The sequence below is a fragment of the Delphinapterus leucas genome, chromosome 13 (assembly GCF_059928025.1).
Source record: "Delphinapterus leucas isolate spDelLeu-1000000601 "Yukka" chromosome 13, BTC_Dleu_Yukka2, whole genome shotgun sequence".
In the NCBI taxonomy this organism is placed as follows: domain Eukaryota; kingdom Metazoa; phylum Chordata; class Mammalia; order Artiodactyla; family Monodontidae; genus Delphinapterus; species Delphinapterus leucas.
This window is the reverse complement of record NC_143141.1, coordinates 26,126,637-26,270,815: the sequence shown is the minus strand read 5'-3', so window position 1 is coordinate 26,270,815 and position 144,179 is coordinate 26,126,637. Positions and strand designations below refer to the sequence as shown.

Here is a 144,179-nt window from a genome sequence, read left to right as displayed (position 1 = left end):
ATCTCCCTGTGCTATGCGGCTGCTTCCCACTAGCTATTTATTTTACATTTGGTAGTATATATATGTCCATGCCACTCTCTCACTTTGTCCCAGCTTACCCTTCCCCCTCCCCATATCCTCAAGTCCATTTTCTAGTAGGTCTGTGTCTTTAATTCCCGTTGTAAGGAGTCTTTTATCACATTAAAGTAAGCTGGCATTATCCAGCTTATTTACCTAATTTGTTCACCAGAGTTGTTTGCTATTTTCAAATGTGAAAACCGGGACTTCCCTGGTGGCGCAGTGGTTAAGAATCCCCCTGCCAAGGCAGGAGACACGGGTTCGAGCCTTGGTCCAGGAATATCCCACATGTGGCGGAGCAACTAAGCCCAGGCACCACAACTACTGAGTCTGCACTCTAGAGCCTGCGAGGCACAACTATTGAGCTCCCGTGAGCCACAACTACTGAAGCCCGCACACCTAGAGCCAGTGCTCCACAGCAAGAGACGCAACCGCAACAAGAAGCCTACGCACTGCAATGAAGAGTAGCCCCCGCTTGCCGCAACTAGAGAAAGCCTGCACGCAGCAACGAAGGCCCAATGCAGCCAAAAAATTAAAACAAAAAGAATAAAAATTAAAAAGGAAAAAACAAATATGAAAACCACTCTCAAAGATATTGAAGATCTATGTTTTTAAAGATGCTCCAGGCTATGATTACAATGACAAATGATTTGCAGGATTCCAGGCAGCCCCTCGTCTTTGCTAAAAACATTTTCATCACTGTACTTAATATTCCCCTCTTTAATGATTCACTGCTGCCTACCTCTCTCCCAAAATGTGTGTGTGTGTGTTTGTGTGTGTGTGTGTGTGTGTGTGTGTGTGTGTTTGGGGGGGGTGGTATGGGAGGAGAGTTCTGCAGAAGGAGGGGAGCACTTGCCCCTGTGACGGGGAGACACTTTGGTACTGACTCCTTAGTGTAGGTGGCTTGCAGCTCGGAGGGGCCAGCAAGCACTCAGTTTGTGACGAGTGAAGAGGGGAGGCTCTTAGAAGTGATTTGGAGATCAATATGTGTCTTCTGTAATCGCAGAGGGCCAAGCTTCCTCTCTTCCAGCCTCTGGTTGTCTCTCACCTCCACGAGCAGAAGAGCTTGCTGTAGCCTCAGAGAAACTCTCATTTGCTCAGCCGTTCATCCAACAGTCTTTGAGCAGCTGCTACGTGCCAGCCCTGTCGTAGGAGCAGAAAGGCAGAGCCGCCCAAACCCTGGACACTCCCGAGGTGGCCTGCAGACACGTGCTCCAGATGGCTCAAGGGCCCGCAAATGCCTTTAGACATTATTATTTGGATTATTTGAATACCACTATTAGAAATTCACTCCTGAACCATCAGCGAGTGAGAGAGACAGCAGTGCCCTCTAGGGACCCGGCAAAGTACACGTGCCAGGCAGCACGTAGCTGCTAGGGCAGAACGGAGGCGTTGCTATGGAAACTGCCCGAGCAGCCTTTCCTCTCGCAACCTCTAGGTTCCTTTCTTTGTAGCCATTTATTGCAGGGAGACACGTGCACAGCTGTCTCTCCTCCTTTTTCTCATCTCTGGGAGGCTACACAATTGAGGAGGAGTTGTCGGCAAGTGGCATGGGGAGAGGATGAGTGGAGCCTGGGTAGGAAGACAGCTGCGGGGCGGGGGCAGTGGCTCGCACCAGGTTTACAGCTCTGCCACTGTGGCTGGAGAAGCCCCTCAGAGGTGATCACATTACATCACACCCACTGCCCGCCCCTCTCCCTGCCCCCACAGGCTGCATGGCATTTAGGAGCAAGGCCAGGCAGAGCGGGATTGCTATGATTAATTCTCACTCAGTTTCCCAGAAGCCAAGCACAAGGGTCTGGGGCCTCTCAGGCAGGGCAGTATAGTTGAGAGAGCTGGAATTGGGAGTCAGGAGGCCTGCGCTCTGGCCCTAATCCTGGCATAGTGTGTCATTTCCATCCTTCCTGGCTCTTTGCTCCTTTGAAAAATGACAGGACTGGAGTAGAGCAATGATTCCAAAGTGTGGTATCAGATCCGTCTGAGAATCTTTATTAAGAGATGCAGATTTCTAGGCTCAGCTCCAGGAATTCCTATTAAATATGTCTGGGGTGGGCCCTGGGAATCTGTATTAAGATGAATGCAAATTCAAATCACTTGCAGAGTCTGTTGATATACTTGAGATAGAGACACCTTGAGAACAGTCACAACCAGGACTTTGAATCACAGAGGTAAATGTCAAGGATACTCAGATAATTGCAGAGAGTATACTAAGAGAATGTTATCTGACTAGTCCCAGGCCTTTATGGCAGTGATGCCAATTGCCTCATTCTGTAGTGTCTTTTAGTACAAGAAAAAATGACCATCACTGAAACCCTCTTAGGAAGGCACAACTTCAAGTGTGTACTTTAGCATCAGAAATGGATGGGCACTCATCCAGCCTCTCCTGGGTGACTGTCGTCCACCAACTGCCACACCAGTGCTGCAAGAGGTGAGGGGCAAAGAATAGAACTCCTAATACTTTCTTGAAACTTTCCTTCCTTCACTTTAGTAAGTCAGTTCCCTCTGAGTCTTTCCTAAGGGAAAGACCTTTTTCCTTTATTTATTCAGCAAATATTGATTGAATGCATATGTGCAACTAAACTCTGTGCCGGGCACTGGGGAGACAATGAAGGACAGGATCAAATATAATATGATGTCATGAGTGCTATGAAGGTGTTATAGGACCTAGAGGGGTTCTCAACCCAGGCTGACCCCAAATATCTTCTTGCCCTTCTCTGCCTCTAAGTATGGGCATTCTTCAAAGCTCAGTTTTATACAGACATAAAATGGCATTTATTGGCAGAAGGATGGAGCAGAACAGGTTGGCCATGACCAGCACCCTGGATAGACTGAGGAAAAGAAGGTGGCCCTGGCAGGAAAAATCTCAGAGTTGGTGATGAGAAGTTCAGATTGAAGGTCAATCAGTATCCAGAAAGTCCAAAGAGCTTGAAAGAGATGAATATCCCGATAGGCAGGTAAAAACTAGACAGGTAGATATATATTCCACGACTCCATCAGTGGTCACGTGGACGCAGCCTCAGGGTTCTCGGGCATGACTAGGGTGATGCTTTGTCCAGGGAAACTGGGAGACCGAACAGGGCATCAGGCATGAACACAGACATGGACTGTCACAAAGGAAGTGGCACAGATTTTCCTGGTCTCAAGACCTAAGAGAAATATCTCCTGGGGTTCTCAGAAATAGTCCTGTAATATGCCTTGGAACTATTCAACGAAAACTGTACTAAGAGGGGTTAAAACAAAGTAGACCTACCATGAACTCCAGGTTCTCTTGGTCCTATCCAGACTCTCCTGCCAGAATAGGGACAGAAGACAACTTCTGAGCATTATATCTAGATGAATGGGTGATTTGCATATCCTTCAAGCCAGGGCTGACAAACTTTTTATGTAAAGGGCCAGATAATAAATATTTTAGACATCAGGGCCATTAGGTCTCTGTTACAACTACTCAGTACTGTCGTGGGGTAAAGGCAGCCATAGAGAATCTGTAAACAAATGAGTGTGGCTGAGTTCTAATAAGACTTTATTTTGGGATACTAAAATTTGCATTTCTTATAATTTCCATATGTCACGAAATGTTTTTTGGAGGGTTTTTTTTTATCTCCAACCATTTAAATGTGTAAAAACCATTCTTAGCTTGTGGACTGTAGCTATTCAAAAACAGGCAGCAGGCTGATTTGGTCCATGTGCCATGGTTTGCTGACCTCTGCTTCAGACGTTCCTCCAAAATGAGTAATTTTTATAACTGATTAAGAAATCAGGAGGTGAAGGGTTTGGGTAACATTAGCTACTGTTACAGACAAACCTCAAAATCTCAGTGGCTTACCATGAATGTATTTCTGCTTATGTCAGGTGTTCCTAATGGGTGGGCAGCTTTCCTCCAATGGGTGGCTCAGCAACCTGGGCTCCATCTACCTTCTGGCTCCACTCCCAGTCAGCAGACGGGGGGGGGGGGGGGGGAGACAAGGTGACGGTGGGGCTGCTTCTCGGCCATATCAGCCCAGAAGTGGCACATACAACTGGGCCATGTTTAGATGCAAAGGGTTGGACGGAGGGAATGCTGAGAAAGACAGCAGCTGGCCATGTCTGGTAATGCTGCTCCCCTGTGGAAGAGAATGTATATCTGCTGGGTTGCTAGCTGCCCTGCTACAGTGACATTCTTGGACAAGAACTTGAGGGTTGATAGTGATGTTGATTAAGCATGGTTCTGTGAACCAAGCTGAGTGTAAAGAGGACATTCTTCTATGAAAGTTAAAGCTACTGACCACACCACATGCCTCAAGTACATGGAGGGCCAAGACTTCCCTCTGAAAACCACTCTGGGTGTGCTCAGTACAAACTCTAATATGTAGATGGTGGAAGTCTCAACATTCTTCACACAAAAACATGACTATAACATATTTTGTCTGGAAAAGCTTCAAAGAGTTGTAACCAATTATCCAATATGGCCATAAAAAATCATCAACAAAGAACTCAGGGAACCTATAAGATTAAGCGATATAATCTCCTGTTGAACCTTCCAAAATACAGTTATCTTAAAATGTATTTCCAGGTAACTTAAGGATTCTCAGCTTTGGCACTCTTTACCTTCTGGGTCAGATACTTCTTTGTTGTGGGGGCTGACCTGTGCATTATAGGGTATCAGTGGCTTCCCTGATCTCTACACACTGGATGCCAGTGGCATCCTTTGCCACCCTTCCTTGGTTGTGACAACCAAAAATATCCCTGGACATTGCCAAGTGTCCCTGGGGGGTAAAACTGCCCTGAGTTGAGAACCACTGTGTGACGAAATGATAGAACTTAGTGAATAAAATTGTTGAAAATGAGCCAACTAAATGTTGCAGGTGTGAATATAAATGACAATGTTGACTCTAGAGTTTTGTCTTGGGTCGGGCTTTCTGACAATGATTAGGAATTGGGCTAAGTCCTCTCTTGGTAAAAGATGACACTCGATCAGCAGTATAGACAAAAATAGCTGCCTTCAATACATTCCTTTCAGTTCTCAGTATTAGGAGGGCATTTAGCTACATATCCCAAAGTGGTTTCATGTAAGGATACGGGATTGCTGCTAAAATGTGCCAGGATTAACTTAATTAACTTATTAGTTTAAAAACTATTCTCTGATATGCCAGGTTGTTCTTACTAACCTTAGCCCTGGAGGTGGCTCTAAATTACAGGTTTCAAATACACGAATACTGCTCAGAACCCCTGACCTTTACTATTGTCTGGCTGCAGTCTCCAAGGCCAAGATATAATCAATAAAGCCTGAAAGCTGAATCTGTTTCTGAACACATGCTCTACAGTGTGATGGAGAATGCACTTAGCCTCATGGCTGAAACAAACAACAAATTGTTAGCTTTGTCATTATTATTGCTATTATTATTACTACTGTATAACAATGGGCATTTGCAGAGTGGCTTGCATTAAAGCTATGCAAGCTTGTAGTACAGAATATCTCCCTACCCTGTAGTTCATTAAAGAGGAAATTAGAGCAGAATACAACCCAGACTCTTTAACATGGCCTTCAAGACCCTGAGTGATCTAGCCCCTAACTAAATCTAAGCTCATCTTGCCCCACTCTTCCCCCGGCTCACCAAACTTTGGCTTTTAAACATTCCTCTCACCTCTGGAGATTTGGCTTCAGTAGGTCCAGGAACGGGTACTGTTTTAGAGTCTCCCACTGGTTCTGATGGGCTGACAGATTTGCAAGTTGTGGCTACAAGTTGTGCATGGCTTAAACCTCAGGCAGCTCCAAAGCCAGACAGTTGCCAAATGAAGTAAAAAACAGGGGCTCTATGAACCAAGGACTTCCTATATAGGGATGGGGAGGCTGTTGTTTTAGTGGCAATGTGGGCTGAGACTGAACTTGCTGAAAGTGAGGGGGCAGAGGGGACAAGCCCTAGGAGGGCAGATCCTAGTAGGCAAAATGAATAATGCAATTTCCACTTCAGGACCTTCTTCTAAGTGTGAGGGGGGTGTGTGTGTGTGTGTGTGTGTGTATGTGTGTTGAGGGGAGGTGACCTCAAGGCCTCAGCTTAGAGCTAGACACTCTGGGGGAGGAGTGGAGTCTCTTGGGGGGGGGTTGTGAGTGACTTTGGTGCCTAAAGTAGAACTTTCCTATTGTCAAAATTCCCTTCAATGGCCTGCATCTGCCATGAAGTCCAATGTTCAGGATAAGCGTATCCTGCTCTGCTTAGGAATTCATTTGCACACTGACATTTAACACTTAAGAGCCACTAATGATGGTGGTACAACCTTGTAGATGTAATGAATGCCCCTGAATTGTACACTCAAAAATGATAAATTTTATGTTGTATATATTTTACCACCTCCCGCCCCTCCCAGAAAAGAACCACTGAGCTGGACTAGAGGTTGTGATAAAAGGCAAATCTATATATATGTGGATGTGGGACATTTAAATAATTCCCTTTAACCTCCAAAAGGAGGATAGGTGGTCAATTTCAAAGAGTTCTTGCTTGTCTGCAGGATTTATTATATTCTGACCTTTCTCTTATTGAACTTTTTATTATGAAAATTTAAAAATACACTCAAAAAGTGGAGAGAATTGAACAATGAACCCCCTTTGAATCCAGGACCCAGCTTTAACAACCGTCTACTTTTGCTGTTCTTGTTTATATAGCCCTCTAACTGTCCTTTCTTTCTCTTTCTCCCTTTCTTTCTTTCTCTTTCTCCCTTTCTTTCTTTTTTCTCTTTCTTTCTTTCTTTCTGTATTTTAAAGCATATCACAGACATATTTACAGTTCAGCCGTAAACACTTCAATTTTCCTATTCTAACATTAAGTTTTCATAGCTTAAATCTCATTAAAGGATTCATTTGCTGCTGTAAGGATTAACGAGATAAGTTAGCTTTGTCATTATTATTGCTATTATTAGGTTCAAAAGTCAGCTCAGTTTCTAAATTAGTATTTGCTTCTCATTCCATGTGATAGGTGGTCCAACCTTCAAAAACTTTACACTCTACCTGAAAAAACAACAATGGATATAAAATAAGATTGTGCAGAATTAAAGGTTACAATCACCAAACCACAAATGTCAAAGGGCAGCCAGTGTAAATTCTGTAATAAGACCTGAATCTTGTGTATGTCAGCTGTGCAGGAATTCAAGAGAGGGGGCTGCCTCTCTGAACCAAGCAGCTGGAGAGGTCAAGATAAGAAGGTACCAGGAATGGGTCTGGAATAGATAATCTCTATTCTTGGCCCTGAACATTTGGTGTCCCTCACAAGATCATTTGTAATTGGCAAGATTTAGAGATCTAGATTGCTAGTCTTTTTTAGTTGATAATACCTTTCTTTTCTTTTTTTTTTAAAATAGATCTTTATTGGAGTATAATTGCTTCACAACACTGTGTTAGTTTCTGTTGCACAACAAAGCAATTCAGCCATATGCATACACATGTCCCCATATCCCCTCCCTCTTGAGCCTCCCTCCCATCCTCCCTATCCTACCTCTCTAGGTCATCTCCCTGTGCCATGATGCTGCTTCCCACCAGCCAACTACTTATATTCGGTAGTGTGTATATGTTGATGCTACCCTCACTTTGCCCCAGCTTCCCCCTCCCACCCTCACGTCCTCAAGTCCATTCTCTATGTCTACCTCTTTATTCCTGCCCTGCAGCTAGGTTCATCAGTACCATTTTTTTTTTTTTTAGATTCCATATATATCTGTTAGCATATGGTATTTGTTTTTCTCTTTCTGACTTACTTCACTCTGTATGACAGTCTCTAGGTCCATCCACCTCACTACAAATAATTTCATTTCTTTTTATGGCTGGGTAATATTCCACTGTATATATGTGCCACATCTTCTTTATCCATTCATCTGTCGATGGACATTTAGGTTGGTTCCATGTCCTGGTTATTGTAAATAGTGCTGCAGTGAACATTGTGTTACGTGTCTCTTTTTGAATTATGGTTTTCTCAGGGTATATGCCCAGTAGTGGGATTGCTGGGTCATATGGTAGTTCTATTTTTAGTTTTTTAAGGAACCTCCATACTGTTTTCCATAGTGGTTGTATCAATTTACATTCCCACCAATAGTGCAGGAGCGTTCCCTTTTCACCACACCCTTTCCAGCACTTATTGTTTCTAGATTTTTTGATAATGGCCATTCTGACCAGTGTGAGGTGTTACCTCATTGTAGTTTTGATTTGCATTTCTCTAATAATTAGTGATGTTAAGCATTTTTCATGTTCCTCTTGACCATCTGTATGTCTTCCTTGGTGAAATGTCTATTTAGGTCTTCCGCCCATTTTTTAACTGTGGATTGTTTGTTTTTTTGATACTGAGCTCCATGAGCTGTTTGTATATTTTGGAGATTAATCCTTTGTCTGTTGTTTCGTTTGCAAATATTTTCTCCCATTCTGAGGGTTGTCTTTTTGTCTTGTTTATGGCTTCCTTTGCTGTGCAAAAGCTTTGAAGTTTAATTAAGTCCTATTTGTTTATTTTTGTTTTTATTTCCATTACTCTAGGAGGTGGGTCAAAAAAGGTCTTAGTGTGGTTTATGTCAAAGAGTGTTTTTCTTATGTTTTCCTCTAAGAGTTTTATAGTATCTGGTCTTACATTTAAGTCTTTAATCCATTTGGAGTTTATTTTTGTGTCTGGTGCTAGGTAGTGTTCTAGCTGCTTTCAAATCCTCTGCTGTATACAATCCCTTTGTTTCTCCTATAACCTTCTTATACCACTGGTCCCCATCACAAACTCTTTATTCAGTTCTCTTCTTGGGTGTGCTTCCATCTACTCCTTGCTTCTTCTACCCCAGAACCTTCAAGACTCTGTTTATGTTGGGCACTGGGAAGGCACTGTCCCATCAGCCTTTCTCCAGCCTCCTGGTTCTTTAGTGGGGCTGTGGTGGAGCCCACTGCTGCTGTTTGAAACCAGTGAACTTTACTTGTTTTTAGGACTTGAACTAGCCATGGACTCAGAGAGAGAGCCTGATGGGCAAATTCATGTAAATGTTGAATGCAGGACTCCAGTGACTAAAAAGCAGTGGGTGGGGAGGGAAGAAAAAGGGATGAATTAGGAGTGTAGCTGAGGGTGTAGAAGAGGCTGGTGGCAGAGATCCAGTGCTCAGAACGTCTGGGGCCCAGCTCAGCCAGAACAAAAGCAGGGCCTGATCATTACTACTCGATGCCCTCCTGGTCTATCCAGGCCATGTCAGGGAAAATTCAAGCAGAAATCTAAGTCGGGTCAGAGTGAACAAATTCTGGAGGGAGAGAGATGAAAGATGACCTGAGTTGGCAACAGGCTGATGTCAGGAAGTAACAGTACAGTGGGATTTAGGACCCTGGTGCTCTGTAACCTCTAGCTTCCTGTTCTAGACACTTGCTACTTACAGTGTGGTTTTGGGATTGGCAGCATCTGTATTACTGGGAGGTTTTTAGCAATGCAGAACCGCAGGTCCTGCTCAGACTTACTGAATCAGAAACTCGGGGGTGGGAATTCCCTGGCAGTCTAGTGGTTAGGACTCTTTATTTCCACTGCGGGGCCCGGGTTCAATCCCTGGTCAGGGAACTAAGATCCCGAAGCAGCGCAGCATAGCTGGAAAAAGAAAAAAAAAGAAAGAAAGAAAGAAGAAGAAAAAAAAGAAACTTTGGGTTGGCATTCCTTGGCCCGTGGCTACATCACTCCAAACTTTGCTTCTATTGTCGTCATATCCTTCTCTGACTCTGACACTCCTGCCTCCTTCTTATAACACTTGTGATTACATTAGGTCTACCTGGATAATCCAAGACTTCTATCCATCTCAAGATTATGAACTGAAGCACATCTACAACATCCTTTTTACCATGTAAGGTAATATATTTGCAGGTTCTGGGAATTAGGATGTGACATCTTTGGGGGCCCACTATTCACCCTACTACAGGAAGCCATTAGAGAAGTGACAAAATTTGACATATATTTTAAGAGTAATTATGGCTGCTGTCTTGAAAATAGTTTTGTGGGGGCAAGAACGGAAATAGGAAAATTAGTTACTATAACAGAGTGAGTCTTTAAATTCTAAGGGCCTTGTTGGCTGTTCCCACATAAGTGAGCATATAATTCTGTTATGGGCTGAATTTTGGCCCCTAAAATTCCTATGTTGAAGCCATAACCCCTAGTACCTCAGAATGTGACCATATTTGAATATAGGGCCTTTAAAAGGGTGATTAAGTTAAAATGAGCCTGTTAGGGTGGGCCCTAATCCATTCTGACTGGTGTCTTTATAAGAAGAGGAAATTTGGACAAATGAAGAGACACCAGGGATGTACGCACACAGAAAAAAGACCATGTGAATACACAGTGAGAAGGTAGCCACCTGCAACCTAAGGAGAGAGGCCTCAGGAGAAACCAACCCTGCCAACACCTTGATCTTGGACTTCTACCTTCCAGAACTTTCAGAAATAAATTGTTGTTAAGCCACCTAGTCTATAGTATTGAGTTGTGGCAGCCCTAGCAAACTGATACAAATTTAAAATATCTCCCTGAAATCCAGATGCAGACTCTCTTCCTGATGCCTCAGTTCATGATTCTTGTCAGAAAAGGAAGTTGTGTCAGAAAAGTAGTTGGCAGGATCTTCCTGAAGTAACCTCACCTACATCCCAAGAGTGAACACTTAAAACAATCTTTGCTCTTTAAAAGATACTGTTTAAAAAAGGAAAAGAAAAGCCACAGACTGGGAGGAACAATTTGAAAAACACATACCTGATAGAGGCTTGTATCCAGAATACATAAACCACTTAAGTAAGACATGGGCAAAAGATTTGAACAGATACTTCACATTAGACGAGGTACAGATGACAAATAATCACACAAAATGATGATCAACATCATTAGTAACTAAGAGTATGCAAATTAAAGCCATAATGAGCCATCACTATGTACCTACCTACTAGAGTGGCTTTAAAAAAAACTGACAATACCAAGTTTTTACAGGAATTCAGGGCAATAGAAACCTCATACACTGCTGGTGGGAATGCAAAATGATACAGCCACTTGGGACAATAGTTTGGTAGATTTTTGGAAGGTTTAAACATACTCTTACCATATGACCCAGCAATCTTACTCTTAAGTATCAAACCAAGAGAAATAAAAATGTTTTACTGAAAGACCTGTGTGGGAATATTTATAGCAGCTTTATTCATACTATCTCAAGCTGGAAACAACCCAATGTCTCTCAACTGGTGAGCAGATGAACAAACTGTGTCACATCCACACAATGGAATACTACTCAGAAATGAAAAGGAATGATCTATCAATATAAGCAAGAAAATGGATGACTCTCAAAAGCATTATGCTATTGAAAGAAACCAGAAAACAAAGGCTACATAACGCATGTTCCATGACTTTTTGAAAAGGCAAAACTATAGGGATATAAATAGATTGGTGGTTGCTGGGGGCAACCCAGTTGCCCGGGTGAATTTTGGAGGGGTGATATATAATACCATATAATTGTGGTGGTCCTTACATGACTGTATATATTTGTCAAAATTCATTAAATTGTACATTTAAAATTGGTAAATTTAAATGTGTGTGAATCACACCTTGTAAAGCTGATTTAAAACAATAAGACCCCATACTACCTGGACATGGGGAGAGGATATCTAAGCTATGACTCGGGATAGACGCAGTCCCTGTGCCTTGAGTCCTGATGGCTACTTCTATACAGGTCACTCTACCACAATGGTGGAGCACTGAACCCCCAGCTGTCCTTGTCAGTGGAGGAGACTTTGGGATCACTCACAGGCAGCTGTGACAATGTCTTTTTCCACGATGTAGCTGAAGAGCAGGGAAGTGATTTTAATGCATATTAAAGTTTGAAAACCACTAGTTTAAAAGAGGGGTCTTTAGCAGTAATGTATGTGTGCACACAGGAGGCGCTATCTCTCTCTGTGTGTGTGTGTGTGTGTGTGTGTGTGTGTGTGAGAGAGAGAGAGAGAGAGAGAAGCTGTCTGTCTGTTTGTAGGAAGGAGGCTGAGGGAGAGGGAGCATTTATAAGTGCAAGTAGAACGCGGAAGACAACCTATGAGATTTTAATACCCTTAGATAATCTGGGCCCAAACTACTTTGGGAGAGCTAAAAGCCTGTTGATAACCATTATCTTTGGCTCCAACTACCTTCTCCGCCACTTTTTCCCTGTGACTCCAAAGCCTCTCCCCCATCAGAGGCTCATCCCTTCTCCTTGAGCTTTAGGGACCTTACCATTGTTTTCCTCAGCTGTTAATGAGAGTTGCTTAAATCTGTTCCTCAGTTCCTCAGTGTTACATCATATTATCATCCACCTTTTACAAAGAAAAAAGTTTCTTGTCCCAGTTCACCCAGTGAGTAAGTGGACAGCTTTCAGGCTTCCAGCTCCAGGGTCTCCTGGACCAGATGGCTTCCACAATTTCCCACTACCCCTCACCATCCAAGAGTTTAATTCTGAATATTCCCTTTGTGACCACCAATCAGAGTGAGGAGGAAAATGGGGTGGTGGGGAGAGGGGGCCTGGCAACTGGGTACAGAGGTGACCAGGAGAGAATGACTAGGAGATGATGGTTTTGAGCTCCCTACACTTTCTGTCCCAGGGTATTTGGCTGGGGACAGTGGGGGACAGAGTTGGGGAAGGTACACCTCTATAAGAGAAAAAGCTGCTAGAAGTGGCAAACAATGTAACTATAATTGTCAGGAGACCACCTCAGGAAGTGGACAACATGCTGTGGTCACAACTATGAGACCTTGGTAGAAAACCTCACCACATGGGAAGAGCAGAGCCCGGAGCCCGGAGATAAGGATTTCTGTCTTGACTTATGTTTACTAAACCTTGAACAAGTCACAAACCCTATTTCAGCAAACGCTTAACCCAAATAAGACAACATATTCCAATGTGTTTTGTAAAATGCTACACAAGAAGGACATATTATTTCAAAAACTGGCAAACCTTCATTAGAAGAGCAATCCTTGTAACATGAAAGAATGTCTTGTACCACCTTTCCTGAGGCAATGGTGCTGCTGCTTTACACCTGAGCATTTAAAAGCCAGCACTTGAAAGATTTATTTGCAATCTTTGCTCCAAAGTAACTTGCTGGCAACTTACTCAATTCTTTCTAACCAGGCACAGCTGAATATCAGTGTCAGTTATCTCTTGGGTAGCAGAATTAGAGTTGATTCTTATTTTATTTTTATATGGTTCTGCATTTAAGAAAACAAAGGCATGGACATGTGAAATAGTGGGGAGGTTTTGGATAACTACAAGAGGTCAGGTGCGTTTGGAAGTTGGAATATTTGTGGGAGGAGTTGGGGTGGGAGCTTGATGACAGCCGTGCTGGGGACTGTGCTTGTGGAGTCCTCTTTTCAAAGGCCCTTAGCCTACTCTGCTCTGGGTTTAAAGCTGTAGCCCTCAAAATGTGGTCCCTAGACCAGCAGCACTGGCCTTGCCTGGAAACTTGTTAGAAATGCAAATTCTTAGGCCCCACCCCAGATGTATTGCAGCTGAAACTCTGGGGCTAGAACCCAGCTCTGTTTTAATTAGCCTGCATGTTGAAACCTGAAAACCACTGGTTTAAAGCATGCCTAAGCTGGGACAGTGCCCCTTGCTCCTAGTGAGCTGGCAAAAAAGAACCAGTTGCCTCAATCATCTATTAGCCCACCCTTTTGTGTGGGGTCCCCTGGGTTGGTTCTCTAAGCCCTAGATAGGTCCTCTTCTCTGACATAATGGCAGGGAGGTGAGGCCTTGCAGTTGAATGATTAGTTGGGATTTTATTTACAGTCAGAGAAGCATCTGGGAGGGACAAACTTCACAGTGCTTGCTCAAATTTAGTTGCTTCTCACTTTGGGTTAAAAAAGATCTGGGACTTCCCTGGTGGCGCAGTGGTTAAGAATCTACCTGCCAGTGAAGGGGACATGGGTTCGATCCCTGGTCCAGGAAGATTCCACATGCCATGGAGCAACAAAACCTGTGCTCCACAACTACTGAGCCCACGTACCACAACTACTGAAGCATGCGTGCTCTAAGGCCCGTGTGCCATAACTACTGAGCCCGTGCTCTAGCGCCCGTGAGCCACAACTACTGAGCCCGCACGCCACAACTACTGAAGCCCACAAACCTAGGGCTCGTGCTCTGCAACAAGAGAAGCCACCCAATGAGAAGCTCACGCACAGCAATGAAGAGTAGCCCCCGCTCGCTGCAACTAGAGAAAGCCCGCGTGCAACAATGAAGACCCAATGCAGCCATAAATTAAAAAAAAAAAAGATCTGGAAGTAACACAAAAGAGGTCCTCAGAAGGCACTGGGTCATCTAGTTTTAGGGTGTTACAGTGTGCTCCTTGCTGGTTCTCCAGACTCTGCAGTTGCTCCTGCTTGTTCCCATTATCCAAGGACAGAGCCTCCCACCTGGGCCTCCCCACAGAACAAGGAGGCCAGGGGTGCATTGAATTGCTATAAATCCCTCAGGGCCAACAGCTCCAACACCTCAGACTCTCAGATCCCTCACCTGGAAACCATCTCTGCTTTACCTGCATTTACTTTACTCTGAAACCCTACTTAGAAATACAACCATCCCTGTAGGTCTTACCTTCCTTACAGTCTAAAGTGTTTAGTATATAGTAAAGAGTTCAGTAAATAATAGTTACTACTATGGTTATTATTATTTTGTGTTAAACAGGGAGAGAAGGGGTGGAGGGCATCCCAGTAAGAGGAAACAGCAGGGTCGGCTGTATGGTTTGTAGGGCCCATTACAAAGTGAGGCCTGGCCAGAGGGCTGAGAAATCATTCTCCCTTTCCCACGGGCTCACTGCCCCAACTCAGGTCTGATGGGTTTCCCCCAAGAGACTGCAACCTCTGTGCAGGGACATGCTGAGAACCTGTGTCAGGGGTGGGAAAGGGGCCGTTACTGAGTCATCTGCCAAAAATCATCACCAGAGCACTGCCAGATCAGGGCAGGGATGGTCACCACCACCTCCTCCAGGAAGCACACCTCACCTTGACCCTCCTCACTCATGCACTTATTGCCCTGGGGCTGGAGGGCAATGGAGGCAATGACCTGGGCAATGACCCAGTTATCACACAGGCAGAGGGCAGCAGTTGTTATGAAGTGGGAAGGGGGATAGTGGGCTCCAGGGCAAGGAGCAGATGGCCAAAAACTCATCCCAAGTAGGCGGTGGAAGTGGGATCACACATGAGCCGAGGCTCTGAGCCTTTGAGCATGCTCCATTACCCCATTGGACTTCACTTACAAATTCAAAGATATAATTATTAAGAATTTCAAGACTGCAACCAACCAGAGAGCCCTCTAAGTATGGAGCCCTGTATGACTGCCCTGGTCATGTGTCCATGAAGCTGGTCCTGTGGGACAGACTATGTAAAGACATGGCATATAGTGAAACTGCAAGATGGTCCATTGTAAGAAAAGAGTAAGAGTAAGTTCTGAGGTCAGAAGGCGTAGAAGGGGAGGCTAGAAAGACAGACAAGAACATAATACTTAACAGTCAAAAGTAGAGCCATAAAACTTTGATTTAAGTTAATGGATATAGTAATATATAATCAATACAAAAATTTTGAAATATGGGACTGTATTAGTTTCCTAGGGCTGCTGTAACAAATGATCACAAATTGGGTGGCCTAAAGCCACAGAAGTTTCTTCTTTCATAGTTCAGGAAACCAGAAGTCCAAAAGTCAAGATCTTGGCAGGTTGATACCTTCTGGAGTCTATGAGGGGGAAAGCTGATGCCTCTCCTAGATTTTCCTGGTTTCCTGGTTGCCAGCAATCCCAGGCATTCTTTGGCCTGTAGAAGCATCAATCCAGTCTTCACCTCCCTCTTCACATTACCTTCTACTCTGTATCTTTGTCTTTTCCTCTTCTTATAAGGATACCAAGCATTGGATTTAGGACCCACCCTAAATCCAGGATTATTTCATCTTGAGATCCTTTACTAATTATTCTTTTTACAAATAAGGTCACATTCTGGGGTTCTGACTGGACATGGATTGGAGGAATTGGGAGGGGAGGGGACATAATTCAACTCACTACAAGGACAGTAAAAAGAAGAAGAATAAAATCATCCATGCTTCTGCCACCTAGAGCTAATATTGATGAATACCTTGTTATATTGGTGGGCAGTGGTATGCACTAAGGGCTGGAGTGAAAGATGGGAGGCTGCACTGAGAGGAGTTTGGGAGCCATGCAAAATGATTAACAGTTAAATTTTAGAAAGATAATAACTTTAGAAAGATAAGACTTCCTTCTGGACTTCAGCCCAGCTAGTCCCACCTAGTTTCAAATGTCTTTTACACTTAGAATTCAAGTCTCATTCCAACATATCTCTGGAACCATTGGTTATCATAAACAAACCTCCTTATTTTATTTATTTATTAAAAAATTTTTAAACATCTTTATTGGAGCATAATTGCTTTACAATGGTGTGTTAGTTTCTGCTGTATAACAAAGTGAATCAACTATACATATACATATATCTCTATATCTCCTCCCTCTTGCATCTCCCTACCACCTTCCCTATCCCACCCCTCTAGGTGGTCACAAAGCACTGAGCTGATCTCCCTGTGCTATGTGGCTGCTTCCCACTAGCTATCTATTTTACATTTGGTAGTGTATATATGTCCATGCCACTCTCTCACTTCGTCCCAGCTTACTCTTCCCCCTCCCCGGGTCCTCAAGTCCATTGTCTACCTCTGCATCTTTATTCCTGTCCTGCCCCTAGGTTCTTCAGGACCATTTTTTTTTCTTTAGATTCCATGTATATGTGTTAGTATTTGTTTATCTCTTTCTGACTTACTTCACTCTGTATGACAGACTCTACATCCATCCACCTCACTACAAATAACTCAGTTTCGTTTCTTTTTATGGCTGAGTAATATTCCATTGTATATATGTGCCACATCTTCTTTATCCATTCATCTGTTGATGGACACTTAAGTTGCTTCCATGTCCTGGCTATTGTAAATAGAGCTGCAATGAACATTTTGGTACATGACTCTTTTTGATTTATGGTTTTCTCAGGGTATATGCCCAGTAGTGGGATTGCTGGGTCATATGGTAGGTCTATTTTCAGTTCTTTAAGGAACCTCCATACTGTTCTACAGAGTGGCTGTATCAATTTACATTCCCACCAGCTGTGCAAAAGAGGGTTCCCTTTTCTCCACACCCTCAACAGCATTGTTTGTAGATTTTTTGATGATGGCCATTCTAACTGGTGTGAGGTGATATCTCATTGCAGTTTTGATTTGCATTTCTCTAATGATTAGTGATGTTGAGCATCCTTTCATGTGTTTGTTGGCAGCCTGTATATCTTCTTTGGAGAAATGTCTCTTTAGGTCTTCTTCCCATTTTTGGATTGGGTTGTTTGTTTTTTTGCTACTGAGCTGCATGAGCTGCTTGTAAATTTTGGAGATTAATCCTTTGTCAGTTGCTTCATTTGCAAATATTTTCTCCCATTCTGAGGGTTGTCTTTTCTTCTTGTTTATGGTTTCCTTTGCTGTGCAAAGTCTTTTAAGTTTCGTTAGGTCCCATTTGTTTATTTATTTATTTTTATTTCCATTTCTCTAGGAGGTGGGTCAAAAAGGATCTTGCTGTGATTTATGTCATAGAATGTTCTGCCTATGTTTTCCTCTAAGAGTTTGATGCTGTCTGGTCTCACATTTCGGTTTTTAATCCATTTGGAGTTTATTTTTGTATACAGTGTTAGGGAGTGTTCTAATTTCATTCTTTTACATATAGCTGTCCAGTTTTCCCACACCACGTATTGAAGAGGCTGTCTTTTCTCAATTGCATATTCTTGCCTCCTTTATACAAAATAAGGTGACCATAGGTGCGTGGGTTTATCTCTGGGCTTTCTATCGTGTTTAATTGATGTGTATTTTTGTTTTTGTGCCAGTACAATACTGTCTTGATTACTGTAGCTTTGTAGTATAGTCTGAAGTCCAGGAGCCTGATTCCTCCTGCTCCATTATTCTTTCTCAAGATTGCTATGGCTATTCGGGGTCTTTTGTGTTTCCATACAAACTGTGAAATTTTTTGTTCTAGTTCTGTGAAAAATGTCAGTGGTAGTTTGATAGGGATTGCATTGAATCTGTAGATTGCTTTGGCTAGTATAGTCATTTTCACAATGTTGATTCTTCCAATCGAAGAACATGGTATATCTCTCCATCTGTTTGTATCATGTTTAATTTCTTTCATCAGTGTCTTATAGTTTTCTGCATACAGGTGTTTGGTCTCCTTAGGTAGGTTTATTCCTAGGTATTTCATTCTTTTTGTTGCAATGGTAAGTGGGAGTGTTTCCTGAATTTCTCTTTGAGATTTTTCATCATAAGTGGAGAGGAATGCAAGAGATTTATGTGTATTAATTTTGTATCCTGCTACTTTACCAAATTCATTGATTAGTTCTAGTAGTTTTCTGGTAGCATCTTTAAGATTCGCTATGTATAGTATCATGTCATCTGCAAACAGTGACAGCTTTACTTCTTTTCTGATTTGGATTCCTTTTATTTATTTTTCTTCTCTGATTGCTGTGGCTAAAACTTGCAAAACTATGTTGAATAATAGTGGTGAGAGTGGACAACCTTGTCTTGTTGCTGATCTTAGAGAAAATGGTTTCAGTTTTTCACCATTGAGAATGAGGTTGGCTGTGGGTTTGTCATATATGGCCTTTATTATGTTGAGGTAAGTTCCCTCTATGCCTTCCTTCTGGAGGATTTTTATCATAAATGGGTGTTGAATTTTGTCAAAAGCTTTTTCTGCATCTATTGAGATGATAATATGGTTTCTCTTCTTTTATTTGTTAATATGGTTTATCACATTGATAGATTTGTGTATATTGAAGAAGCCTTGCAATCCTCGGATAAACCCCACTTGATCATGGTGTATGATCCTTTTAATGTGCTGTTGGATTTTGTTTGCTAGTATATTGTTGAGGATTTTTGCATCTATGTTCATCAGTGAAATTGGCCTGTAGTTTTCTTTATTTGTGACATCTTTGTCTGGTTTTGGTATCAGGGTGATGGTGGCCTCGTAGAATGAGTTTGGGAGTATTCGTCCTCTGCTATACTTCGGAAGAGTTTGAGAAGGATAGGTGTTAGCTCTTCTCTAAATATTTGATGGAATTCTCCTTGAAGCCATCTGGTGCTGGGATCTTGTTTGTTGGAAGATTTTTAATCACAGTCTCATTTTCAGTGCTTGTGGTTGATCTGTTTATATTTTCTATTTCTTCCTGGTTCAGTCTCAGAAGTTGTGCGTTTCTAAGAATTTTCCCATTTCTTCCAGGTTATCCATTTTATTGGCATAGGGTTGCTTGTAGTAATCTCTCATGATCCTTTGTATTTCTGCAGTGTCAGTTTTTATTTCTCCTTTTCCATTTCTAGTTCTATTGGTCTGAGTCTTCTCTCTTTTTTTCTTGATGAGTCTGGCTAATGGTTTACCAATTTTGTTTATCTTCTCAAAGAACCAGCTTTCAGTTGTGTCGATCTTTGCTATTGTTTTCTTCATTTCTTTTTCATTTATTTCTGACCTGATCTTTATGATTTCTTTCCTTTTTCTTTTCCTTTGGGTTTTGTTTTGTTCTTTCTCTAATTGCTTTAGTTGTAAGGGTAGGTTGTTTATTTGAGATGTTTCTTGTTTCTTGAGGTAGGATTGTATTGTTATAAACTTCCCTCTTAGAACTTCTTTTGCTGCATCCCATAGATTTTGGGTCGTCGTGTTTTCATTGCCATTTGTTTCTAAGTGTTTTTTGATTTTCTCTTTGATTTCTTCAGTGATCTCTTGGTTACTTAGTAGTGTATTGTTTAGCCTCCATGTGTTTGTATTTTTTACAGATTTTTTCCCTGTAATTGATATCTAGTATCATAGTGTTGTGGTCAGAAAAGATACTTGATACGATTTCAATTTTCTTAAATTTACCAAGGCTTGATTTGTGACCCAAGATATGATCTACCCTGGAGAATGTTCCATGAGCACTTGAGAAGAAATTATATTCTTTTGTTTTTGGATGGAATGTCCCATAAATATCAATTAAGTCCATCTTGTCTAATGTATCATTTAAAGCTAGTGTTTCCTTATTTATTTTTATTTTGGATGATCTGTCCACTGGTGAAAGTGAGGTCTTAAAATGTCCCTTACTATGATTGTGTTACTGTTTATTTCCCCTTTTATGGCTGCTAGTATTTGCCTTATGTATTGAGGTGCTCCTATGTTGGGTGCATATATATTTACAATTGTTATATCTTCTTCTTTGGTTGATCCCTTGATAATTATGTAGTGTCCTTCTTTGTCTCTTTGATAGTCTTTATTTTAAAGTCTATTTTGTCTTATATGAGAATTGCTACTCCAGCTTTCTTTTGATTTCCATTTGCATGGAATATCTTTTTCCATCCCCTCACTTTCAGCCTGTATGTGTCCCTAGTTCTGAAGTGGGTCTCTTGTAGAAAGCATATATATGGGCCTTGTATTTGTATGTATTCAGCCAGTCTATGTATTTTGATTGGAGCATTTAATTCATTTATACTTATGGTAGTTATCAATATGTATGTTCCTATTACCATTTTCTTAATTGTTTTGAGTTTGTTTTTGTAGGTCCTTTTCTTCTCTTGTGTTTCTCACTTAGCAAAGTTCCTTTAGCATTTGTTGTAGAGCTGGTTTGGTGGTGCTGAATTCTCTTAGCTTTTGCTTGTCTGTAAAGGTTTTATTTCTCCGTCAAATCTGAATGAGATCCTTGCTCAGTAGAGTAATCTTGGTTGTAGCTTTTTCCATTTCATCACTTTAAATATATTGTGCCACTCGCTTCTGGCTTGTAGAGTTTCTGCTGTGAATCAGCTGTTAACCTTATGGGGATTCCCTTGTATGTTATTTGTTTTTTTTCCCTTGCTGCTTTTAATATTTTTTCTTTGTATTTAATGTTTCATAGTTTGACTAGTATGTGTCCTTGCATGTTTCTCCTTGGATTTATCCTGTATGGGACTCTCTGCACTTCCTGGACTTGATTGACTCTTTCCTTTTCCATATTAGGGAAGTTTTCAACTATAATCTCTTCAAATATTTTCTCAGTCCCTTTCTTTTTCTCTTCTTCTTCTGGGACCCCTATAATTCAAATGTTGGTGCATTTAATGTTGTCCCAGAAGTCTCTGAGGCTGTCCTCAATTCTTTTCATTCTTTTTTCTTTATTCTGCTCTGCAGTAGTTATTTCCACTATTTTACCTTCCAGATCACTTATCCGTTCTTCTGCCTCAGTTATTCTGCTATTGATTCCTTCAAGAGAATCTTTTACTTCATTCATTGTGTTGTTCATCTTTGTTTGTTTGCTCTTTAGTTCTTCTAGTTCCTTGTTAAACGTTTCTTGTATTTTCTCCATTCTATTTCCAAGATTTTGGATCATCTTTATTATCATTACTCTGAATTCTTTTTCAGGTAGACTGCCTATTTCCTCTTCATTTTTTTGGTCTGGTGGGTTTTTACCTTGCTCCTTCATCTGCTATGTGTTTCTCTGTCTTCTCCTTTTGCTTAACTTACTGTGTTTGGCGTCTCCTTTTCACTGGATGCAGGTTTGTAGTTCCCGTTGTTTTTGGTGTCTGCCCCCAGTGGCTAAGTTTGGTTCAGTGGGTTGTGTAGGCTTCCTGATGGAGGGAACTGGTGCCTGTGTTCTGGTGGATGAGGCTGGATCTTGTCTTTCTGGTAGGACCGTGTCTGGTGGTGTGCTTTGGCATGTCTGTGGCCTTATATAATTTTAGGCAGCCTCTGTGCTAATGGTTGCGGTTGTGTTCCTGTCTTGCTAGTTGTTTGGCATGGGGTGTTGAGCACTGTAGGTTGCTGATCATTGAGTGGTGCTGGGTATTAGCGTTGAGATGGAGAACTCTGAGAGAGCTTTCACCATTTGATATTACATGGAGCTGGGAGTTCTTTTGTGAGCCAATGTCCTGAACTTGGGTCCCCCACCTCAGAGGCACAGGCCTGACACCCAGCCGGAGCACCAAGACCCTGTCAGCCACACGGCTTTTGGGAAGTCTGCGGTCTTCTGCCAGCATTAAGTAGGTGTTCTGTAGGAGTTGTTTGACATGTAGATGTATTTATGATGTATTTATCGGGAGGAGGGTGATCTCCACATCTTATTCCTCGGCCATCTTTAAGGTCTCCCCAGAAACCTCCTTGTAGCCTGAATCTCTTTAAAATAAACAAAAATGAACAAACAAAACCTTCCCCTGCCTTTTGGAAATCTGGTTCTCTCTGGGAAGCACTGGGCTGTTCATTCACCAGCTACCATGTAGGGAGTGGGGGCAGGTTGTCAGAATTCTTCTAGCATTTTGTTGCTCTTCCTGAAACATTTTCCTTCACCTTCTTCTAAAACCCTTCCTCCTTTGGGACAGTACCCACCTGTCTTACCAGTGTGCTCTGTGGATTTTCTTCCTAGTCCTTGAGGTTCTAGGATCCTAGATTATTGTGTTTTTGCCCAGCTCACGTTCTGTGCCATCTTGGGCAATTTTAACCATGAGGTCAATCCACCTATATCTTGACTCAAAATTTCCTGATCTCATGATTTATTTAATAGATCTATATTAAATTTTTGTATCCTATAAGCAGAGAATATATAGTATTTTCCAGCATTCCTGGGATATTTAGCAGGAAGCAAAGGTTATCACTGCTCTCAAAAGTCTTTCCTAACACATCACTCCTCTGCTGTCTCCTTTGTTCTTCAGAAACCAATCTTTTGAGAACCATGTCACTTTGTTCCATCACTGACATTGATGGTTCATGGGCATGTGACCTGGGTAGCTACATCAGGGCTCCATGCTCAGAAGGGCCCCACACTTGGCTTAATGATCTGCTGTTGCCATCTTGAAATTCTTAATAATTTTATCTTTGAACTTGTGTTTAGTAAGTGAAGTCCAATGAGACAATGGAGCATGAACATGAACAGAGGAGATACTTACAACATGTGTCTGCTAGTCCTTGCTGCCCATCCATATGGCATTCATGATGCCCGATGGGCACAGAATTCTATTTTATAGCCCCAGAAGCCACATTTTCCATTTCAACTAGGACTTGCTTCATATGCAGAAAAGAAGGCATTTTAAGAAACAGAAACAATTGAGGAACACTATTATTTCCTTTCTTACTGCATCAGCCAACCACTTACTCTGAAAATGATGATGTAGAAAGCAAAGTTCCTTCTCCTTTCAGTCCTTCCTTACTCATCAGTAAGCCTAAGGTAGGTAGAATTGTATACATTAAGAAGGGAAGTTAAAACAGGTGAGTTAGTTTTGTTCTGATAAAAATGAAATACTCATTTTGTAGCATGTACCAACTAAAAAATACAGATTCTGTGATTTTAGTGATTCTGCATGTGAGTTATACGATTTAAATGCTCTTGCATTTTCATATAAAACTGGCATTCCACATAAAGATGAACAGTATACTTCATACTAATAATTTAAATTTTTAATTTTTTCTGTACTCAGAACGACATTAAATAGCAAATGTAAAACATCACGGGGACTTCCCTGGTGGTGCAGTGGTTAAGAATCTGCCTGTCAATGCAGGGGACACAGGTTCTAGCCCTGGTCCGGGAAGATCCCACGTGCTGCAGAGCAACTAAGCCCGTGTTCCACAACTACTGAAGCCCGGACGCCTAGAGCCTGTGCTCCGCAACAAGAGAAGCCACCACATTGAGAAGACCGTGAACAACAACAAAGAGTAGCCCCCTCTCACTGCAACCTGAGAAAGCCCACATGTAGCAAGGAAGACCCAATGTAGCCAAAAATAAATAAATTAAATAAATAAATTTAAAAAAGCCAACACCATGGCAAGTCAAGAGAGAGAACATGGAAGAAAAAAAAACCTTATAGATTTAGGATCATGGTCCATATGCTTCCTCTCCACCTGGCATCATGCTCTGCAATTTCAACACTCATTTGGTTGATCCACAGTCCAGAGATATATGTTTTGGAAAAAGACAGTGTGTTTTATTAAGATACAAAGTTGTACATACATGAAATACTTAGAAAAATTGACCCTATTTTATACAAGGATGTTTATTTCAATACTTCTTATAATAGTAAAATTTAGAAATGATGTTTATGGCACATAAGGTATATGGAATATAACATAAACTCTTCCCTGAGCCTCCAGCCTGCTGGTCTGTCCTGCAGATTTCAAATTTGCTAGTCCCCCCAATCACATAAGCCAATTCCTTAAAATAAATTCCTCTCTTTATCCACACACATCCTATAGGTTCTGTTTCTCTGTAGAACCCTTACTAATAGAAGGTTCTACACTTTTCTTCACTTCTCCATTTGTATGACCACATCTGGATGGTGTCATGTTCAGAACCAGCACCATCTCAGAAATCTTATACCCATTTAGCACCTCAGATGGCACTCTTCTCTGACTCTTAGACCTGTGTCTACACACCTGTTTCTTCAGTCTCATTGAGATCTCTGGTCCTGCCATCCTTCTATTTTCTCACCATCCATTGACCCTCTTCTGGTTGACTCCTTTGTCTTTCCCACCGAGCTTAAGCTTCCACAACCCATTATTTCAGTCACTCTTATGCCCAAACTTTCAATTCCCTTACCTTTGTCCTTTTGCTCCAACTGCCCTGCCAATTGCCAACTTTGGATCATCCTAGCTAACTGCTACCTTCACTTCTATAACCACAATTGATGTACTAGTCTTCTCTAGAGAGGCAGAATTCCTTCTTCCTCTGGGGTATGTCAGTATTTTTCTCTTAAGGACTTCAATTAATTGGATGACTATGGAGAGTGATCTGCTTTACTCAAAGTCTACTGACTTAAATGTAATTACATTTAAAAGATAGTTTGACCAAACATCAGAGCACCAGAGCCTAATCAAGTTGATCCATAAAGCTAAATATCACAGCTAAGTAGCTGCAAAAACTCACATTTTCATTTAACAAATATTTGTTGAACACATAGAATATGCTGTGTGATGAAAACACAAAGATGGATAAAAGACACAGTCCTTTCCCCCACAAGGAATTTATCATCTCTTAGCATGAGGCAGACACAGAAGCAGACATTTGTGATACAAGGTGATAAGTGCTATGATGAAAAAGGTATTAGAGGTAATATCTGTTAGTGGGATACAAAATTTGATGTGGATCTATTAAATCAATGATAAGATCAAGAAACTTTGAATTCAGACATAGAATGAATCAACCTCATAGTTGAAGTTATCATATAGGATGACACAGAACTTGGGCTAGATAAAAAGGTGGTGACTGAACAGCATCTTGGAGAATAAGCAGGGATTGGGTAGGTAATGAAGGTAGAAGAGGACAGGGCATTTCAAGTTGGAAAGTAAGGCGATAAGGGAGCACATAGCTTGAGTCAAGAATCAGAGATAATATGGTGCATCAGGAATTTGTGTTACTCGAGTGGAAAAGTGGGGAAAGCAGAAGGAAAGATTCTTGAGTTCCATGAAACAACATCTGTTTACTGGGAATCTGCTATTGCCAGATACAAGTTTGTGTATGAGGGTTGGGGGAGAGAGGATGCAGTGTGGGGTACGTTGAGATGTTTCTACCTCCATGGAGTTAAAGCATAGGTTGGGTACACACACACACACACACACACACACACACACCCCACTATGTGTTCTCCATGGGCTGGAGTGATCAGAGGTGGCTTTGGCCACTGTAGTTATACATATCTTGTATTTGGGGCGGTGGAGGAGGGACACTCCTAGGTGGAAGGGAAGGACAGCAGAGAGAAAAGGTGCAGCCATAATGTAAACAAAGGTTCAAAGGAGGCTCATAGGAGCCCATTTTCCACTGAGAAGAGACCAAGCTTGCCAGAGGGGAGAGTTTGTGCCAGGGAGGAGAGTAGGACAGGGAGAGTGACGATTACAAACTTAAGTAGTTTGGACTTGACACCATGTGCAGTGAGGCTTGATCAAAGCAGCAGTGTGGTAAAAAAACAAAACAAAACAAAAAGAAAACCCCAAAACCCAAACAACTTTAGGTGATATGGATGTAGACAAAATTACTAAAGTGTAGGGCTTCTGAGAATGGAGGGAGGGTTAGGAGACATGGCAATATTATGAAGGGCTTTGAATGATAAGCTAAAGGCTTGAAGTTTATGTTTCAGGCTAACATTTTTCAAAAAGTTTTAAAGCAGTGGAACTCTTTTTTTTTCTTTCCTCAAAATAATCTTAACAGAAGTCCAATATATCAAACAGATACAAACAGCTGTCTATCAGGTTTTCCTGGTTTGAAAGCCCCTGATGAAGGTGATGTGGATCCGAGGAAGTTGTAAACTCTGATGGCCATGTAGGATCTGGGTTGGAAAGGGAGAGGGTGAAAGCTGAGAGGAAGGTTAGAAAGAGATGAGAGTCTGGATTTTGGAGGAGGCAGCAGAGATGAAAGAAGCAGGTGGATTTGAAGGATTTTAGAGGGAAAAGCAGTGGGAGTGGTGAGGAAGCAGAGTCCAGCTTTAGTCAGGAGGGAGGAAGGAGAGCTCTTGGTATGGTGGAGGGGTGAGGTTCTTGGCTGCCATCAGTGAGGAGAACTTAAAAACATCTGGTCCAGTTGTGTGGCCACTGTTACAGATGATCATTATTTCTTGTCCCCAAAACTTCGTTCAGTGCTGAGACTTTTTGGAAGAACTTCTGAAAGAAGCTTTCGAATTTAGAGTCTCATAAAAAGTGCAGTACTATGTACTTGTTCATGCAGTCTGACAGTCTGAAGAAATAAAAGAACTCCTCCATTTGGGTGTCAGGGAAGTTTTATTTGAAAGATCCAACATGGTTCTTGATATCGTTAACACTGCTGTTAAGTCCTGTGCTAAAATTACCTTCACAGGTACCAAACAGTCAAGAATTGTGAAGGGTTTGAGATTTTATCTGACTTGAAAGCCACAAGACTGCCTCATGGATGCTGGCAGAAGACATAAGATTCCTGGGCCAGAGACAAAGGACAGGTTATTACTCACAGCAATAGTAGTAGCTAGAGTAACATCATTTTTGCATTGTTTCATCAAACCCCAATTTCTACAGGGTGATATGAAAGAACCAAGTAACGCCTGCACATGTAGTGGGTTACATTTTAAGAGAGGAACCTCAATTTTAGGGAACTCAGATCTTTTATAATGGATAGTAAGCCTACCTGAACTTTGTCCTGAAGGGAGACACTATCTTTTTTATTTTTAATATTAAAAAAAATTTATAGAAATATAGTTGATTTATAATGTTGTGTTAGTTTCAGGTGCATAGCAAAGTGATTCAGCTATTTTTTTCAGATTATTCCATTATATGTTATTGCAAGATATTGAATAGAATCCCTATGCTATACAGTAAATCCTTGTTGCTTATCTATTTTATGTATAGTAGTTTTGTATCTGTTAATCCCGTATTCCTAATTTGTCCCTCCCTCCCTCTCCCCTTTGGTAACCATAAGTTGTTTTCTGTGTCTGTGAGCCTCTTTCTGTTTTGTATATAGATTCATTTGTATATTTTTAGATCCTACATATATGTGATATCATTTGTCTTTCTCTGTCTGGTTTACTTCACTAAGTGAAGTACTTCACTTACGTCTCTAGGTCCATCCATGTTGCTGCAAATGGCAACACTTCATTCTTTTTTAAGACTGGATAATATTCCATTTTATATATATATATATATATATATGTATATATTTGTGTATATATATATACACGTATATATTTGTGTATATATGTGTGTGTGTGTATATTATACCACATCTTAAGCCAATTTTCTGTTGATGGTCACTTGGGCTGTTTCCATGTCTTGGCTATTGTAAATAGTGCTTCCATGAATATTGGGGTGCACAAATCTTTTCAAATTAGAGTTTTCCTTTTTTTCCAGATGTATATCCAGTAGTGGGATTGCTGGATCAAATGGTAGCTCTAATTCTAGTTTTTTTAAAGGAACCTCCATACTGTTTTTCATAGTGGCTGCACCAATTTACATTCCCACCAACAGTGTACGAGGGTTCCCTTTAGGGAGACACTATTTTTATCATACTGGACAGTAAACAAATTTGTCTCATACTTTGGAGGAAGACACCATCTCTGTCTTCAAGGTGGTTTGCTGTATATATATTCCTGAAAACATAGTCTGGAATAAAGGCAGGCAGAGCTCTGATCCCAAGATATGCAGAAATGCCAGAGAACTCTGGAGAATTGTCCCTTAATGTGACAAGGCTCTAATAATGATGAGCTAATGGGGTGATTAATTTCCTTCACTTCCTATCTCTTTCTCCCATTGGACCTATAATACACAGGTGAATTTTCCAGTTGACCTAAAAGGTCAAATATTCTATTACACTGGCGTTCTTTAAAATGTATCAAAGATCTGACCACTATGTATCTGAAGTTCTCCCTTAAAGGGAAGTTTCACTTGTCTATACACAGTTTAATGATCCTTCATTGTTCAGATCTTCAAGCTACTTTGATTCTTTTTACCTCAAATCTCTCAGGTCCCTTTCTAGCTTGAAATTTTGTAAAACTTGATCAATTTTATTTATTTGGACCCAAATCCTGAGCTTATAATTAAGAGGTGTATAAGGAATGTTCAAAAACTCTCCTAAAGAATTTTCTCAAGTTTGAGAGAAATAAAATGCATATAGATCTTTGCAGATAAGAGTTGTAAAATAGAGCAGTAATACACCCTGGTGAAAGATTTTATGAGGTAGTTGAAGAGAGTAAGCTTCCACACCTGGGAAGTCCTCCTAAGCCACCAGTCTACTTACTTTATAATATCACTGGAATGGAGATTCACCTTCTGACACCTTCAGATGAGGATAAGTTATAGCAACAGCCCTAAAGATGGGACTAGGAACTGTAGTTCCTTCAGGTCAACTAAAGGTCACCCTCTAAAGGAGGGTGTATCCTCAGCCTCTTCTGAGGCTAGAGGGCTGAAGTGGAAGCTGCGTCTGTTGCAGTGACCCAGGCCTGTACATTGAATGAAACTAACCTTGTTTCCAGGATAATGACTGACAGAATCAGGGATTGTTATCCATACCAAAGGCAACTAGGTATAGACTGAACATCATGCAGCTCAACCCACTGTGAGGTGGCTTGAAGAAAAACTTAGTTCAGGGCTTCCCTGGTGGCGCAGTGGTTGAGAGTCCGCCTGCCGATGCAGGGACATGGGTTCGTGCCCCGGTCCGGGAAGATCCCACATGCCGCGGAGCAGCTGGGCCTGTGAGCCATGGCCGCTGAGCCTGCGCGTCCGGAGCCTGTGCTCCGCAACGGGAGAGGCCACAACAGTGAGAGGCCCGCGTACCGTCAAAAAAATAAAAAAAAATTAGCTCAGTAAAAGGGACCTATATTGAATGGGCCAAACAAGTCCAACCAAATACTCCTTATTGAGGAATATAAATGTTAGATCCAAAAAATAAATTAATTAAAAAAAATAAATGTTAGATCCACAGAGACACATTGGCAGACCCCTGGTAAGCAAAGCTGCAGTGTTTGAGTTCTCCTTGAGGCCTGCTGGTCATCCAACTTCTGGATCCATTGAAACCCATACTAACTGATTCTCTTGTATCCTCACCTCTGTTTCTAACCCATCCTTGAAATCTTATAGAGTAATATTATTATGCCCTAACCGATTAAAAGACCTTTTAATCAAAGTGTGAATAGACCCAGAATCAGAGGTAAAGAAGTAGAGAATAAGTCAAGGATTCTCACATGAGAGAGAAAGCTGAGACTCTAGGACATCATAAACACTGAGTTGGTCAAACATCTGCTGGTAAGAAAAGAAATTAGTTTCACCTGTCCATACTGCTAAATACAAAGGTAGAGACTTGCTCCTAGGTGCTTCAGAAAAAGTTTATGTGGCATGGTTGATAATGAATGGGAGACAAAAATTTCAAACACGTTAGAAACTAAAGCTTCTTTGTCCATACTCCATCACTAGGGGAATCTCATCCTTTCCCATGACTTTAAATAGTCTTATGCGGACAACTCTCATGTTTTATCTCCAGCCAGATCTCTGATATGAAAAAAGTCATAGAACCAGCTGTCTACTTGTCATCTCCACTTAGATTAACACAAGCATTTCAACTTAGCCTGTCCAAGATGGTACCCTGGATCTACCTGCTGAATCCATTCTTCCCCATATTCCCCTCAAAAAATGGTACTATCCATTTGCTTAAGCCAGAAACCTGGAGTCATTCTTCACCTCTCCCATCCAATCTACCAGCAAGTGCTGTCGGTTCTATCTCCAAACATGTCTTGACTCTGCACTATTCTTCCTCTCTGCAGCCATCACTGTTTGCTGCACCCTTCATCTCTTGTCAGCTGACTCAAGGGCCTCTTACTGGTTACCTGCTCTCTTCCAATCCATGCTCCAGACAGTAGTCAGAGTGGCTTTAAAATATTTATACATTGAATCGTGTCACTCACTGTTTAGTACCCTTTAGAACATGAAGTTCCTCTCATAGCCCTCTAGATTCGCCATGAATCTGAGCCTCATCTCACACTCCTTACTTCGTGCTGCCCCTACTCTGTACTTCCCGCAGTGACTTGTCCTTGCCAAACTGTTTCCTATTCTGTTGCCTTTGAGCACATTGCTCCCTCTCCTGGAAGGCATTTTGGCCCCACTCTGCCTGGCTGGCATCTGGGATACCATGCACATCATGCAGTGTCCACTGAGGCTATGCATCAAGGCAGCCCTCTTTCCTGATCACACAATTCAGAATGGGCTGCCGGCTTCTCACTCTCAGTGCACCACACTCTGCCCTCATAGCGTGTGTCATAATTTGTATTATATATTTATTTGGGTTTTTACTTTTTAACTGTCTTGAAAATGCTGTAATCTCCATGAAGGTAAAAATCGTATTTGTTATGTTAACCACTGTCCGTCCGAGTTTAATACAGTGCTTGGTATAACAGGTACTCAATAAATTCCTGTTGGATGAATGGCTGAATGAATGAAAGCCTACAGGGCAAGGGGAACAGGGTCTTACAGGCTGGGTAAAGATGAATTAAGCAGCAGCATGGCACCAATACTGAGAGAACTTGAAGCATGAGGGCGTGACATGCTGGGTGCTTCTCTGAGAGTCCCATCTGTCAAAGCTCATAGAACTGTGTGCTCTAAGTGGGAATAAATATTAACACACCATTATTACCCCGAATGCAGACTCAGCCTGCACAGTACTAGGCCTTATCTCTTGGATGTTCACCAGACACAAAATGGAGACAGATGGGAGTTCCCTGCCTCAGCCAGGCTGAACCTCTGCCTTTCTCCCTCCTCTCACACCCTCATTCCATACCCTGATATTCTTTGCCCCTTCAAGCTGCTGTGTTCTGCCTCTGCTACTTATTTATCTTTTTGGTGCTCCATTCTCCATGCCCAGAAGACTCCATGCCCAGAAGGCTGCCCTCTCTTTTTGGGCCCTGCATTGCAGAGGGGTCTCCGGCATTCTGGCCCTCGCCTTGGGGGTGACTGCTGAATCAACACGGTGCTTGCGTCCTTCCCTCTGGGCTTGCCGACTGCCTTGGCTAGAGAGCCTCCACCTCCTGCCTGCCCCCACCAGCTAGCGCTCACTCTCACCAACAGCAGGTTAGCTTTGTGACCTGACGCCCACTCTCTGAGGCTACACTGTAGCTGTCTCTCATGAGGGAGTGAGAGCTATTCCTCATGCTCTTGTGGTTTAAGAAAGCAGGCATTACTTCATCACTAAATGCCTAGAGAAACCAAACCCCAGAATGAAAACAGACCCTCTCTATAGTCTCTTTCTACTTCCTTTTTTGTTTGTTTGTATCTACAGTCAATAGAAATTAGAAGCATAACTTAACGGACACCAGAGTTCTGCTGGAAAAAACTGCCTTAGGTATATTTGTTAATTGTTGTTTAAAATTTCATTATATTTTATAATGATGCACATGCTATAAAATTCAGCGGGTATGAAAAGGTAAACACGAAACGTTGTCTCTCTCCCCTGCCCACACTGCCCTCACTTCCCCTCTGTAACTTTCTTGCATAATCTTCTGGAGATCTTCTATGTACTTACAGACATGCATATGTTTTCACTCTCCTTCCCCTCCCCCCACTCTTACATTGTTCTGCAGCCTTCTCTTTCCTTTGAACATGTTCTGCATCGATAATCCAAAAGCTTTACAACTTTTTATAGCTGCAGGTAGTATTCCATTATTTAGGCAAATTTATAATTTGCATTAATAAAATGATGTGTAATTTCACACATATTCAAGTATATCTGTGAATACATTCCTAGAAGTCAAGAGGTATGTTTATTTTTAATTTGATATATTGTCAAATTGCTGTCTGGAGTAACTTACAAGAGTGTCTATTCCCATACATCTTTGTCAGTGTAGTTTCTAAAATCTTTCAAAGTTGTCAATCTGTGAGCTGAAGAAATGTATCACTATTGTAACTCTAATTTGCATTTTCCCTATTATAAGTGAACTCAAGTATATTTTCATATGTTTAGAGCATTTATATTTTCTTTTCTATGAACTCTTCATATTCTTGCCCATTTTTTCAAATAGGATAATGGTCTTTTTCTTATTGAATTGTAAGTGATTATATTTTAAGGAAGGTTGTTTATGGTAGGTTTGTCTTGAGGAATTAAAATTTTTTTAATGTAGCTAAATTCATCTTTCTTTTGAGGCATCTGGGTTTTTGTGTGATGCTTAGAAAAGCTTTAATTGGAGGCTACTACAAAAATTTTCCCATGATTTTTTCTAATAATTAATTTTTTAACATATAAATCTTTGTTTCATCTGGAATTTATTTTGTTGTATGCAGTAAGATAATAATCCAAATTAATTTTTCTTTACTGATCATCACCCTGATGCTCCAACACTATTTATTAGTTAATCCATCTTTTCTTCTCTGACTTGAAAAACCACTTTTAGCATATACTAAACCCCTATATGTCTCTGGGTCTGTTCCTGGGTCTGTCTCTGGTCTGTCTAATCATGATTTAAACTCTTTAACTTCTATCATTATGTCAAAGGGGTTACAACAGTATTTTAGGTTAGTGTTAGGGGCGCTATTGGTATCTAGCAAAGCTAACTGGGCCATATGGAGACTGAATTCTTAATCCTGGCCTAAATCACTCATCATCCAGTCCTTTGCCAACTACAACAAAAGAGGGTCTGACACTTTAGGAGCAATGGGCCGGGGATGTCTAGACACCACATCTTGCTCTCAGTTGAGCTCACAACCACCCTATGATGTAGTGTGTTCCTTGAGTTTTTTGGTTGCAAGAAATAGAGACTCTCTTGGGTTGGTTCAAATAATAAGGGCTCATTCTCTTGCTATATAAATAAGGGGGTCATGAATCTCAGCCACCTCATCAGAGGAAGCCCACAACAAGACCTCATAGGAAGGTCTCATGTTTTTTTCTTTGTAAATTGCACATCATTTATATAGTTTAAAAACATAAGCATACACAACTCATCTTTCAAGGTTGAATGCATGCATGTTTAATGACCTATAGCAAACATACTAGAGTGCTGGCCTATGATAAGCGCTGGGGAGGAAAAAGGTGCAGCTATCAGGGTTGAAGAGTTAAAAAAATGAAAATGAAAAGAAATAAACTACAAGTAGCGGGACCTTTCATGGGCTGATGAGAGTGTGCTATGCATCGAAGAATAGTGAACCATTTACATTTGAGATTCTTTTAAAAATTAAAAGTCAAAATGCGAAACTCCAGGCAGAACTCACAGTTCACTGGACTCCTTGAGGCAGGTCTCTATTTTGGGGGCAGGTTATACAGGGATTGATTAGAACTCAAAGAGGTAGTGGTGAGCTCTTCTCATAGGAAGAATAGAAAGCACAGGGTAGCCAGGTTTCATGGACACTTAGCTCCTTGTGACTCAAAGTAAGGTCCATGGACCAGAGACATGGCTATTACCTAGGAGCTTGTTAGAAATACAGAATCTCAGGTCTCACTCCAGACCTGCTTAATCAGAGTCTTCCTTTTAACAAGGTCCCCAGGTGATAAGAAAAAATCATTAAAATTTGAGAACCTCTGCTCTAGGACGTAGTCTGGGAAGAGGAAGTTTGCTTAGAATCCAGTGCAACTCAACCTACTGAGCCATTTCATCATACCTCCACAGTGGTCATCATAGGTTTGACTGCAGAAGGGAAACAATTCTGAGTGGTGACAAGGTTCAGGATGTAGCCTCAGAGAGAATGACCAGAGTACAAAGAGGGTGGAGGTCGCTGGATATGGAAAGGTCCAGAAACTATGAGGCTGGGGTGCTTGGTAGTTGTCCACGGGGCTGTTGAAATCTCCCAGAATTCTGCAGGACTTGGAGAAGACAGGAAGACTATGGTCCAGGTGCCCAAGAGGGCAGGATGTCTGTAAAATGAGGAAAGACCTGGGGTGACCCAGCTGGAGGCCGTGAGTCTTAAAGGAGTGGGACTTTTACTCAAGAATAGAGCCAGCATTGGCACTGGGAATTCTGATCTCACCTGCCAACCCTCAGGAAGAGAAGCCTCTAGAGGAGAGCCAGGGTTCAAGTAAGGTCCAGAGGTAAAGGACACATTCTGCGGAGAAGCTAAGGATGCAGGAGAATTTCTCTGGTGCAAAACTGGGGCTCCAGAAGACACACTGTAGATATTGGGATGTGAAAAGAGAGGTAGGAAATTAGATGGAGGACAGCAAACTTGGAGCAATACATGGAGAAGATGCAGGAGGAAACAAACAACTGGAGGGGAGTGAACATTTTGGGGATGGTATCAGTCAGGATAAAGTGGTTTATACTTCCTAAAACCAACATTACATGTTGACATTACATCTGCTCCATGTCATCTTCACTTAGGGATCCAGATTGATAGAGGCTGTCTCTGTGCTTCCATGATATAGCCAAAGCTCAGTTTTTGGTGTGCACTTGCTGAAGTTTTCATTGACCAAAGCAAGTCACACGATCACATCTAAATTTAAAGGGATGGGGTTATGCAATCCTACCACGAACTTAGAGGGAGAACTAGAAACATTTGGTGACTAGAGCTAATGACTACCACCGGTAGTGACTATAACTTATGGGGATATGAACCATGGGGTGAATGAAGTTTTAGGTTTAATAAAACTAAGTTATAGAACAGAATTCTGGGATAGAGTCATGTTGGCATGGAAACCAGCTGCCGTCCACTGGGGGTGGCTGAGTCCTGATGACACCAGAAGTTTGTGCCTGTTCTGTAGGCATGAGTTACTTCTCAAGATATTTCCAGAGGCTTAGTAATCAGAAATCCATACAGACATACACAGTTTCCAGGATGGCATGTCAACCCTGCTCTTTGCTCTAAAAAGTTTGTCTTTGTAATTAATGGTTTTGTTTTTAGGCCAAAGAGATACTGGACAAATAACTGTCTCAGCTAAAAAAAAAGAACCAGGGATACATTGTTCTGGATGTTTTAGCTGACACTTTAATCTTTTTTATTTTTTTATTTATTTTTGTGGTACGCGGGCCTCTCACTGTCGCGGCCTCTCCCGTTGCGGAGCACAGGCTCCGGACGCCCAGGCTCAGCGGCCGTGGCTCACGGGCCCAGCCGCTCCGCGGCATGTGGGATCTTCCCGGACCGGGGCACGAACCCGTGTCCCCTGCATCGGCAGGCGGACTCTCAACCCCTGCGCCACCAGGGAAGCCCGATACTTTAACCTGGACTCCCTGAACTTCCATGTCTCTTTGAGACACGCACCAGTGTTGCAAGTGGAGCAGCCAACCGCATATTTTCTCTGATGGCTAAAACCCTACCGGGAGTGATGCCACACTGTCCCCTCTGATAAGGTTTAGAGAAGCAAAGTTTTAACGTTCTTTGAGTGACCAATGAGCAAGTGTCCTGTGGTCATTTTGAGTGCCAGCTTTCTAGTTCTGCAAAAATATAAATACTAAATCACGAGTGTTAGCCTCACTGGGTTCTGGGACTATAGTTCCATGTATTCTGTTTTGATTTCTCCACCAGTTTATAAATTCTGTGTCTGGATTACTCTGCAGGAGGCAGGTGCTGGACCCCAAAACCTTTGAAGAGGTAATATAGGGGACATTGTTGGCTGCCTACCACATCCCTTCCTTTCCCTAAAAAAACCTGATATTGTTTGGGGTCCACCAAATGACTAGGGGAAGGTAACCCTGTCCTCAGCTCCAGGGATGGCCCCTGGTTGGTCTAAGCCAGGTGTCTCAGTCTTGGTACTCTTGACATTTTGGACTGGATAATTCTCTGTTGTTGGGGCTTTTGTGTGATTATAGAATGTTGGGCAGCATCTTTGCTAGTGACACCTCCAACTCCAGTTGAAACAACCCAAAATGTCTTCAGTTATTGTCAAATGTCTCCTGGGAGGCAAAATCACCCTCCCAGCAGAGAACCACCGGTGTAAACCAACCATGATAAACTTACTCCTCTTTCAAGATTTAGAAGGTTTAGAATGGCTATGTGGCAATTTGACTAATGAGATTAAGGGGAAAGAAGGCTGCTGGGAGTTTCAGGATATGTTTTTTTTCCCTTATAAGAAAGAAACCCAGGGGGAGGCAGGTCCCTTCTCTTTCTCTGGATCTTGTAGTTTGTGGATGAAATCTGGACACGTTGCAGCTATCTTGCTACAAGCATGAAGATGAAGCCAACTCAGGGAGCAAGACAAGGCCAAGACATTCTCAGAGAAGTGGGGCCAGAGCCCTAATGCACCCAGCCTGGAGCCCAGCCCACCACCAGGAAGCTTTTTATTTGAAACAACAAGTATCTTTATTGTTGGAGTCAGAGCGTTCTGTTCCTTGAACCTGAAATCATCCAAACTGAAGTCATCGGGTGAGAGGGCCCTCACTCATTCCTGCTGGGACAATTGCCTTCTTAATTAAAAGTAATACATTTCCCATCACTGAAGTGACAGGAGGTTAGGAAGTTTACTTGGCTTTTTGGCAAGTTCATAAGAAAACTGAGCTCCTGTTGTCTAGGGGGCAGGAGTGAGGAAGCTACAAAGATAAGGACCAGATGATGCTGGGCCAGAAACAGATACAGAGAAGTGCAGAGGGATCAAGCTGTGCTTATGGGGTGGAGGAGTCAGATTTCAGTGCTGAGACTGACACAGGCTCCGCTGATCCCCCCCAAGCACTGAAGCCAAAACACCAGAGTTGCTACTGTCATGGGTTTTTTTGTTTGTTTGTTTTTTGTTTTTTTAAAACCATTGCCTGCACATTGGAATCACCTGGGGAGCTTTAAAAAATATTGATGCCTGGGTTCCCCCTACCCTCCTCACAAGATTCTGATGTAATTGGACCAGTGTGTGGGCTGAGCATCGTTTTTTTTTAACTTAAACTTTTCACATTTGGTGGATTCAGGTGTCTAACCCCAAGTCCTTTTCACTCGATTGTGTTGCCTTCACACTAGTAGGTAATTAATTTAATCCCTTTTTTTTTTGGTGAATAAATAATACTTGCACCTGGTGTAAAAGGTTACACAATAAAGTCTCTCTCCTATGCCTGTCTACCAATCACCCAGTTCCTCTATCCAGAAGAAAGTTTATGACTATACTACACAGGTACATGTTTATTTTATTTTCAGTTCCTTTTTATACACTAATGATAACTTTGTATGCACACTGTTCTACATCTTGTATTTTTGACTTAACTGTACTTACTGATCATTCCATACTAATACTTAGCCTCTTTGTTTTCTAACATGTGATGACTAAGTAATTCCATTGTATGGATGTGCTTTAATTTACCTAACAAGTCCACAAATAATAGGATTTAGGTTGGTCCCGGCCTTATTATGACAAATTATGCCCCAGTGAATAAACTTACACAACATGTGTAGGTATGCCTGTAAGAAAAATGGGATCTCAGGATCAACGGGCAGGAGTACTTGTAATTGATGGACAGTGTCAAACTGACCTCATGGAGCCTGTGTTCTCCTGTCAACAATGTGCTGGAAGAAAGAGTAGCTCTTTCCCTGTGGTAGGGTGTGTTATGATTATTTGATTTCTGCCAAGCTGATGGGTGAAAAATGGTACATCAATATGTTTTAAATTTGCATTTTCGCTATTCTGAGTGACATTAATCATTTTTCATACATCAAATAGCCATTTGTTCCTTTCCTTTGAACTCTCTGTCTCCTTTACTCAAGTTTTTTTTTTTTTTTTTAAATAAATCTATCTATTTATTTATTTATTTTTGGCTGCGTTGGGTCTTCGTTGCTGCCCACGGGCTTTCTCTAGTTGTGGAGAGCAGGGGCTACTCTTCATTGTGGTGCGTGGGCTTTTCATTGCGGTGACTTCTCTTGTTGCGGAGCACAGGCTCTAGGCACGCGGGCTTCAGTAGTTGTGGCTCGTGAGCTGTAGAGCACAGGCTCAGTAGCTGTGGTGCTCGGGTTTAGTTGCTCTGCGGCATGTGGGATCTTCCCGGACCAGGGATCGAACCTGTGTCCCCTGCATTGGCAGGCGGATTTTTAACCACTGTGCCACCAGGGAAGTCCAACTCAAGGGTTTTTTAAATTTCTTTTTCTTATATATGGTACACCATTTTTCCAAAGAGCAGCCCAACGGTGAGAACCACTGTCTTGGAGTCTTTCCTGTCTCCACCCCTCACTTTCAATCTTTTATTATGTCCTGTTTGGGCTATCTCATACTTTTCTCACTAATTTCACATCTCTGTCCTTCTGTCATAAGCCTAGTAGTGGCCTTCAGCATCTTTCCCCAGGACTTCAGTCTCACTTCCCACCAGTCTATCCTCCGCAGTGTTTCCAGCCTAGGTGCTGTGCTTTTGAGTGCTGATGGGATTCTATTACTTCCCTTTTGGCTGAGCCTTCCCTGCCTACCTGCCCAGCCTCCCTCCTGCCAATCCCCACTGAAATCTGCTCTCTAGGCCAGAGCACTGCATGCCATTCAGAACAAACCAATCTCTCCTATGTCCCCAAGACGGGGCATTTGCTGTTTCTGACATCTGGAGTTTTCTTTAATCACTGAGTTCTTACCGCATAGAAACTTGATATTATGAGTGATGTACTTAGGTAACTGGTATTCAGGATCCACCATGTACCAGGCTCTGAACTAATGTCTTTGTATATTCTGTCTCATGATCTCCACTCTGCAGAGGAGGTAACTAGGGCTCAGAAAGGCCTGAGACCACACAGTGTTCCCACGTCACCCTCAGCATGCCACCATGCTCTTCTCAGGCAAACTGTTTGGGGGATACATAATCCTGTGGCCATTGGGATGAGGGGATCAGACATGATAGCCCTCATGTTTAGGATGGCACTGCAGGGGGGACTCATGGCAATATTTCATAGTGGCCTTTTCCTCATTTACTGTGACACTGAATACATCTGTGGAGAGGCACTGGGTTACAGAATGTGTGTGGAGAGGGTGAATCATCCGGCCAGGTCAATTCATTTATAGTTAGTTATCCTGGTGTCATTTAGCCTGCTGACTATTTTCTCCTTCCCATTGAATACAGATACCCTATTTTTAAAGTTCGTTTGTTCGTTTGCTTTGTTTTTTAGATATAAGTGAAATCATATGGTAGAGGTCTGACTTATTTCACTTAGCATAATACCCTCTAGGTCCATCCATGTTGTCACAAATGCAAGATTTCATTCTTTTTAATGGCTGAGTAATATCCCATTGTATGTATACACATACATGTATGTATACACATACATGTATACATGTATGTATACATATCCATTCATCTATGGATGGGCATTTAGGTTGCTTCCATATCTTGGCTATTGTAAATAATGCTGCAATGAATATAGGGATGCACATATCTTTTCAAATTAATGTTTTTGTTTTCTTTGGAAAAATAACCAGAAGTGGAATTAGTGGATCATATTATAGTTCTATTTCTAATTTTTTGAGGAACCTCCACACTGTTTTTCATAGTGGCTGCACCAATTAACATTCCCATCAACAGTGAGGACAGTTCCCTTTTCTCTACATCCTCACCACCATTTACTTGTTATCTTTTTTTTTTTTTTACATCTTCATTGGAGTATAATTGCTTTACAATGGTGTGTTAGTTTCTGCTTTATAACCAAGTGAATCAGTTATACATATACATATATCCCCCTATCTCTTCCCTCTTGCGTCTCCCTCCCTACCACCCTCCCTATCCCACCCCTCTAGGTGGTCACAAAGCACCGAACTGATCTCCCTGTGCTATGCGGCTGCTTCCCACTAGCTATCTATTTTACGTTTGGTAGTGTATATATGTCCATGCCACTCTCTCGCTTTGTCACAGCTTACCCTTCCGCCTCCCCATGTCCTCAAGTCCATTCTCTCATAGGTCTGTGTCTTTATTCCTGTCTTACCCCTAGGTTCTTCAGAACCATTTTTTTTTCTTAAATTCCATATATATGTGTTAGCATACAGTATTCGTCTTTCTCTTTCTGACTTACTTCACTCTGTGTGACAGACTCTAGGTCCATCCACCTCATTACAAATAGCTCAATTTCGTTTCTTTTTGTGGTTGAGTAATATTCCATTGTATACATGTGCGAAATCTTCTTTATCCATTCATCCGATGATGGACACTTAGGTTGTTTCCATTTCTGTGCTATTGTAAATAGAGCTGCAGTGAACATTTTGGTACATGACTCTTTTTGAATTATGGTTTTCTCAGGGTATATGGCCAGTAGTAAGATTGCTGGGTCATATGGTAGTTCTATTTGAAGTTTTTTAAGGAACCTCCATACTGTTCTCCATAGTGGCTGTACCAATTCACATTCCCACCAGCAGTGCAAGGGTGATCCCTTTTCTCCAAACCCTCTCCAGCATTTACTGTTTCTAGATTTTTTGATGATGGCCATTCTGACTGGTGTGAGATGATATCTCATTGTAGTTTTGATTTGCATTTCTCTAGTGATTAATGATGTTGAGCATCCTTTGATGTGTTTGTTGGCAGTCTGTATATCTTCTTTGGAGAAATGTCTATTTAGGTCTTCTGCCCACTTTTGGATTGGTTTTTTTGTTATTGGGCTGCATGAGCTGCTTATAAATTTTGGAGATTAATTCATTGTCAGTTGCTTCATTTGCAAATATTTTCTCCCATTCTGAGGGTTGTCTTTTGGTCTTGTTTATGGTTTCCTCTGCTGTGCAAAAGCTTTGAAGTTTCATTAGGTCCCATTTGTTTATTTTTGTTTTCATTTCCATTTCTCCAAGAGGTGGGTCAAAAAGGATCTTGCTGTGATTTATGTCATAGAGTGTTCTGCCTATGTTTTCCTCTAAGAGTATGATAGTTTCTGGCCTTACATTTAGGTATTTAATCCATTTTGAGCTTATTTTTGTGTATGGTGTTAGGGAGTGATCTAATCTCATACTTTTACATGTACCTGTCCAGTGTTCCCAGCACCACTTATTGAAGAGGCTGTCCTTTCTCCACTGTACATTCCTGACTCCTTTATCAAAGATAAGTTGACCATATGTGCATGGGTTTATCTCTGGGCTTTCTATCCTGTTCCATTGGTGTATCTTTTTGTTTTTGTGCCAGTACCATACTATCTTGATTACTGTAGCTTTGTAGTATAGTCTGAAGTCAGGGAGCCTGATTCCTCCAGCTCCGTTTTTCATTCTCATGATTGCTTTGGCTATTCAGGGTCTTTGGTGTTTCCATACAAATTGTGAAATGTTTTGTTCTAGTTCTGTGAAAAATGCCAGTGGTAGTTTGATAGGGATTGCATTGAATCTGTAGATTGCTTTGGGTAGTAGAGTCATTTTCACAATGTTGATTCTTCCAATCCAAGAACATGGTATGTCTCTCCATCTATTTGTATCATCTTTAATTTCTTTCATCAGTGTCTTATAATTTTCTGCATACAGGTCTTTTTTCTCATTAACTAGGTTTATCCTAGATATTTTATTCTTTTTCTTGCAATGGTAAATGGGAGTGTTTTCTTGATTTCACTTTCAGATTTTTCATCATTAGTGTTTAGGAATGCCAGAGATTTCTGTGCATTAATTTTGTATCCTGCTACTTTACCACATTCATTGATTAGCTCTAGTAGTTTCCTGGTAGCATATTTAGGATTCTCTATGTATAGTATCATGTTGTCTGCAAACAGTGACAGCTTTACTTCTTCTTTTCTGATTTGGAAAACTTTTATTTCCTTTTCTTCTCTGATTGCTGTGGCTAAAACTTCCAAAACTATGTTGAATAAGAGTGGTGAGAGTGGGCAACCTTGTCTTGTTCCTGATCTTAGTGGAAATGCTTTCAGTTTTTCACCATTGAGGACGATATTGGCTGTGGGTTTGTCATATATGGCCTTTATTATGTTGAGGAAAGTTCCCTCTATGCCTACTTTCTGCAGGGCTTTTATCATAAATTGGTGTTGAATTTTGTCAAAAGCTTTCTCTGCATCTATTGAGATGATCATATGGTTTTTCTCCTTCAATTTGTTAATATGGTGTATCACGTTGATTGATTTGCATATATTGAAGAATCCTTGCATTACTGGAATAAACCCCACTTGATCATGGTGTATGATCCTTTCAATGTGCTGTTGGATTCTGTTTGCTAGTATTTTGTTGAGGATTTTGCATCTATGTTCATCAGTGAAATTGTCCTGTAATTTTCTTTCTTTGTGACATCCTTGTCTGGTTTTGGTATCAAGGTGATGGTAGCCTCGTAGAAGGAATTTGGGAGTGTTTCTCCCTGTGCTACATTTTGGAAGAGTTTGTGAAGGATAGGTGTTAGCTCTTCTCTAAATGTTTTATAGAATTCGACTGTGAAGCCATCTGGTCCTGGGCTTTTGTTTGTTGGAAGATTTTTAATCACAGTTTCAATTTCAGTGCTTGTGATTGGTCTGTTCATATTTTCTATTTCTTCCTGATTCAGTCTTGGCAGTTGTGCATTTCTAAGAATTTGTCCATTTCTTCCAGGTTGTCCATTTTATTGGCATAGAGTTGCTTGTAGTAATCTCTCATGATCTTTTGTATTTCTGCAGTGTGAGTTGTTACTTCTCCTTTTTCATTTCTAATTCTATTGATTTGAGTCTTCTCCCTTTTTTTCTTGATGAGTCTGGGTAATGGTTTATCAATTTTGTTTATCTTCTCAAAGAACCAGCTTTTACTTTTATTGATCTGTGCTATCGTTTCCTTCATTTCTTTTTCATTTATTTCTGATCTGATATTTATGATTTCTTTCCTTCTGATAACTTTGGGGTTTTTTGTTCCTCTTTCTCCAATTGCTTTAGGTGCAAGGTTAGGTTGTTTATTCGAGATGTTTCCTGCTTCTTAAGGTAGGATTGTATTGCTATAAACTTCCCTCTTAGAACTGCTTTTACTGCATCCTATAGGTTTTGGGTCGTTGTGTTTCCATTGTCATTTGTTTCTAGGTATTTTTTGATTTCCTCTGTGATTTCTTCAGTGATCACTTCGTTATTAAGTAGTGTATTGTTTAGCCTCCATATGTTTGTATTTTTTACAGATCTTTTCCTGTAATTGATATCTAGTCTCATAGCGTTGTGGTCAGAAAAGATACTTGACACAATTTCAATTCTCTTAAATTTACCAAGGCTTGATTTGTGACCCAAGGTATGATCTATCCTGGAGAATGTTCCATGAGCACTTGAGAAAAATGTGTATTCTGTTGTTTTTGGATGGAATGTCCTATAAATATCAATTAAGTCCATCTTGTTTAATGTATCATTTAAAGCTTGCATTTCCTTATTTGTTTTCATTTTGGATGATCTGTCCATTGGTGACAGCGGGGCGTTAAAGTCCCCTACTATGAATGTGTTACTGTTGATTTCCCCTTTTATGGCTGTTAGTATTTGCCTTATGTACGGAGGTGCTCCTATGTTGGGTGCATAAATATTTACAATTGTTATATCTTCTTCTTGGACCGATCCCTTGATTATTATGTAGTGTCCTTCTTTGTCTCTTCTAATAGTCTTTAATTTAAAGTCTATTTTGTCTGATATGAGAATTGCTACTCCAGCTTTCTTTTGGTTTACATTTGCATGGAATATCTTTTTCCATCCCCTTATTTTCAGTCTCTATGTGTCTCTATGTCTGAAGTGGGTCTCCTGTAGACAGCATATATATGGGTCTTGTTCTTGTATCCATTCAGGCAATCTGTGTCTTTTGGTGGGAGCATTTAGTCCATTTACATTTAAGGTAATGATTGATATGTATGTTCCTATTCCCATTTTCTTAATTGTTTTGGGTTCGTTATTGTAGGTCTTTTCCTTCTCTCGTGTTTCTTGCCTAGAGAAGTTCCTTTAGCAGTTGTTGTAAAGCTGGTTTGGTGGTGCTGAACTCTCTCAGGTTTTGCTTGTCTGTAAAGGTTTTAATTTCTCCATCAAATCTGAATGAGATCCTTGCTGGGTAGAGTAATCTTGGTTGCAGGTTTTTCTCCTTCATCACTTTAAATATGTCCTGCCAGTCCCTTCTGGCTTGCAGAGTTTCTGCTAAAAGATCAGCTGTTAAGCTTATGGGGATTTGCTTGTGTGTTATTTGTTGTTTTTCTCTTGCTGCTTTTAATATGTTTTCTTTGTATTTAATTTTTGACAATTTGATTAATATGTGTCTTGGCGTATTTCTCCTTGGATTTATCCTGTATGGAACTCTCTGTGCTTCCTGAACTTGATTAACTATTTCCTTTCCCATATTAGGGAAGTTTTCAACTATAATCTCTTCAAATATTTTCTCTGTCCCTTTCTTTTTCTCTTCTTCTTCTGGGACCCCTATAATTCAAATGTTGGTGCATTTAATGTTGTCCCGGAAGTCTCTGAGACTGTCCTCAGTTCTTTTCATTCCTTTTTCTTTATTCTGCTCTGCAGTAGTTATTTCCACTCTTTTACCTTCCAGGTCACTTATCCGTTATTCTGCCTCATTTATTCTGCTATTGATCCCATCTAGAGTATTTTTAATTTCATTTATTGTGTTGTTCATCATTGCTTGTTTCATCTTTAGTTCTTCTATGTCCTTGTTAAATGTTTCTTGCATTTTCTCTATTCTATTTCCAAGATTTTGGATCATCTTTACTATCATTATTCTGAATACTTTTCCAGGTAGACTACCTATTTCCTCTTCATTTGTTAGGTCTGGTGGGTTTTTATCCTGCTCCTCTATGTGCTGTGTGTTTTTCTGTGTTCTCATTTTGTTTATCTTACTGTGTTTGGGGTCTCCTTTTTGCAGGCTGCAGGTTCGTAGTTCCCGTTGTTTTTGGTGTCTGTCCCCAGTGGCTAAAGTTGGTTCAGTGGGTTGCGTAGGCTTTCTTGTGGAGGGGACTAATGCCTGTGTTCTGGTGGATGAGGCTGGATCTTGTCTTTCTGGTGGGCAGGTCCATGTCTGGTGGTGTGTTTTGGGGTGTCTGTGGACTTATTATGATTTTAGGCAGTCTCTCTGCTAATGGGTAGTGTTGTGTTCCTGTCTTGCTAGTTGTTTGGCATAGGGTGTCCAGCACTGTAGCTTGCTGGTCGTTGAGTGAAGCTGGGTGCTTGTGTTGACATGGAGATCTCTGGGAGATTATCGCCATTTGATATTATGTGGAGCTGGGAGGTCTCTTGTGGACCAGTGTCCTGAAATTGGCTCTCCCACCTCAGAGGCACAGCACTGATTCCTGGCTGAAGCACCAAGAGCCTTTCATCTACACGGCTCAGAATGAAAGGGAGAAAAAGTAGAAAGAAAGAAAGAAAGAAAAGAAAGAAAGAAAGAAGAAAGAAAGGAGGGAGGGAGGGAGGAAGGAACGAAGGAAGGAAGGAGGGAAGGAAGGAAAGAAAGAAAGAAGATAACATAAAATAAAAGTAAGATAAAATAAAATAAAGTTATTTAAATAAAAAATAATTATTAAGAAAAAAAATTTTTTTAAGGAAAAAAACAAAAACCAAAAAATGGAAAGATAGAACCCTAGGACAAATGGTGGAAGCAAAGCTATACAGACAAAATCTCACACAGAAGCATACACATACACACTCACAAAAAGAGGAAAAGGGGAAGAAATCATAAATCTTGTTCTCAAAGTCCACCTCCTCAATTTGGGATGATTCGTTGTCTATTCATGTATTCCACAGAGGCAGGGTACATCAGGTTGATTGTGGAGCGTTAATCCGCTGCTTCTGAGGCTGCTGGAAGGGATTTCCCTTTCTCTTCTTTGTTCTCACAGCTCCTGGGGCTTAGCTTTGGATTTGGCCCTGCCTCTGCGTGTAGGTCACCGGAGGGCATCTGTTCTTCGCTCAGACAGGACGGGGTTAAAGGAGCAGCTGCTTCGGGGATTCTGGCTCACTCAGGCCAGGGGGATGGAGGGGTCCGGAGTGCGGGGCGAGCCTGCGGTGGCAGAGGCTGGCGTGATCTTTCACCAGCCTGGGGCGCACCGTGCGTTCTCCCGGGGAAGTTGTCCCTGGATCCCGGGACCCTGGCAGTGGCAGGCTGCACAGGCTCCCCGGAAGGGGGGTGTGGAGAGTGACCTGTGCTCGCACACAGGCTTCTTGGTGGCGGCAGCAGCAGCCTTAGCGTCTCATGTCAGTCTCTGGGGTCCGCACTTTTAGCTGCGGCTCGCGTCCGTCTCTGGAGCTCCTTTAAGGAGCGCTCTTAATCCCCTCTCCTCGCGCACCAGGAAACAAAGAGGGAAGAAAGTCTCTTGCCTCTTCGGCAGCTCCAGACTTTTCCCCGGACTCCCTCCCGGCTAGCTGTGGTGCAGTAGCCCCCTTCAGGCTGTGTTCACGCCGCCAACCCCAGTCCTCTCCCTGAACTCCGACCAAAGCCCGAGCCTCAGCTCCCAGCCCCGCCGGCCCCGGCGGAGGAGCAGACAAGCCTCTCAGGCTGGTGAGTGCTGGTCGGCACCGATCCTCTGTGCGGGAATCTCTCCGCTTTGCCCTCCACACCCCGTGGCTGCGCTCTCCTCCGCGGCTCCGAAGCTTTCCCCCTCCGCCACCCGCAGTCTCCGCCCACGAAGGGGCTTCCTAGTGTGTGGAAACCTTTCCTCCTTCACGGCTCCCTCCCACTGGTGCAGGTCCTGTCCCTATCCTTTTGTCTCTGTTTATTCTTTTTTCTTTTACCCTACCCAGGTACATGGGGACTTTCTTGCCTTTTGGGAGGTCTGAGGTCTTCTGCCAGCGTTCAGTAGGTGTTCTGTAGGAGTTGTTCCACGTGTAGATGTATTTCTTGTGTATCTGTGGGGAGGAAGGTGATCTCCACGTCTTACTCTTCTGCCATCTTCCCCTCGTCTCTATTTGTTGTCTTTTTGATGGTAGCCATTCTGGTGGTGTGAGGTGATATCTCATTGTGGATTTGATTTGCATTTCCCTGATGATCAGTGATGTTGATCATCTTTTCATGTGTCTGTTAGCCTACTGTATGTCTTCTTTAGAAAAATGTCTATTTAGGTCCTCTGCCCATTTTTAAATTGGATTGTTGAGTTGTGTGTGTTTTTGTATATTTTGGATATTAACGCCTTATCAAATATATTGCTTGCAAATATATTCTCCCATTTAGTAGATGGCCTTTTCGTTCTGTTGATAGTTTCCTTCACTGTGCAAAAGCTTTTTAGTTTGATGTAGTGTCATTTGTTTATTTTTGCTTTTGTTTCCCTTGCCTAAGGACACATAGCCAAAAAAAATATTGCCAAGACTGATGTCAAAGAGAGTACTGCCTGTGTTTTCTTCTAGGAATTTTGTGGTCTTACACTTAAGTCTTGAATCCAGTTTGAGTTTTTGTATGTAGTGTGAGAAAGTGGTCCAGTCTGATTCTTTTGCATGTAGCTGTCCAGTTTTCCTAACATCATTTATTGAAGAGGCTGTCTTTCCTCCACTTTATATGCTTGCCTCCTTTGTCATAGATTAATTGACCATATAAGTGTGGGTTTATTTCTGGGCTTTCTATTATGTTCCATTGATCTATATGTATATTTTTGTGCAAGTACATACTGTTTTGATGACTGTAGCTTTGTGGTATAGTTTTAAATCAGGGCACGTGATACCTTCAGTTCTTTTCTTCTTTCTCAGGATCATTTTGGCTATTTGTGTTTCCCTACAAATTTTAGAATTTTTCATTTTGTGAAAAGTGCCATTGGTATTTGATAGGGATTGCATTGAATCTGTGGATTGTCTTAAACTTTGCAATGCAGCACATTCAGTGACTGTTGGGTGTGGTGGATGTGTTGTCAAGCTTTGGGCCTGCCCAGCCCCTTTGAACACCCTCTTAATTTAGGACTTCTCCATGTTGTGACTCCTGACCCCATGGGCCTGTTTCCCCAGCTTTCCTTGCAGCTCGAGCCTGGGCATGTGGCCCAGGCTCTGACAACCAACTGTAAGATGTCAGTTCAGAAGCAAATACCATAAAGAGAGGGGTGCCGTGTAGAATGCCTTCTAGCAAAGATGATGAGAGACAGACATCTAACTGTCAAAGTTGTCTATGGCACGTCCTGGATGTAAAATCCTATGCCCAGAATCAGGAGCTGGGCAGAGATGTCTGAGCCCAGTGGCCACCACGATAGCGTTTTTACCAGTGGAGTTTGATGGTATAACTTGCACAACATGCTTGGATGGCTAGCCTCTGAGTCTGAGTCTCTGGCCCTGCTGAAGATCCTGAAAGGGACTATAGATTCTTCAGTAAACTCCTTTTCTGCTTAAACTAGCTTGAATGGGTTCAGTTTGCAACTGTGACGGATAAAATTAGATTGCTGTGTACACTGTGGCTTCTATTTTTCAATTTTAATTGCTTCTAAATGCCTCTTTTTCCCCAGTCCCTCAAATTCATACACTGAACTGTGAAACACAAGAGGTTATGCAGATTATTAATGCCCAGCATTAAAGACAAGGCAATACAAGTAGCCCTAATATTTATACTCAGGGCAGGCCCACGCTCAGCCTTAAAATTCTCTATGAAATCCCATTACTTATAACATGTTGCAAACTTGATAAATTCTAATTAGAAAAAGGAATATTTGGCAAGTAGAGGTCTCTTGGCAAAGTGGCCTCTTCCCAGGGCAGCTCCCTGAAGCCTAACAGTCAGGCTCAGGTCAGTCCTATGTGAGGCAAGAGCCAGCCTTGTGTAAAAACAGACTGTCCTGAACATAGCAAGGGTTTGTTTAATAAATATTTGCTGGGCTTCCCTGGTGGCGCAGTGGTTGAGAGTCCGCCTGCCGATGCAGGGGACACGGGTTCGTGCTCTGGTCCGGGAGGATCCCACATGCTGCGGAGCGGCTAGGCTCGTGAGCCATGGCTGCTGAGCCTGCGCGTCCGGAGCCTGTGCTCCACAACGGGAGAGGCCACAACAGTGAGAGGCCCGCGTACCACACACACACAAAAATAATAAATAAATAAATAAATAAATGAATAAATAAATATTTGCTGATTGATTTCTCTCTTGGGGTTGTGGAATGTAAATTACATGGATGTGTTATTACTCTTCAACATTTGTGTGTGTCTCTCTGTGTGTGTGTATGTGTCTGTGAGAGAGAGAGAGAGATCTAAGGATCTATAAATAATAAATTCCAGGCGTGGAGATTGGAGCCAGAAAAGTCAAAGATGTAAGTCTCAGCCTTGAGTGAGTAATACCTTTTAGTTTCCCATGTATAAGTTGGGGCTTATAACAATACCTACTCCAGCCACCTCCCAGGATTGGGAGTTTTGTAAGAGATAATATGCACTTAAATTACCTTGTGATTATTATCTGGTTCATGAAATGGGACCAAAGAGGGGAGTGGGGAAAAGGCTCTAAAATTAGTGTGTGGAGAAGCGATCATAGCTAACATGACCCACTGGGTTTGGTCCCATCTGCCTGCGGTCAACAGTTTGTAGCACTGGGTTTCCAAGTATTTCTAAGCAGTAGGTATCCTCCTTTTCCTCCCCACTCCTAGCCAAAGCCATCAATTCCACCTCAGACTTTGAAACATCTAAACCTATAGCCTGACTTCCCTACCCACCCTTACCTTCGTTCAGGCCCTGGTCCTATCTTTCAGCTTCAGCCTCTTTCTGCCTCTGGTCTCTGATCTCCTTCCCCTGTATCCACATGGAGGGCAATTATTGCCCTAAAAAAGCAAATCAGATCACATCACTTCCCTAAGAATCTCTGTTGGATAGCTAAACCTATATATCTATGGTGTTTCTATATCTAAAGAGGGAAGCCCAGGTATGAGACTGTTGCAATCAGGTGAGAGATGTTGGGTGTATGAATTGTTATAAAAAATGTGAAAAATGGTTATCTCTAAGATTTTTTCTATTCATTTATCCAACAAATATTTATTGGTGCCATGTGACAGGCACCATTTTAGGCCCTGTGGATATGAGGAAACAGCATAGGTACAGATCCTGCCCTAAAGAATATACGGAAAATCAATAGGAAATCAGACTTATGTGATAGTGACTTGGGGAACTCCTTGAGATAAACTGGTCAGGGGAAAGTCCTCTGAGGAGGTGATATTTTGCTTGAACCTCAATATGGAGGAAGAGACAGCTGGACACAGATCTGGAGAAGAATATTTCAGAAAGAAGAAAGAGGAAGAGTTAAGGCCCTTGGGTGGGAAAGAGTTTGACATTTTCGAGGAAAACATACTAGTGTGAGTGCCAAGCAGTGTACTGGGGAAAGCAGTGTAGAGTGGGGTGGACAGGGAGGCAGAGGCCATATCATATAAAAAGGCTTAGAGGCCATTGTCAGGAGTTTGAATTTTATTCTAAGTTTGGAAGACATTAAACTTGAGCCCGGGAGAGACACAGAATGGTTTATATTTTACAGGTCACTCTGGCCCCTGAGTAAAGAACTGACTATAGGGGTCAGGGTGGAGGTAGGCATGAATGGAAGCAGGGGGCAAGGTAGGACAATGTGGTATTGGCTCTGGCTGAGTTGCTGGTGGCTTGGCTAGGAGATGTCCAAGGACACAGAGAGAAGAGGTCAATTAATAGGATCTATTTTAGGGATCAAACTGACTGCTGATGGATTAACTGGATATGAAGGTGAGTGGTAGGAAGGAATCAAGGATGATTTAGGGGGGATGGTGATACAATTTGCTGAGACAACCAGGAAAGGAATAGATTTGGGAAGAAAAGTTGAGTTCAGCTTTGGACATGTTACGTGGGAGATGCTAGTCACTTCAGTGGGAGATGACAAATAAGTCTGGAACTCTGGGAGAGGTCCTCGCTGTAGATTTACATTTGTGAGTCATCAGCGTGTAAATGATATAACTGTCATGGGGCTGGCAGGGAACACCAGGGAGAGAGTGTAACTAGATCAGAGAAGAGGGTGAAGGACAGCCCTGGAATATGCCAGCATTTACCAGTAGTGAAAATGGGGGTTGAGGAACCTGGAGAGTGAGGTTAGAGGGAAACCAGGAGGGTTAGAGCTTCCCTGGCTTAGCAGAGGGTGGTGTGTCCAGCTGAGGGATTTGGTCAACTGTGCACAACATCCCTGAGAGGTGGAGTAAGACAAGCGCATAAAAGAGATAGGAATAGATAACCAACAAGGACCTACTGCTGTGTGGCACAGGGGACTATACTCAATATTTTGTAATAACCTATAAGGGAAAAGAATCTGAAAAAGAATACACACACACACACACACACACACACAAAACTGAATCACTGTGCCATACACCTGAAACTAACATGACATTGTAAATCAACTATACATCAAATAAAAAATTAAGTTAAATTAAAAAAGAAAAGAGATAGGAACAGAGGATTTGGCACTTTGTAGGTCATTATGGTGACTATGACCAAAGCAGTTTTGGACCCAAGCCTGATTGGAGTAAGGGAGGGAGGGGCAAGAATGTGTAGTTGGCAAGGGTACATAGCTTTCAAGAAGTTTTGCTGAGAGGCTAGATCATGGATGTTTATGTTTTTTTCTGTTTGTATATTCTCATTTTCCAACAATGAACATTTAATATTGTGTTTTATTATTATACATTGCAGATAGCACCCCACTGTTTATGAGAGAAGGAGAAACTCCTCAGGCGAACACTGCAAACCTTCACCTTCCCTCCCCTGCGACCTCTCCAACCCCAGGCTTGCTATTCTCCACAGTCACCAGTCTCCCATAGGCTGCACTCACTCTTGCTGGCTTCCACCATGTATAAAAGTCTGGTGCCAGCATATGATCCAGCAATTCCACTCCTGGACATATACCCAGACAAAACTATAATTTGAAAATATACATGCACCCCGATGTTCATTGCAGCACTATTTACAATAGCCAAGACATGGAAAAAACCTAAATGTCCATCTCTAGATGAATGGATAAAGAAGATATGGTATGTATATACAATGGAATACTACTCAGCCATAAAAATGAATGAAATAATGCCATTTGCAGCAACGTGGGTAGACCTAGAGATTGTCGTGCTAAGTGAAGTAAGTCAGAAAGAGAAAGACAAATACATGATATCACTTATGTATGTAAGCTAAAATACGATACAAATGAACATATCTATGGAACAGAAACAGACTCAGATACAGAGAACAGACTTGTGGTTGCAGGTGGGGGGAAGGGAGGGGGGAAGGATTGGAAGTCTGGGGTTAGCAGATGCAAACTATTATATATAGGATGGATAAACAGCAAGGTCCTACTGTATAGCACAGGGAACTAGATTCAATACCCTGTGATGAACCATAATGGGAAAGAATATGAAAAAGAATATATAACTGCATCACTTTGCTGTACAGCAGAAATGAACACAGCATTGTAAATCAACTATACTTCAATAAAATTAGAAAAAAAAAAAAAGGAAAAAAAGAAAACGTCTGATGCCGGGCATTAGCTGTGGCTGTGGCTCCTACTCCTCTCAGCATCCATAAGCCACCCCACCCCACACACGTCCAGGATCATTTGGTTATGCACTTATCACCCACCCAGTTTCACCCACGCATCAGTCCCACAGCTGCAGACAAAGTTCTTTTCCTGCTTTTTACTTCCCGGCTCTTACAGTGGCAGGATGGGATAATAGGGAAAAGAATAGGGCCTCAAAGACGGACGTGGGTTTCTTCCCTTACCTGCCACTCATTAACTGTGTGACCTTGGGCAAGTCTCTTAAGGGCTCCGTTTCCTCATCTGTAAAACAAGGTTAGTAAAACTCACATCCATTCAGTTTTGTGGTGCCTGGCATAAAGTAAGCAGCAGTTGCGGCGGCTCACTTTGCATCAGCATTGCGCGGAGCCACAATAGGTGAGAACTAAGATGCTTCAGAAATGTGACCCAGTAGCGGGGGCCCCTCACATGACCCCGAGATGCCAGGCAGTGTTTCTCTCCCCGCCCAGGGCGTGTGCAAGTCCGGTGACCCGACTTTCCAGTCACCCCACACTCCGGGTCTGTGATTATGGGCCCCCCCCACACACATAGCTGGGCCTGACGCGGCGGTGGCTCATGCGCCTTTCCGCCCCAGCCTGTTGCCACGGACCACACGTCTCAACCATGCTGCCTGGCCCCTCCCCCCGCCCCGGGTGCGCCCCTCCAGCTTGCCGGCTCGGGTGTCTGAGCGGCCGCGCCCGCGGGCCGTCCGCTCTGACTGGCTGCACCGCGGCGGCGGGCGGCCCGTGGGCACACACACCCTCCCCGCGCAGCCAATGGGCGTGCGCGCGTCACTGACCCGGCGGCCCGCGAGCCGGCAACCCCTCAATAAGCCACATTGTTGCACGAAACTCCAGCGCAGGAGTCCCGGACCGCCGCTAGCACCAGCGTGTCACCGAGCCGAGAAGATCCGCTGGCGAGAGCAGCGCGCGTGTGAGCCGGAGAGGTCCTGTCGCCCTAGTGGAGCCAAGCTGCTATTCTTCTCAAGTTGAGCCTTAGTGATTCTGTGGCTGAAGTTAGTACCTTGACAGTGGGGGCATCCCAGCACGTCGCTGGGAGTGATTCTTGGTCCTTCAGCAGTTGTGACTATCAAAACCTGTTTTTAGAGTCCCGAAACTCTCCAGCTGGGCGCGCCATCGTGTGCCTTCTTTGTGTACCTCCCGGACTCATCGCTCCCAACCGGGCCTCCAAGCCCGGACAAAGCGGTCAGACCGCGCCGCCCTCCTCCCCCGCAAGCGCTCCAGCCTCGGTTTCCCATCTCGGCGCTGTCGGGCCGCAGCAGGATGATCGCCTCGCATCTGCTCGCCTACTTCTTTACGGAGCTCAACCATGACCAAGTGCAGAAGGTAAGTAAGAACGGGCGGGGGCGGCTGGCTCGCCTGACAACATTGCTTTGTCCCCGGCCCTCTCTCCGGGGTCCCGGCCGGCTGGGACTCTCCTCTTAGACCCTGCGGGGACCCGCTTCCTTCCCATTCCGGGCCGCGGACGCGGAAAATATCAGCGCGGCGGGGAAAGTCCTGGGCTGGAGGAGCCACGTCCGCTAGGCACGGGCAGACGTGTGCGCGCGTGCGAGGCTACGGGGCTCGCGCACCGCGCGGCTCTCCCTCTCTGCGGCCCTGCGCGCGCTCGCGCTTTTTTTTTTTTGGAGGGGCGGGCCACCCGGCACGTAGTCTTTGACTGCTGGGCCCACGTGGGAGGAGCCCCCCTTTCGCTGCCTGAGTTCCGGCCAGAGCACGTGGGGAGAATCGTGGCGGGGGGGTGAGTTGGGGGAAGGCTCCGTTGCCGCGCGGGGTTGCCTGGGTTCCTCCCGCGCTAAAGGACCACATTTTGGGGACCTACGATTCCCCCTAGCGTTCCTCACGGCCTTGCGGAGGTGGGCTTGGGGAGAAGACCACGCGGGAAGAAGCTGGGAAAGGGTCAGAGAAACTCCGCCCGCCGCACCCCTTCCCCGGAACTGAGGCGCCCGGAACTGTGGCTCCGCGAGGGGCGTACGCCCCCCCCCATGCCCATTCCCAGCGCCTGCCTCGGGGCCGCCCTGCCTTGAGTACCCCATCTTCGGGCCCGCCCCCAAATGGGGGGTGGACTTTGGATGTTACTTCTGGTGTACCTAAAAGTTTCTCCGAGAGGACCAACACCCCCTTTTCCCCTCTTTGCCGTCTTCCTGGAGATTTTTGTCCTTCCGAAAACGAGCTTTTCCCTGTCGTGAGCCCTGACCTGTCTGCCCGCTTCTGTCTCAGCAGCACCCCGCCTAAGTCCGAGCTCTTGCTCGGGCCAGGTCTTTTACGTAAGACAAAGCCTCTGGCCCCGCCGGGGAGCCTCGCTCTCTGTGCCTCTGGGTATGGAGAGTGGGTGGGGCTAGGCTGGGCCCCAGGCGCTCTCTGGGGAGAATTGAGTTTCTGAAACGCTCGGGATTTCGGGATTGGCTCCTGGCCCTGGGCCTCAGCTAGGACTTGAGACGAGAGGGTGGGCTGGGGCGGGGGTGGAGGGTGTCTGTGAGTCAATGACAGAGCGTTGCTCAATTACATACTTGAAATTTCTGTATCTCAATGGGAACACATTTTTGGGCAAATGTTTTGACGTTATCTTTATGTGGGGCGACCTGCTCATACTCCCATTCTGGAGATCCTGAGAGCAAAGGAGAGGAAGGTGGGTTGCCATCACAGTGTTTTCAAAGCCGTGGCAGATGAACCCAAAATACCATGACATTACTTAGCCTCAGACTGGAGTAGGGAGCAGAGGGCCGCTGGTTTAGTTGAGTTTTAGTCTGCTTGTAAGTGGCTGTTACTTTCTAACTCAATCCTGGGATAAGGCTCTGCTCTGCACTTTAATTCAGTTTATTTAAGAACGTGTCTGTGATCCGGCAGGACCTTGGCAACTTCGTTGGACTTCTTTGCCCAAGAAGTGAGTTAACCCTTGGGACAGTCATCTCTTGGCAAGTCCTAGAATACAAAGCTGGAGGACCATTAATTCAGGAGAGGTCTTCTCAGTTGGTTGAATATTGCCCCAGGACATTTAAATTTACTCACCCCCTGTCCAGAGGAAGGAACCTAGGACCACAAATTTACCCTCCCCGAAACCAGAGGATGGAGGCTAGGACTGGAACCTTCCGGGCCTGGAACGGGGAGGGGTCATAGCTTTAGTCCCAAACTGGAAAGAGAATTAACCAGGGTATGTAGAAATGAGTTCTAATCTCTGTTTTGTGGTTTATTAACCACAGGACTCTGAGCAAGTCACTTTGCTTCTTTGGACCGCCAATTTGTTTTTGTAAAACAGGGATGACAACAGCAACCTTCTTCACTTTAGGGAGTTGTGATGATTAAGCACAGCAATGTGAAAAGGTCTTTCTTGTAGTCTTCTCTACATTTGCAGCCTGTCAAGTGTCTCAGGGACACTTGGGTGTATTTCCTCCAAATTACCAATGGGGGCAGAATTGAGTCAGGCCTTAACTCAGCAGGTGTGGAAGCTGGGACCTGGCCTCCCAGTTTAGGTGAGCAAAGCTGCCTGTTTCCAGCAGCAGTTAGGAAATAGGGAGATAATCAGAGAGAATATTATGGAAGGATCTCTTAAAGTTGCTACTAGAAGGAAGAATTAGGAGAGAAGGTTGAAGCTTTAGTTTTACAGTCTTTTGAAAAGGCCTTGATTTGAACTCTTCTGAAATCCCTATTATTTTACATAATCTGGGTTGTAGTCTGAGGCAGGGAAAGTTTAGGTTCACCTGCCCAAAACTAGCCCCATCAGAATCACTTGTCCCCTGATAGACAAGCCTAGTGTTTTGTGCTGATTGACACTTTGAAACTCAAGAGCAAACGCATATAGCGTTTACTGTGTACCAGGTGGTTTTAAGCTCTTTACATATGTTAGCTTATTAACATTCATAACAACACCATGAAGAAGATACTATTATCAGCATCCCTGTTTTACTGGTAAGGAGCCGAGGCACAGAGTGACTTGTTCAAGGTCACTAGCTTTTTTGTAAAGGCTGGAAATTGAAGCCATGCATTTGGGCTCCAGAGGCCCATGCTCTTGACCACACCCCCTGCCTCTGGAACCATCAGAAGACCCCATCCTGGCCCGTGTCTGTGTTCACTCTTGGATGCTGGCAGCACCCTCACCCAGCATGTCCAGAAATGCAGGTAGCTCTTCTCTTGGTCAGATTAGTGGCACCAGTACCCTCTGATTATTCTGACTGAGAGCCCTGGACCCATTTCACTGACTTTCCTTTCTGATTGCTTTACCTTGGTCAGCTGGTCTCTGGGTTACTTCAGAGGCCTCCTAGGTTTTGTTTCCAGTCTCTTTCTGGAGCCAGACTGGATCATTTCAGAAGACTGTGTACTATAACTTATATGTGGAATCTAATATGACACAAATGAACTTATTTATGAAACAGAAACAGACTCACAGACATAGAAAACAAACTAATGGTTACCGAAGGGGAAAGGGGGTGGGGGAAGAATACATTAGGAGTTTGGGATTAGCAGATACAAACTACTATATATAAAATAGATAAACAGGGGCTTCCCTGGTGGCGCAGTGGTTGAGAGTCCGCCTGCCGATGCAGGGGACACGGGTTCGTGCCCCGGTCCGGGAAGATCCCACATGCCGCGGAGTGGCTAGGCCCGTGAGCCATGGCCGCTGAGCCTGCACGTCCGGAGCCTGTGCTCCGCAACGGGAGAGGCCACAACAGTGAGAGGCCCGCATACCGCAAAAAAAAAATAATAATAAAAAAAAAGATAAACAATAAGGTCCTACTATATAGCACAGGGGACTATATTCAACATCCTGTAATAAACCATAATGGAAAAGAATATGAAAAAGAATATGTATATATATATATATATGTTGTGTATAACTGAATCACTTTACTGTATACCAGAAACTAAGGCAACATTGTAAATCAAATATACTTCAAAAAAAAAAAAAAGACTGCATACTGATTGCTCCCTGACCCCACCCCCCACCTCAGCCTCATCTTCTCTATCTGCATTCCCAAAGACTTGAATCACCATTCCTCTAAATGTCACACCTGGTCACCATTCCATCATACATTGGAGTTGGTAGTTACAGGGCAGGGAGAATCCTAGCTGTTCACCTTTATAGCCAGTTTATGGCCACTGGTGAGGTGTTCAGTGAGTCCAAGAATGAAGGAGTGGACCTTCCTGGGAAAAGAAGCAGAGCAAGGGCTGCAGGAAGTGGAAGAGGGTGAGAGGCAGCTGGGGGGGATGCTGGTACTGGGTTGAAGGGGTGGGTATCCAAGGGTGGGGGGACACTTGGAGGGAAAGACAGTGAGCTGTTCCCTCACCAAGGCCTGAGGCTTGGCGTGAGACTGATCCTGAGGGGAAAGGGAGGCAGGGAGAGAGAGGGGGAGAGAGAAAAAGGATGTTTACTGTCCTCCAGCAATCAAGGGTTTTTGTCCTGTCTGGAGAGTTAGAGGATTCTTTTAATTAATTGAGCTTTAAATAGTATACAAGATACAGGATTTTTGTCTCTTAAGCATGAGAATCAGGATTAACCATGGAAGTGAAATGAAGTATACATGCCTTCCTTTAGACATTAACCGATTATTTTAACACACACAGACTGGTGACATACAATCTTGGAATATAGATAGTTCACTTGGGCTCTTTACTACATTAGTGAGGGGCAGCTTTCAACTCTGGAGTTAATGAGAGGGGAGAATATCTTGGAAGCAGAAAGATTCAACAGAACCCCCAAGAGATAAGAGTTTAATGTTTTTTGAGAACCTACTGTGGGTATAGTTACTATGTGGGAAATTGAGACTAAGACACCTTTCAGCTGTCTGGTGAGATGAGGCTCTAGAAATAGATACTTTACATCCACTAAAGGGTCATGGCAGTCATTCTCATGGGATGGGGAATTAGGGACCTCAAGGGAATCTCAACTGATATTTTTTGAGCACCTACTATGTGCCATTAATCTTCAGATAGGGGATGAAAGTATGGGAGTAAAGTACTGATTAAAACCTTAGTAAGATTATTTTTGGCTGAGTTAACTGACATTGACAGGTACAATTTGCCTCATTTGTTCAACTTAGTACCAAGTCCCTTTCCTGCTCCGAAGACAATTGATGGTAGCAGGAATATTTTGTAGCTTTTACTAGTCATCCATTTGTTTTGTATTGTCAAATTTCTATTTCAGAGAGCGGCCAAGAAGCTCTTTTCTCTTTACCCCTGAATGAATTAAAATTCTCTCTGAGGCTCCTCAGACAAAGCCGACATTTTTTTTTTTAACATCACTTTTCAAAGTTGAACTTTTCTAGCACCCTGAGGAGTTTGAGGGCAGCTAGGGACCCTTTTCCAGGGAGACTCAAAACAACACAAACCACAAGTTTTCTCAAAATCTGGCAGCCGTAGTAAGGAGATCTGATGTACTAAAAGAGCTCAGGAACCCCAGAAAACTGGCTTCCTTTTTTCAGATACTTCCGGTTTAAAAGGTGGCTCTTGATAACTGGTTCCTCATTATCACTGTTGAGTTTTGAAGTCAGCAAGTTTGGTTTGTTTTCCAACACTGTGTGCCGTCTGTCTTTGACTTTCAAAAGTAGTGGGGGTGGAGGTGTGGCAAATCAAATCGCGGAGATCGCTGGCTGCGACTTAATATCTCACACCATAGATCACAGGTAGCTGTTCCTGCTTACCTCTAAAGCAGGTCTCTCAACCTCGGTGCTATTGACATTTTGGGCTGGATAATCTTGTGAGGGGCTACCCAGCCTATCATAAAGAGCAAGAGTTTTTACCCTACCCCAATTTACAGGGGCGAAGCCTGTGGTTTTTTGTTGTTGCTGTTTGTTTGTTTTTAACTACTCCTTTAGAGCAGTGGTTTTCAACTGTTAGTGATTTCATCCCCCAGGTGGACTTTGGTGATGTCTGAAGACATTTTTGGTCATCACAGGCAGGTGGATGAAGATGTGTCATTGCATCTAGTAAGCAGAGGCAAGGGATAATGCTAAACATCCTACAATGCCCAGGACAGCCCCCCTGCCAAAAAAAAAAAAAAAAGACTTTTCTGACCCCAGATATCTATAGGTTGAGAAACTGCATCAGAAGAACATGGCCTATCCCCATTCCAGTATTATAGTGCATCGCTAATGGTCATACAGCGACTTAGTAGTAGCTGCAACTAGGACCATAGTTCTTAGCTCTCAGTGTGCCATGTCATGGGATAGTCATGGTGGGAAGTGGCCTTTTACAAAAGATGAATTTAAGGTGAGGTCTGCAGACCACAGTAGTTAGCAGATGTCCATGACCCCTGGCTGAAGTGTGGGTTACCTGAGTAACTTTTTCTGTTTTCAGCCAGAAAAATGTGGGCAAGGTAAGCACTCCAGGAAGCCAGTGGGAGAGAAGTTCGCTCAGCTGACCCCAGGAGAACCTCACCCTGGCTGTTGCTGGGGTTTCTCTGAAAGCCAGGCATTTTCCAGGCTTCTGAACAAGGCAGGCATATGAGTTGGTGGAACTCCTATCTCAGGAAGCAGAGGGAAGGGGCCGTTGGTACCCACTGAGGGACAGTCCAGCAGTCACTGGGAGAGGCTGTGTGCTGAGAAGTAGAGCCAGGCTCCCTGGGGTGGAATCCTGGCTCACCACAAACCAGCTGTGTGAACCTGGGCCAGTTATTTAACCTCTCTAGGCCTCAGTTTCTTCCACTTGTAAAATGGAGAGTGGATAACACCTTAATAGGGTCTTTAAGAGAGAGTGAATATATGTGGAGTTCTTAGAGCTGTGCCTGCTACATAGTCAACACTTTATGTGTCAAATATTAGGACATAGAGATAGACACACTCTCAGATACCTGACTGCACTATCCATCTGGGCAGAAGCAAAAGAGGCCCCGCTTCTTTTTTCCTAAGGACTTTTAGGGCATATGGGTTCTGGCCCATTTATATTCTCTGTCTTATGTTGGATTAGAGCAGAGGACAGGGTGGACAGAAGGATGGAAAGTTCCTAAAGCTGAGAAATAAGGAAGCTTCCTCACTGCCCCATCCAACTTCTAAAACCTTCGCTTTTCTGGGCATAGGAGACCCATTTTTGAGCTCTTCCTCTAACTTGCTTTCCTTCTGGTCTTCTGGGGATACAGCATTCCCATTGGGTAGAGGGGGGGAGTCTCTGGGTTGCCTGGGGCATTTTGGTACACCTCAGCTTGAAGCGTCCTCCTTGGGAAGTCATGAGAGACAAAGCTGCACTGAATAGTCACAGCATTTGTTCAACCCCTTTTCCCTGTAGAAGTCTAGTCCGCTCCCTGTCGGTACCTCCCCTGGAGGGCAGAATCACAGAGGCTCCAATGGCAGTTGCTGAGGCCCCTTACGCTGAAATTGGCCAATGAGATGCTTGCTCACACTTCCTCACATCTGCCCCAGACTCTGGCTTCCCACTGGGGGAACCACTTGAGGTCCCTGTGCTGTTGAGTCACAGGACCGGGTCATGGTAGGTTTCAGTCCCACTGACCCCTGGAGTTTCAATGAAGGGAACAGTCATTCTCACATTTTCTGGCACATTGAATGGAGAGTCCCTGGCCATCTTGGTTCTCAGCAGAGAGCTCTTTGCCCCTCATATGTAGACTCTGGGCTGTCTAGTGTGGCCCCTTCTGATACTGAGGTGCTTGGGGTTCTTGACAAAGCCGGAGAGGACCTTCAGTGTGGAACCCACACTCTACTCCCCCCATCCCTGTACAGCCTTCGTCTTGTCCAAACTTGGTTGGGGTCTTGGCCTTGTTTCCATGGGAGCAGGAGCTAGACAATCTCCTTTTCCTTGAAGTGCCATGCTTTTTGCACTTTTGTCTGTGGATCTCTAAGCAATTCCTTAATAGTCCTTCCCTGGAGAGTGAGTCAGACCTGAGAACCTGGCTCTGGGAACCCTCGGTGCCCATCCACCTCACCCAGCCTTCCTGCCTCTTCTCACCTTCAGCTCAGCATCCCTGCCCTGGAGGCCTGGAGATGGTCTATGTTCTTGGAAGGCCTTGTTCCCAACCTCTTCCTTCTGGCAACACCATATTGTCTGATAAAGGAATGAAACCAGATAAGCCATTGGACAGCTTTGATTTGGGCTGAGTAAGGGCATTTGAAGCTGTCACTTTTCCTTTTTCCCATTTGAGGGACAAAAGTTCCTCCTGCTTCCTCCCATATTTTCCTGTCTCAACCCCTTCTAATGAAGCCTTCCAGCCATGTCCCACCAGTCCTCTTTTCCTCTCAATTCCCAAAGGTCTTAAATTAACAAACATGTACACCACTCACGAAGTGCCGGGCTCTGTCTGTGAACTCTACCACAGCTCAGGTCATCCTCAGGCAGCCCTCCAGGGTAGACATTATTATTACCTATTATTCAGAAGAAGACACCAAGGCACAGAAAGGGACAGTACCTTGCTCAAGGGCAAGCCAGAATTCAAACCCAGGCAGTATGATTCCAGAGCCCAGGCACTTAGCCCCAGTGTGGGGCTGCCTGGGACAACTGGAGATAGCCAGTTGTCTTTCAGTTTCATGGGGTTATCAGTCCGGGGTCAGTTGGGAAGGGACCTTTGAGATCATCTCGTCCAAACCCTTTATTTTGCAGTTGAGGAAACCAGGTGCCATGTACTAAGGGACCAGCCAAGAACCCAGTTTCTCCAACATTTCCTGAAAAGAAACCCAGATTCCTTTCAGCACCATTGGCATAGAATGGGCTTTTCTCATCATTCAGGTGTGGGCTCCCTAAGAACCATGAGCAGGATTTGATTTGTGGCCTGTACCTAAGGTGACCCTATAATTTATTGTCCAAACTGGGCCACTTTTGAGAGTAAAAGGAGACACCGTTAACAGTTATGCTGCTACCACACTGTAAACATTGTCCTGGGCAAACTGGGATATATGGTTGCCCTGCTTATGGTGGGTGTGTCTGGGGTGGGTAGAGCAGACTGGGAAGTTCTGGGGCTGGACATGGTACAAAGAGACAGACCCAAAGTGATTTGGTCCAGCAGGTGGACAGTTGGCAGCAGACAAGAGTGGGGAGTTCAGATGCCCCTGTGGGCATATGGGCTCAGGGGCAGACCCTGGTCCCTGACATGGGGCTGGCCAGGGGAGGCAGAGGTCGACCCCTAGGGGATCTGGGGTACTGGCCAGGGCAGCTAGGTAGATGGAGAGGAAACTCTGCTGCTGCCAGGATCACCTGCAGTGTGGGCCCAGGCCTGAAGAACAGGGCCAGGCTCTGAGCACCTGGGCAGTCTGCAGTAGCCAGCTCTTCCCCTTTACCCAAGTTACTCTCTCACTCCTCTCCTCGGCGTTTCTGTCACCCCTTGACGTCACCATAACAAATATGTCTTGAGCATCTACTGTATCTCAGTACTGAGAGAGCTCTGGCATCACAAATATGAAGTTGGGAACATGTAGTCAGTGCCTTTTAGTCCTCTGGGACCAGTGAGAGCAAGAGACACAAGTGTCAAAAGTGTGTTAGTATAACCAGCTGGGAACTTGGGGGAGGTATTTGGGGAGAGGCCGTTTGTACTGGGCCCTGAAGGACAAGTGGGAGTTTGTTAGGCCAGAGTAGGAGAACATTCTAGGCATGGGGTCAACACATGTTTAACCTTTTCAAGACAAAAAACTCCTCAGAATTGTACTGATGTATGTGATTTAAGTGATTGTAAATCTGTCTTTTATTATAGTGAAAGAAACTGCTTACTCTCTGTCCTTACTCCTTCAGTTTATAATAACTTGTTGACCTATTTGCCTCCCACCAATAGACTGGACACTTGCAGGCAGAAGGGTCTTCTTTATCCCGGTATCCTCAGCGCCTGGCGCTGGCACACTCAATTTAGTGCTCAATCATTATGTGCGGGCGAATGGGGACATATTATTCCTTTGCACTGCTGCCCCATAGTCTGAGGATAGGAGGGTCCCGGGACAGGCGTCCCAAATGCCTGTCTCCTGGACCCCAGACAGGTGCGCTACTGCCTGAGGTCCGTCTGGCTGTAACTCGATGCAGCCCAAGAACTGGAAGAACAGGAAACCCTGTGACTCACGGTGCAACAGGATCCTGGGGGAGTGGCCTGTAAGCCTCCTCAGTGAGCTCCACGCTCACCCTGCGCTGCTCCAGCCATGTGCGTACGCAGTGCGTCAGCTGGAATCTCCCTGAGGTGGCGCGCCGCCCTAGTGGGGGTCCGCCTTGTCCCATCTGAAAAAAGTGTCAAGGCAGATCTGTCACTTCGTTAGCTGCGTTTCAGAGGACAGGAGCCTTAAAGAATCTAGGATCTGCTGTGTCTTTTCCTCCCCAACTCATCCTTTTTTCTTTTTAAATCTTATCGGAAACATCTGGCCTTGGCTTGGCAACATTACAGGATAAACTTGCTGCTCTTTGCACAATCTTGGTCCTCCCAGGAGGAGTCTGTGAAGACATTATTATTAATGAGGCCACTGACAGCAGTTACCTAGCTTTCCCTGTGTGGGCACACCTATGCCCCAGGTTAGGGCACTCATCTGGCCACTGGATGTTATGGGTCCTGTCAGGGACTTTGGCCTGCGGTCTGGGGAAGCTTCCTCAAACCTTGATTTCCTTGTCAAAGATTTGCAGTAAAACACTGGCAAAGGAATAATGGAAGATATGAAATTCTTTTGAAACTAAGTTGCAAGCATGTGTCAGCACATAGAGTCACTGGAAGGCTATGTATGGCTGCATTTAGGTTATGGCGTTCCCCTCTGATTTGACCTCTTTGGCCAGACCATGTGAGTAGGTAGACTAGGGCCTAATCAGTGCCTTGTCCTTTTTCCTTCCTATGTTTTTAAATTGAAGTATAACTTATGTAGAGAACTGAACACACCAGGTAACTACCACCCAGATCCAGTAACAAATTATTACCAACAATAGCAGGTATACCCCCCCACTAAATATAATCACTATCCTGACTTCTACGGGCATAGATCTGTTTCTGTACTTACTGTAAATGGACTCATATGATCTGTTCCTTTTTGTACCTGGCTTTTTTTACCCAACTTTATATTGTGAGATTCATGTACATATGTAGTTGCCTGCGGCGGTAGGTACTGCCTTCTCATTGCTGTACAGTACCCTGCCCCTGCCTCTCTAACCCTGTTTTGACTATAGTTGAATTACAGCAGATGAAACTAGTCAAAGCCCTTCACTTCAGGAGGGTGTGGTTCTTCCTAAATTTCTTTCTAGGAGGCTAGGCTGGATCCTTGGAGTCTGGTCTAATATATATATATATATATATATATATATATATATATATATACACACACACACACATATATATATATAATATACATATATATAATATATATATACACCTGATTGTATCTTTAGGACAAAAACACGAGTGCTAGGAAAGCTAAAATTCAGTCAGTTGGTCTGCTTGAGGTCCAGAAGCAGCTAAAATGTAGGAGTTAGCTCGAGTTCATTCAGCACCTCCTGGAGAGAAGGTTCTAGGTACTAAATCAGAAATACCCAAAGACGGGCTTCCTTGGTGGCGCAGTGGTTGAGAGTCCGCCTGCCGATGCAGGGGACACGGGTTCGTGCCCCGGTCCGGGAAGATCCCACATGCCACGGAGCGGCTGGGCCCGTGAGCCATGGCCGCTGAGCCTGCGCGTCCGGAGCCTGTGCACCGCAACGGGAGAGGCCACAGCAGTGAGAGGCCCGCGTACTGCAAAAAAAAAAAGAAAAAAAAAGAAATACCCAAAGACTGGAGAAAGAAGTCCAGCAGTGCAATAGTGCCTCAGGGTGTTCCTGTGTCCTTGGCTCTGACTATGCTTATGGAGTTGCTGTCTTATCTAGTCTGGTCACTTGAATTCACCCTTCTACCAGGAGGGTGGGTTCTGTAGGGATGACTGATGAGCATTTGCTCGATTATGTATTATTTATTTTCTGCCTACTTATTAAAAGAATTAGGTGATATGGGTGATATGGTTCAGCTTTCACTGAAAGGACTTCTAGAATAAGAGTCATGGGACAGGCAGAAATGATTATCAAAAAACTTAGTTCATTAAAGTCGAGTACAGAGCCCTGAGCTTCCTGATAGTCAAGGCAAAAGGGACAGCTCTCCTTTTTTCAAATAAATTTATTTATTTATTTTTGACTGCTTTGGGTCTTCATTGCTGTGCACAGGCTTTCCTTTAGTTGCGGCAAGCGGGGGCCACTCTTCTTTGCGGTGTGTGGGCTTCAGTAGTTGTGGCACATGGGCCCAGCAGTTATGGCTCTCTGACTCTAGAGCGCAGGCTCAGCAGTTCTGGTGCACGGGCTTAGTTGCTCCGAGGCATGTGGGATCTTCCCAGACCAGGGCTCGAACCTGCAACCCCTGCCTTAGGCAGGTGGATTCCCAACCACTGCGCCACCAGGGAAGCCCAGGACAGCTCTCCTTGAGTCAGTTGTTTTAATTTCATTGGCCTGTAGCAGGAAGCACAGTGACTCTGGGCAGCCAGACTTTCTCCTGACACTAAACCCTACAGAGAATTGACTGATCAGTGAACAACACAGCAACTTTACACAGTGGGGTGATCTTTATGATTCTTCCTTCCCATGATTAAAGGTGATAGGATTAAATCATACTAATATGGAGGCATTGCAAAAGGGAGCTAATGCAATGTAGTGAGGTGAGTGGCTTTCTGGTTCTAAAGTTCATAACCTCCTTCTAGGATCTTGGGCTTGCCCACACCTTCTGAGCCTTTTCACATGATCTCCCTACTGTCTCCACGTCAACATACATCCAGTGACATGTATGTTGGATATGTATGTTCTTAGCCCGGAAGAACTCTCCCCTGAATGCCAGTCTCACAGGCCACTTACTCATACATGTGACACTTCCCATGGGCTGCTTTGCATTGTTCTTGCCTTTCTTATCTCCTAAGACCCATCCCTCCATTCATTTCAGAGACATTTATTGAGTCTATAATGAGTTGAGCCCTGTGCTATCTCGTAAAGCCCTAGAGAACAGGAATCCTGATTTCTTAAAAAAATTTAAAAAACGTGTGTGTGTGTGTGTGTGTGTGTGTGTAAAGTTGACCCTTGAACAATATGGGTTTGAGCTGTATGGGTCCACTTATATGTGGATTGTTTTCAATAAATATATTCTATGGTACTACATTACTGCATGATTTGCGGTTGGTTGGATGCGTAACTATGTATAAGGAGTGCCGACTGTGGATTTTCCACTGAGTGAGGGTTGGCACTCCAACCCCTGTGTAGTTCAAGGGTCAACTGTATATATATTTAAAGTGTACAATTCAGTGGCATTAAGTACATTCACATACAACTATCACCACTATCCATCTCCACAACTGATTTCTTTTTAAATTATGCTCCTGTATATTATAGTGCTTTGCATGTAATTGGTTTTCAACATAGGCTGTAAAATGAGAGAATCTGGGGTCAGCGATTCAGGGGTTGTATGAGAGGAATCTTACAGATTTAGATGTTGAAATTTAAGGTTTCTTCTATACTTTCCTTTGAGACCTCTTAAGGTATTCAAGGTAGGATTTGTAGCAGTTTATATAACAAAGTCTCAACGTTGGAATATTGTTCTTTTCTGGATGTAAGTAGTTTGATCAGGACCATTTTCCCACGGGGACCAGATAGGGTATCCTCACAATCCAGGGAAGGTCACTAGCCATTCAACTGAAATTGGCCTGCAAGATGATATAGGCCCTTGGGGATGACTGGGGGTAGGATTATCATTTATTGTTTCTGACAATAGAGTAAGGGATCTGGGTGATCCAGATTCTAGTGTCAACTCTGTGACCTTAGTCAAGGCTGTTACCTTGACCTCAGTTTCTCTGAGGTTCCTTTCTAGCTCTCACCTCCAGGGTTTCCTTTCTGGGCTTCCTCATACCAGGCTGGGGCTGTGTCTGCCACACCTGAGCCACTGCACTCTTTGAAGTGGAGCCTCTACAAGGGTGATCTTCTGCTTCCTCCATTCCTTGCATCATTGCTATGACACAGTTTCCCCTCTGTAGTGCTAGTCTGGAGGAAACTGTGGGCACTTAAGAAGATGGGCTTTCCATTTGGAGTGTTATCTTATTTCATAAATAGTATGGGGTTAATTTTGTTGTTGAACATAAGTTCATGTGCCCGACAAACGGTGGGGCCAAATACACCGAAATGCTGGAGTTTGGAGCAGAGAAAGGTTTGTTGCAAGGGCCATGTAGGGAGAACGGGTGGCTTGTGCTTAAAAGACTAGAACTCCCTTGATTGTTTTCAGGGAAGAGTTTTTATAGGCAAATTTTGGGGTGAGGGCTGCAAGGTATGTGACTTTCTTCTGATTGGTTGGTGGTAACTGGGCGGTGCTCCAGGAATCTTGTGCTGAGCCTTAAGTTCCCATCCTCTATCTGGATGGGGGCCTTAGTTCTTGCAGAAGAACTCAGGGATAATTGTTATGTGTATCCCTTGAGGAGGAACCAGGACTCTGCTTTATTGCTTCACTATTGTTTCTTGACTGCTCCTCCTTTGTTTCTGCATTCCCTCCCTTCCCTAGTTAGTAACTGTTTGAATCTGACCTTTAGAACTCTGCGAAAGTCTAGGAGGCTGAAGCCTTTTTCCCACAAACATGAACCAGGACTCGGAAAGGCTTTTGTACCTGGGAAGGCCCTAAAGGGTCCTGCTTGTTTCCAGTTTCTCTTTAGAACTTCTCCTGCCTGTATGCACAGTTCTGTAGAGGAGGCAGGCGTGGACTGGTATGTTACGGGAAGAAAGAAATTGACCAGAATTGCTCAATAAGGAAGTTCTAATCTCGAGATTGCTAAATAGACGTATCTAAAAGTACTATCTCTCTTTAGTCCCTTGTTTCTGGGTAGGCAAGTGGCCTTCCCATACCTCAGCCAGGCTTTGCTTCTGGCCTGCCTCTGTTTCCCCAGCCTGGAATGCCCTCTCCTTTCCTTCTTTATTCCTGATAGAGATTTAAAGAGGAGCAGCCCAGTGTGATAGGCCACACACCCACCGCAGAAAGAGAAGGAGCAATTTGGGGAACCAGCCCCTGTTTTGCTAACCCCAATATGACTAAATAGGGTTAAGAAATGTCCTTGATCCTCTGAGGGTGCCACTTGTCAGAGATGAGTCTGGGAGAAGAAGAGGAAAATGGGTAGCAAAAAAGGTTAGACAGATGGAGAGCTTTACATATGTCACCTCATTTATGCCAGTGACTCTGTTGTGAGCGCTAGTCCTCCCATCTTAGAGGGAGGAAACTGGGACTCAGACACCTGTACAAATGCTAGAGCCAGGATTTGAACACTGACTTTTCTGATGCCACAGCCTGTACTTCACCACAACCAGCTACTAAATGAGGGTTGGCTTGAATGTTTCTACTTTGATAGTTTCCAACAACTGAAATTTGTTTTCAACAAGTACAGGGTTTGTCTCTCCAACTCCCAGCACGCAGGATCAACACAGGATTATTTCACACTTTAGCCTAATGTCTTAAGTAATGACTTTCAAAGATCCCAGGCCGAAAGTGGTAAAAATGACCTTGAGCAGTGTTGACCAGAACATAGCCCATCATTATTACATTATTGACATGGTGGATACCAGCCAAAGGAGAGGGGGAGATGTTTGAGCACCCAGACAGACCTAAAGGTGTCAGTTTGATTAGTCTGGAATAGATCTTTGGAATTTTTGTGTGTCATTCTAATGTGTAGCCAAGTTTGGGAACTATTATCCCAAGTGGCAGAATAGAGAATAGATGGAAATTATCAGAAAGTAGATTTATGTCAGATTGAGGAAAAGCTTTCTAATAACTAGAGCTGACCAACAGTAGAAGCTAACCAACTTTGAGAAGTGGTGAGCCTGTCATGCTTGGAAGCATTCAAACCTAGGCCTGATGACTATTGGGGTGAAAGGGACAAACTAGATAAACTCAAATGCTACGTTCAGTGGGATTTTGAACTCACGTTACCCCAAGATCCCTTCTAAGAGTTAGCATTTTTTAGCCATAGTCTTACTATGCTGTTTACATTTGGTAACATTAACGACATTCTCCCATGACTTTGCTCATTCCTTGTGCTCCCTCCTTCTGGCTGCACTGTGAGTGAAAGTTGGAAGGATAATGCCAAGCTCATTTTCTTCCTTCCCAATCCAGGAAAAAGGTCTTTGTATGGAGACTGCTTCTTGTTTCTAACTTCTGCTTCCCTTGGCTACCCTTCACTCAACACGGCAGTTCTGACCAAGGCTAGGTGGGCCTCAGTGGTGTGTTTAGGAAGCTGTAACATCAGGTGATTTAATCATCCTTTCCCGAGTGGCCCTAAGAAACTCAGGGAGGATACATCGTCATGCCCATCATCATGGCCCAAAGAGAAGTTTGGGCCAAGGTACTATAGTTGCATTTTTCATAGCTGTCCCATATCCTTTCTCTTAGTCTCATCCGATGGAGAGGAAATCAGAGCACTGAGGTTATCCAAGAAACTACAGGGCAGAGAGCGCTCTCCCGCACTAAGAGGGTCCACAGGAAAGGTGACGGTGGTGGTCCTAAGGGCCTGGCTTTAGAGCCAGACACCTCAGTTTGAATCCTAGTTCTGACCCTCACCAAGTGACCTGTAAAACAGGGTTGTAGAAGTATTACAAAAGGACAAAGGAAGTCAAGTCAGTAAACCCATAGGATGGTTTCTGGCAGGTAAGAAGTGCTTGGTAAATGTTTAGCTACTGGAACGATCATCATCGTTTTCATCTGTCACTGAACACTGAAATATGATTATAATCTCTTGGGTAAAGGGCAACATGATTTGAGTAAAGTCTGACTGTTTAACTTGTTAGGTTCTTTGAGAGTTAAGACTGGATTTCCAACAAGGCTTGTAGCAGTTTAAACATCAGAGTTAAATTAAGCATGGCTGCTGTAGACTTATGGCCATTCCACATTTGCTCTTTTGTGCTCGTGACCTCACACTCCAAGAAGTGACAGCGCAGCCTCTTAACAAGGCAGTACAGGCTTTGCTTTCCCACACAGGAACTCTCTTGCTTCCTTTGCAACATCCGGAGCCATCCGTGGAGGTGGGGGTGGGTGGCAGTGAGGCCTCTGGACCTCTCTTCTCTTTGGGAAAGTAGTAATGTGGAAGCTCCAACTTAGTCATGTGTCAAACTCATGATAATGTCCAGAGATATGTCTGCTGCCTTCTGATCTGCCAGGGCAGCCCCATGGGCCATGCCCTCCACTGTTTGCCCTTCCTATCTGTGTAGTGGGATGACTGGAATAGAAGACGGCCTTTTAGTGGACATGGCCAGCCTGAATGTGCTGTAGTGCCATTTGGCCTGTATAGACCCTGCTGTAAAGCAGAGAGGGGCGTTCATCAAGCAGAGCAGACAAGAGCACAGATGAGCTGGGCTGCCCTGTCCAGTCCTGGCTTAGCTTTTTGCACCTGTGTGATTTTGGGCATGTTGCCTTTCCCTTTTGGTGGAATGAAGGAGATAACGCTACCTACCTCACAGGGCTGTTATGAGGATGAAATGAGTTAATGGGTATAAAACCTTGAAAACAGGTTTTGCTGAAGGGTTTGCTGTTATTACTATTGCCTCTGAGGGCATCTCAGGCTGTACCTGGACGTGGCTTGGCATTAGCCTCTGGTCTGGTGGCTGGGACTTTGTATGCTAGCACTGAGATGCGTGAGCCATAATGTAGTGTTCCTGGGCCAGCCCAGGCATCATTGGGTTTGGAACAGGAGGGCTCTGGGGTGATTTAAGTTGCCTTGGGCTCAGAGTCTCCAGCAATTTGTCTCCCACTGCACCAACAGGGAGAGAACTTGTCTGAGGCTGTATGCTTTTTCCTCCTGGGAGCCTCAAATATCATTAGGGGGGAGGCCAGCCTCCTCAGGAGCACCCTGGCTCCCCAGGATTGTAGGAAGCCCAGATCAGTGACCCAGCTTGGGGTGGGGGCTGGTGCCCCACAGCCCTAGGAGGCTGAGGCAGACAGTGGGCTCAAGGCAATCGAGGTGCCAGGAGCCTGAAACCAGAAAACAGAATTGATGGTTGGAGTCTTCCTGGTTTAGACCAATGGAGTTAGGTGTCTGCTGTAGCTCTTTAAAAAAAGCTGGCAGCAAGGGAATTTGGGGAAATCCTCATTTCTGCAAATTTAAAACCCTGCATGACAAGCAGTGGTAGTGGTCATCAGCCAGGCTTTGCCCTTGGGAATCCTGGAGTTTTGAAGCTGGGAAGACCAGGGTCCCTTCTGGTCCCCCAGTCTGCTGATGAGGCTGGGAGTGCCAGGACCACCACCCTCATACCTTGAGGGCACAGCTGTGACCTGGTCCAAGGGTCCTGATTCTACTCCTACCCTTTGTGGCCAGCAGCCTTACCTGTCCTGGACACTGCTGCTGAGAACGGGGATGTTGTGGAAACTTGTGCGCCTCCTTGGATGGATTTCTATCAGACCTTTTCCTTATAGGAGAAAACTGGGAATATCCATAGGCGGGGCAGATGAGAGCTTTCAAGAAGCAGACTGTCTGAGGGGGACTCCTGTTGTTTTTCCTTCTCCTGGTGTTAAATCTGGGAAAAGTTCTTGTAAATTTACGTTGGAAGCAAGATAAATGAAATGACTAGGGAGAGCTGCCTCTGCCTCCAAGGATGGGGGCGGTTGCTTTACCATGTGTATCGAGCCTCTGTTAATGTGTCAGGCAGTGTGCTAGGCTCCAGGGATGCAAGCGTGAACAAATAGTCATGGTTCTTCTTGCCCTTGGTGCTTATGATTTGGACCCTAATAAATATGTATTTCCAAATTGGGGGTGGTGTTGTGAAGGGAAAAGTCTGAGTTTGCAGAAAAAACAGTGAAGCCTGATTGTTTTATTAGGGACAGTAGAGGAGGCCTCCGTGCAGAGAGGCCTGAAGGATTGGTAAGGGATCCACAGATGAGGAGCAGGGTGAGGATCTATGGGGCCTGCATGAACAGTCTTCTAGGCAGGGAAGGGCAAGTTGGGTGAGTTGGGGGACTGAACCAAGGCTGATCTGCACAAGGAGTGCAGAGGCACACAGTAAGATGGGGAGTGGGAGAGGCCTGGCTATATAGGTAGGGCCTTGGAAGGATTTAGGGTTTGGCGCCAATGGGAAGTCACTGAAAGGCTTTAAGCAGGGGAATAGTAGTCTGTCTGGGGACGGAAAATGGATGGAAGAGGGAAAAGTATTGTAGAATCGGGGATTTTATTAGTCCAGGCAAGAAGCTATGGCTGCTTGGCCTGTGGTGAGGGGTAATAGGGTTGGCATGACTGGCCTTATGAGTGTGGGGGAGGACAAGAGATGAGGGCCAGTAATGAACCCCAGCTCCAGGGATGTTGTCATAGGCATTTAAACTCAACCTTTCTGAAAAGAGCTCTTCTTTTCCCTAATTGGCCTTTCCCCTGGTCTTTAACATTCTCCAGAAATAAAATTTAATTTTAATTTGTAGTTTATTTTATTTATTTATTTTTTAAAAGACAAGTCCTGTCATAGAGTCTGGTTAAATGGTCTTTAATAATAACCTTCCGTACATAACAGATTTTATCCTTTTGAGGAGCTGAGTGATGTTCCATGATGTAGCTGCATACCATAATTCATTTAACATATAGGTTGCTACTCTCATTTTCCTCTCTTTCAGGTTGACCAGTATCTCTACCACATGCGTCTTTCTGATGAGACCCTCCTGGAGATTGCTAAGCGGTTCCGCAAGGAGATGGAGAAAGGGCTTGGAGCTGCCACCCACCCCACTGCTTCAGTAAAAATGCTGCCTACCTTTGTGAGGTCTACTCCAGATGGGACAGGTATTATACCCCTGGGAGAAGCCTCTGGGTGCTCCATTGCCTGGGAGAGATTTGGGTAACTTTGCCTAGGGACCCAAAGAACTATATACAACAGTGAAGGTTCTTTGGTTTCAAGCCTCAGAAGCCAACCCTTGTTAACTTAAGCATGCAGGGATTTGAGTGGAAGTCCTGGCAGTCAAGGAGAAGTAAATCTTTGTCAGCCCTGCTGGGGTACTGCTGTCAACCATTTGTTTCCCATCCATGTGCTGAGAAAGGCTGTTTGGCTCAGTTTGGGATTTTACAGCTTCACTGAGATTGCACACAATGAAAGTGATGAATAGCAAACGTGCCTAATATGGTCACGGCCATAGGCCATGTCAGTCACTCTCGGGCCCATCTAACTGGCACATTCCACAGACTTGTTGGAGAAACAGTGTGGTATAGGTTGTTCTAGACTGTGTTTTGAACTCCATGAATAAAGACTACTGGAAGTCCAAATAGACTTGGAAGAATGTGAAAGAGACATGGTACATATTAAGGTATTAAAGGCTCTGAAACTGTGCACTTAGAACCTGTCAAGCTTTGTGTTATCCCCTTATTTGGATACAGAGTCTATTTCATGATGCACTGCCCAGCAAGTGATTTAATTAAACTGGAGAAAAGGGACATGATGGAGACTGAAGTTGGAAGGTGGGTTGCGGCTAGATTCAGAAGGCCTTGCATGCACACCTGAAACACTGAGTCTTTCTTCAGTAATAGGCATTGGGGAGGAACTGAAAGTTTTTGAGGGGTGTGAGCAGAACTGTATTGGTAATGCACATCATTAGCAGTTTATGCAGAGCGGGGGAGGGGGGTGGTGATGGGTGGATGGTAGAGCATAGGGCATGGCCCTGGTGGGATGTAGTGGGCAGAGACCAGAGAGGATTCAAAGGTGATGCCAGGGTGTTGAGCCCAGCTGCCCAGGGGTGGCAACATCCTCAGAGAAGGGAACGGAACTAAGTTGTGCCAGCACTTTCACACAGTTTGTTTCATTTAAGCCTCATGACAACCCTCCATTTTAGAGATGAGGTACCTCTGGGGCCACGAGGGGTGAAGGGTGTGGGATGGCTACCTATATATAGAGGGTGAGAGAAAGAGCCCGGGGGCAGCTGCCAGGGTGATGGAGGAACCAGGAAGCACAGAGTCTGAGAACCGGAGGGAGGACAGAAGTCCAAAGGGCTGGCTGGTTGCTGGTGAAGCATCTGTACCTGCTGAGAAACCCTGGGGAGGGGTGGGCGGGGCAAGGCACAGGACAGGGCTTGCTCGTTTGTACCACATGCCTTCAGTGTCTCCATCACGTCTGTGTCCCTGAGGCTTACTTGCGTGAGAGCCTTTGGGGACCTGTTCATCTAACAAGATTTTGTACCTTTCTACAATTTCTAAAATAAGCATGTGTTTGCTAAAGCCTTGGAACCCAACGTTGAGGGTGTGACCTTGTCCAGGATTGTTCTGAGTGTGTGTGTCTCAGCCCTTCAAAGAGCTTCTTGAGGTGAGGGGCCTCCTCCAATTCTCGGATATCCCTCATGTGCCCTCTAGGATGGCACATTTACTATACCTACCACTCCCTCTGACTGGCAGCCACACCTGCTTTTACTGTTTTTATGACATTCTGTTAAATTTACTAGCTCCTTAAGACCAGGGGCCTTGTCTTTATTTCAGGCACTAGCACTAAGCAAGTATCCTAAATATTTTTGAAATATATATTATGGGCTAACAGCTTTTCTGAGCATCTACATGTAGTAACTTATTTACTTTTCAAAAAACCCTATAGGGTAGGTACAAATTTTAAGTACTTTTTTTTTTGTTTTTTAAAGGTGAGGAGTTGGGAGCCTGGATGGTCAGATAACTTGCCTAAGGTCATATAGCTAATGAGGAGCTGAGTCAGGATTCAAACTCATATATGCCAAACGCCAGGCATCAAGACTGAGCTTGATACATTATGTGTGTATGTGCACGTGTGAGCCTGTACAGTCAGCACCAGAGGACGCATATGCTCAGTGGAAATTTTTTGAAATGGGGTTGGGAGTGGATGTCTGGCCTGGATTATAGGCAGGTGAGTAAGTTTGTTGGGGAGAACTAGGTATGGGGCCAACTTTTTCTATTCTCATTGTTTTCCTGAGATTGGAGCATGGAGACCTCCCACTGCCTCTTAGAGTTTGCATCCGTTGCTGTATTGCGTGGTCATTAAGTCTCTTTCTCTGACCTCAGGCCAGAGTCCTTGGAGCCTGTCTTTGTCCCACCTCTACCCACAGTGGAGCAGCTGGCATGATTTTGGCTTCTATGCATTTGAGTTGCCTGGACTGAGGACAGGAGCCAGAGGCTGACTCCTGTAGGCTGCTTCTTGGGGTGGGGGGGCCTGGTGCAAGACCTATCTGCCTGACCTTCTTTCCACACAGAAGCAGGGAGATTTTACATGACTTTTGTGATACCCAGAGTACCTCTTTATAACCTCAGATTCTACAGTGTAAACAGAGACAGTGTGTGAAAGGAATACTGTGTATTGGGATGTTTTATTTACTTAAGCAGAGCAGGTGCCCCCTAGAGTACTAGAGACCAGACTGTAGGTAATGGGGTCCCCAGCCCTTTCATTCCTTATTTGCTGGGGGGTCTGTGGGCCAGCTCCTCATCCCAGTTCTCTGGGACTCAGCCTTTTCTCCTTTGTAAAAATAAGAGGTAGATCCAGCAGTCCTGGTCTGTTCTACACATGTCCTGGAGCTAGTGTGTCAGTGTATTTACGCACAAAGTTCCTTGACTTACTGTAATGAGGGAAAAACCCTTTAATGTCCATCAGTTGGACACTGGTCAATTAATGCAGAAAACAGTCCTCTGCAACCCATCATAAAGCATGAGATAGATTTATGTAAATTCATATTCTGTAAAATCACGTGTGTGATTTTACAGAATATATATATACACATATAACTATATATGTGTGTACAGGTGTGTAAAGTCTCAAGGATATGTATTGAGCTATTGGTAGTGTTTCGCCCGGTGTGTAAGGTTGGCAGTGACTAGTTAAGTTGAAAATATATGTATATGACAACTAGCAATTCTACTTCCAACTATACCTTGAACAGATTCCCATATGAACTCGAGGAGACATGTCTAAGAATGTTCATGGCAGTGCCGCTTATAATGACAGCATATTGGGAACAGTTTATAGACTGTGCATGTGAAGGGATACAATATAGCATGTCACAAAAATGACCATGTATAAATATGGATACATTTAAAAAACAAAGAGTGAAAAATTGCAGAATGACATGTACCTCATAGTAGTTGAATGTTATTTTAAAAAAACCTCTCCAAGTAATGCTATACGTTGCTCATGGACACACACACATCCTAAAATCGTTAGGATATAAGCTAGAAAATGTGTACCAGATACATGATAGGGGTTGCTTCTGGAGAGAGAGAAAGAAAATGGAACTGGGAGGGGAACATGAGGGAATATAATTGAAAGTGTTCAACATCAAGGTTTTGAGTTTTATATTTCGTTAGTTGGGCTGTGTGTTATGGAATGTGGCAGTGAGGACCAGTACCTCTTCACTAGATAAAGCCTGTCAAAAGTGAACATTCTTCTTTTTATTGGCACCCCGGTAAAGTGCTGAGAGGAGAAACGAGAGAGCAGTTGTGTGCAGGGACCACTGCCTTTCCCCTGGACGGGGTCACACAGCCTGTGAGGCTTGGCTGGGGCATCTGCTTGCCGGCCAAGGCCGCAGTCCCGGCACTCTTGCCGCTGTTGGTGACTGTGCTTCTCTTCTACAGAAGGCTAGAGGCCTTGTTCACGTGGTGCCTGCTCCAGGCTAGCCTTCCTCAGAACCTTGCTCAGCCCTTTCCAGTGTTACTTTTTCATATCTGGGAAGTTAAACGTCAGATCTAAACCTCTGCTCTAAAGGGACTTAGTCAGTGGCTCTCTAACTTTTTTGGACTACATACTCAAGGCAAGAAACACATACATATGAACGTTGATATACAACCAAAACAAATTTCAGGAACTAATGTTTATTCTTGAATGTGACAGATCTATTATCTTCTTTTAAAAAAAAAAATTCATTCATTCATTCTTGGCTGCGTTGGGTCTTCGTTGCTGCACACAGGCTTTCTCTAGTTGCGGCGAGTGGGGGCTACTCTTCGTTGCGGTGTGCGGGCTTCTCGTTGCAGTGGCTTCTCTTGTGGAGCACGGGCTCTAGGCGTGTGGGCTTCAGTAGTTGTGGCGTGTGGGCTCAGTAGTTGTGGCTCGCGAGCTCCAGAGCTCAGGCTCAGTAGTTGTGGTGTACAGGATTAGTTGCTCTGCGGCATGTGGGATCTTCCGGGACCAGGGCTCGAACCTGTGTCCCCTGCATTGGCAGGCGGATTCTTAACCACTGCGCCACCAGGGAAGCCCCAGATCTATTATCTTCTATACTTTAAAACTGTCTCTAGTCAGGTCTCACTAATTTCTTTTTCAGCTTGCAGTGTGAAAGCCACTGTCAAATGCTCCTTACCCAGTTTTGTCCTGGTCAGACCTTTGTAAAATTGGCTATTTCTTGTCAGGGGTGAGAGGTGGTTTCAGGGCAGTGTGTGGTGAGGAGTGAAGATCAGAATTCTAGGTTTAAAAGGGTTTGAATTCAAGCTGTGTGCTTTAGAGCAGTTCATTTATGCCCTATTCCTCCATTTTCTCATTTGTAAAAAGAAGAAACATCAGAGGGTTGGCTCTCTGAGAATTAAGGGGGAATCGGTTATGTTACCTTCCCATGTGTGTTGTAAACCCAGTCCTATGCAGCCACGATGGCAAGACTCACAGCCAGCACCGATTTTACTGAGAGAGGGCGAGTGAATCTCCCAGGTCCTTTTGATTGGAGGGAGCAGGTGTGAGGGCTCATCCCCATCGTTGGAGGCCCTCCCTGCATTTTGGAGCAAGGACCAGGTTCCAGCTTTCATAAATCAGGTCTCAGCTATTTAATGGTAATCAAAGACCCGGTAGAGAACGTGGGAGAGACTTCAGGACGTTTCAGGCCATTTGTTTATGATGGAGGCTTCCATTACACACATGAAATATGAACTTCCAAATTATGGTTTGAGTTCTCTGTGAGAAGGAAGAGAATGTCAACAGTCAGAGCCCTGTGGGGGCTGATTTTAAAATATCTGTGCTTCGTAGACTGTGTGGACCATGCAGTGCAAAGAAACATAGTTGGCACAGATAAAAATGAAAATGTAAATGGTTCAAGAATATCTTACTTAGGTAACTGAATTTGGTGTCAGCTGGTAAGTATATAAAAAATGCTCCTTATTTGTTTTTTTCTCTAAGACAGTTTAAAAAAGTTAAAAGAATTGTATAATGAACATCCACATACAGACTACCTAGAGCCTACACTGATATTTTAACTAGATTTGTTTTATCACACTCCTCTATCCTTCCTCCCATCAGTCCCTCTTGTTTTATTTGAGGCGTTGCAAAGTAGATTGCAGAAATCAGTTCATTTCAAGCCCAGAACTTCAGCAGGCCCATTATTAACCAGAGTTCAATATTTGCTCTTTTTTCTTTTGATGTAAAATTTCGTACGAGATGCAAATCTGAAATATCATCTGATGAGTTGGCAAATACGTATGCCTGTTTAATACAACCCCTATCAAGATAGAAAACATTATCAGCCCAGGAAGCTCCCTGCTGCACCTTCCCAGGCAGTCCCTGTCCCCAACCCCCAGAAGTAATCACTGTTTTAAATTTTCCACATGTATTTGTTTTGCCTGTTCTAGAACTTCCCATCTGTACAATCATATAGTACTTACTCTTTATGCAAGGCTTCATTTACCCATCAAAATGTGGGCTTTATCCGTGTAGTGTATATCAGTAGCTCCTTTTTGGTTGCTGATCCCGTGGTGTGATTGGAATCCTATATGACGATGAATTCTATGGCCACCTGGGCTGTTTCCAGTTTTTGCTGAAAGCTACTATAAACATCCTTGCCCAAGCTTCTCTGTGGACATATGTTTTTGTTTTCTTCCTTTTCTTGAGTAAACAACTAGGAGTGGAATTTCTGGGTCCTAGGGTTTGGGATGTGTTTAATTTATAGGAAACTCCCAGACCAAAGTGGTTTGAACTTTGGTTTCCAAAGTGGTTGAACTATTTTATACTCCCACCAATGCTGTATGAGAGTTCCACTTGCCCCAATAACTATTGTCTGTGACTCCCCCCCGCCCTTTTTGTTTTGGGCAGCACAGAGTTGAACAGAGAAATTGTTTATTTGTATCTGTCAGGAATCTCACCATCTTGACCTCTCTGTAGGCAGCCCTAACCTAAGCTGCACTATGCATGTGATTGCAGTACCAGCCCCAATCACAGCCCTGCCAGGGGGCCCATTACACACATCACAAGGCATCTGGCTTTCAGAGGACAGTTCCGTCTTACGAGGAAATGCAGGAATAGCTGATATCATTTCATGAGCACCCATGATATCTGTTTATGGAAACAATCTGTTTTACTCTCCATGCAAACTCTACAAGGGAGACATTTCCAATTTAAAAATAAGGCACCTGAGGCTAAAAGAGATTGCCAAGGTCACCCGTGTACAGTTAGTGGCACAGTTGGACTTTAAGCGTAGGTAGTCTTGACTCCAAGACTACCATAAGATTCATGCTTTACATTGGCTCATGTTGCTGAACAAAAGTTTCTGGAGCAAATCAGATTATTACCTTTTAAAATTGACCATGAATATGGATTGACTTTGTACCATTATAATAAGAAGCTCAAGTAGACCCAACTAAAAATCTACAAATATTCCAGCATTCCAAGTGATTTATTTATTTCGTAAATAATTTACATTTTTAACAAATTTTTTTTTCCAACGTTCCAATTTAGAAATAAATTATCTTTGTAGTATCCTTATTGCCCTCATTGTCTTGGCAAGATTGTTCAGACATGAGCATGTCTTAAGGCAGAGTGAGATGAAGCCTTTGCTGTATTGATCTTTTGATACTTCCCCACTTCCATGAGTTGTGAATTAGTTTTTGCAGGTGAATGTATCTCTACCCTCTAGCTAGACTTCACTCCCTCGAGAGCAGGGAATGATGATGGTGATGATCGTGACAATTTTAAAATGTAGGCTTATAAATGCCAGGTACTATGCTAAGCACTGTATCTGAACCATCTCATTAATTCTCACAGTGATTCAATGGTAGACACCATAAACCCTGTTTTAGAGAAAAAGAAACTAGATTTAGAGAGATTAGGCAACTTGGCCCAAAGTCACATAATGAGCAGGTAGAAGCATTGGGATTTGAACCCAGCCATCTGTGTTCCAAAGCCTGGGCCCTTAGGCATATCACTAGAGGCCCCCAACACTGCTAGCACAATGCATTCATTCTTCTATTTGTAACTCAGGCCTAGCTGTTCAGTTCATTCAATAGAGTCCCCTCTGAGGCTGGGCCTCTGTGGGGCAGCAATGTGCTGAGCAGCCTTGTGCCCCACTTTTGAAGAGTGCAAATTATCCTGGGGACATAAGGATATCATTTATCATCATAAAGGAAATGATACTAGGTCATATAATGCAAGTACATGATATGATAAAGAGAGACTAGGCTGGTGATAGGGTGCATGGAGGCTGGTAAAGGAGCCCTTTACCCTGAAAGGAGCCCTTATCTTGGTTGCTCAGCATTGTATCAACAGCCGTGTAGTGGGGACATAGATTAATAGCTTGCATACATGCAAATTAATAAGTGGATTTATATGGTGCCTACAATATAAAATGAAGATTGTATTGATAAGTAGCCTCCATATAGCGGCAACTGGAGTTTATTAAACATTTTACATACACCAGGCATTGTGCCAAACACCTTACGCGTTCATTGCATTGATTCCTGACCAAAAGCTGTGTGTCTGTGTGTCTGTGTCTCTGTGTCCCGGCGAGTGATGGGGAGGTGCTGGCTAGACAGGAGGTTATTACTGTCCCCCTTTAACAGGTGATGAAATCTGGGTATCAGATTTCTAATAATTTACCTGTATTTATATGGTTAATACATGTTAAAATGGGATTTGAACCCACGTCGGCCTGCCTGAAAATCTTAACACACTCAACGCCTACACAGTATTGAAAGATAATCATATTTTAATCCTTTGAAGAGTAGTTTCACATCTGTGGAGCTAGTATAACATTTCTCTGTGAGTGGCACATATTTTGAGCTTAAGAAACATTTCCTGAATATAAAAGCAGCAGGGTGGTGCTTTCTGATGGTGTTTTGGGAGTTTTGGGGGGCACTTACAAAGTGGTATGTGCTCCAGGCCCCTCCCTTCAACTGAAGCAGCTTTATGTTTCTCTGTTTCTACATTTTGGCATTCAGCATTTTGTTGTTGTACTATAATGGAGTATCCGAAATCTTGGAACTTAAAAGGAGGCTGCCAGAGGTGGTAGTGACTGTGGTGTTTCCAGGTACTTGGGAAATACGTGCCTTGAAACCTGTGTCTGGCAAAGTTAGTTTTGCTGGATTACCTACTCAAGACCTAGAGCTTTTTAGTTGTCCTCTCAATTGGAGTCCATGCCATACATTCTTAGCCATCTGTCGCGGAGTGCTAGCAGGCACTATGGCACCTTCAAGGATCCTCAGAGCTCTGGGAACGCTGCATCAAAGCTACTTGTTTAAAGGAGGCTTCCGACGAAGTCCATTTGATCACCTGAAGAAGCCCTGCCCAGGGCGAGGGACTGGGCTCTGGCTCTAGCCTTAACAAGGCAGTGCTCTGCCACTTCTGAACACAGTTGCCTTCGACAAAAGGGCACTGCTGCTTAAAAATGCAAAACAAAACCAGACCTGTTCTGTTCACAAGTCATCCTTTGTGCACTGGTTGGCACACTGCTCTGAGCTCCTGATGGGAGGAACAGGTGGTGATCTATTTTAATTAGTGGCAAATACCTAGTGATTGAAAATAGACTGTTGGGAAATTCGTCTGGCCCTCACCCCTCACAAATTGCTTGGACATTGTGAGTGGGTGACTTGAATAATGCTAGAGTTATGGCCTGCTCAAATACATTACTGATGTCCCATCAACCGAGATGACAGTGACTATCATGTTCAGGTGGTTACTTACTTAGATGCCATTTTAGTCCTCTTTAGCCTTTCCCTGGGACAGGTGAGTTCCCAGGAGAAATTGAAACCCCTTTATCTCGCTGACCTTATGTATTTGATAAGAACCTCACTGAGAGTGGGCAGAGTGGTAGTCCAGGGTGGGAAATGAGTCAGCAAACAAACTCTGCCAGAGGGAACAACTTGAATCCTTTTTTTTTTAAATAAATAAATTTACTTATTTATTTATGGCCGCAGTTGGGTCTTCTTTACTGTGCGCAGGCTTTTCTCTAGTTGTGGCGAGCGGGGGCTACTCTTCATTGCGGTGTGCGGGCTTCTCGTTGCAGTGGCTTCTCTTGTTGTGGAGCACGGGCTCTGGGCACGCGGGCTTCAGTAGTTGTGGTGTGCGGGCTCAGTAGTTGTGGTGCGCGGGCTCAGTAGTTGTGGCTCGCGGGCTCTAGAGTGCGGGCTCAGTAGTTGTGGTGTACAGGATTAGTTGCTCTGCGGCACGTGGGATCTTCCTGGACCAGGGCTCGAACCTGTGTCCCCTGCATTGGCACGCGGATTCTCAACCACTGCACCACCAGGGAAGCCCAGCAACTTGAATCTTAACCATTGGGTAATTCGATGGAGGGTGGCAAGACCTAATACTCCTATTGCCAGTTCCTCTTAACCATGAGTCCTTATTTCCTTTTTTTAAAAAAAAATTATTTATTTTATTTTTGGCTGTGTTGGGTCTTCGTTGCTGTGTGCGGGCTTTCTCTAGTTGGGATGAGCATGTGCTACTGTTCGTTGAGGTGCATGGGTTTCAGTAGTTGTGGCTTGTGGGCTCAGTAGCTGTGGCTCCCAGGCTCTAGAGCGCAGGCTCAGTAGTTGTGGCGCACGGGCTTAGTTGCTGTGCGGCATTTGGGATCTTCCTGGACCAGGGCTCGAAGCCGTGTCCCCAGCATTGGCAGGCGGATTCTTAACCACTGCGCCACCAGGGAAGCCCCGTTATTTCCTTTCGATAGAGGGTTGTTACCTCTTCTTTTGTCTGCTTTTGGAGGGGGATTGTTCTTAATTAGGAGAACCTTCATCAGAGAGAGATTGGGGAGTGTCCAGTGAGGTGGGAACGGAGGTTTGGTATAATTGTATGACAGCACCAATTTGCGGCTACTGAAAAAACCTGCCTCAAAAAGCCTTAGTAGGTCCTGGGTTCCTTTGGGCAGAAGGGTGTGTCACCTCTTGCCAGTGGATGTGTGTCTGCTGCCTCCCACTCAAGTTTGAGAACATTTGGCCCAGAGGGATGGGCCAAGTTACTGATAAAGATTAGGGCATTTTTGCTTTCTTTTTCATCACTTTATGGCTTATTTGCTTCCATCCTGGATTCTGCGTCAGGTAATCCTCAGCTTCCAGGAACCAGCACCACGAGAGATATGGGTGAGGTGCATAGGGACTGGCACGGGTGCTGGGGTCAGATGAACTTGGGGTCAAATCCAGCAGTTGTTTACCCCTCTATGATCTTAACTATGTGCCTCAGCTTCTGAACAACAGTGTCACTTCCTTTGCCACGCAGGCTAGCTTAGAGCCTGTGGCAACCTTTGGGTTTTATGCTCTTGGCATCGATAATGAAGAATTCCTTTTTTTTTTTTTTTTTTTGGCCACACCACGCGGCTTGCAGGATTTTAGTTCCCCAACCAGGCGCTGAACCCGGGTCCTCAGCAGTGAAAACGCGGAGCCCTAACCATTGGACCACCAGGGAAGTCCCAATAATGAAGAATTCCGTATTTGAGGATTTACAACTTTCTCATGAGCAGCCTTCCTGCTCACTGCAGTAGAAAACTTTGCTAGAGAGCTAGACCTGGATTTAAATCTTGGTTTCAGTTACTTGACCTGAGCCTTAGTTTTCTTATCTGGAAAGTGGGATCATGATGTCCAATAAGGTTGTTGAGGATTAATGAGATAATGTTTATGAATATCACACAACATATTTTTCTTCTTTTAAAAATATCTACATGGTGGGCCTTAAATTAACTAAACCTCCTCCACACCTGCCTCTGTCTTTCCATTGTTTTATTGCCACAATAATCCAGATGCAAGTGGAAAAGTCTGAACTGTGTCCCAGAGACAAGAGAGATGAAGACAGGGTTCTGGGCTTCATTTTTTTCAAAAAGTCACATAAGAAAATATAAGATGAATCTGATCTTTTAAATAAACCTATGGTGAAACCTTGCTTCTTTTATGTTAGCAGTGGTGGTGACAACATTTAGAAGTAACTGGAGAGATTTAGAAAGGGCAGTGAAGACAGATATCCAACTGGAGAAAAATAATTGCAGATATACAACCAACAAAACTAGTTTCATTAATATGCAAAGAGCTCTTTTACGTTATTAAGAAAATAATAAATATATATTTTTAAAAGACAAAACATTTGAGCAGAAAATTCACAGAAGAAAGAATTCACAATGCCAGTCAATAATTCAAAATGTCTAACCTACACAAAGGAAAGAAACCAAGTTTAAAAAATGAGCTGCCACTTTGACCTATGAGGTTGGCAAAGATTAACTGTACATAACATAGGACACTGGTGACAGTGACACCCACCTGTTGGTTTATGTGGAATTTGGAGAGAATTTTTAGGAAGTTAATTTGCTAATATCTTTGGTAATCAAAAACATAAATCCTTAGAACCAGCAATTCAAACTCTTTTCTTAGAATGTGTCAGTTAACAGTCTTCCCTGTTTTTATAATATAAATGTATCTAAGGACACTCAAGAAATGTTAATAATGGTTACTTTTGAGGCATGGAGAAGAGAAGAGATGTTTGCTTTTCATTTTTTCCACTTTTGTACTGTTTGAACATTTTAAAAATCATATTAAAAATGTTTTCTAGACATAACAGCACGCTTAACAATAAAAGAAATCTTACCTCTGGTCTTATGGTCTCCTCAAATATTTTGTTTAATAAATGAATCATCAATAAGCAGATACAATATGAGACGTTTTCTTAATACATTGCCTCAAATACCAAGTATACTCATTCAGCAGAATGACCTCGCTGGACCTTACTGGGTTGTCTGCCCTGTGGCTGGGTACTTAAGAAACCTGCCGTAGACATGTTCTCCTGCCCCAGAGCCTCACTCCTGCCCATCCAGTCTGACTGTCCCAGGCCCATAGATGCCATCCTCCTTCACACCACATCACGCACTCTCTGCTCTGGGCTTCTGGGGTGTCCCGGAAGGTTGACAGTGTAGGTAGGACCTGGGCCAGGAGTAGGATAGGAGTAGGCAGGGATACGAGAGGAGCTACATAATCAAAGGAGTAATAACAGTGACAGAAGCAGCTGTTCATTGATGGCTTACAGTATACCTGTATATTCACATAATGTGTTCTGTATTTCATGTAAGCTCATGACCCCTGGGAAAGTCAGCATTATGAGCCCTGTTCTGCGGCTGAGGTGACATGCTCAGAGAAGCCACACGGGTAGTGAAGCAGCTGAGCTGGAATTCAAAGCAAAGCTTGCTGCTTCTCTGTGTGAGGGCCTCTCATGGGTGGTGGAGAGGCAGGCACTAGGGTAGGGGTCCATCCACTGTCCCAAGGGGTCACCTTAGGATTTAGCTCCAGGAGTCATGATGCTGGGCCTGCCTCAGAGATATTGGACTCTGGAAGGAATAAAGTCTTTGGCTATGGTAGTTGTGATCATGTGTGTTTGTGGAGGGAGCATCAGGGAGGAGGGATGCAGAGGAATGTCTGACCTGGTGCAGTCTGAAAAGAAGGACATGCCTTCCTGGGAACGGAATTATCAGCAGCACTGTATTATTTGTGGTTTCCCTTCAGTCCATCAGCAAATACTGCAAAACCACCGTTCTTGATGGAGCTGTCCTCTCCAGTGAATCCAGCTGGGCTGGCCTTAAATCATGACCAAGCAGGGGCAGCCTCGGCAGCCTCAATCCCGCACGGTTGCCGACTCAGCAGATTCATGTGTCCTGGGGCAGAGTGCTGATGCAGGCCGTTCATCTCTGATTTTCCTTTTCATCCCCCATGACAACCACACATAGTTTTCCCTACAAACTGGCTGACGTCCCACTACCAGGGGAGGCTCAGAACTGAAGTGCCTGGAAAAGTCATCCATGGCCACAAGAGGGGCAGTCTCCCCAGATGGGATTGAGGTTACCCAAGCTATCTAGCGACTGTAGCTAGAGGGCTGGGGGGACCTCCAGATGCCAGGGAAGGGACGGAAAATTAGTACCCCTGAGGAGGAATGCTAAAGTCACTGGAGAAGATTTCAGTGGCTTTCCTTGGACAGGTTTCTTCAGTCTCGCCTCAGAATGTTGCTTTTACCTTTTTCAGTCTGAGAGGCAGTCCTAATACTGGGCCTGGGAGACTTTTAAGTGTGGGTGTCAGGCAGTGTTTGCCGAGAGCCTGGATGGAAAGTTTCTAGTACTTATTTAGTGTGTCCTGAGTTCTTGGCACTGTGCTGGTTACTTGAGGCACATTATCTGCTCTTCCCCTCACCTCACCTCAACCACATGATGTTCCTCCTCTAGAGATGAGGCAGCTGAGGCTCAGAGGCTCAGGAATTTGCCACTGCCAAAATGTGGCTGGGGTTCTGATGCAGGTAATGTGGGCTCCAGAGCCAGTCTCTGTATATTGTTACCAGCAAGCCATTGTTGTGTGGAGGCAAGTCCCCAAGGAATGTCGGGTGAACGATGCCCACCCCAAGTTGCCCCTCTGGACTGTAGAGACTGTGTGGGTGAGTGCCCTCAGGGAGCTGGGCAGATGTAGCTTTTCTCAGGGCCAAAGAGTTATTGCCGCTGAGAGGAAGTGGGTCAGAATAAATCCTTGTTTCATTTAGTAAGAGCGCTTCCCTGACCATCCGATCCATTCTCCCTTATACTTCAGTGGCAAGTCTCCCATCAGGAAAGTGGCAGAGTGTTGACAAACATGCCAACAAGTGAATCCCCCCGGAAATAATCATGTATCCTTCAAGAAGGTGTGCGGCAGGACATTGGAAGACTGGTGGAGCAGTACTGGTTGAAGAGGCTGCTGAGCGGACGAGCCCGCCTTGTTCCCCAGTCCTTGCCTGCCCCGCTGGGCCCCAGCACTGGCTCTGGCCTCCGAGCCTCTTCAGCACTTCCATTCTGTGCTGTACAATGGCGTGTGTCCCTGTAGCCGGTATTATCGTCTGGAATCTGGACGTTTCCTATTCTGCACTGCTTATTTCCTGGAGAGACTGGACTGTGCCTTCCTCGTGACACCTGAAGACCTTGACCCACTTGTGTCTGTGGCGTCTCCTTCTCCCCACCCTGCCCCAGCCTTGTGGCTTGTCTGAGTGGCCTGACTCTTGTCTTATATACTCTTAAGTCAGCACCTGGGATCTTTTATTGGTGGGGACACCTACTTGACTTATTTGCTAGGCCTCTTAATTTATAGCCAGCTGGAGCCCATTCCACTCCATCATGTGACCCTCATCCTGCCGAGAGATGTTGCTGTCACTGTATACAAACATAAAAGAGTACATTTTGTTCAGGGATTACAATTTGGCAAAAGGCCCAGGGGGCCACAAGCTTGTAGCAGCGTGCTGGGTGTCCTGGGGCCATGAAGAACAAAACTGAGGCCTGGGGGACTTCCCTCATGGCGCAGTGGTTAAGAATCCACCTGCCAATGCAGGGGACATGGGTTTGAGCTCTGGTCCAGGGACATCCCACATGCCACGGAGCAGCTAAGATTGTGCACCACAACTACTGAGCCTGCATGCCTAGAGCCCGTGCTCCGCAGCAAGGGAAGCCACCACAATGAGAAGCCCGCACACCGCGACAAAGAGTAGCCCCCGCTCAATGCAACTAGAGAAAGCCTGTGCGCAGCAACGAAGACCCAACACAGCCAGAAATGAATTAATTAATTAAAAAAAAAAACAAAACAAAAAAACCCCAAAAACCTGAGGCCTGCTCTTCTGGTGCAGGGCTTGATGGGCCCTGTGAGTTTGATGGGGACTTGGCTGAAAGCCCTTGGGAAATAGCTCTTGTGAGGGGGTGGGCACCCTGTCACTGGATGTGAAACTGTCTGATTCTTTACGTGAATTCTGAAAGTAATATAGAAGTGTTTAGCATTAAGAAAAAGAATCAGACAATACATAAAAGTGTGTAGAAAAAAGACCCGCTGGCCACCTCATCACCCAGAGATGACCAGTGTTTATGGCAGGGTTCTTGGGTTCTAAGTTTTGGTCTCTGTGAAACAGTTATACCTTGTCTTTCCCGAACTAATAGTGGTCCTTCTCGCTGCAGAACATGGAGAATTCCTGGCTCTGGACCTTGGAGGGACCAACTTCCGTGTGCTTTGGGTGAAAGTAACAGACAATGGGCTCCAGAAGGTTGAGATGGAGAGCCAGATCTACGCCATTCCCGAGGACATCATGCGAGGCAGTGGCACCCAGGTATGACCCATCTCTTGGGGCGGCCACTGGGGCTCTGGGCCCCACAGGAACAGATACTGCTCCTTCTCTGTGGTCTGGAGGGAGGAGATCTTGACTGAGGCTCAGATTCCCTGTCCTCTCTTTGCTGGGTGATCCCCCTCCATGCCTGGAGGCTAGGTGGGGGGGCCTCCATCAGGAGAGGTGCACATGGCCAGAGGGCAGGGAGTGTGTGCACAAGGCCCCAGGGTCTGGATGTGCTTTAGTGGGAGGGATTTGGATTTTCCATCTCATTTGAGGTGTGCTTGCATGCACTGGTTATTGAGGAAAGCCTGCTGCCAGGAGGCTGGGCCAGTATACCTGGACACCTATGGTTAGTGTCAAGAATACACGGTTGTGGTTTGACACTGCCACCTGCCACGGTGGTCATTCTGTAGCCCTCTGACTCACAGTTGTTAGCATAGCATTGCATGAAATGGAACCTGCCTCTTTGCCTTTTTGGTTATTTGCTCTCTCAGCCTGTTGAGAAAACACTAAAATACAGCTTCTGGGAGTCTGTTCTACCTGGCACTGCAGTGGGCTCCGTGTGCTTCCGCACTGGCCCCAAATTATGCCAAGTCATCCCCATATCTCTGTGACCTCTAGAGTCACATTTTGTACTCGGCACATACAATAAAAAGAGTGGATGGAGAAGAAACGTGAAATCCAAGTAAGAGTCCTCTCAGTAATACCTAGAAGAGAACGAGCAAGGATGGAGTTGCTGTCATGATAGTGTCCAAACATGTTTTGAGCATCTACTAGACACTGGGCCACTGATCCTTGCTGGGAATCAAAGTCCTGGTCCTCCGCCTCCAGGGCTTCAAGTCCAACTGGACCACCAAGACACACATATCATCCCACAGAAAGTAATACATGTTGTGTTGAAGTGGATGAGCAACCACCAAGAGGAAGAGCTGACAGGAGTCAGGCTGAGTGAAAGCGCTTTGTATAGATTTCCTCATTTTATCCTCACACTAGCCCTAAGGCTGGGTGCGCCTACTATCTCCATTTTCTAGATGTGGAATTGGGCTTTGAAAGACTGAGTGACTTGGCCTTAGATTATAGGGGTGGGAGGGGCCAGAGGCAAGACACAAAGTCAGATTCATATGACAGGGGTCTGTATTTGTCCAACTCTAGGAGGCTCCGCTTTTTAGGCCACATTATGTAGTCCGTGGGTGCTTCCTGGAACTAGGCAACATGGTGGTCCAGGGTCCCTACTACCTGCCCCTGCTTCCAGAGTAGGAAGCACTCTCCAAAGGGGCTGGTGCTCATGCAGATGTGAGATCCTGCAGGGCAGGCCCTCTGGGGCTCTCCCTCTCAAAAGTTCTCCCAGGAGAGCCTTCCTACAGAGGGGGCACTCATTGCTAACCACACCAGAAGTATCTGGCTTGTTGGTGGGTGATGGCCACAGGTCCAGCCATTGTTCTCTGCTCTTGGGTATCCCCTTTCACCTGCTCTAAAAAAGCTTCCTTGGGATGTTCTTTCTACTCCTACTACAGCTGCTCTCAGTCCATGGAGAGGAAACACCAAAGACACTCATAGCTGTAGGGATCACTCTTGAGTGCTGGCTATTCCTGCTGTATTTTATTATACCTAATATGTACTCAATAAAAGAGTGAATGGAGAACATGAAATCTGAGTAAGGTGCTCTTCCTGCATGGTCATCTCCTGAGCCTTAGAGCTTGGAGGAGGTGGAACCTTCTCACTTCCAGTGCACTGTTCTTCCCACCACAGCAGGCCACCTGGGAAAGGAATTTTGGACCATGAATAGGACATATGGGGGAGATATCCTTAGACCCTTTTATGTCCTTGGGGGTGGCCCTGAGGGTAAAACTGTTTTCCTTGTTTTAATGCTGGGGTTGGACACGGGAGGCTGAGTCTCTGGGACAGTGGGATTTGAGCTGCACTGAGGTTGTCACATGGCTCCAGTATACTGAAACAAAGTGTGTTAGTCCAAAAGAATCTATCAGACCCGTCTGGAAGAAACTATGAATCTACTGTGATATTAAGAATCCTTCAAATAAATGGAAAAAAATGCTATATAAAAATGAAACAAAGAAAGCTAGAAAATATAGGTGCTTATTCCATCCTAAGAAAGGGAAAGAATGTTATTGTTCTAAAAGCAGCAAAAAACACTTGGTAAAAAGATTGGAAGGAAATTCATTGTTGCTATTTTAGTGGTAGAATTACTGATGCTTTTTTTCCTATCTTTTCCTTTTTCTTTCTTTTTTTAAAATATTAGGTATCAATCTTTTAATTAACTATAGGAAAACAAATGGATTTAAAAAATAAAATTTAGTTAAAACCAAGACCAAATAACCAAACTCAAAACTTGCAAAAGTTTTTGAAGATCTGTGAACCTGGGCAGTGTGGGTCCCTGGACAGAGTCTGTCTTCTGCCACATGAACTTCCACATGAGAGCAGTGAATTACAAATGGTTATAGCAGCCACTTTAGATTTTTAAGGTGTTTCCTGTGGGAAAGGGAGTGAACAGATTCTCAGACCAATAAGGAAGAGGAAACCTTTCTACCTTCATAAAATGATGCTCTTTGAGCCTTTTTATGGCAGGAAGGTGTTAGCTGTTTCTCCCAGTATCTTATCCTTAGATCATCAGCTAACCAAAAAGGATATAGTCTTCCTTTAAGGGAAGCAGACGGTCTCCTTTTACCCTCTCTTAAAGAGCTGTAGGTTCTTCTAACTCAGAACTGTCCAATAGAACTGTTCATGGTGATGGAACCATTTGATATCTGCCCTGTCTAGTGAGGCAGGCACTAGCTACGTGTAGTATTGAGCACTTGAAATATGGCTAGTGTGACTGAGGGAGGGACTTTTTAATTTTTTAAAATTCTGATTAATTGAAATAGCCACAGATGACTAGTGGCTACTGTATTGGGCAACACATTATTTAATGCCTCTTCACTGTCTCTCTCTCTTTTTTTTTCTGCCTTCCCCTGTTGGTAGTGCAATTGGAAAGAGAGCAGTGATCAGGGCTGGATGAGGGGAAACCATTTTACTTTTTCCAACCCCTCCCCCCATCTCTGATGATTGGCCTTATCTCTTTGCACAGCTTCTGCAACTTCCGTTTTTTAGATAAAAACTATTGTACTAAAGATCATTTTGACTAGAGTACCAGGAAGAAGGTGCTGGGAATTTGTTTAACCCTATTGTAAACTTTGTCTCTGATCAACTTCCCAACAGAACAGAACTCGCTGAGTATCTGTCTAGAAACCCTATTTCCACATTAAAATACTTGATCTCTGCTCAAGGGAGTTGGCACTTTGCATTGGGGATCCTCTTAGTGAGAGAGCCCCGTCATTGCCCAGTATTTGCTCTTGAGAATGTTTTGGTTTGGAAATTGAGAGTTTCAGCATCAGCTGAGGTTAATTTTGCACATGATCAGACAGAGAGACAGGATCGATGTGGGAAGTTCAGTTAGAGCTGGCCCCCTTCTAGGAGGGGCTTGTCTTTCTAGCCTCTTACTGAGCATACCCCAGACATCTGGGGAGCCAGTGCATCTCTCAATCTACCCTGCCACCCCAAGCCCCTCAGTTCCTTTATAAATGCAAACACTCTTTTGGTTAAGTGCAGTGGTTCTCAAACCACTGCTTCAGGATCACCTGGAGCTCTACCACACCTTCTGATCCAGGAGGTTTAGGTTTGGGCCCTAGAATTTGCATTTGTAACATAATGGTGATGCTGCTGTGGACCACACTTTGGGGACCCCAGGTTTAGTGGAATCTTCCTTGCTTCTGCCTGGAGAAGGAAAGGAATGCTCTTCACTTTCACCTCCCTTGGCTTTTAGATTTTGCTGTCTGGTCAACCTGGCCCTTGGAATCTGCTCAGTCTTTTTTTTTTTTAACATCTTTATTGGAGTATAATTGCTTTACAATGGTGTGTTAATTTCTGCTTTATAACAAAGTGAGTCAGCTATACATATACATATATCCCCATATCTCCTCCCTCTTGTGTCTCCCTCCCTCCCACCCTCCCTATCCCACCCCTCTAGGTGGACACAAAGCACCAAGCTGATCTCCCTGTGCTATGCAGCTGCTTCCCACTAGCTATCTATTTTACATTTGGTAGTGTATAGAAGTCCATGTCACTCTCTCACTTTGTCCCAGTTTACCCTTCCCCCTCCCCGTGTCCTCAAGTCCATTCTCTATGTCTGCTCCTCAGTCTTTTTGACCTTTGCTTACTTTTTGCGCCAGAATGTTCCTGGCCTCAGTCTCTAAGTGTCTGGAATGGTCACCAATTTCTCTTTGGGGATGCTGAGTGGGCAAAAAGGAAGCCATGGGGCTGCGAGCTTTGGGGCAGATTGAAAGTCTGGACGATTTCTTAGGCTTAGGATTTTTCTTAGGGGCCTTGGGTCCTCCTTAGAATAGTCACGGTTGTGAGGCTGCCCACTCATAAAACCCTATTTATTCTTCAGTGCTCTTTGTGGACTCACTTGGATGTTCCATACTGAAGTTAGAAAACAAAACTAACTTCTTGGAATTGCCTCCAGGAAATTGGTTTTCTAGAGTGGAGGAAAAATATAAAAGTTACTTATTTTCGTTAAGTTCATTTATAGAATGCTAACAGAGAATGTCCCATCCCCTCCCCCAATCACAAGAGACAGGGATGCTAAAATACTTCTTGGCAGTGAGATGGGCTGCCCTTTCTGGTAAGACAGTCAGCTGTGCATCCATGTCAAGGGAGGTTCTGACAGAGCCACCAAAGGATATTCTGTTACCAGGGCTTGCGATGACTTTCTGATTAGCTTTGGCTATGATTTACCCTGCCTAATGCAGTTATTTTGACGGTGGTTTGGATAAATGGTTTAAGTGGAAGACAGTATTTAATAATCACTAACTAGTGTTAAATCCTTATATGTATTGACTCATTTAATTCTTTTGGTAACTCATGGGCAGGTACAATTATCACCCCCATTTTGTAGATGAACAAATTAAAACTTCAGAGGGGATACATATCTTGCACACATTCAGCTAAGCTAGTTCCTTTCTGAGCCCAAAGTCTATGCTCTTAATCTCTAAGCTATTCTGCCTCCCTGCTCATCTCCCTGTGTTGTGTGCCCTTAGCTGTTTGACCACATTGCTGAATGCCTGGCCAACTTCATGGATAAGCTACAAATCAAAGACAAGAAGCTCCCTTTGGGTTTTACCTTCTCATTCCCCTGTCTCCAAACAAAACTAGACGAGGTAAGATGAGTTCTTCAGACACTTTTGTTGCTTCGTTCTTTGGACTGGGAGGACTGGGAAGAACTCTGAGCCACCTGCTACCTTTACAATGGAGGTTGTAAAGGAGGTTGCTGTGATGGATCGAGTGGACAATGTTTGAGTATTGGGAGTTCTGTCCTGCTGGGAGAGTTTGTGTAGGTATGTGTGAGAGTGATGGTAAAGGGGTATCGGAGAAGAGGGGGTCTTTATCACTGTCAAATGGCAATTTGCAGGACCATATACATTGCACGTTATCCTTATCCCTCTTAGGGAAACAGGAGTGAGATATTAGTCTGGGACTCCTTTGTTCTAAAGTGTTATGATAGACATCGTTGAAAGTTAATGACGTTAGGATACAAGTGTCCTATTTTGGCATTTCTACAACCTGCTCTTTCCGCTTCTTGGGGGCAATAAATCATTCATTTAGTCTCCTTTCTTGGTCATTGACAGAGTTTCTCCTTCCTAGACTAGTCAGGAAGAAATATACAAATTCAGTCATGACTTTAGTTTAGCCCCACGGACGAGGTCTACTAACGATGAGGAGTGTGGTTGAGTTTTGTGGGGAATCAATATTCCTTGGTCCTTTTCCAGAGTTTCCTGGTCTCATGGACCAAGGGGTTCAAGTCCAGTGGTGTGGAAGGGAAAGATGTGGTTACTCTGATCCGGAAAGCCATCCAGAGGAGAGGGGTGAGTAGGGCAGCAGAGATGGGGAGGCAGGAGCTTGGGGTCTGGAGGCTCTTTACATTCTTTTGGGTTCACTCTGAAGTCTTTCCCTGTCTGTCCTGAAATCAGCATGAGAATCTTTTGTGGTTCTTAATGAGAAGTTTTCTTTTCTTCTTCTCTGCTATGTTACTCAATGATCTTTATTTTTTTCCAGTTTTATTGAGACACAGCTCTGTATAAGTTTAAGGTGTGCTGCATAATGACATACCTATATTGAGAGAGTTAGCACGTCAGTGATCTTATATATGATCAAATGCCTTTGGGGTCTTCATATTAGCATGACGGACAACTAATCTTAGCCTTGGTACAAGAAAAACCCTTTAGTTCTTAATCTGAAGAAGACGCGAATATCATTTTCAAATGAGAAAGTTGGGATGATATTGATATCAGGGTGGGACAAGGTAGAGAAAGGACATGATAAAGGTCTTGTCACAGAAGGACAAGACCTTCTGGGAGGGAGGGAGAGAAAGAAAAGAAAAAAGAGAATGAGAAGAAAATGATAAGACGGGCTCTTCTCAGTGCAGTGATGGCTGTGAACTAGACTGCAGGGCTGCTGTCAGCGAAGCCCTCCAAGATGAGGACCAGCAGGGCGGGAAGTGAGATGCTGCTGTTAGACTGGATCTGGACCCAGTTTCCAGCCCTAGCCTTGCACTTGAGCTGTGTGTCTTACTGCTCTTTCTCTTCATCTTCACATCTGTAACCTTTCTGTGACAGTGAAAGTCAGAAGCCCCCCTTTTATCCCTGCAGGACTTTGATATTGACATTGTGGCAGTGGTGAATGACACAGTTGGGACCATGATGACCTGTGGTTATGATGACCAGAACTGCGAGATTGGTCTCATTGTGGGTGCGTGAGCACTGGGTGTGAGGAGCAGTGCTGGCCGATGGATTGCGGGGGTGGGCTGCAAAGAGAGGAGGGGTCCATGGCCTGGATGTTCCTTTGTATTGACTACTTCATATTGGAAGATAATGGTGCGGTCACTTTGGAGGGCTGAGCCAGGACTTGTGGAGTTGTGGGTGGTAGTGGGTTGGACCATGTTGGGATGTTGGGAGTCTGCACCGAGGAATCCCAGCCACCCTGGGTGGTCTCAGGACGGAGGTTTAGGAGACATGTGGGATTTGTGGGGAGGATGGTGCGGGTGGGTGCCGAGCAGTCCCTTGTTTTGTCCAGGCACGGGCAGCAACGCTTGCTACATGGAAGAGATGCGCCACATCGACATGGTGGAGGGCGACGAGGGCCGTATGTGTATCAACATGGAGTGGGGAGCCTTCGGGGATGATGGCGTGCTTGATGACATCCGCACGGAGTTTGACCAGGAGATCGACATGGGCTCTCTGAACCCCGGGAAGCAATTGTAAGCAGCCACCCTCTGTGCGGCGGGCTCAGGGGGTGGGCGCCAGAGCTGAGGTGGGGGCTGGCCAGGTCCGGGGGTGGTTCTCGTTTTTACTTTACAACCTTATAGCCCCCAAAAGTTGCCAAGACACCCACTGCTTCAGGGGAATGTTGTGCTTCCTAATACATTGTGACGATCAGTTGCTGAGAGAGCGCTAAAAAAGAGAGGACAAGCGGACAAAACAGATTATGGGTAATGATTTGACTGGATCTCTCAGAGCAGTCATTTTAGAAGGTCGTATTCTTCGTATTCGAAGTGTGCGGCCCTGCTCTTTCTTTCCACCTTCAGTTTGTTAGCTGTCCCTAGAAACAGTTTGTGCACCACATAAGAAAAGTCATGTTGAGATGGCAAAGATTAGGGATCTGAAAGCTCCTTTTGTAGTTCCCAGCTCTGTCACTGCTCAGGGGATGAAGCTGTCAGAGTTGGCTCCTAATTACTGGCTGAGGCCCTGACTCAGACTCCTGCAGCGTTGCCTATTATGAGCTAGGCTGGGTCGCAGCAGTCCCAGGGCCTCCTGCTCCAGCCGTAGCCAGACCCAAGGCATGTAGAAAAGTTGGTTAAGGAGCCCATTTGGCCACCTTCCCTGGACCTGTGGTCCAGCCAGGATCCTGGAGTGGCCTGGAGGAGGGGCTCTAGCATTTTGGACCCCTGAAGTCTCTCCAACCTGGTCAGACTTGGTTTTTAGTTACTTTTTTTTTTTTTTTTTCTTTTTTTTGCGTTATGCGGGCCTATCACTGTTGTGGCCTCTCCCGTTGCGGAGCACAGGCTCCGGACGTGCAGGCTCAGCGGCCATGGCTCACGGGCCTAGCCGCTCCACGGCATGTGGGATCCTCCCGGACCGGGGCACGAACCCGTGTCCTCTGCATCGGCAGGCAGACTCTCAACCACTGCGCCACTAGGGAAGCCCTTTAGTTACTTTTGATTCTTACAAAACATTATTTCACTCTCACAAACATTTGCCCAATGTCCTTATTAAAGATCTTGAAACAGGGATTGCTGCAAGCTCTGAAGGCAGTTACAAAACGTTTTGAGCAATCAGGCCCTCTCTGGTCTTTTTTCGAGGCTTGCGGGATCTTAGTTCCCCAACCAGGGACTGAACAGGGCCCTCGGCAGTGCAAGCGTGGAGTCCTAACAACTGGACCACCAGGGAATCCCCGTGCCCACTCTGGTCTTACTGGTGTTGTGACTGTTGTAGGAAATCTTCTAGTACCAATCCCTGCTTGGAGAGGAAAATCCAACCTATAAACCAGCTTTATAAAAGAGAGTCCTTTTCTTTACAGGGGGAGTCCTTGCTTCCTCAAAGCACAGTCTATTTAAGTCACAGGCTTCTCTCACATGTTGAAACATGAGTCCATTTCATAGACTGGCTGTGTCTGCCGTGGCTGGTGAGAAATTCATGGACTGAAAAAACTGCTCAAAAAGAAAAAAAGAAATGCTGGGAGGACGTGTACCAACGTGTCAGCTGTCCCTGAAGTTATTACTGGGCTTGAGGAGGAACTTTTTTTCACTCTTTATATGTTTCTAAATAAATATTTTCCAAACATTGACTGAAACAAAGTGTTTTTAAAAACTGAAATAAAAACTTTTACCACTCACACTTCAGAGCCCCACTGGCCCCCTCCCCTCTCTGTCGTAGAACCAGCTATGTTGGAGAAGGTGCCGAGGCAGTACCTGTGAGTTCCTTACTGTTGAAGCTGGGCTGCCTCTCAGGCAGCGTGCCTGTGCTGGTGCTTAAACATTTTAAACATACCTTCTGCTCAGGCAGTTTTGCAGCTCTCCACTTAGCTCCGGTTCTGCCATACCTGGCTTTGGGTCTTGAGCAAGTCACTTCCCGAGGGCCCGGCTTCCTCTCTTTGGTTTGCACCAGGTGACATCGGAATCCCATCCACACCCCTGCTCTGGGCCTCCTCTGAAGGCCTGCGTAGATTAGGGCCCCAAGGCCCTGCGTGCCTCCTCTCTCTAGGACCTAGATCCTTTCTAAGATACCAAGAAAGGGCCTTTTTTGCTAGAAAGAATTGTAAGGGCTTGGTTTCTCCTGTCACATATCTAAGCCAGAAAGACGATCTTGTAAAGAAAACAGTGTCACCTAGTGTTGAAAAAATAAATTACCCAACTGCCCTCTCAGCTATCCCGTCACCTTCCTCCTCGGAAACTTCCAACATGTCTCACTCCCAGATTCCCAAGACCACCTGACACTTGGTACTCCTTCTCACCTGTCCCAGCCTGTCCTACTCTTTTTCATCATCCTCCCACCCCAGGTTGCTTTCACAGTTTTCTCAGGAATCCACAAATGGCCTGCAAGGGGAGGGACAGTGTGAGGTGATGAGTTGCTGGCCCTGTGCCCCAAATTTAATCAGATTGACCTTTTTTTTTTCCTCTTATAAATAAACATTGAGGTTCTACATAAGATTTCATTTTAAAAGAGCATTTCCTTGCTAGAGAAGGAAATACCATCACTTCTCTACATCTCTCACTCCCAGTCAGTGCCACACAAGTTAGCGCTTTGTCCTGCATCAGCCCCACGTGTGTGCATGTTGCTTCCACAAGGAAGTTGCGAGTTCATTGTCAGCAGAGACTTAATTTTTTTGGTGTGTCTCTCCCTGCAGATTTGAGAAGATGATCAGTGGAATGTACATGGGGGAGCTCGTGAGGCTTATCCTAGTGAAGATGGCCAAGGAGGAGCTGCTTTTTGGGGGGAAGCTCAGCCCTGAACTCCTCGCCACGGGCCACTTTGAGACCAAAGATGTTTCAGATATCGAAGGGTAAGCTTCGGGTCCTTCTCTGTTCACTGGGACCCCAGAAGGGTGGACAGGTGGCCGGGGAATGAGGAAGACGCATGGGCCCTTGATCCTTCAAATGTGGATGGCAGGAGGGTCTCACCCAGTGTGAGGCCTGGGCCTCACATGGCAGGCCTGTGGCTAGATGTCACCAGCCAGATAGTCTCCACTCTTGTCTGTTTTGAATGTGCTGACTACCAAAGTGACTCATGGTGCTGGGGACAGCTGGCCCCCATGCAGGGACTCGTGCTTTTGCACTTGTGTTCCTGCCTGGCCCAGGGACCTAAGCTTAATCCTGGAGGCTCCCTGTGGGTCTTTTAATGACTCACTTGCATCTACTTCCTTTCCCTTCTCCTGAAGCTCTGACATCTCATTCCCTATTGGTGATTTTCAAAAAGGGCTCTGTCCTGACCCCTGCTTCATAACAGAAAAATAGGTCCTTGGATGGCCCTGAGATGGACCCATTTATTTCCAAAAGGTAGGGCTGAGGCCTACCTACATCTTCACAGAGTGGCAGGAGTGGGAGTGAGGATGGCCTGATTTTTGTTTTTCAGTTAACAATATCCAGAGTGTTGGGCCTGGTTTCCTGTCCTTGAGACTCCCACTTGTCGCTTGATGAGGCCTTGTCTCAGGGACCAGATGGTGGAGAGGAGGTGATTTTGGTGCTAAAGAGAGCAGTGAGACAGTTCACATGACTTTGTTTTAAGTGGAATTCTTGAAGGAACTGTACCTACTTGTTAAAGTTGGAGGGGACGACAGTATTCATATTTGTGTGGCTCTTAGTTCCCCTAAGAAGAGGGCTAATCTCATGGCATCAACCCTTTCTCGCCATCTTTAGATGCAAGGTAAAGCAGTGCTGACTCCATTGTGAAGTGCAATAGACTCTGACTGCCTTATAGAGAGAAAATAGGATGGGCTCCACAGCTGGGTTCCTGTGGTCAGAGGGAAACCATTCCCACTAACCTGAGAAAGGCAAACTCACACACACACAACTTGGTGCGTAACGCCCCAAGACCAGGGCCTTGTCCTCCCATAGGATGTGTGTGAGAAAAATTAATTGTTCTCACTGGGGGAAAATTGGGCACCTGAAGTACTGTGTGTGTGTGTGTGTGTGTGTGTGTGTGTGTGTCTGGGAGAGGAACTCAGCTTGTGCTTTCCTCTCCTCCTTATTCACTGCTCACCGCCCCCCCATAGGTGGACAGAGCAGTGAGGTGGGTGTCTGCCCTCCCTGGGACATAGTGTTTGCTGGAGCCGAGGGCTTTCTATGTCGGCCCACATACCCCGCCCACTGGCCACAGTGAGTGGACCCCTGCCCACACGCTGTTTCTGTTTCCCAGGGAGAAGGATGGCATCCGGAAGGCCCGCGAGATCCTGGTGCGGCTGGGCCTGGACCCGACACAGGAGGACTGTGTGGCCACTCACCGGGTCTGCCAGATCGTGTCCACACGCTCAGCCAGCCTGTGCGCGGCTACGCTGGCAGCCGTCCTGCGGCGCATCAAGGAGAACAAGGGCGAGGAGCGGCTGCGCTCCACCATCGGGGTGGACGGTTCTGTCTACAAGAAGCATCCCCAGTGAGCCAGCATTCGGGACCTCTGATAGACCTGACTCCACAGGAACCCGGTTTTGCACTGTGGGGTGGTGGAGATGGACCACAGAGTTGAGGTCCTTTGTAGAATAAAAGCTCCCAGTGGGGCAAGCGGGAGCTATGAGTGTGTTTTCCTTGGCATGGGTAGAGGCTATTTCTGAAGGCTGCCAACTAGGGCTTTACTCAGAGCTCTCCTGGCTTCTAGGGCCTCTTTTTCTGCACCCTCTTATTTCCAGCTTCTCTGGCTCACCTGGGTATTGATTTGATCCTGCCCTGCCCTCCATGTTTTGATCCCTTGGTCATAAGTGCTGAAATACTCAAATTTCAGTTGGGACCTGAAGGATTTCTCTCAATTGTGCCCACTTACTATCCCATCATTTTCACCTAATATGAGTGCCAGGTCAGTGGGCCTTCATTAACTGAAGGTAGATGTGGAAGGTCTCAGCCATTCCATTCCCTAGGCTCCTAGTCCAAAGCTCCAAAAACTTTAAACTGTACACGAATTACTTGGGGATCTTGTTAAGAGGTAGATTCTGATTCAGAAGGTCTGTGTTCAGCCTGAGATCCTGTATCTCTAACAGCCCCCAGAGATGCCGGTGGCCTATAGGCCACACTTGGAGTAGGCCCTGGAGACCATGGCTCCAAGCAGCCACCACACAAGAATTTCTTGCTGAACACACCTATTATCTTTAGCTGTTCAGACACCTCTAGGATTGTTGGCAGAAATGGGCCAAAGAGAGGCCAAAGTCCAGAAGAGCATTTTGACTTTTTCCTTTTTGGGTCTTTCATAAGCAGCATCTAATGAAATGAAGGGTGAAACATGAATAGTAGTTGGTGTCAGAATCACCTGAGGCTGATAAGTTGGGCAAAGGAACTGTGGCCTATGGGAAGGGAGTCTTCTGTGAGTGCATGCAGGCGACACTGGCTTCCCAGAAGGCCACCCTTCCTTTTAGCAGGGTGGTCGCAGTTGAATAGCTGAGCTTTTATACAGTGACCCTTAACTTGGGAAAGAGTAGGGAGAGGATGTTTAGGGTGTCATTTGGGCTGAGGTGGTGAGCTACTGCCCCAACCATTTGTACCATTGACTCTAACTGTGGACACCCACCTCTTACCCCACGTCTGTGACTGCAGTTTCGCCAAGCGTCTTCACAAGACCGTGCGGCGCCTGGTGCCCGACTGCGACATCCGGTTCCTCCGCTCTGAGGACGGCAGTGGCAAGGGGGCAGCCATGGTGACAGCAGTGGCCTACCGGCTGGCCGATCAACACCGAGCCCGCCAGAAGACCCTGGAGTCTCTGAAGCTGAGCCGTGAGCAGCTGCTGGAGGTCAAGAGGAGGATGAAGGTAGAAATGGAGCGAGGTCTGAGCAAGGAGACTCACACCATTGCCCCCGTCAAGATGCTGCCCACCTATGTGTGTGCCACCCCTGATGGCACAGGTATGCGGCAGGGCTGCCACCCAGCTCACCACAGGGTTCAATCGCTGTGGGAGGACTCCCTTAGCCTTAGCGTTGGGTGTTCAGGCCAGACTGTTGACCATGTTTCTTCAGCTATAGTACTGGGAAATTCTAGTGTTCAGTGGCGTCAGCCAAGGCATTCCTCTGCTAAAACTGAATGGTGACAATAGTAAATACTTAATGAACGCTTACTATGTGTCAAATGCTTCTCTAAGCATTCTACAGATATTAATTCATTTAATTTTTAACTGTTAACAGAGATTAGTAGTTAATTTTGTTTGTTAACAAGCTATTACGTTTTGCACAAAACCTAGGCACAGAGAAATTAAGAAATCTGCCCAACTTCACACAGCTAGAAAAATGGCAGAGCTGGGATTCAAATCAGGAATTTTGGTTCCAGGGCTAGCTCTTATAAGGCCAGGGGTCGGCAAACTGAGGTCCATGGGCTAAATCTGACCCGCTGCCTATTTCTGTAAATAAAGTTTTATTAGTACACAACCATGCCCATTTGCCTACATGCTGTTTATGGCTGCTTTGCGCCATCACGGCCAAGTTGTATGGTTGCAGCAGGGACTATGGCTCATAAGGCCTAAAATGTTTACTGCCCAGCCCTTTACAGAAAAAGATTGCTGACCCCTGCTCTAGGTCTTGCAATCTAAGAAATGGAGGTCTTTTCCCAATTCAGAAAAATGATCATTGACCAGTCCAGTGTGGTACAGCTGGTACAGGTTCCAGAGCTGGAGACTGGGACTCGGTCCCAGCTCTACCATCTTCTTGCTGTGTGCCCCTGAGCACAGCCAGATCTCTCTCCTCCGTAGAGGGGAATGCAATGCCTCCCTCTTAGGGCTGCCTGAGGGTTGCATGGAAACTGTGTGTGACACACATAGTGCGTTGTGACTGTGCTAAAAAGGAGGGTTTTCTCATTCTAGAAACATTTCCCTTCAGTTTCCTTTAAAGAGTTGGACTCTGTTGTTCCTTCTGTATTCTAGAGCCTTATATGAGGTGGCCTTTGATTTAGTACAAGAGGCGTGTCTGGATATTCTGGAGTATATACTGTATCACCATTTCTTTCCTGTGTTCTGGAGCTCTGGAGCTCATTGTGACTCCTGGGGCCCCACAACTTGAATTCATTTGAGAGCCACTAAGGAGCCAGCAGGGTTCTGGCCCCAGATATCTTATTTTCTTTATCATTAGGCGGAGCTCACAGTCCATCACCCTGAGGTTGTCCAGGGCCTCCTGGGAGAGCTCCCCACTAGGGGAAGGTGTTTAGACTGTCACTCTCTCCAGCCCCAACCCACCATCTTCCTGGGCTTATTTTCCAGAGAAAGGTGACTTCCTGGCCTTGGACCTTGGGGGTACCAATTTCCGGGTCCTGCTGGTGCGCGTGCGGAATGGGAAGCGACGTGGAGTGGAGATGCACAACAAGATCTACTCTATCCCGCGGGAGGTCATGCACGGCACAGGGGATGAGGTGATGCAGGGTGGCACCTCTGGGAGGGGACCCCAGGAGACACCCACTTCTCACCTGGGAGGACAGTGCTTTCTCTGCTCACCCGTGGTCCTGGGGAGGGCTACATGGGCTAGGGCCCTGGGCTGGCCTTTGCTTAGGTGCGTGCCTGAACTGGCCTTTCTCCTGGGTGGAGGCCTCGAGCTGGTGCTCAGACCCTGGTGGGGCAGCACGCCCGGGCCAGGGTTCCTCCTCTCAGAGCCCAATTTCTGCTTGCAGCTCTTTGACCACATCGTCCAGTGCATTGCCGACTTCCTTGAGTACATGGGCATGAAGGGCGTGTCCCTGCCTCTGGGTTTCACCTTCTCCTTCCCCTGCCAGCAGAACAGCCTGGACGAGGTAATAGTGCCTTCCTGGAGGACTCTCCTATGGGCTGTACTGACTCTGAACCAGCCAGAGTTTCGAGCAGGGGAGAATGCTGAGCTGAGAGGAAGAAAACAAGGGCATGAGTGACAAATCATGGGGAAGGGCTTGTTGATGGGAATGAGCAAGTCAGAGCTGATAGAGGTCAAGCAGGTAACAATCTTTGGGATAATGATGATGATGCTAATATAATAATATCAACAACTGACCTTTTTAAAGCCTTTTATGCGAGGTACTCCTAGGCTTCCTGTGTGCGTAATCTCATTTAACCCTTAGAGCAACCATATAAGGTAGGTGTTTGTATACCCGTTTTGCAGAAAGGAGAACAATGTCTGCGGAGATGCCAACTATCTTGCAGGTCATATAGCTTGGGAGTGGCTAAGTCATGATTTCATTCCGGTTTCCTGACACCTGAGTCCATGCTGTCAATTATGCTCAGCTGCTCCTGAGGCTCCCGTTTTGGGCTCAGGACATTTCACTCCATCTCCCTTGGCTGCCCTGGTGTTTCTCTAGTGCCACCTTTGCTTTTCATTCCCTGTCACCTTGCCTCGGATGAATGAAGCAGGCTGTTGAAGAGCTGGTGCTCCCACATATTCTGGACATGGGTGTGTTGACGTGTAGGAGAGCTGAGTAGGCAATGCCTAGGCTTACTCAGGGTAGATGATTGGCATGTTAGATCAGAATACTCTTATTTAAGCGGTTGTTTGTCTCGATCGGTGTTCTAGAAGCTTACATGCTTGGTACAGGTGGACATATGCTGTGGATGGAGTTACCAGGGTACAAAGGGCATGGTTCCTGCTATAGGTGCCTACAAACAAACTGGATTGAGGAAGCAAGCTCAGGAAAGCAAGAGCTGCTCTTCGGAATGCGGCAGCAGTGGAATGATGAAGCCCCGAGGATGATGTTAATCTGAGCACATACCTGGAGGGCATGAGGAATACTTGGTCAGAAGAATGAGCTGCTGAGGAAGAAAGGCAGGCAGGCCCGGCAGTATGGAGAAAGGCGTGTAGGTGGGAACAGTCATAGGTACAGTGGGCTTGGCCCAGTGGCGGGAAAAGGCCTGCGTTTCCAACAGCGTCCCCGGAACAGGAGGCCTTACGTTGCTCAGCTGAGTTTTGTAAATGCCTCCTACTCCTCCCTTCTGAGAGTTAAATTCACCACGTGCACTAGCACGTGCACTTCCTCAGGTTTTAGGAAGTCCCGCAATAAAAACCCTGCCTAATCCAGTATTTCCCAACAGCTGTTAACATTTGTCCAGTGTTAGCTAGTCCAGTATCGCTTTTAGCTTTTCCAACTTCTTTGTCTCAACATATTATATTTTTTCAGTGTCAGTGCATTGGGTTTTAAAGCCTTCACGTTTGCATCAATTTACCAAAAGGACTTATCAAACGTGTATAAATATTTATGTGATATTTAATGAAACATTGCTTATTATAATAGTCATTAGAAACAAACCAAGTTGTCCAACGGTGGGAAATAGTTAAATCATGAGTCATTCACTGCCTCATATCAGCAACTAGTTTTTTCAAGGAATTTCAATGATTTGGGAGAACACTGGTGGTAAGACTAAAGAAATATTTTTAATCGAAGTATAATCTCTATCATATAGAAATATACAAAACGTGATTAATAGGAAGATAAAAGCATAACGTTCCAGTGTACATGCTTCCAGACTTTTCCTACTGAAATATTTTTAACAGACACTATCTTACTTTTCAAGTATAGCAACATGTATACATGTTTATATATTTATCTAGTGGCTCCCACGGCATGTTAACTGTTTCTGTTAGTGCTTGAATTGTAAAATTCCAGGTCATTGTATTGGACTTTATACCATACGTTCTAAGTTTCTGTAAGGAGCATGTATTCAGTCTAGAACTGTGAAAACTAAGCACAAATGAAGCAGAAGCCGGGTTTCGTCTGTTGTTGTCTGTAAGCTGGATTCTGCTCTGCTGAGGTCACCCTGTTGATGGGAAAACCAGCAGGTGCTGAGGTCCAGAGGCCTCAAGCTGCCTGGGTTAGCTGGTGGCCACGGGCAGTTCTCCTCAGCTGTTGGGGCCTCTCCATGTCTTCTTATTAAGGACCACCTGCAATAACGTAATTTGAACATTCTGTACGCTTGAAAGTGCCAAATACAAAATTTCATCAGAGACGTCAAGCTAATCCGTAGACAAGAAAATCAGGTGGAGAGAAGCACATAGTTGTTTGGATGTGGGTGTGTAAACCAGGCCACTGCTGAGATTGTACTTTGTTTTTCCGAATTTCCTGGGATCTGAACACAGCGGGACTTGTGAGACCAAACTCCTGGGCCATGAAATGCCAAGCTGGTTGGTATAAACAACCAAGCAAGTCATGGAGAAACAATACAAGTGGGTGGATAGCGAGCACACAGCCCACTTATAGGTTCTGACCTCTCAGGAAGGGGGCCTGGGGGTCCTTGATGCTTGTTCCCTGATAGGCTATGGCAGCAAAGAGGGAACGAGGGAACAGTATATGAAACAGTCCTCCATATTCAAAGCCACCATGTATCTGCTCCTGGAGGGCCCTTTGACACAGCGAAGGGTACTTGTTCACTTCGTACTAGAGTTTGAAAATTTAGAGACACAAACCCGCCCCTCTGTACGATGTACAGGGCAAACTCCTTTTCCCAGTGAAAGAAACAAGCGTATAGAACTTAGTTCCTTGGCAGGGGCAGTCGTATGGTGCTTATGAGCCCATCCATCGGAATTGGTGGGCCTGGGGGTGAGTCCTCCTCTCTTGCAAGCTGTAGGCCTTGGGCAAGTTACTCCAGAGCTACAGTTACCTGTAAAATGGGCATGATAATGATAAACATTCCACAAAAGTGCTGTGAGGATTAAACGTTGTAACACATGGGTTGTGCCTAGCCCAGTACCTGTTGCATAGTAGGCACTCCTAGTAGGTGAAACAGGTTTAGAATAATTTGTGGGTGAGATGATTGGTTTTTAAAGGGCATCTGTATAACCTGTGAGGTTGTGAACTAGAAAATGACCCAGGAGCCCTTCTCTGATATCCACATCCCTGCCCATGTGTGATTTTTAGAGCATCCTCCTCAAGTGGACTAAAGGCTACAAGGCATCTGGCTGCGAGGGTGAGGACGTGGTTACACTGCTGAAGGAAGCCATCCACCGGCGAGAGGTGGGAGAGGCGTGACATGAGGCCCCAAGTGATCTGGGTGTTCAGAGCTGGGGGAAGTGTTAAGTGCGGTTGTGTTGGTCAAAGGGAGAGTTAACCTAGTCCTTCAGCAGTTGGTGAGTGTACACTGTGTGTCAAGCCCTGCTCTTGGCAACTGGGGATTCAGGAACGCCCACAGAAAGCTCTTGTTATATAAACAATCCCATGAGCTAATGTCAGGTGCTCTCGAGCTATGAAGGAAGATGAAGTTGGGTGAGGACAGAGTGAGTGGGCTGGGGAAGGGCAGTCTTTTAAATAGCATAACCAGGGCAGGTCTCTGAAGAGGTGATATTTGAGCAGAGAAAATGAGCCCTGCCTTATAAATGTTTTAGATACATTTAAATCTCCCTTGCAAGGGTCTGAAGGGAGAATATTGTGGTTCATTTGTGGATTGGGATCTGCTGTTGCTCTCAGGAGTTTGACCTGGAGGTAGTTGCTGTGGTGAATGACACAGTTGGGACTATGATGACCTGTGGCTATGAAGACCCTCACTGTGAAGTTGGCCTCATTGTTGGTAAGGGCTCGGGCTGTCCTTCCTGTGTGGGGACACACAACCTAGGGTGGGGGGACGGAAAGTGCAGAGTGAGGCCCTGACTGACATCTCTTGATTGGCAGGCACGGGCAGCAATGCCTGCTACATGGAGGAGATGCGGAATGTTGAGCTGGTGGAAGGGGAGGAGGGGCGGATGTGTGTCAACATGGAGTGGGGGGCCTTTGGGGACAATGGATGCCTAGATGACTTCCGCACAGAATTTGATGCAGCTGTGGATGAACTTTCCCTCAACCCCGGCAAACAGAGGTAGGTACCCAACTGCATGTAGGCCCCGGTACGTTCATCTCAGAGCTGAACAGTGATGAGTGATCTGGTCCTCCACAGCAGCAAATCCCGGGACACTCATTCTCTTGAGATGTTAATAGAAGAGATCTCTTTGGAAAGGGCTTCTTGTCGAATACATCTGGAAAGTTCTGGGTTAAGTCCTCTTCCCCCTGCTGGACTGTGAGGCTCTTGAAGTCCAGTTGGGAAAACAAATCTCAACAGTTATGTTGCAAGGAGAATTTCACATAGGGAACTGGTCACACAGGTTTTAGAGGGATGGAAAGACAAAAAGGGGATGCTGAGGAGCAGTTAGTACATGTAGCAATCAGCTCCTACCCTGAGGACTAGGAGAACAGGTGGGAGAGAGTATTAAAACCTGGATCTGGAACTTGAGGAAAAACAGACAGCTGAACCACCTGCTGCCATCAGGGGGAAGCAGCATTGCTGGGAATAGGAAGCAATAGAAGCAAACTTCTTTCTCCTCCATCCATCCAGTATATGGCACCCTCTACTGTCATACTGGACAAGGGGGTAGCCCCAGCATCACAAAGCCCCTGGTATGGTGGGATCCCCTTAGGAAGAGGTTGCATGTAGTGTTTCCTAACTAGATTAATCAGGGACCATACTTCTGCAGAATATACTTTGCAAAATATTTGTTTATAGTAGAGGTCACAGGCTAAAATGCCTCCAGGAGCCAGGCAGGCAACATTAATGAAAGAAACAGGCTGGAGTAAGACAAGATTGAATGATGATGGGGTTTTGGTTGAAACTGAGAACATTGACTTTTTAAAGGCACTAGGTAGAGCCAGAAGACCCTCATGCCATTGAGTAGTCATGTTTCGTTCTAGTGGCCAGAACAGGGGTCTCCAGCTGGCACTAGTTACTTGAGCAATAAGTGATTAGGCTGAAGAGAAAGCATGCTAAATTCTCAGCAACGCAGGGGATTAAGACAGCATCTTACCCTTCTGGAAGTGTGGTGGGGTTTGGGTGTGCGTTCCTTCTTGAGGAGTTGGGAATAAGCCTTGGAAGGGAAATGAAACCACAAAATGGGGTCAATCTCAGGGAACCCCTTGGGCCTCAGGACACGTTTTACTGAAGGCTATGAGTCAGTATGTGTGGATGCCAGGAATCCTGCCTCAGTGAGTCAAATAGCATTTCCTTCCCACGAAGGGGAATTTGTATGCCTTCTACCTTCTAATGCAATGAGGGTGACGGGGCTGGTGTATCTCAGCACATCCCACCACCTTCCTTCTTAACCTCCATGAACATTACCTGCATTGCAGGTTCGAGAAGATGATCAGTGGCATGTACTTGGGCGAAATTGTTCGTAACATCCTCATCGATTTCACCAAACATGGGCTGCTCTTCCGTGGCCGCATCTCGGAGCGGCTCAAGACACGGGGAATCTTTGAAACCAAGTTCCTGTCTCAGATTGAGAGGTGAGAATTTAGGGCCTGGAATAGGATAGACTGTATTTCCTCCTTTTCATGGACAGACAAGCTGGGATTTCCACAGTTCAAGTAAGATCAGGGTGTGGCTTACATAAAGGTCAGTTTAGTAGCTCACGTGTTTGTATCTATATAGTGTTGTTTTAAAGTACGTTATGAACAGTTGGCATTTTAAGGGAAAATATATAATATTCTCATGAAAAATCATGGTAAGCTGGAAGAGCCTGTGCAAAGAAGTATTGTTGGGTTTTAGACCAATTTCAAAGGTAGAAAGAAATATAGCTGCTCATACAATGTAAATTGGAATGCACGGAGGAAGATAACCCACTAAAGCACTTATGCTTGGCAAAAGGGTTCTTCTTAACTGCTGGCTGCAGTAATAAGGCAACCAGGATTGAGTGAGGTTGGCATGTCAGGCAATGCAGAAACATGCCCTGTGGCGGCTCATTAAAGCAAAGCCTTCTTCCTCCAGTCTAATGGTGGAGAAGTCTGCTCCAAATTAGAATACCGAATTTCAGAGCCTTTTAAAAATTAATGCTGTGTCATTATTACTCTCATGCATATAGGAAAACAGGAACTGGTTGGCGTACATGAGTGGGGCCCTAGGGCATCTGCACCAGTGAATAGAATATTGTTCTAGTTTGCATGTCTGTTTATTTTCTTCTTATAGTTTTATTTATCTTTGTTTCATCAATAGTGCACAAGTAGATTTCAGACAACCCAGAGTGGGGGAGTAGAAATAGACCAGGCATTTAATGTTGGTGGGTGATGCTTGTCCTGCTGACCTGTGAACAATGAGAGATTGGACAGGAAAGGGCTTTGCAACTGAAAACTGTCGCATACGAGCATCCTCACTGTCTTTACTGTCAATATTTCCAAATAAGTGGAATACATGGACAGTGAATTTCCTTTTGTTTTGAGTGTCAGTTTTGTAGCAGCAGTGCTCTACCTTGCCTGGGCAAAGTGGCATAAGGAGCTGTTTCTTCGTGTTCTCTCTGTGAGGGTCAGTGAGATGAGCACTAGTTCCTGAACTGAGTTTAAGAATGGAACCACCTCTCAGGGGCAGTGGCTTTTACCCCCAGCTCTCGGAAGGCCAGGTCCCCCAGAACCACTTCTGATGAAGGAGCCAGGCCCCGGAGTGGCAGGCCACCATGCCCTCTAGGTATGTGACTGACCACTCACTGTCTCCTCCTGGCCCAGTGACTGCCTGGCCCTGCTGCAGGTCCGTGCCATCCTGCACCACTTAGGGCTCGAGAGCACCTGTGATGACAGCATCATTGTCAAGGAGGTGTGCACTGTGGTGGCGCGGCGGGCAGCCCAGCTCTGTGGTGCAGGCATGGCCGCCGTGGTGGACAAAATACGAGAGAACCGTGGGCTGGACACCCTCAAAGTGACAGTGGGCGTGGACGGGACCCTCTACAAGCTACATCCTCAGTGAGTGCCTGATCTCCACTCTTCCTGCCCATCTTTCTCCCTCTTTCTCACCATCCTTTCCTTGCTCTCCTTTCTCTCTCTCTTTATTTTATGGCAAATTATCAGACATTCCAAAGAGTGTACATAATATATATATATATTATAGTTTAAAGATTAATAACTAGAAGTAGGTCTGTGTTTTACCACCCAGCTAGGAAGCCCCCTGTGAGCCCCTCCCAACTGCACCCTTCATTCCCCCCTACCATGAGTGAGTGCTGGGGTGATTAAGTCTATTGCTTTCTTTTCCCCCTCCATATATCTACGTATGCATCTACATTGTTTAGTTTTACTTAATTTTGAACTTACCATATGACATCTTTTCTTTTGTGACTGGCTTTTCTCACACCACATTTATGGTTTTGAGATGCATCCACATTGAAGTCTGCAATCATAGTTAATTCATTTTCAAGGTTGTATAGCATACCTTTGAATGACTATACTATAATTTATTCTAATGATGAATATTTGGGTTATTTCTAGGTTTTGACTATTACAAGCAGTGCTCCTGTCAACATTCTAGTAAATGTATGCTGGGACTCTGGATCAAGATTTTTTTCTACAGTCTAGGGTAGGGGTTGGCAGATTATAGCCACAAGTGTTTTTGTAACTAAAGTTTTACTGGAATACAGCCACACCCACTTGTTTATGTGTTGTCTATGGCTGCTTTTGGTTATAACAGCAGACCATATGACCTACAGAGCTCAAAATACCTATCGTCTGGCCCTCTGTAGAAGAAGTTTTCCACCCTCGCCCGTGGTATGGAAGTACTGAATTCCCTTTTCTTTTTACTCTTTTTCCTGTCTTTCTCCATCTCTTCTCCCTTTTCTCCTCTCATCACTATTTCTCTTCTCCTTTCTTCCCTCACTTGCATATGTTGAATAAATTGTTTTAAAATTAGGAAGTGCCTCAGTCCCTCTCCCCTAGAAGCTCTTCAACTAGAAGTTAAAAGAATAGAGCTGTGCCCCTTGCCTGGACATGAGGTAGGATGGAGAGACTCATCGATTGAATTGTCACCTGCTGTCACCATGATCGTTTCAGGGAGCTGAGAAACTTGCCCAGAGTCTACACAGTTAGTGAAAAGACTGGACCTTGAGGAGAAGTTCCAAGTTTCTCTGTTGATGATCAGTGTCATTGTGAAAATAGAAACCTTAGTCCCAAGTGAGGGTCGGAAGGGGGACAGAAGTCTAGCCACCAGCACTGGGGCTTGGTGTTAGGAGCCCCTGTTCTCAGCTCTGCAGATGGGGAGGAGCAACTCATCCCTGCTATTGTGGGGAGATGATGACAAACGGTTTCTTCCTCTAGTCCCATATCAGGAAGAATCTGTGATTTCTGTTCTCAACAGACCCTCCTAAGTCTGCTCCTTTTGCCTTTAATGACATTTTGGGTTAGATATGAGTGTGATGTGAGTTAAGACCTCTGGAAAATAGAATATCACACATGTGGCGCTTCATCCTTCCCTCCAGAGTTGATGAACAGGTTATATATACACTTCTGCAAGGTGTGCTTGTGGCGTCCATGACTGTTGAACTTCTCTTTCACTGCTTAGTTTTAAGAACACAGCTTGCCAGAATCTCAGACTTTTGTCCTAGAGTTGAATCTTAGCTTCCCACTTGCCCACTGTGACACGGAATTTGGGCATGTTGCTAGTCTCTCCAAGTTTCAGTTTTCTGAAACAGAATACACAATGTTTCCTACATGGTAGCTGTCATCCTCTTTCCCATCTCAATTATTCCTGGGTTTCCAGCATCACTTCTTAGGGTCCCATCTCTGAGGACACAAATCAATTGTGACTAAGGTATTTTTTCTGTCTTCTTCCCAACTTTTCCAGCTTTGCCAAAGTCATGCACGAGACGGTGAAGGACTTGGCTCCAAAATGTGATGTGTCCTTCCTGGAGTCGGAGGATGGCAGTGGGAAGGGGGCGGCTCTCATCACTGCTGTGGCCTGCCGCATCCGAGAGGCTGGACAGCGGTAGAGCCCCTGAAATTGGAAGGACTTCCTCTGGTTTCCCTTCTTTCCGGCTTTAAATTATAAGTTGATCCCCTTGTGTCAGAGACAGACCCCTTGGCTTTTCCTTGGCAGAGAGGACCTTATTGGACTGGGTTTTGTCTCTGTCTACTCACTGTAGAGTTTGATACCCAAGGCTTAGCCCTCCTGAGATAAACACAATTTGAAGTAAGGATTTGTTCCCACTTGTCACAACCATTACCATTGGTTCTCTTAAAACTTGAAAAAAAATTTAACCTTTAGTAATCCCCCTGGCCAAATTCCATGTCCCTGTATAATCCTACAGGGTGGGGACACTAATGAAAAAATATGGTTGCTTCACCTTGGAGCCTGAACATGACATTTCTAGGTGGAGAGCATCCCCCAGCATGGAAGTTGATGCTATTTCTCCTCTCAGAGATCTGGGAGGTCTCCACTGACTTGAGCCTGATTCTCCCATAGGCAGGGAGGAGGGGCGGTAATGTAGGGGAAACCCATGGATAGCCATGTGGCAGCCCCTCTTCAACCTCATCTTTAAGCGTTTGCCTAGTGGGTTCCAGTGGATGCTGTTCCTGGAATCAAAGCATCCTGAGTCTGAGCAAGCAAAACCAAAGCCAAGAGTCCTGTGAGTGGGCTTGTTGTCACATCTCCTCGTGGGTTCACAAGTCATCCATAAGCAGTGGACCTTTGGGGGAGGGAAGACTTTTTGGTCTGTTTAAAAATTTTTTCCTGCAGAGGTGGAAACACTGTATTTTCATTTTAATTTATATTTGAAATTTATTTAGTTCATGAAGTACATCTGCTCCTTCATTTTGACACTGTACGTAACGATCGGTTGTATGTAACGTATTTATATGTTAATTTGTTATGTCTGTAAATACACAGGGTCTCATTAGTAGATCAGTGTAGTTAAAGGATGGGAGATGAAGATACAGATTGGTTCCTAGAAATACCTCATTCGTCTTCAGGAAAAGAAGGAAAGCCTCTTTAGGGTGAGCGAATGGCCAAGCAGCTCCTTGCCAGCTCCTTTCCCTGCAGACTCAGAAACTTGGAAGGTGGCTGGGGACAGAGTGAAGGAGGCTGGGGCTATGGATTGGAGACACCACGCTAACTGGATGCTCAGTCTAGGGGCTTTCCTGGAGCCATATTACATGAGATGCTAACAAAGGAAACAGGAATCATTTCAAATAGACTCTGCTTAGAAATCTTCATCCTTAGGGCAGTTATTAGTATTTTAAACCTCTCTAACAATATAAAGGAAGCCACCAAAAACATTGAAAAAATTGTCTAATTGTTGATAGCAAACCAAACCAAAACAAACAATCAAACAAACGAAACTTCAGGAACAACAACAACACTTTTGGTGGATTTGTGCCCTCCTAGCAAAGTTCGCCTTCAATTTGTTTTGTAAATGTTCTACAAGAGGTGTTGTCCACAGACTTCCTTACACTGAGCTGTTTTTTCCAAGAAGTGTTTATTCCAAACTGCTTGGTGCGGGGTTGGGGGGGTGGTGAGGGGAGACATAAAACCTTCCTTACCCTGCTCTTTAGAGTGCAGTTAATTCTGAATCTGAAAGCCCACTTCTGCCCTAAAATGATCACACCCCCACACGTTAAACCTGAATACTTCATAATAAAGAGGGGATGTCCTTTTAACAATGTTGAGTAGGATACGAGGATCAAAACAGAAAAATGGAAAGACGCAACTCAATAGCACCCAATTTTTGCACATTTATCAAACTTGTACTGGAACAGTGTCTAGATTTGTGTATCATTAAAGGATGCCCAAGAAATAGAAATGAACCTTAACTTTTAAACTTGAAAATTAGGCACCATCTATGAAATTGCACATTTTAAAAGGTAGAGCTGTGTGTGTGGCTATTTAAGACGTGTCATTGGTTTCCAAAAAGGAAAGCTGGAAAATGCAGTTTGAATGTTTGTGTTCCCACGGTTAGGTGACGGTTCCTTGCTGACGCTGCTTTGCCCATGTAAATACATTGACTCTCAGTCTTTGACTGGGATGTGCTCAAGAGCAGATCATCTCAAATCCTTGAGCCCTCAGTCTAGTGAAGATGTTGTCATGTACAATAAAGGACTAGTTGAATTAACTGTGTGATGTTAACTATTAATAAATTTTAACATTTTTCAAAATATTCAGCGTGTGATTCATGAGCATTTTTCAAGAGTACAGTCATCTTTTGAGCATATTAGTCCTTCCTGGCCCATCTGAGTAGTTGGTGAGTGTTTTGATTTTGACTATATGTGCTTGACAGGCATGTAGCTAACTCTTGGCCTTGACCCCAGATATTTCTCACTCCAGAAACACAGTCCCAGTGGAACGGGAAGGTAGGTGACCTTTCCTAGGCCGTCTTTGAGCCCCCAGATCTCAAGCACCACTGAAGAACCATGGCTGGCCCAGCAGTCTACTGTTTAAACAGTTTGGCTGAGATGTAGCAGAGCCCTCAGAGACTCTGGGTAGTCTCCGTATAGGCATATGTGATTCACATTCAGGATAAGTAAAGCCCTTACTTATATGAACATCTAAAAAGCACTTGCCTCTGTCCTATCCTTACAGTCTTTCAAACCCTCTCCTTAATAAGCAAAATACAAACCTAGGAAATAAACTTCTCACAGGTTCCTGGTGATACCCACTGACTTTAACATGGCCCTGTTTGACAATAACTGAAGGGGGAGGCAGATCAAGGCTAACAGAATGCTAGAGAGAGCCAAAACACAAAATTCAGCCTAGCTAGTGGTAAAGGAAAAGAAATTTAAATTAGACCCTATTTTTATGACTTCAAATTGGTGAGATTATAGGAGCATTCTCATATACTATTGGTGGAAATGCAAGGTATAATTATTTAGGAGGGAAATAGTCAATATCCATGTTTTGTGTAATTTTCTAGAAATTTGTGCAGAGGAAGTACACACAGTTGGAGACCAAGATTTAGCTTTAAGGGTACTGGCGACTGTATAACTTAAAATGACAACATAGGGGAACTCCATACCGTGGGTCTGCCTACCTTGTACCAGGGTCCAGTCAGGAAGACAATCTACTCCAGTTATTTCGAACAGATTTTAACACAAGGACTTGGTTATGCAGGTGATAGGAGAGCTGAGAAGTCCCACAGTATAGAGGAGCAACCCAGAGATTAGCAACATCCAAAAAACCCACTTCTATCCCAACGGCTGGGCCAGATTCCGAAAGCTGGAACCACAGAGCTGGAGTGGGAGGTGGTTAGAAATACCCTGTCTTCTCCCTCCCACCCTCTAGTTTTCTGCAGTGTCTCCCGTTGACTGACCCTACCTGTGAGGCAGGGGAGGGTGGGACCTGGAGCTAAATAATAAGTGAGGTGCATGTACCCTGTAAAACCATTACAGTGTTACTGAAGGATATTTGGTATCATAGAAAATGTTGACAGTATGCTGAAAGTATGTTACAAAACAGTATGGGGCCTTAGCCCCATTCCTCAGCAGCCGTCCGTCAGATTTCCCCACCTCTGCGACTTGGGCACCCCTGTGGGGCTCTGGAGCAGGCCACTCTGCTGGGCCTGCCAGCTTCAGCTGCCAGCTGCTCAGGGCAACTTTGGCAGCACCGCCCTCCTTAGGTCGCTGCTGCTCCATCACAGAGCCTCGGAGAAGAGCCCTCCCTTTTCCCAGTGGGGCTCCTGGGTGGACACAGACCCTTAATTCCCCATAGATCATAATACTGGACAAGATGCTCTGAAGGCAGTTTTCTCAGGTTTCTGCGCTCAGAGACCCTGAAAGCCTCTGGGCCACCCGTACTCACAGGTTTCCCACAGTCTTCTCCCTACTCAACTCCCACCTCCTCTGTAGGGCTCCTCACCACTGGGAAATCTATTTCCTGCACCCAGGTTGCTTCCAGCTTGGAAATAGCTTTTCCAGCCTCTGCCAGCCTGTCTTACCTTTCACTCCCTTCTTTGTTGCTTTGTTTTCATTTTTGGGGGGCACCAGGGGCAGAAGGCTAGATTACTCACACCCCACCCCCCCTCAATTCAAGGCATTTTCTAGTCTTTGCAAGGAGATTTCTTGCTTTTTTATTTTCTTTTTTTTTTTAAAACTTTCAAGTCTGATTTTATTTTTATATATTTTATCTCTTTATATGGGTATATTCTATTTTGATAAACATGCCTTGATCAAAAATGAAAAATTTTCAACAACTTCACCACAAAATCAGCACTTACATTCAAACTGTAATGATTTTATTTTATTTTATTTTATTTTGTGTTTTGTTTTTGAAATTTTTTTTTTTTTTAAACATCTTTATTGGGGTATAATTGCTTTACAATGGTGTGTTAGTTTCTGCTTTATAACAAAGTGAATCAGTTATACATATACATATGTTCCCATATGTCTTCCCTCTTGCGTCTCCCTCCCTCCCACTCTCCCTATCCCACCCCTCCAGGCTGTCACAAAGCACCGAGCTAATATCCCTGTGCCTTGCGGCTGCTTCCCCCTAGCTATCTACCTTACTACGTTTGTTAGTGTGTATATGTCCATGACTCTCTCTCGCCCTGTCAAAGCTCACCCCTCCCCCTCCCCATATCCTCAAGTCCGTTCTCCAGTAGGTCTGCGTCTTTATTCCTGTCTTACCCCTAGGTTCTTCATGACATTTTTTTCCCCCTTAAATTCCATATATATGTGTTAGCATACGGTATTTGTCTTTTTCTTTCTGACTTACTTCACTCTGTATGACAGACTCTAGGTCTATCCATCTCATTACAAATAGCTCAATTTCATTTCTTTTTAAGGCTGAGTAATATTCCATTGTATATATGTGCCACATTTTCTTTATCCATTCATCCGATGATGGGCGCTTAGGTTGTTTCCATCTCCGGGCTATTGTAAATAGAGCTGCAATGAACATTTTGGTACATGACTCTTTTTGAATTTTGGTTTTCTCAGGGTATATGCCCAGTAGTGGGATTGCTGGGTCATATGGTAATTCTATTTGTAGTTTTTTAAGGAACCTCCATACTGTTCTCCATAGTGGCTGAACCAATTCACATTCCCACCAGCAGTTCTTGCTTTTTTATTTTCTTATTGCCTTTTATCCTCTTGTCCATTCTCCACTCACAAGTGGCAACCATGTTATTGTATTGATGTGCAGTTTATTTGTGTCTTGTGTGCATGCTTTTTTAAAATTAATTTTTATTGGAGTATAGTTGCTTTACGATGTTGTGTTCATTTCTACTGTACATCAAAGTGAATCAGTTATACGTATACATATATCCCCTCTTTTGGATTTCCTTCCCGTTTAGGTCACCACAGAGCACTGAGTAGGGTTCCCTGAGTTATACAGTAGGTTCTCATTAGTTATCTATTTTATACATAGTATCGGTAGTGTATATGTCAATCCCAATCTCCCAATTCATCCCACCCCCTACCTTTCCTCACGTCTCTACAAATGACCCAATTTCGTTCCTTTTTTTTTTTTTTTTTTTTTTTGCGGTATACGGGCGTCTCACTGTTGTGGCCTCTCCCGTTGCGGAGCACAGGCTCCGGACGCGCAGGCTCAGTGTCCATGGCTCACGGGGCCTAGCCGCTCCGCGGCATGTGGGATCTTCCCGGACCGGGACACGAACCCGTGTCCCCTGCATCGGCAGGCGGACTCTCAACCACTGCGCCACCAGGGAAGCCCCTCGTTCCTTTATATGTGTGAGTAATATTCCATTGTATTATGTACCACATCTTCTTTATCCTTTCCTCTGTTGATGCTTTTTTTAATTTACAAAATGCTATTGGCTAAAAATTGCTTTTTGCCTTTTTTTTTTAAAGACTCATGGATGCCGCTATTGGGCATATCTGACTCTTTACTTCCAGTAATTGCATAAATATCCCACTGTGTGCATGCACTTTGTTTTCCCACCTGTACTTCAAGTGATGGACATGTGGATTGACTCAGCTCCAGCTACACCAATATCACTGCAACAAGCATCCTTGCACATTAATCATCTTTGTAATTATCTCACTGGGCATGTACCCACCCAGGAGCAGGAGAGCTGGAGCATAGGTTGTGCTTTTGCTTAATATGACCCTCTCCTGCCAAGTTACTCTCCCGAAAGTCTGCCCCAAGCCACCATTCCCGCCAGCAGTGAATTGTAGCAACACTTGGCATTATTCTGTTTTCTACTTTTTATTAATGTGCTTAAAATGAGTTCGTATGATTGTTTTTTTTAAATCTTTTTTTTACATCTTTATTGGAGTATAATTGCTTTACAATGGTGTGTTATTTTCTGCTTTATAACAAAGTGAATCAGTTATACATATACATATGTTCCCATATCTCTTCCCTCTTGCGTCTCCCTCCCTACAACCCTCGCTATCCCACCCCTCCAGGCGGTCACAAAGCACCGAGCTGATCTCCCTCTGCTATGCGGCTGCTTCCCACTAGCTATCTACCTTACGTTTGGTAGTGTATATATGTCCATGCCTCTCTCTCGCTTTGTCACAGCTCACACTTCCCCCTCCCTATATCCTCAAGTCCATTCTCTAGTAGGTCTGTGTCTTTATTCCTGTCTTACCCCTAGGTTCTTCATGACATTTTTTTTCTTAAATTCCATATATGTGTGTTAGCATACGGTATTTGTCTTTCTCTTTCTGACTTACTTCACTCTGTATGACAGACTCTAGGTCTATCCACCTCATTAAAAATAGCTAAATTTCGTTTCTTTTTATGGCTGAGTAATATTCCATTGTATATATGTGCCACATCTTCTTTATCCATTCATCCGATGATGGACACTTAGGTTGTTTCCATCTCCGGGCTATTGTAAATGGAGCTGCAATGAACATTTTGGTTCATGACTCTTTTTGAATTTTGGTTTTCTCAGGGTATATGCTCAGTAGTGGGATTGCTGGGTCATACGGTAGCTCTGTTTGTAGTTTTTTAAGGAACCTCCATACTGTTCTCCATAGTGGCTGTACCAATTCACATTCCCACCAGCAGTGCAAGAGTGTTCCCTTTTCTCCACACCCTCTCCAGCAGTTACTGTTTCTAGATTTTTTGATGATGGCCATTCTGACTGGTGTGAGATGATATCTCATTGTAGTTTTGATTTGCATTTCTCTAATGATTAGTGATGTTGAGCATTCTTTCATGTGTTTGTTGTCAGTCTGTATATTTTCTTTGGAGAAATGTCTATTTAGGTCTTCTGCCCTTTTTTGGATTGGGTTGTTTGTTTTTTGTTATTGAGCTGCATGAGCTGCTTATAAATTTTGGAGATTAATCCATTGTCAGTTGCTTCATTGGCAAATATTTTCTCCCATTCTGAGGGTTGTCTTTTGGTCTTGTTTATGGTTTCCTTTGCTGTGCAAAAGCTTTGACGTTTCATTAGGTCCCATTTGTTTATTTTTGTTTTTATTTCCATTTCTCTAGGAGGTGGGTCAAAAAGGATCTTGCTGTGATTTATGTCATAGAGTGTTCTGCCTATGTTTTCCTCTAAGAGTTTGATAGTTTCTGGCCTTACATTTAGGTCTTTAATCCATTTTGAGCTTATTTTTGTGTATGGTGTTAGGGAGTGATCTAATCTCATACTTTTACATGTACCTGTCCAGTTTTCCCAGCACCACTTAACTGAAGAGGCTGTCTTTTCTCCACTGTGCATTCCTGCCTCCTTTATCAAAGATAAGGTGACCATATGTGCGTGGGTTTATCTCTGGGCTTTCTATCCTGTTCCATTGATCTATCTTTCTGTTTTTGTGCCAGTACCATACTGTCTTGATTACTGTAGCTTTGTAGTATAGTCTGAAGTCAGGGAGCCTGATTCCTCCAGCTCTGCTCTCAAGATTGCTTTGGCTATTTGGGGTCTTTTGTGTTTCCATACAAATTGTTCTGGCTCTGTGAAAAGTACCAGTGGTAGTTTGATAGGGATTGCATTGAATCTGTAGATTGCTTTGGGTAGTAGAGTCATTTTCACAATGTTGATTCTTCCAATCCAAGAACATGGTATATCTCTCCATCTATTTGTATCATCTTTACTTTCTTTCATCAGTGTCTTATAATTTTCTGCATACACATCTTTTGTCTCCTTAGGTAGGTTTATTCCTAGATATTTTATTCTTTTTGTTGCAATAGTAAATGGGAGTGTTTTCTTTATTTCACTTTCAGATTTTTCATCATTAGTGTATAGGAATGCCAGAGATTTCTGTGCATTAATTTTGTATCCTACTACTTTACCAAATTCATTGATTAGCTCTAGTAGTTTTCTGGTAGCATCTTTAGTATTCTCTATGTATAGTATCATGTCATCTGCAAACCATATGATTGTCTTAATTTACGTTTCTCCACTATGACTTTGAGCATCTCTTTTTATGTTTCCTTTAGTAATTGCCTGTTTGTATTCTTTGCTGATTTTTCAACCAGGGTTCTTTGTTTTCTCTTTCTGATTTGCTGGAACCCTTATTTAATCTAGATGATCAGTCCTTTGTTGGCTCCAGGTATTGTATCTTCTCCTAATCTGTCAATTTAGTCCACAACATCCTTTGTTGACTAGGAATACTTTCTTTTGGTATAACCAAATCCACCAATTCTTTTTGCTTTATGTTTTGTACTTTTGACCTTTCTTTCCCTTAGCCCATTAACATTGTCTTATATTAATTTTATTAATAGTTTTACTTTTTATTTTAAAGGGTTAATGTAAAATCATTAGGGAGTCCATATTTCAATGTAATATCAGGTAGATTACAGGTTTTTTTTCTTCATGTTATTAGTGGGTCTGCCCTTTCCCACTGATTTGTGACCCCTCTTCTGAAATATATTAAGTTCCCAAGGGTCTGTTTCTGAGTACTTCCTTCTGCCCCATTGACTGTTTTCATTTGTTCTTGAATCACTAACAGACTGTTTCTATTACCGCGACTTTCTAGTGTGCCGTAATATCTAGCAGGGCAAGTCTCCCCTCTTTTCCTTTTCAAATTTGTGGTATTCATGGTTGGTCCTTTATTCCTCCATGTAAATTTTAGAATAAGTTTATCATATCTCTGAAAAAAAGCAGCTTAAATTTTGGTTAGAGTTGCAGAGAAATTACTGATTTGGGAGGTAGAATTGACATTTTGAATGTTTACAAGAATTTACAAGGTTATGTGTATTAAAATCTTTTCTGCTTTTCTCAGAGTTTCAAAGTTTTCTTTATAGAGGTTTTGTGAATTCTTTAAGTTAATACCCAGACAATTTATACTTGTGCACAATCCTTGAATTTTTTTTTTTTTTTGTGGTATGCAGGCCTCTCACTGTTGTGGCCTCTCCCGTTGTGGAGCACAGGCTCCAGACACACAGGCTCAGCGGCCATGGCTCATGGGCCCAGCTGCTCCGCGGCATGTGGGATCCTCCCGGACCAGGATGAACCCGTGTCCCCTGCATTGGCAGGCAGACTCCCAACCACTGTGCCACCAGGGAAGCCCCAAATCCTTTATTTTTATTATATTTTCTTGTTGATTATTACAGGGATTCTTGGCCTCAGCACTGTTAAGATTTGGGGCTGGATGTGAGGGCTTTGGGGCTTTGTTGTGAGGGCTGTCCTGTGCGGTGTAGGGTGTTAGCACCATTCCTGTCTTACACCATCAGATGCCCATAGCAGCCCTTCCCTTCAATGTCTGAAAATGTCTTCAGACATTGCCAAAAGTCCTGTGGGAGTGAAGATACCCACATAAAACACTGAACCCAATATTTTGTCCCAATTATTGTATGGGACATGTTTAATTATTTATTTCTTATCTAAAATTCAAATTAAACTGGGTATTCTTTTAAATGTTATTTGTCCAATTTATCAATCCTACCTGAGAGGCAAACTCACTCCTTGTTGGGAATCACTGGTGTAGAGAAAAGTTAGGAATTTGTGTATGTTGATCTTGTTTCTGATAAACTTGCTCAGTTTTATTATTAATTGCAGTAGGTTATTTATTCTGTTGTTTTTTTCTATGTAGCTTACCATACTTTCAAATAAATAATTTGTTTTATTTTTCCATTCAATTGCCAAAACTTTTTGGTTTCTTTTCTTACCACATTGATTAGGATCTCTAGCACTGCTATACAGTAGCAGTAACAGTACACTTTTTTAAAATTTCTTTTTTATTTACTTATTTATTTTTATTTTTGGATGTGTCGGGTCTTAGTTGTGGCACACGGGATCTTTGCTGCTGCACGCAGGCTCTTTGCTGTGACGCGTGGTCTCCTCTCTAGTTGTGGTGAACGGGCTTCTCTCTAGTTGTGGCATGTGGATATTCCTTTCTCTAGTTGTGGCACATGGACTGCAGAGCGCGTGGGCTCTGTAGTTTGCAGCAAGCGGGCTCTCTAGTTGAGGCACGCAGACTCAGTAGTTGTGGCGCACGGGTTTAGTTGCCCTGCGGCATGTGGGATCTTATTCCCCTACCAGGGATGGAACCCACGTCCCCTGCATTGTGGGGTGGATTCTTTACTGCTGGACCAGCAGGGAAGTCCCAGTAGTACATTTTTGTCTCCTTCCCAATCTTAAAAGAAACGTGCCTAAATTTTCTCCATTGAGAAAAATGTTTGATGTCGGTTTTAGGGTACCAATTTAAGGAACTTCTTTTTTCTATTCCTAGTTTGCTAAGATTTTTTTTTTATTATAAAATCTTAAGCAGATGTTGTACAACATTAAAGGCTTTTTCTGCATCTATTGAAAGAGATGCATGTGTTTTCTCCTTTAGGCTTTACTGTAATAAATAGCATCAATGCATTCTCTGGAAAATCTTCCTTTATTGCTGGGATAAATTCTATCTTTTAGTACACTGTTGGATTAGTTCACCTGGTATTTTATTTTTTGCATTCTCATTCATAAGTGAATTATTTTTTGCATTCTCATTCATAAGTGAAATGAGGCCATCATTTTTTTCTTTTGTATTGTCCTGATCTGCTTTTAAATAAAAATTACATAACTTCACAAAAAAGGCTGGGCAGTTTTCTCTCTTTTTTTCATTTACATATGTGAAAGTATACAGAATAGATTACTGAATCCTCTGTGTTTCAATAGTTATTAACTCATGGCCAGTCTTATTTGGTCTATAGCCGCATGCTCATCTTCTCATATTATTTTGAAGCAAACCTCAGACATTTTATCATGACCACTACAAATGCTCCGGTATAAAGAGAACTCTCTTTTTCCAACCTATCCACAATGCCATCACCTCCTCCCCAAATACTCATAATTCCTCAATGTCAAGAAACACTGAGTCAGTTTTTAGACTTCCAATTGTCTCATAAATGTCAATACAATTTTTAAAAATAAGAATCCAAACAAAATCTACATGTTGTGCTTGGTCACCTGTCTTCTAATCTCTCATAGCCTTCTGCTCCCTTCCAACTCTGTTTTCCTCTCTTCTGAAGAAATCACATTGTCTAGAGTTTCTCATGATTGCATCTCTAGTTTGGCATGCTCCCCGTCCTCTGTATTCCTGTAAATTGGTAGTTTAATCTCAATTCTTGATCAAATGTATTGATAGATTTAGTATTTTAGCAAGACTACTTCAGAGTGGTTCTTGCATTATTCTTTTATTTTTATGTGTGTGTAATTGTTCCCCTTTTATTGTATATTTGCATAGTTCAATGTATAATGTCTCTTTCTCACCCCTTTTCTTGATCAATCTTGCCAGAATTTTATTTCATTAATCTTTCCAAAGAATTAGCTTATGAATTTTGCTAATTTGTTTTTTTCTCCTTCATTTATTTTTCACCCTATTTTTTTCCTTCTTGTTTCTTGAGCTTGCTTTGTTGCTCCTTTTTCAGCTTCTTAAGTGAACTGTTTAGCTTATATTTGAAGTTATAAATTCCCCTCCATCTACTGTTTTTAAGTCCCACAAATTTTAATACATTGCCATTTCACTGGAATTCTAAGTAATTAATGTGGTATATGCTTTTTCTTCATCTTATAAAATTCAATACTCTCTTATTTAGTTTCCAGTAATTTTTTTTTTTTTTTTTTGGTCTACGTTGGGTCTTTGTTGCTACGTGTGAACTTTCTCTAGTTGTGGTGAGCGGGGGCTACTCTTCGTTGCGGTGCGCAGGCTTCTCACTGCAATGGCTTCTCTCATTGCAGAGTGCAGGCTCTAGGTGCGTGGGCTGCAGTAGTTGTAGCATGCAGGCTTCAGTAGTTACAGCACGTGGGCTCAGCAGTTGTGGTTCATGGGCTTAGTTGCTCCATGGCATGTGAGATCTTCCCAGACCAGGGCTTGAACCCATGTCCCCTGCATTGGCAGGCAGATTCTTAACCACTGCACCACGAGGGAAGTCTCCAGTAATATGTTTTTTAAACTATCTTTTTGTTATTCTTTTCTAATTTTTTTGCATTATGGTCTGAGAACATGGTCTGTTTGATATTCAATATTTGGAATTTGTCAAGTCTTCCTTTGTGTCCTAGTATATGGGCAATGCTGTAACCCTTCTAGAGGTGTCTAAAAACTCTGTATTTCTCTGGTATAGTGCATAAACTTAAGCAAAGAGAGAGAGGCACAAGCACAGAGACAGAGTGACTGGATAAGTTCTAGATGATTAACATAAGTCACTTCTGAGTTTCTTAGTGGTAAATTATAGGTGGCCTTTGTTTTCTTCTTGGACAGCAGTTTTTGTTTGTCTGTTTCCTAATATTCTTGAAATCAATGTCAAAGATTTCACATGGCACTCACTGCCCTAGGTTGGTAAGAGCACTGGTATGGACAAAGGATGACATGTGCCACTGTAGATTGTGTGGATGGCCTGCCATCCTGCTCTGTAAAATGAGGGGATTTAAGCTCCTCACTCAGCTTGAACTTTTGTGTTCTGTTATTTGTAAGCTCCGTCTGCTGCTGGTGTGGTTACCCGAAAATACTTGCACCTTGGTGGTCATCCAGGCTTAGGTACAAGCATCGTAGGAAACCTCACAAAAGAGGCCCTCAGGGTCCCACCCACAGGCAGTGGGGGCGGGGAGGAGGCATTCCTCTCTGCATTAGCAGGAGATGATGTGGCCTTTTGCCTTCTATCCTTTAGTGATAAACACTTTTCTTTCTCCCATGATGGTCTCTGTTCTCCAGGCTGCAAAATCCTTTCCAGGGAATGCAGGCATGAATGGTGCCAATTGGAACGTGGAAATAAACAGGAATCAGTACCCTTGGCAGTGCTGGGACTTGAGGTCCGCTGAGGGACAAATGTGTACTCTCTGTTTTATTAAATGTTTTCCTTCTTAATAAGCAGTGGGAAATGCCAGAACAATCTGCAGCTGCTTGCTGACCCTGGGGACTGGGAAGGGTGCGTTTCTGAGACTCTATTTTTAGTTTACTCAGTCATGCCAGAAATATCCTCACGTTGGGGGTGCCAGAATTGCCCCAGGGGACCAGCTCTGCCTTCTATCTGGGTGGGACCAAGCAGGACCAAGTGACGCTTTCCTTGGCAACTTTCTACACATTTCCGGGCCTCAGATGTTGCCATAAGGCCATTTCCCCATGCTCCATACAGCAAAAACATCTGGAAAATGACCTTTGTACATTTGCATTATTTAATTTATATACATTATGCAGAAGCAAGTATGAATTTTCTTCACAACATTTGGATGCAAGAAATGTCACAGTACCGAAATTAGCTCTGAGCCCTCCCTCACCAAGAGAATGAGATGTCCAATGTCAAGTATTATTGGGGTGATTTTCCCCTCCTAAGGATGAAGCAGGAATCCCTGGGAGGGGACAGTCCAGTGGCACCTGAAAAAGGCCTCTAGTCTTTAAGCACACTGTTTTCTGAGCCAGCCCAGCCTGTTGGAGAACCCCTGCTACCTGGAGCCTGTCACAGCCCTGACCAGGGACCCATCCCATCTCGCACCACATGCTGCCTAGACCCTGCTGAACATATGGCAGCCCTGGAAGCCATACTGGCACCGCATGCCTGGGCTGTCAGGAGCTCTGCCTCGGAGACACCCTGTGTGGTTGGCTGTGGGGGCATGTGGGGACTGGCCCCGCTGCGGGAACCATTCCACCATTCTCTTCCTGATGATCCCTGTCCCAAAATTCCTCTTTGGGTCTCTGATTCACTTTCAAGACTGGAAGCTGCTCCAGCCTTAGGCACTGGATGGATATTTTTTATTTAGATTCTCCAAACAAGCAGATTGATTTAAAATTGTGTGTGTTTCCTTTGCTTCCTACATTATAGACAAGATTTCAAAGGAGGAGGGGATGGAGAAGGGAGGAGGGAGGAAGAAGTTGCTAAGAAGGCTTGTCCACTCCTGGTGAGAGTAGTGAGGTATAGGGAGAATGGGCAGAGGGCTTTGTCTGCCATGTGTGTTCAGGGCACTGTGCAGCTGCTCACTCCACCGTCAACTCTAGTACCTCTGGGTTCCCATTTTGCATATCCCCATCCTGCATAGGTGCTCCCAACAGCACCCATCTACAGCTAGAGAGGACTGAATATCTTAAAGAGATGGCCAGACTTCTCAAGGTAGGTAGTTCACCCTGGACAGTCTAAAAGAAAAGCCACAGTGGTGTACTGTAAATCAATAACAACTCAATAGTCAGTTAGGTTTATTGTAAATCAACAATTTAGATTTCCCACCTGAATGCTGTAGTGGGAGCAGAGAGCAGGCTGGCTCTGAAGAAGTGCACTCTGTGAAACTCGCGCCTGGGTAGCCTAGCCTCTCACTGACGTGCTTGGGGCCTCTCCTGGCTTTGTTTCGAATACAGAGACTTTCAAGTTCTCTTCCCTCTGTGTTTGTGGAAACCCTAGAGTTCTTATTTTTCTCCTGCTCACGATTTCTTTCGCCTTAATATCATTGTCTCTTCTGGCTCTCTAGAATAAATTTTTTTTGCTGATGACTCAATGCTGAATCCTGACTTATCTGTAAATTGGATGAGGGATACTTTTGTAGAAGGCTAGGAAAGGATATTTAATCAGAGTGTGGAACGGGGAGAGCTATGTAATATTTCCCACTGGCAACACCTCACTAGGCAGAGTGAGGTCAGGGATCAGTACCACCTCCACCAAAAGCTAAAGGAGAGGCCTCCAGGCCCCTCACTGCACAAGTCCACTGTCGCTGGGCAGAGCCTGCCCCAAAAAGGCAGAGCAAAATCTTCTGTCCACTAGCTCCAGCATCCACCCTGCGTAGGGTCAGTGGGAAAACACACCTCACATGACAACTCTGATTTCATCAGTCAGTGTTTCAAACATTCCTTTCCTAGAGTTCTTTTCTCTTCTATAGCCCCAACATCTTCAGACTGCCCGGAACTTTCTTTCTCTGATCTAATCATTCACTCCTTCCTCCTCTCAACCCTTCCTCTAGGCCCCCTGGAACTCCACAACCAGTAAATTACTCCAGATGGCCAGCCTTATATCCAGATGTTCCCTCTCCCTCTTGCCTCAACTCACTCATTCATTCAGTCATTCAACACCCAGGTTAGAGAACCTTCAGGTGATATGCAATGTCTGCATGTGAAACTTGATTTAGTAACTCAGTCTCACACCTTGAATTAACGGGCTTTGTGGTAGTTGTGATAATATTATATTTTATAGCTCATGTAATCATCTTTCTAGCCCCTGCCTCTTCTTATGGAGTAAATGAATGCACACAACAGGCATTACTCCTTGCCTTGAGTGTAGGGCTGTGAAACTTTTCAGATGTATGATTCTTGGTTATATAGTAATCAAAATACAGTGATATTTTGAAATACTTGGCAAATAATTTCATTTATCCAGGAGGATAGCTGTCACTGATAAGGAAAGCCTTCGGGCAGTCAATACAAATGCAGTAGGGTATCGCTGGAAGCCAGGCACTTTTCATATGCCATATGCCATTCCATTTATTCCTGCCAACCACGCTGCCTCCACCCTGCCCCCACAAATTATAGCAGAAGTGATTTGCCTAAGTTGAGCTCTGTTACAGAGGGATGCTCTGTCTGAGGATTATCTCCAGTCTCTCAGCATGATTTTTAAAAACTGGATAAATGGATACAAGAAAGAATGAAGGACAGATAACAGCCCTATAGCAAATAGAAGGGTGATAAACAAAAGTCAAAAACTCAGGCACATGGACACAACAAAGCAAAGGACTTTAAGACACTTTGGAGGGGAGGGGTGGCAAGCAGCTCCACTTTATATAGATCACTAGGTTCTGAACTTATCCTTATACTAAATTAGGGTGGAAAATGTGCCACTAAATAATGAAAATTACAAAGAATCAAAAGAAATGAGATTATTATTGATGTACTCTGTTTAAGAAAACAAGAGCATAAGAAAGAAATCAAGAGCATAAGTTTTGAGATTAAGAACGTTTTAAAAATGATTATTAAATTAAAGATATTTTACCTTTTAAGCCTCTCAATAAATGTAGCCACTTTCCCCTATTTTAAAAAATAAATATCATTTAATACATGAAAAAATTATATATTTTATAAATTATATGATAAAGCTACTTTATGAAGAGGAAGATAAAAAGGTTTTGTACAAGCATATTACCTTTATCTAAATGAAGAGAAAGACTAAATTATAAAACTTCTTGATAGACAGAAATCATACAACTGTATTGAGTTCTATAATGCAGTTTCCCCATAGCATAATACTAATTAGAGACAATGTATACAATGCATTGTCTGCACCAGACGCTCAATTATGGAATATGATCTTCATTCTGAACTCAGCTCCAATGGTAATGCATAATCTCTAATTTTTTTGTGTTTCATGGACCACTAAGGAAAGTACCAAATTCTGAATTCTAAAATATTCATTTTAGCAATTTTACTTTCTCAAGACAAATCATGATCACTCTTTTCTCATTTTGAAATGAGGTCAAGTCATGTTTATAATAATGGGAATAAAAATATAATATGGAATAAAAATAAAGTGAAAATATTAAAAAAAAAAGACCTTACAAATCATTGTAAGGCTGTTGGAACTTGCTCCAAGTGAAATGAGAAGTCATTGGAAATGGTTTTGAGCACAGTAATGCCAAGAGCTGAGCTATGTTTTTAAAAAGAGTACATTTGCTGCCATGTAGAGAATAGGAAGACACAGAGAAAACAGTTATGAGGCTATTGAAATAAATCAGGTGAGAGATGATAGACCAGGCAGGTAGCAGTGCCAGAGGTGAGAAGCTGTCAGTCTGGATGCGTTTTGAAGATAAAGTCAATAAATTTGCCAGTAGAATAGATAGGGAATGTGAAAGAAAGAGAGGATCAAAGCTGACTCAAGGTTTTTGGCCTAAGTAACAGGAAGAATGGAGTTGTCATCCACTGAGATGGGGAAAGCACTAGGAGAGGGGCAGGTTTTGAGGAGAAAAGAGATCTATTTTGAACCAACTCAGGAGCAACAGTCACCTTAGCACCCAGATTATGGTCTTCAAACATCATGTCCCAGGTTTGCTGATCCCAGATCAGGGGCAGGAAATGCAGATGATCCTGGAGCATCTTGAAACATCAGGTAGCCAGGAAGTTATCAAAGACAATTATGATCCTGGCAGAAGGACTAAACCATTTGCTGAAGGTGGGATAATGGGAGCATCAATAAGGATCAAACTGCAATGGATTTAAACATCATCAAAGATGTTTAAGACAAAGATGTTTATGATGATATGAAAATTGTTCTCTTAATTTGTTTGTGTTGGAAAATGATAGGGGACCAACCCATTATTCTGAAAAGTGGTTAATAAAAGGAAAGAATCAAGCATTTATCCTGCTTTTCCTATATAAACTATACCATAGGGTAACAAAATAATAGATGAGGGTAAGTTTCTCTTCACAGAAGCATCCCAGCTAATGAATGAAAAAGAATGATAGAATTTGAATATAACCATTTGAAAATATTAATGAGGTATTAGGCCCAGGCAATGAGCATAAACTGCTCTGAATATGACAAAAAGAGAGAGAAGCAGACATTGTGTGCCTCCTGATGGAAGGCTGAACCTCCATGCCTAGAATCCAAATACCACTTTGCAGGTAATACAGAAGAGTGTGGGACATGTTAAACTAAACCATGGGGTGCATTCAGCAAAATCCAAAACGAGGAAACTTCTGTGGAAGAAATGGCCTTGTTTCAACAAGTAAGTTGAAAAGAAAAAGGACAAGAGGAAGAACCTGTAGATTAAAAAAGACTTAAAATATATATCAAAAAATCACAAGGCAGCTTCAAGATGGCGGAGGAGTGAGACCTGGAGATCCCATTTCTCCCCAGAAATACATCTGAAATACATCTACATGTGGAACAACTCCTACTGAACACCTATTGACCGCTGGCAGAAGACCTCAGACCTCCCAAAAGGGAAGAAACTCCCCACGTACCTGGGTAGGGTAAAAGAAAAAAGAAAAAATAGAGACAAAATAATGGGGACGGGACCTGCACCAGTGGGAGGGAGCTGTGGAGGAGGAAAGGTTTCCACACAAAAGAAGCTGCTTTGCAGGCGGACAAGGGGTGGGGGGTGGGAGGTGGGGGGGTGGGGGTGGGGGTGGTGCGGTGGCGGGGAAGCTTCGGAGCCATGGAGGAGAGCTCAGAAACAGGGGTGCAGAGGGTAAAGCGGACGGATTGCCGCACAGAGGATCGGTGCTGACCAGCACTCACCAGCCTGAGAGGCTTGTCTGCTCACCTGCCTGGGCGGGAGCGGGCTGGGAGCTGAGGCTCGGGTTTCGGAGGTCAGACCCCAGGGAGAAGACTGGGGTTGGCTGTGTGAACACAGCCTGAAGGGGGCTAGTGCACCACAGCTAGCCGGGAGGGAGTCCAGGAAAAAGTCTGGAACTGACTAAGAGGCAAGAGACCATTGTTTCGGGGTGCGCGAGGAGAGGGGATTCAGAGCACCGCCTAAACGAGCTCCAGAGATGGGTGCAAGCCACGGCTATCAGCGCGGACACCAGAGATGGGCATGAGATGCTAAGGCTGCTGCTGCAGCCACCAAGAAGCCTGTGTGCAAGCACAGGTCACTATCCATACCTCCCCTCCTGGGAGCCTGTGCAGCCTGCCACTGCCAGGGTCCCATGATCCAGGGATAACTTCCCCGGGAGAACACACGGCACGCCTCAGGCTGTTGCAACGTCAGGCCAGCCTCTGCCTCTGCAGGCTCGCCCCGCATTCTGTACCCCTCCCTCTCCCTGGCCTGAGTGAACCAGAGCCCCCATATCAGCTGCTCCTTTAATCCCGTCCTGTCTGAGTGAAAAACAGACGCCCTCAGGCGACCTACACGCAGAGGCTGGACCAGATCCAAAGCTGAACCCTGGGAGCTGTGCGAACAAAGAAGAGAAAGGAAAATCTCTCCCAGCAGCCTCAGGAGCAGTGGATTAAATCTCCACAATCAACTTGATGTACCCTGCATCTGTGGAATACATGAATAGACAAGGAATCATCCCAAAATTGAGGCGGTGGACTTTGGGAGCAACGATACACATATATTTTTCCTTTTTCTCTTTTTGTGAGTGTGTATGTGTATGCTTCTTTGTGTGATTTTGTCTGTACAGCTTTGCTTTTACCATTTGTCCTAGGGTTCTGTTTGCCCATCTTTTTTTTTTTTAGGATAGCTTTTAGACCTTGTTATCATTGGTGGATTTGTTTTCTGATTTGGTTGCTCTCTTCTTTCTTTCTTTCTTTTTTTATTACTTAAAAATTTTTTATTTGTAATAATTATTTTTTATTTTAATGACTTTATTTCTTTTTATTTTATATTTTTCTTTCCTTCTTTCTTTCTTTTTTTCTCCCTTTTCTTCTGAGCTGTGTGGCTGACAGGGTCTTGGTGCTCTGGCCGGGTATTAGACCTGTGCCTCTGAGGTGGGAGAGCCGAGATCAGGATATTGGTCCACCAGAGACCTCCTGGCTTCACGGAACATCAAATGGTGAGCTCTCCCAGAGATCTCCATCTCAACACTAAGACCCAGCTCCACTCAACGACCAGCAAGATACAGTGCTGGACACCCTATGCCAAACAACTAGAAAGACAGGAACACAGCTCCATGCATTAGCAGAGAGGCTGCTAAAATCATAATAAGGTCACAGAAACCCCAGAACACACCACCAGAGGCTGTCCTGCCCACCAGAAACACAAGATCCACTCTCATCCACCAGAACACAGGCACCAGTCCACTCCACCTGGAAGCCTACACAACCCACTAAACCAACATTAGCCACTGGGTGCAGACACCAAAAAAACCCGGGAAATATGAACCTGCAGCCTGTGAGAAGCAGACCCCAAACACAGTAAGTTCGGCAAAATGAGAAGACAGAGAAACACACAGCAAATAAAGGAGCAAGGTAAAAACTCACCAGACCAAACAAATGAAGAGGAAATAGGCAGGCTACCTAAAAAAGAATTCAGAGTAATGATAGTAAAGATGATCCAAAATCTTGGAAATAGAATGGAGAAAATACAAGAAACATTTAACAAGGACTAGAAGAACTAAAGAGCAAACAACCAATGATGAACAACACAATAGATGAAATTAAATATTCTCTAGAAGGAATCAATAGCAGAATAACTGAGGCAGAGGAACGGATAAGTGACCTGGAAGATAAAATAGTGGAAATAACTACTGTAGAGCAGAATAAAGAATAAAGAATGAAAAGAATTGAGGACAGTCTCAGAGACCTCTGGGACAACATTAAACGCACCAACATTCGAATGATAGGAGCCCCAGAAGAAGAAGAGAAAAAGAAAGGGACGGAGAAAATATTTGAAGAGATTATAGTTGAAAACTTCCCTAATATGGGAAAGGAAAGAGCCAATCAAGTCCAGGAAGCACAGAGAGTCCCATACAGGATTCATACAAGGAGAAACATGACAAGACAATATTAATCAATCTAACAAAAATTAAATATGAGGAAAATATATTAAAAGCAGCAAGGGAAAAAGAACAAATAACATACAAGGGAATCCACATAAGGTTAACAGCTGCATGCCAGAAGGGAGTGGCAGGACATATTTAAAGTGATGAAAGAGAAAAACCTACAATCAAGATTACTCTACCCAGCAAAGAGCTCACTCAAATTCGATAGAGAAATTAAAACCTTTACAGACAAGCAAAAGCTAAGAGAATTCAGCACCACCAAACCAGCTTTACAACAAATGCTAAAGGAACTTCTCTAGGCAAGAAACACAAGAGAAAGAAAAGACCTACAATAACAAAACCAAAACAATTAAGAAAATGGTAATAGGAACATACATATCGATAATTACCTAAAATGTAAATGGATTAAATGCTCCAACTAAAAGACATAGACTGGCTGAATGGATACAAAAGCATGACCCGTATATACGCTGTGTACAAGAGACCCACTTCAGACCTAGGGACACATACATGTGGAAAATGAGGGAATGGAAAAAGATATTCCATGCAAATGGAAATCAAAAGAAACCTGGAGTAGCAATTCTCATATAAGACAAAACAGATTTTAAAACAACGACTATTACAGGAAACAAAGAAGGACACTACATAATGATCAAGGCATCAATCCAAGAAGAAGATATAACAGTTGTAAATACTCATGCACCCAGCATAGGAGCAATACATAAGGCAAATGCTAACAGCCATAAAAGGGGAAATCGACAGTAACACAATCATAGTAGGGGACTTTAACACCCCACTTTCACCAATGGACAGATCATCCAAAATGAAAATAAATAAGGAATTATAAGCTTTAAATGATACATTAAACAAGATGGACTTAATTGGTATTTATAGGACACTCTATCCAAAAACAACAGAATATACTTTCTTCTCAAGTGCTCATGGAACATTCTCCAGGATAGATCATACCTTGGGTCACAAATCAAGCCTTGGTAAATTTAAGAAAATTGAAATCATATCAAGTATCTTTTCTGACCACAATGCTATGATACTAGACATCAATTACAGGAAAAAATCTGTAAAAAATACAAACACATGGAGGCTAAGCAATACACTACTTAATAACCAAGAGATCACTGAAGAAATCAAAAAGGAAATCAAAAAATACCTAGAGACAAATGACAATGAAACCATGATGACCCAAAATCTATGGGATGCAGCAAAAGCAGCTCTAAGAGGGAAGTTTATAGCAATACAATCCTACCTCAAGAAGCAAGAAACACCTCAAATAAAAAACCTAACCTTACACCTAAAGCAATTAGAGAAAGAAGAACAAAAATCCCCCAAAGTTAGCAGAAGGAAAGAAATCATAAAGATCAGATCAGAAATAAATGAAAAAGTAATGAAGGAAATAATAGCAAAGATCAACAAAACTAAAAGATGGTTCTTTGAGAAGATAAACAAAATTGATAAAGCATTAGCCAGACTCATAAAGAAAAAAAGGGAGAAGACTGAAATCCATAGAATTAGAAATCAAAATGGAGAAGTAACAACTGACACTGCAGAAATACAAAGGATCATGAGCGATTACTACAAGTAACACTATGCCAATAAAATGGACAACCTGGAAGAAATGGACAAATTGCTAAATTTGAAAATAGAAAATAGAAAAGCACAACCTCCCAAGACTGAATCAGGAAGAAATAAAAAATATAAACAGACCAATCACAAGCGCTGAAATTGAGACTGTGATTAAAAATCTTCCAACAAACAAAAGCCCAGAACCAGATGGATTCACAGGCAAATTCTATGAAACATTTAGAGAAGAGCTAACACCTATCCTTCTCAAACTCTTCCAAAATATAGTAGATGGAGGAACACTCCCAAACTCATTCTATGCGGCTACCATCACCTTAATACGAAAACCAGACAAAGATGTCACAAAGAAAGAAAACTACAGGCTAATAACACTGATGAACATAGATGCAAAAATCCTCAACAAAATACTAGCACACAGAACCCAACAACACACTAAAAAGATCATACACAGTGATCAAGTGGGATTTAACCCAGGGATGCAAGGATTCTTCAATCTATGCAAATCAATCAATGTGATTCACCATATTAACAAATTGAAGAATAAAAACCATATGATCAACTCAGTAGATGCAGAAAAAGCTTTTGACAAAATTCAACACTGATTTATGATAAATACTCTCTAGAAAGTGGGCATAGAGGGAACCTATCTCAACATAATAAAGGCCATATATGACATACCACAGCAAACATCATTCTCAATGCATTTCCTGTAAGATCAGGAACAAGGCAAGGATGTCCACTCTTGCCACTATTATTCAAAATAGTTTTGGAAGTCCTAGCCACAGCAATCAGAGAAGAAAAAGAAATAAAAGGAATACAAATTGGAGGAGAAGGAGTAATACTGTCACTGTTTGTATATGACATGATAGTATACATAGAGAGTTGTAAAGATGCCACCAGAAAATTACTAGAGCTGATCAATAAATTTGGTAAAGTTGCAGGATACAAATTTAATGCACAGAAATCTCTTGCATTCCTATGCACTAATGATGAAAAATCAGAAAGAGAAATTAAGGAAACACTCCCATTTACCATTGCAACAACAACAAAAAATAAAATGCCTAGGAATAAACCTACCTAGGGAGATGAAAGACCTTCATTGAGAAATCTATAAGACACTGATGAAAGAAATTAAAGATGTTACAAACAGATGGAGAGATATACCATGTTATTGGATTGGAAGAATCAATATTGTGAAAATGACTATACTACCCAAAGCAATCTACAGATTCAATGCAATCCCTATCAAACTACCAATGGCAATTTTTACAGAAGTACAACTAAAAATTTTAAAATTTATTGGAAACACAAATGACCCTGAATAGCCAAAGCAATTTTGAGAAAGAAAAACAGAGCTGGGGAAATCGGGCTCCCAGACATCAGACTATACTACAAAGCTACAGTCACCAAAATAGTATGGTACTGACACAAAAACAGGAATATAGATCAATGGAACAGGATAGAAAGCCCAGAGATAAACCCACACACCTATGGTCAACTAATCTATGATGGAGAAAAGACAGCCTCTTCAATAGGTGGTGCTGGGAAAACTGGACAACTACATGTAAAAGAATGAAATTAGAACACTCACTAACACTACACACAAAAATAAACTCAAAATGCATTAGAGACATAAATGTAAGACTGGATATTATAAAACTCTTAGAGGAAAACATAGGCAGAACGTTCTTTGACATAAATCACAGCAAGATCCTTTTTGACCCACCTCCTAGAGAAATGGAAATTAAAAAAAATAAACACATGGGTCCTAATGAAATTTAAAAGCTTTTGCACAGCAAAGGAAATCATAAACAGGATGAAAGGACAACCCTCAGAAAGGGAGAAAATATTTACTAATGAATCAATGGACACAGGATTAATCTCCAAAATATATAAACAGCTCTTGCACCTCAATATCTAAAAAACAAACAACCTAATCCAAAAATGGGCAGAAGACCAAAATAGACATTTCTTCAAAGAAGACATACAGATGGCCAAGAAGCACACGAAAAGGTGCTCAACATCACTAATTATTAGAGAAATGCAAATCAAAGCTACAGTGAGGTACCACCTCACACCAGTTAGAATGGGCAACATCAGAAAATCTACAAACAACAAATGCTGGAGAGGGGGTGGAGAAAAGGGAACCCTCTTCAACTGTTGATGGGACTGTAAAATGATACACCCACTTTGGAGAACGGTATGGAGGTTCCTTAAAAAACTAAAAATAGAATTACCATATGATTCAGCCATCCCACTACTGGGCATATACCCAGAGAAAACCATAATTAAAAAATACACATGCACCCCAATGTTCATTGCAGCACTATTAACAATAGCCAGGTCATGGAAGCAACCAAATGCCCATTGACAGAGTAATGCATAAAGAAGATGTGGTACATATATACAATGGAATATTACTCAGCATAAAAAGGAATGCAATTGGGTAATTTGTAGAGATGTGAATGAATCTTGAGACTGTCCTACAGAGTGAAGTAAGTCAGAAAGAGAAAAACATTATTGTATATTAATGCATATATGTTGTACATAGAAAAATGGTACAGATGAACTGGTTTGCAGGGCAGAAATTGAGAAACAGATGTAGAGAATATACGTATGGACACCAAGGGAGGAAAGAGGTTGGAGGGGGCTGGTGGTGTGATGAATTGCAAGATTGGGATTGACATATATACACTAATATGTATATAATGGATAACTAATAAGAACCTGCTGAATAAAATAATAACTAAAATAAAATTCAAAAAAAAATCAACACTCATTTTTGATAAAAACCCTACAGAAAGTAGGCATAGAGGGAACTTTCCTCAACATAATAAAATCCATATATGACAAACCCACAGCCGACATTATTCTCAATGGTGAATAACTGAAACCATTTCCACTAAGATCAGGAACAAGACAAGGTTGCTCACTCTTACCACTATTATTCGCCATAGTTTTGGAAGTTTTAGTCACAGCAATCAGAGAAGAAAAAGAAATAAAAGGAATCCAAATCGGAAAAGAAGAAGTAAAACTGTCACTGTTTGCAGATGACATGATACTATACATAGAGAATCCTAAAGATGCTACCAGAAAACTAATAGAGCTAATCAATGAATTTGGTAAAGTAGCAGGATACAAAATTAATGCACAGAAATCTCTGGCATTCCTATACACTAATGATGAAAAATCTGAAAGAGAAATTAGGAAACAGTCTCCTTTACCATTGCGCCAAAAAGAATAAAATACCTAGGAATAAACCTACCTAAGGAGACAAAGCACCTGTATGCAGAAAACTATAAGACACTGATGAAAGATATTAAAGATGATACAAACAGATGGAAAGATATACCATGTTTTTGGATTGGAAGAATCAACATTGTGAAAATGACTCTACTACCCAAAGCAATCTACAGATTCAATGCAATCCGTATCAAACTACCAATGTCATTTTTCACAGAACTAGAACAAAAAATTTCACAATTTGTATGGAAACACTAAAGCCCCCAAATAGCCAAAGCAATCTTGAGAAAGAAAAACGGAGATGGAGGAAGTAGGGTTCCTGACTTCAGACTATACTACAAAGCTACAGTAATCAAGACAGTATGGTAACTGGCACAAAAACAGAAATACACATCTATGGAACAGGATAGAAACCCAGAGATAAACCCATGAACCTATCGTCACCTTATTTTTGATAAAGGAGGCAAGAATATACAATGGAGAAAAGACAGTCTCTTCAATAAGTGGTGTTGGGAAAACTGGACAGTTACATGTAAAAGAATGAAATTAGAATACTCCCTAACACTGTACACAAAAACCAACTCAAAATGGATTAAAGGCCTAAATGTAAGACCAGACAGTATAAAACTCTTAGAGGAAAACATAGGCAAAACACTCTATGATATAAATCACAGCAAGATACTTTTTGACCCACCTCCTAGAGAAATGGAAATAAAAACAAAAATAAACAAATGGGACCTAATGATACTTAAAAGCTTTTGCACAGCAAAGGAAACCATAAACAAGATGAAAAGACAACCCTCAGAATGGGAGAAAATATTTGCAAATGAAGCAACTGACAAACGATTAATCTTCAAAATTTCCAAGTTGTTCATGCAGCTCAATATCAAAAAAACAAACAACCCAATCGAAATATGGGCAGACGCCCTAATAGACATTTCTCCAAAGAATATATTCAGATAGCCAGCAAAGACATGAAAGCATGCTCAACATTACTAATCATTAGAGAAATGCAAATCAAAACTACAATGAGGGAGCACCTCACCCCAGTCAGAATGGCCATCATCAAAAAATCTACAAACAATAAATGCTGTTGAGAGTGTGGAGTAAAGGGAACCCTCTTGCACTGCTGGTGGGAATGTAAGTTGATACAGCCACTCTGGAGAACAGTATGGAGGTTTCTTAAAAAACTAAAAATAGAACTACCATACGACCCAGCAATCCCACTTCTGGGCATATACCCTGAGAAAACCATAATTCAAAAAGAGTCATGTACCACAATATTCATTGCAGCTCTATTTACAATAGCCAGGACATGGAAGCAATCTAAGTGTCCATCGACAGATGAATGGATAAAGAAGATGTGGCACATATATACAATAGAATTTTGCTCAGCCATAAAAAGAAACGAAATTGAGTTATTTGTAGTGAGGTGGGTGGACCTAGAGACTTTCATACAGAGTGAAGTAAGTCAGAAAGAGAAAAACAAATACCGTATTATAACACATATACATAGAATAAAAAAAAATTGGTTCTGAAGAACCCAGGGGCAGGACAGGAATAAAGACGCAGATGTAGAGAATGGGCTTGAGGACACAGGGAGGGGGAAGTGTATGCTGAGACAAAGTGAGAGAGTGGCATAGACTTATTTGTACTACTAAATGTAAAATAGATAGCTAGTGGGAAGCAGCTGCATAGCACAGGGAGATCAGCTCGGTGCTTTGTGACCACCTAGAGGGGTGGGATAGGGCGGATGGGAGGGAGGGAGATGCAAGAGGGAGGACATATGGGGATATATGTTTATGCATAGCTGATTCACTTTGTTATAAAGCAGTAACTCTCACACTATTATAAAGCAATTATACTCCAATAAAGATGTTTAAAAAAATCACACTGTGTAGGTCTTATTTGGATCCTGATTCAAACAAACTTACCAAAAAATTATTAGTCTATTGGAAATGCGAATACTGACTGGCTATGACATTAAGAAATTGTTATTTTCTATGACTGCCTATTGGTAAGATGATCATGTTTAAAAATGAGGCCTTATCTTTTAGAGATAAACACTGAAAGAAGCACAGTTGAAATGATGCAGTATCTATGTCTGGGATTGGCTTCAAAATAATACAGGGCTGGAGGGAAGAGAAACAAGGTTGGCCACAAGTTAGTAATGGTTGAACCTCTGTGATGGGTGCATGGGGATTTGTTATACCAGTCCGTCTATCTACTTTTGTGGATGATTGAAATTCCCTGTTATTATAAGTAAAGAAAGAAAGAGAAGAAGGTAGAGAAGAAGGGAAGGGGTAAGGAAGAAAGGGAAGAAAGGAGATAAGTTTTGTTTTGGGCATGTGGAGTTTGAGCTGCTAATTTGATATCCAGACAGAGATGTTGAGTCAGTAGTTGAGTATGTGGGACTGAAGTTCTGGAGACAGTTAAGGCGAGGGAAAACAGTTAAGAAGTCCTAAATTAATAAATATATGAAAATCATGGGACTTGATGAGATCACCTTAAAAGTGAATAAAACGTGAGAGAAAAAAGATGTTACAGACTAAATCTTAAGAATTTCCAAAGTTGAGAGGCCTGGAAGATGAGGTAGGAAAGGAGCTGCACTGCTGACCATTGCATTTGGCAGAGGGAGGTCATTGCTGATCTGGATGGACCACAGCAGTTTGAGGGAGGGTGAGGTGTTTTCCAGAAGGCAGAGAAGGAGACCAGAGGCAGTGAGCATAGTTGAGTCTTTAGAACAGTTCTGTAAGACAGCAGCAGGGAAATGAGACAGAGAAGTGAGTGGGATATAGGACTGACAGGTTATTTTTCAAGATGGGAAGAATTGCAGCATGTTTTAATTTTTTATTTATTTATTTATTTTTAACATCTTTATTGGAGTATAATTGCTTTACAATGGTGTGTTAGTTTCTGCTTTATAAAAAAGTGAATCAGATATACATATGCATATATTCTCATATCTCCTACCTCTTGCGTCTCCCTCCCACCCTCCCTATCCCACCCCTCTAGGTGGTCGCAAAGCACCGAGCTGATCTCCCTGTGCTATGCAGCTGTTTCCCACTAGTTATCTATTTTACATTTGGTAGAGTACATATGTTCATGCCACTCTCTCACTTCATCCCAGCTTACGTATCTCCCTCCCTGTGTCCTCAAGTCCATTCTCTACATCTGTGTCTTTATTCCTGTCCTGCCCCTAGTTCTTCAGAACATTTTTTTTTTTTTTAGATTCCATATATATGTGTTAGCATACGGTATTTGTCTTTCTCTTTCTGACTTACTTCACCCTGTATGACAGACTCTAGGTCCATCCACCTCACTACAAATAACTCAATTTCGTTTCTTTTTATGGCTGAGTAACATTCCGTTGTATATATGTGCCACATCTTCTTTATCCATTCATCTGTCGATGGACACTTAGGTCGCTTCCATGTCCTGGCTATTGTAAATAGAGCTGTAGCATGTTTTTAATATGGTGAGAATGACCCAGTAGAGACAGAGAGTGAATAAATAATGATGGGGGAGGGAAGGGAACTTGCTAGCTGGGGGTCTTGGATCTTCCATGTGAGCCCAAAACAGGTTCATGATCGGGTTAATTACGATGCATTTGGTGTTAGGACTCATGGATCAGCAGAGTGTATCTTTGTGAGGTTCTGTGACAGCCCAGTTTGAGCTCATTTTGGAGTGTGAACTGACTCAAGTGTGTTGAATGCTGCTGACAGGTCACCTAAGATGAAAACTCTCAATGTGGAGTGATTATTGATCACAAGAAAAGCAATTTTGGTGGAGTTGTGGGAATGAAATTGATTGAAATGGCTTCAAGAAAAAATAAGAGGAGAGAAAGTGGAGTCTGAGTAAAATAGAGTGGTGATGGTGGGGTGAGATTTTGGGGTCAGGGAGTTTGTTTGTTTTAGGATGGGGGAAATTATAGTGGGCATATGTTTTGGGATATGATTCAGTAGAAAAATAAAAAATTATTCAGGTGGTCTGAGATGAGCCAATGGATGAAGTGGTGGCCGTGAGTAGGCACAAGTTTGGGATCCAATGGAGGCCTGCATTTGGGAACTGCAGCCTCATCCTTCCTGGGCAGGGTTGGGGGAGGCAGAAATATAGGTACAGATGCATGGGGGTTGATGCAGTGCCGGGAGCATGGGTAGAACAGGGGGTTGTTCTGGATGACCAATTAGTTTTTTCAGGTCTAAAAATTATCTCAAAAACAAACTTTTTATTAGAGTCTCATTGTCAGCTCTTTCCTAGTCTTCATCTTGCAGATCTGACAATCATTAAATACTGTTGGTTCCACCTACCAAGCAGGCCTTGACTCTACTCTTACCCACTGCAATGCTGCCCCTTTCACCAGCACCACTGGCTTTGCTTATCCGCTGAAGAGCTCAGGCTCCACAGCTGGCTGGCTTTGAACTTAGCTTGAATCTGATGGGTTTGAACTTAGCTTGAATCTAGTGGGCATTTGATGGCTGCCTGTTTTATCCATTGGTAAATTGGAATAATGATAGTTCTTAACCAATAGACCAATTCAGAGGATTAAAAATAAAACTGGATATCAAGCGCCCTCTCTGCATTCCCTGGCACATATAGGTTTGAGCTGCTAGCTTTCTCTCCCATCTTCACTTCTGCATTTCGGAGTGAGCTTTCTATTGCACAGAGCTCTGCTTTAGAACCTCTGATGCTCCCTGCTGCCCTTTGGATCAGGTTTGAACATTTTCACCTGTCAAACCAAGCCCTTCAGGATCTGACCACACCTCCTTTTCCAGTCCCAGGTCCAGCACTTCTCTTCTGTGTTTCTTTTCTTCAGACACAGCAACTTGCCGCTCTCCAACCCATATCCTATCTTTTTGCTTCCACAATTTTACACAAGATACTCCTCCCCCACCTCCCAACCTGGCAAAATCCTGCCCATTCTTTAAGACTGGAAAATTGGAAAATTTCCCTGACCTCCCTCTGGACACCTCTAATTCCTTCTTAGCTCTGTCCCTTGCAACCAAGTCCAAGCTCCTACTGCTCACTACACAACAGGCCAATAAATTGAGAGACAAGGTGTTGGGGCAAGGAATAATGACTTTATTCGGAAAGCCAGGAGTCCAAAAAGACAGTGGACTGTGACATTACTGAAGAACCATCTTGCCAGGGTCTCGATTCTAGTTTCTTTTATAGAACAAAGTGGGGTGATGAGGAGGTACAGTGAAAAGGCCATAAATTGTTGCAACTATTTCCTGGTTTTGGCCAGACTCCAGGAGGGGTTGTATTAATTTTGTCTTCCCTGCAGCCATTCACAGGTGGGAAGGGTCAGGAAGTTTTCTGTGAGCTGAACAAAGATATTTTAGTTTAACATTCAGGCATGGGGGCAGGATTCCAGAGATGGGCCATATGTATACTTTAAGGTATAGGCAACATCCCTTTAGTGATTAACTTGTAGCAAAAACATCAGAAAACAAAGATTAAAGTAAAAAAAAAAAGATCTAATATGGAGTCAGATTTACTATTTCCTATTACACCTTACCTCTAAATTTGCTTGTCTGTCCTCCATACAATGAGCTCCCTGGGAGCAGGAGCACTGCTTTGTTCCTTTCTTTATTTTTATTGCCTTGGACTGTCTCTGGCACCAATAAACTTCTCTGGGAATGACCGTGTTAGCTATTCCTTCCTTTATATCCGTCTCTTTTCCAGCCCTTGGTATTGCACATTTGTTGAGGGTTTGTCTTCTCCATCATGCCATGAATCCCATGGGAGAAGAGACGTTATCTTTACTTCTGCCTACATTGCCAGAGCTTAACACACAGCAGTG

General features: G+C 43.7%; 1 protein-coding gene across 6 annotated transcripts; it reads left to right on the top strand.

Annotated features, from left to right (window-relative positions):
• The first annotated feature begins 53,434 nt into the window (after positions 1–53,434).
• Positions 53,435–114,942, top strand: HK2 (hexokinase 2). Of its 6 annotated transcripts, XM_089922927.1 has the most exons (19): positions 53,439–53,705; positions 53,797–54,036; positions 73,214–73,376; positions 88,676–88,842; positions 93,936–94,055; positions 94,665–94,760; positions 95,544–95,643; positions 95,968–96,151; positions 98,797–98,952; positions 100,305–100,538; positions 101,684–101,988; positions 103,329–103,477; positions 103,733–103,852; positions 106,937–107,032; positions 107,483–107,582; positions 107,684–107,867; positions 109,169–109,324; positions 110,534–110,767; positions 112,635–114,942. In XM_089922927.1, exons 2-19 carry the CDS (start codon positions 53,974–53,976, stop codon positions 112,777–112,779), a joined length of 2,772 nt encoding a protein of 923 aa, XP_089779053.1. In that variant the 5' UTR covers positions 53,439–53,705; positions 53,797–53,973; the 3' UTR covers positions 112,780–114,942. The 6 variants fall into 6 exon arrangements, with proteins under 6 accessions (XP_089779055.1, XP_089779053.1, XP_089779052.1 ...); XM_089922926.1 differs by having other exon boundaries at positions 53,439–54,036; XM_022563028.2 differs by having other exon boundaries at positions 53,444–54,036; positions 88,694–88,842.
• Positions 114,943–144,179: the final 29,237 nt, after the last annotated feature.

Excerpts from the sequence above, each read along its gene's own strand:
- HK2 (XM_089922927.1), top strand. The coding sequence starts at position 53,974 with ATGATCGCCTCGCATCTGCTCGCCTACTTCTTTACGGAGCTCAACCAT. Across the intron at positions 95,644-95,967 it reads CGAGATTGGTCTCATTGTGG|GCACGGGCAGCAACGCTTGC; the intron begins GTGCGTGAGCAC and ends TGTTTTGTCCAG. Across the intron at positions 96,152-98,796 it reads CTGAACCCCGGGAAGCAATT|ATTTGAGAAGATGATCAGTG; the intron begins GTAAGCAGCCAC and ends CTCTCCCTGCAG.